General features: G+C 40.1%; 2 protein-coding genes across 2 annotated transcripts; one reads left to right on the top strand and one right to left on the bottom strand.

Moving 5' to 3' along the window:
• Nucleotides 1–32,422: 32,422 nt before the first annotated feature.
• On the bottom strand, nt 32,423–33,007 carry LOC132826479 (large ribosomal subunit protein uL5-like). The gene has a single exon (XM_060842437.1). It carries the CDS (start codon nt 32,997–32,999, stop codon nt 32,469–32,471), a length of 531 nt encoding a protein of 176 aa, XP_060698420.1. The 5' UTR covers nt 33,000–33,007; the 3' UTR covers nt 32,423–32,468.
• Nucleotides 33,008–39,393: 6,386 nt separating this feature from the next.
• LOC132826480 (regulator of G-protein signaling 10-like) lies at nt 39,394–74,672 on the top strand. The gene is made up of 5 exons (XM_060842438.1): nt 39,394–39,702; nt 47,691–47,809; nt 63,146–63,232; nt 69,402–69,545; nt 74,297–74,672. The coding sequence occupies exons 1-5, from the start codon at nt 39,651–39,653 to the stop codon at nt 74,444–74,446; spliced, it is 552 nt and encodes a 183-aa protein (XP_060698421.1). The 5' UTR covers nt 39,394–39,650; the 3' UTR covers nt 74,447–74,672.
• Nucleotides 74,673–133,642: the final 58,970 nt, after the last annotated feature.

The following is a 133,642-nucleotide window of genomic DNA, read 5'->3' on the forward strand; positions in this document are numbered from 1 at the left end:
GAGCACCCGGAGGAAACCCACGCAGACACTGGGAGAACGTGCAAATTCCACACAGTCAGTCGCCTGAGTCGGGAATTGAACCCGGGTCTCAGGCGCTGTGAGGCAGCAGTGCTAACCACTGTGCCGCCCTAGTTTCCTGCCAGTTTGTCCACTGTGAAATGTTTACCAACACGTTTGTTGCAGTCCTTGCAGGATATTTTGTATATTATGTCTGTTCTACTGGCTATGGGTTTGGGGTCCTTTTAAATTGATCAGTAGCTTTAGTGAGGTAGTAGGTTTGTGGGCTACCATGATGCATTAGGGGCCAAAGTAGTGGTAATCTCTGAAATGTCTGTGTGGTAGGGTGATTAGTCTCCAGACATGTTGTCTTTCTGTCTTGGTCTGTTGTGCAGGAATCGGTGGACTGTGCTTATCGGTCACTGTTCTGAATACGTTGAATCGGTGTTTGTTCATGGCTTCTCATAGCTACGGGGTGCTGCAGTATGTTGTAGTCACAGATAAATAGGATAATGAAGAAGGTATTTGGTATGCTTTCCTTTATTGATCAGAGTATTGAGTACAGGAGTTGGGAGGTCATGTGGCTGTAGAGGGTATTAGGGTACTGAAGGAATATTGCATGCAATTCTAGTCTCCTTTCTATTGGAAAGATGTGAAATTTGAAAGGGTTCAGAAAAGATTTACAAGGATGTTGCCATGGTTGGAGGACTTGAGCTATAGGGAGAGGTTGAATAGGCTGGGGCTGCTTTCCCTGGAGCTTCTGAGGCTGAGGGGTGCCTTTTTATAGAGGTTTACAAAAGTTGAGGTGGGGATAAATGTACAAAATTTTCTTCCCTGGGGTGGGGAGTCCAGAACAAGAGGGCATAGGTTTAGGCTGAGAGGGAAGATATGAGACCTGAGGGGCAACCTTTTCACACACACGGTGGTACCTATGTGGAAGGAGCTGCCAGAGGAAGTGGTGGAAGCTAGTACAATTGCAACATTTAAAAATCATCTGGATGGATATGTAAATTAGCTTGGAGGGATATGGGCCACGTGCTGGCAGGTAGAACTAGATTGGTTTGGGATATCTGGTTGGCATGGACAAGTTTGACCACAGGGTCTGTTTCTGTGCAGTACATCTCTATGAAGAGTGTCATATTGCAATTCTGTGGGTGTTGGGAAGGTTGCTTCTGAAGTTGAGTATCTGGTCTGTGTATGTGGCTTTCCTGTATATGCTGGTCTGCAGTTCTTTCTGACCAGCTGTAACTAGTATCCGTACATCGATTAAGAGTGACAAAGGATTTGACTGGGACAAGCCAAACAAAGACAAGCGTGTGAATTCCTAGAGACCTGGCATTCAAACTGGAACTCCATTAACAAACACAGATTCAGACCCCATTTACCAACCTCAACAGGAAATGATATCACCCAGGACAACAAACCAAGACACAGCAAGCAGGACAGAATACAAACACTTCACTGGAGGATCTCTAATTATCTAGCATGGTGATGAAACATCTGATAAACCTACCAGCTCAGTGATAAAAGAAATGCCAAATTCTTCGTGGATATAGCAAATATATGCCTGAGTTATGTTGGACATGAATATTCCTGTTGTATGGAGTATTCTTCTAGGGTTGCCACATAACTGAACAGGGGCAACCTTATACTATTGAGTTGTTATTGATAGAGTTCCTGATTAGGTATACTTTTTAGTTTATCCAGTGTCTTGTGCACTGAAATTCTTTTTTAACTTTGCTTGTGGAGTTAAAAAGTACTATTATGAAATGGTGTATTAATATGGACTCAGAACTTATTCCAGGATGTAGCATTACTTAGTATTGCGTTGTGCATTTCTGTATTGCCTAGATTTCATGCAGAAGGAAATGCTGTTGTTATTGTAAAATCAAGCATGCAAAGGTCATGGCAATGAATGTAGACACTTCAGTCCCCTAAACCTGTTTCATCATTGAGTTATATCATGGTTGATTTTGCACCTTTCATGTTCTTAAATTGACATCCTTTGATACCCTTGCCTAATTGTTTTCATCTTAAATTTCACTTTAGCCCTGCCCCTCTTCCCTTCTCACCCAAGGCTACGGTTGAGATAAAGTTCAGCTATCTATTATCCTTTATGGAAAAATGTACTTCACTTTTTCACTTGTGCATAGCCTCCCTTTCCATTTTGAAGATTACACTGCTTGTTCTGTGTTCTTCTATTTTGAGAAATAGTTCCTATTATTCCTGTCAAAGCCCTTATTTTAAACAAACTTTAAAATCAACCTAAAATCAAGAAAATACACTCCACAACATGATTCATGCCTTTATGGCACTAGCTGCTGTTGGCTAATTTGAATGTTTATAAGTGGACAAATGTGTGGGTGCCATGGAGTTTGGGGGCATGTTGCATGGGGGTTACTTTTGCCTTGGTGTCTGACTGGGATGTTAGCAGGGGGGAGTGAGTGGCATAGAGGCAATGGGCATACAGCAAGACCAGAGGGGATAAAGGCAGCGAGAACATGCAGTGGGAAAGTGACCAATAAAGACAATAGAACACTATGGGAAAGAAAGAACAGGGTTAAAGGTAAGACAGGTGTGTGAACACAGTGGGAAAAAGGAAGATCAGAGTGAGGATGAAGGCAGTGGGGAAAAGTGAGACTCGCATTGTCAATAAAGGCTGCAGAGGGACATTGTGAGCACAGTGGGAGAGCAGTATTAAAGAATTAGACTAGCAGCAAGTGGTGGGACGGTGAGGAATCAGCATGTGCTATTACTGCTATCAGGTAACTAAGGAAATAGGTCCTTGGCCAAATGAAAACCAGTGAGATGAGATAGAGCCATTATACGCTGAGTGGAGGAAGGGATGCCCAAACTGTGACAGCAGTAATTCTGATATTTCGGGGGCTGATTGGTACTGAAGCAGGTGCTTCATAATCGATTTATAACCAAGCAAGACTATGAACTAAGAGTCACGCGGCATGGAAAACAACCCTTCAGTCCAAACACTCAATGCCAAACTAAACTACTCCCGCCTGCCTGCTCCTGGCCTATATTCCTCCAAACCTTTCCTATTCCTGTATCTATCTGAATATCTTTTAAATGTTGTAATTGTACCTGCATCCACCACTTTCTTAGGAAGTTTGTTCTACAAATGAACCACTCTGTATAAAATAATTTGTCCCGTGTCTTTTTCTTAAGGTGAAAGGAGAGATTTTAAAAATATACCCCCTTGTCTCAATTCTCCATCCGAGCAAAAAGGATGACTACCATTAACTCTATCTATACCCCTCATTATTTTATAAAGTATTTTATCTCAGATTGCCTCTCAACCTCTTCTGCTCCAGTGAAAAAACTCCCAGCCTATCCAGCCTTTCTTAATAATTTAAACCTTCCAAACTTGGTAACATCCTGGTAAATCTCTTATGAACCTTCAGTCAATCTGAACGGTACTCAATGAGCAGCCACTAAGTCTGGAGTATTTGGACCACCCTTAAAAGTGTCATAAGCAGCACCAGTAAGAAAATTTTGACTTTCTCAACCAAGAAATGTTAGACAGGTTTGATGAGATGATCTGGAGATCCAGGAGCCACCAATTCTTAAGCCCAAGGTGTTCCTGAACTGGAAACACCACCAAAACATAAAGGAAATAAAGTGGGTTGACTGACAAATGAAAGCTAAGGTCCAACAAAAATCTCAAGACTTTAGGAACATAGTTGATGGAAAGCCTACAGAAAATACAGCAATTCACTGACACTACTGCCTCGCAGTGCCAGGGACCCGGGATCACTTCCAGCCTTGGGTGACTGAATGTCCATGTGGGTTTCCTCCGGGTCCTCCAGTTTCTTCTCACAATCCAAAGATGTGCAGCTCAGGTGAATTGGCCATACTAAATTGCCCATAGTGGTAGGTGCATTAGTGGGGAATGGGTCTGGGTGGGTTACTCTTCGGAGGGTCTGTGTAGACTTGTGGGACTGAAGGGCTGTTTCTGCTCTGTTGGGAATCTAATGCTATGATGTGTGAATTTTTTGACATCAGGACTATTAGTGGTTCAAAGACCTACACTACTGAGACACAGCAGCACTCGAAGGAAGGAGCTCTTCAAGGACTCCATACTCCATGTTAGTGTCCTTGACCACAGTGTGATATCCATCACTGTCCCAACACAATCCCATCCTAACATGAGATTGAAAATGCCATTTAACAGCTGAGAACCAATGAGGGCACTAGCGCACACACATTCCTTGATGGCATACTAGCATATGGCAGAGAAACACTCTTGGCTCCTGTACACAACCTCATCTGGAAGGAGGAAAGCATGCCATGCTCTCCAAGATATTGTAACTATCTTCAAAAAAGGAAATTAGACTGATTGCATTCGCCATAGAGAGCTCTGTTGTCCATTGCAGGGAGGTTCATTGCAAACGTTTTCCTCTATCCCTACCTCCCAATGGCTGACAAGCTCCCACCAGAGTTATTTGGATTCCATCCATCATGGGGTACTGTGGATGTATCGTAGTCTTCACAGCAGAACAAAATGTAAGTGCTGAACAGCAGCAACCTCTACACATGGCCACTTTTAATATCCAAAGGCCCTCAACTGTTGTCAACCAGAAGAAATAGGGAAAGTTATAATGAGGAACAAAGAGCTGGAAGATCAATTAAAAACATGGTTCTACCATTTCAAAAGAGATTGCAAATAATGTCCCAAAAATGTTTAAGACTTGGCCTAGTGAAAGGGTAGAACTAAAGGAAATTATCATTAGTAAGGAAATGGAATTGATGGGATGGAGCTCTGATTAAATCCAAGGACCCAATCACCTACATCCCAAGAGCACTTAAAGAAGTGCCCTAGAAATAGTGGATGCAAAAGTGGTCATCTTTCAGGATCTAATATAGTCTGGAACAGTTCCTATACATTGAAGGATAATTAATGGAACCCCAGTATTTAAAAAAGAAGATAGAGACAAAACTGAACTATAAAACAATTAGTTTGACATCAGTGTTGGGGAAGATTTAATAGCAGGGCACTTGGGAAAACAGTGACACAATCAAAGTCAACATGGATTTATGAAAGGGAAGTCATCTTTGACAAATCGACTGGATGTTTTTGAAGCTGTAACTAGGAGAATTGATAAGGAGAAGTTAGTAGATGCGATTTACTTGAACTTCTAGAAGGCTTTCGATAGGCTCTCCCAAAGCAAGCATGTACAACAAAAGTTCTGGATGTAGGTTTGCTCGCTGAGCTGGAAGGTTCATTTTCAGATGGTTCATCATCATACTAAGTAATATCTTCAGTGAGCCTCTGGATGAAGCCCTGCTGATGATTCCTGCTTTCTATTCATATGTTTGGGTTCCTTTGGATTGGTGATGTCATTTCCTGTTCTTTTTCTCAGGGGTAAATGGGGTCCAAGTCAAGTGTTTGTTGATAGAGTTCCAGTTGGGATGCCATGCTTCCAGGAATTCTTGTGCGTGTCTCTGTTTGGCTTTTTTTTTGGATGGATGTCTTGTCCCAGTCGAAATGGTGCCTGCCCTTATCCGTATGTAAGGATACTAGTGAGAGACAGCCATGTCTTTGTGGCTAGTTGATGTTCATGTATCCTGGTGGCTAGTTTTCTGCCTGTTTGTCCAAAGAAAAACTACATTAGACAAACAGGCAGAAAACTAGCAACCAGGATACATGAAATCAACAAGCCACAAAAAGACATGACCCACTCACTAGTATCCTTACATATGGATGAGGAACGACTCCACTTGATTGAGCCAACACATCCATCCTAGGACAAATCAAACAGAGACATGCATGAGAATTTCTAGAAGTATGGCATTCCAACCGGAACTCTATCAACAAATATATTGAGTTAGACCCCATCTACCACCCCTGAGAAAAAGAACCGGAAATGCATCACCACAGGAAATGACATCACCATCCCAAAGAAACCCAAACATATAAATAGAAAACAGGAATCATGTACATTGCTTTGCCTGAGGCCCACTTAAAATGTTACCTAGTAGGGTGACGAAACATCTGGAAACGAACCTCCTAGCTCAGCGAGCAAACCTACATCCACAACCTCAACCTGAGCTACAAATCTTCTCAAAACTCGCTACAACAAAAGTGTATGATTACTGTCATGATTAGAGAACTAGTTTTCAGCCAGGAAACAGTAGGAAAAAAGGGGTCTTTTTCCAAGTGGTAGCCAGTGACTGGTAACAGGAGCAATCAGTGCTTGGACCCCAGCTATTCACACTATGTATTGATTTTGATGTGGGAACTAGTGTTTACGTAATATCTCCAAGTCATTGTTATGTAGCAGTGCTTACATGGGGGCATATCTTCACTAGGAATGGAGAAAGTTGGATATTCTGGGACACTCAATTAAATTTTGCATTTTCCATAAGTTAATCAACAGTGTTCAACCATTTTGAAGCAAATATATTTCTTCCACTCATACAGCTATTGCAGACTATTCACTTTGGCAGTCAGCACATTTTGCTTCCACGACAACTGAGGTTTCTAATTGACATCAATTTTGCAGGCACAAAACTTGACCATGAATTCTGAGGCAGCCCAGCAATTGCAATGTGTTGGACAAGATACAGAAATAATGGTGGCAATGAAATTAGTTATAACAATTCTGAAGTGTTAAATATAATTACAAACCAATATTGAAACTGCCAACCTGCATGTTTCATATGATCCATGAAAAGCTGCCAATGAAATTGGATGAAAGGGCAATAATTCAATGAGTTTTTTTCTATTACACAAGATCTAAAACGTGAAGCTGAATTTTAGTTTCCAATTTTTAATTCCTGATATATCTTTGGCAAATAGAAACTGGTGATTTGGAAGACGCAGCATCAGATTCAATAAGAGTTTGAATGGGGACATGATACATGCAACTTAGGACTTAAACGCTGGTTTTATAAACCCCATTAAAATTTGTAAAATCTGCAACTTGTAAGAACTGTCCTGTGTCAGGTCTTTAGTGACCTAGACAGTAGTATATAGAGATCCTCAGAGGCTGCTGAAGATTCAGAAGACTTCAATAAATAAACATCTGTGGAATCAGGAAAGGCAGGAATGTTATACCTGACTCCAATGAAATACAATGAACAGTTGACAGCTTAGATTTTTACTTCCTTTTCCTTCTTTCCTTCCTCATGTAGGGAGAAAAAGGGATTGGTTGAGGGGACAGGTAGAGAGGTGAAGTGGAATGGGGTTCAGCATTTCTGACTTCGGGCAATGAGTAAGGTGGAGCAGTTGTAATGGAGCTAAGTAAAACCTAGAAACTTTGCCAGCAAATCTTTGCACCACCATCCCACCACAAATGCCTCAAAATTACAGAATCTTGTAGGACTCACAGAGGACTCAGTAGTTTACAACAAGTTTTGGAGTGGGAACTTTTAAAAGCTTTCTCCTTTGATCTAATGCTGCATTTGATTTCTCTTGTTAGACGTGGCTCTTTTGCTTTACCTGTTTGGTATTTCTGCTTTATGGGAATGTACAGGCTGAATTGATTGATTGGTTGATTTTATTGTCATATGCACTGAGATGGTTAAAAGTGTTGTGTTCTGTGCTATACAGGCAGATCATGCCCTATAAAGTGCATCAGAGTAGCAGAACAGTTTGCAAAGTAGTGTTACAGCAGCAGAGAAAGTGCACAGACAGAGAAATCAGGATTACCATTTGAAAGGTCTGTTCAAGGATGCGGGGAAGAAGCTGTTCTTGAATTAATTCATCTTTGTATTCAAATTTTTATTTCTTCTGCCTAACAGAAGTGGATGGAAGAGAGTATAACCAAGTTGGGAGGGGTTTTTGATTATGTTGGTTGTTTTCCCGGGCAGTGGGAAGTATAGATGGAGTCAATGGATGGAAGGCTGCTTTGCGTGATGGACTGGGCTGTGTTCACAACTCTCTGCAGTTTCTTGTGGTCTTGGGAACAGCAGTTGCCACCAAGCCATGATGTATCCAGGTAGGATGCTTTCTATGGTACCTGTGTGAAAATGAAGAGTCCTTGTGGACATGCTGAATTTCCTTAGCCTCCTGAGGAAGTAGAGACAACAATGTGCTTTCTTGACCATCATGTCAACATAGGTGGACCAAGGTAGATTGCTGGTGATCGTCACTCCCAGGAACTTGATGGTCTCAACCATCTCCAGCTCAGCACCTTTGATGCAGATAAATGTGTCCTCCACTCCACTTCCAAAAGTCAATGACAAGCTCCTTCATTTTGCTGACATTGAGAGAGAGATTGTTGTCTTTACACCATTCTGCTGAGTATTCAATGTCTTTCGTGTATTCTGTCTCATTATTTGATATCTGATCTACAATAGTGGTGTTGTCAGCAAACTTGTAAATAGAGATTGGGTGGAAATTGGCCAAATGGTTGTGAGTGTATAAAGAGTACAGTAGGGTACTCAGTACACAACCTTGTGGGGCAGGTTAAGGATTATGGTGGAGGTGGTGTTGTCACCTATTCTTACTGATGGTGGTCTATGGGTCAGGAAGTCGAGGATCCAGTTACAGACAGGGGGAGGCAAGATCTAGGCTTTGGAGTTTGGAGATGAGTTTGTTTGGAATTATGATGCTGAAGGTGGAGCTGTGGTTAATAACTTGGAGTCAGCCGTAGATATTCTTGTTATCTAAATGTTCTAGGGATGAGTGTTGGGCCAGAGGGATGACATCAGCTGTGATGGCTGTGTTGGTAGGTGACTTAGTAGGCTGGAATTGCTGTGAGCCATGACTAACCTCTCGAAGCACTTCATAATGATGGAGGTCATTAGGCATGCTGCTTGACCTTTCTTTGGCACTGCTATGATGGTCGTCTTAAGATCATAACAAGGAGAGGTCAAAGGTGTCTGCGAAAACTCCCACCAGCTCATCCGCATAGGATCTGAGTGCCATGGCTAGGGACTCCATCTGACATCTGGGGTGATGACCATTAGTACAGGAGCATCCGAGGCTGTTGGGATCGGTGACATCATTTCACGGATCTGTGTAACTAATGTCTGTGGCACGGTGGCTCAGTGGTTAGCATTGCTGCATCACAGCACCAGGGACCCAGGTTCCATTCCAGCCTCATGCCACAGTGTGTGGAATTTACACATTCTCCTCAGGTCTGTGTGGGTTTCCTCTGGGTGTTTCAGTTTCCTCCCACAGTTCAAAGAATGGTGGATTGGCGATACTGAATTGCCCTTAGTGCCTAGGCATGTGCAGGCTAGGTGGTTTGGGCATGGGAAATGTAAGATTACAGGGCTTGGGTAGGGGTGATGGGTCTGGGTAGGATGCTTTTTGAAGGGGGTGGTGTGGACTTGGTGGGCCAAATAACCTGCTTCCAAATTATGACGATTCTATGATTCTGAATCTTACCAGAGATTGGCTGATAAAATGCCATTGTTGTCAAATTTCACAAAGACTAAGGAAGTTTTCTCAGGCTATAAATTCAACTCATTAACTATGTTCCACACCCCCATAGTGCCCCATTCTTCAATGATAATCCAATCCTTCCACTCCTTAGACAGAAGTACTCATGCTGCCAGGATATCCTGGAATCCCTGACATCAGTGCCTTTTTACAAAGACCATTGTATGTCTAGTCAAACATTGGCAGTCTGGAGCTGCCCTGTTTGTGATATTTGCCCCAGATAAGGGGAAATTGATTCCATGGTTTACAGACAGGGTCTTGGAGATCCTGATGGATGACGTACAGTGGAGAAAGGTCTTCCTCTTCCCCCAAGAACCAGCAGAGGACACCGCAATACCATACCCTGTCAGCTTTGTCAGCAATTGCCACCCAGGTGAGTCCAATCTCAGTCATCTGGAAAAACAGCCAGCAGTTTAGGAAGCTCAATGATCTTTTGTGTTCCGACAATGTAAATGCCACCATTTCAGAGATTGGTGGGATGGAAGGTGAAAACTGGGGAGGGGTTCTATCCTCATTGTATCCTTCTTTCTCTTAGTCCAGGAGAAAACAGTCTACGATAGGGCAGAAAGAGCTAAGAAGGGCAGTGGTGAAGTTCTCAATATTCATGTCCTCACCCCAACAAGGAGAGGATCCTTATCACTACTGCGCCAAAGTTCCTGGACTCATTGGAGGCAGCTCTTAACCTCCTATACCAGAACCACCTGCTTGAACGGTGTTTCCTTCCATTTGACTGAGGACTAACACCACAGACTTTGAGATATGGCCATTTGCTTGAAGCACATACAATGCTTCAAGCAAAGTTTTAAGAATCTCGTTTCAGAAAGAATTTTTCATTATGTTTGAATAAAATGTGTTTACTGTGTGAGCTGCTGACCCACGGTGCAGTGCGAGATTGATTTAGCACAATGTCATATAGAAAGATGTCCATCCCCTTGACCGATCACTGACAAGCTGTCTAGCTTTGCGTCTGAACTAAAGAGCAAGGCAAGACAGAAGTATTGTGAGCCTGTTACTTATGACGGAAGGGGTGTTCCATTAAACACCAAGGCAAAGCAAAGCAAAGATGCTGCAAGCATCCAAGTAAGATCAAAATGAGTGAGCTCATTTCCTATCTGGAGGCTAGTTCCTATCTGATAGTAGTAGAATGAGAAACTGCATATTAATGAGGCAAGATGTAGTAATACTGAGGGTGCTAAGGGGTGATAATCCCCAGTAAAAGACCTCTCACTACTCACGAGTGAGAATCTCAACTTTACATCTGGGACCTCGTTCCAAAATGTGACTTTTCAGTCTTGACATTTTGTCGGACCTCCCTGGATATCTCACCCCTCACCACAGCCCACATCATTTACAGGCTGGGAAGATTCAAGCCTATTTTGCTTTTGAAAGCTTAGTGATTGCCTATCTACTTTCAAAACTTTGAATGCATTTTTCCAATTCACCACAGCCAACTTCTTTCTCATGCCTTCAAAATTGTCTTTGCTTAAGTTTTAAGAATCTTGTTTCAGAGAGTATTTTTCATTAAATTTGAATAAAATGTAGTTCAATCATACTGCATTCACTGTTCCCTAAGGGTCTTTTACATTTCTTATTGTATAGTATGAGATCTAAACTAGCCCATACCTGAGTTGGTTTCTCCACATTTTGCTTGTGAACATGCCAAGAATCTTTGGAATGGTGCTCATTAGATTTTATTCAGTCTATATATAAGTCACGCATAAGTATTACTGCCAATATCACTTCTATTTTCCTGTTTTACACCGTACTCAGGTTAGGTTCCTCCAGCTCGGCGTCTAATATGGGTAGTGTGTAATGTATGGGAGCTCATCTCTTGTACCAGGAGCATCTCAGTAGAATTTCACTCTCCTCTTCCAGTGGCAAATGCATTGAGGCAGCTACATCCATTTGGTTCATCTCAGATTCGGAGAATGCGTCAATGCTTGATGGAGGAGATGAACCCATGGGTTCTGGCAGCCTTTCCGACTGTTCTGAGTGGCTGGTCACGTTTTGCTATCCCTGTACTTGTGTGGGCTGGTCCTATAATCAAATAAGAACCATAACAGCTTGGTATCTAGTGAGTCTGCAGACTGTTTCTTCAAGCCAGCCTTCAAAGTTCAGATTGCTCTTTCTGCCAAACCATTGGATGATGTTCTGTGGTGCTGTCCTGAGATGTAGAATTCCATTCCCATTTTAGAAACACCAAATTCTCTGCTGGTAAGTAATGGCTTGTTATCTGTGACTAACAATTCTGGGACTCTGTGTTGAAAAAGATGCAATCAGTTTTTCTATCGTTGTCCCTGAGTTTGATGAATGGACTTGTGGAACATTCCCTACTCAAAATAATACCACCAATCCTTATTTGTCTATCTTGGCATATTTACACTCTACATTGGCCAAAGTCCTGGATGCGCACGCTATTGGGTATTCCTCGCAATTGGGCCATCTATGAGCTAATACAACCCTGAGTCCATATGGGGAGGCATCACATATCAAAACCAGGTCTTTCTTGGATCACACCTTAGTGGATGATGGCTGTTCCTTCACTTCCCTGAATGCTATGGCTTGGCTATGAGATCGTTTCAAGGCTGACACATTTTTGGAAATCAATGCAAAAGTGCCGGGATGGAGGCCAAGTTTTGTATTTCTGTAATAATTTACCAGTTCAGGAGATGACCGAAGCTCCAATACAAAAATGGGAGCCAGGCTACTTTTGATTGCCGCCACTTTATCTTCCAATGGGTGTAATCTAGTATTGTTGACTCCGCAGCCCAATAAGTCACTTGGGGTACCTGGAGCACACATGTTTCCCTTCTTAGGCAAATGACCACCATGGAAAAATGCCTTAGGCCTATATCCAAGTTCTCTAAATATTCCTTATTAGTTTTCCTTGTTATTCGCACATTATCTAAGTCATAGGGTCATAGAGATGTACAGCATGGAAACAGACCCTTCGATCCAACCTGTTCACACCTATCAGATATCCCAACCCAATCTTGTCCCACCTGCCAGCACCTGGACCATATCCCTCCAAACCCTTCCTATTCATATACCCATCCAAATGCCTCTTAAATGTTGCAGTTGTACCAGCCTCCACCACATCCTCCGATAGCTCATTCCATACACGTACCACCCTCTGCATGAAAAAGTTGCCCCTTAGGTCTCTTTTATACCTTTCCCCTCTCACCCTAAACCTATGCCCTCTAGTTCTGGACTCCCCAATCCCAGGGAAAAGACTTTGCCTATTTATCCTATCCATGCCCCTCATAATTTTGTAACCCTCAGGTCACCCCTCAGCCTCCGATGCTCCAGGTAAAACAGCCCCAGCCTGTTCAGCCTCTCTCTATAGCTCAAATCCTCCAACCCTGGCAATATTCTTGTAAATCTTTTCTGAACCCTTTCAAGTTTCACAGCATCTTTCCGATAGGAAGGAGACCAGAATTGCACGCGATATTCCAACAGTGGCCTAACCAATGTCCTGTACAGCTGCAGCATAAGTGAAATGGAGACCATGCAAAATGTTCTCCATCATCCGCTGAAAAATTGCACAGGCTGACTATATCCCAGACATCAGTCTCCTATATCGGTACAAGCCCTTTCAAGTATTAATGTGGCTTGTTTCTATGAATCCTCATCTAGAAGCAACTGTAAGTAAGCGTGGCTCATGACCAGCTTTACGAAGGACAGCCCATCTGCCAGTTTTGTATATAAATCTACTAAGTGAGCGATTTGGTATTCATGTAATTGCAAAAAACAGTTCATCATTTGTTTAACATCCTCACAAAGGCAAACTGACCTGTCGAGCTTCAAAATGCATAAAGCCTGAGCTGCCCATTCTGCAAATTGGACTGGCTTGATGATTCCTTTGTTTTCCAGCCTTCTGATTTCTGACTCTACTTTTGACCATAAGGCAAATGTCACTGGGTGGGCCTTGCAGAATCAGGGAATTGCTTTCTGGTCAACATGCAAGGTGGCCTTGGTTCCTTCAATAGTCCTAGACGTTCCAAGAAGACTTCAAGCTTTTTAATTAGGATTTCACTTGGACAGCCATTTTCTGATCAGAAGATGTTGAGCCAATCTAGGTGAATCTCTGACAACTAATTTCAATCCATCAAGCTTGGGCCCAAGCCTTTTACTACAATCATTGGTAACTGAACCAGCTGCTTCTCATAAGAGACCAGAACTGAAGTTGTGCCCTTAATCTGTCAAGGTTCACCAATATAGGTTCTCAGCCTATCCGAGGCCTTGCGCAAACTTAAGGCCTGGAATCCAGAGCGATATTTGTTAAAAACTGGTTCTGCGATCATTGATATGACCAGGTCTGTGTCAACCTCCATTAGAACTAGATGACCATTTAAGCAGATCCTTATTTTGATTGGTTATGATTTGGATGTGGTGGAGCAATTTTCAACTGTTCCAATCCAGATGTGGGTAGAAATTCCAGGGCATGAACTCTCCTGGATACCAAGGTATGAGTTCTCTTACTCAATTTAGGTCTAGTGGGACTCTTCAACTGTATGAGTCCATATACCTGCAGTAACTACAATGGATTGCCAGCCTGGATCCGGAAGAGATTTTTAACTGTTTGGTCAAGGATTAGCTTTGTTTCGGAAGTTTGCTGTTGGGCAACCTAGAGTCCCTCTGTTCAGGATAAGCCCTGATTGAGGCTATGCAATTGCCTTCACTCAAGTGATGTTTCCCAAACTCAGTCAGATTCGTGTGGGTGTCCACTTTCATCAGAATAACTTGCAACTCATGTGCTCCACTTGCCACAATTTCTAATTAAACCAGTTGTAGTGCCTGTTTGAAGTCTCGTCAGGTTTCAGCTAGTATGGTTACATCATTAATCTCACATACCAAATGGTCTCTCAGCATCTCATTAAACCAAACTAACAAGCTTCAGTCATTTTAACTTCATCAAAAATACAGATATGAATTCCCCTGGTTCTTGAATTGCTGACTAAAACCGATATCGTCTCAGACTTAGCAGAGGCTTCAAGTCATAATATTCCTTAACTATGTTTGTTAATTCTCGAAAAGCTTTAGTACCTGGTGTCTCAGGGGAAGTTAAGCTCCTCATAACAGAAAACACTGTGGCTGCACAGGCTGTTAGGAGAATTACTCATTGCTTTTCATCTGCCACAACGTCATTTGCCCAGAAAAAAATGTATTATTTCCACATATTGGGCCCAATCCTTGAAGGCAGGATTAAATGAGAAACGTTTCATGAACAAAGGCATGATGTAAGAAATGCTTACCCCAATTCAAAGATGTGTTGTGAGTGAGTTTCTTCAGGATCGTGCTTTACTTTCATTGCCAGTGAAGTACCCACACAGAGGCTGGCATCCCATCACCAAGTCACCCATTATTTACACATGAACAGTCCTTTAGTACTGCCTCTTCAGAGTTGGCTGTCAGATTGTCAGCATCTCTGACACTCTTCATTTTACCTGTCAGCCAGGGCTCCCTGATTGGACCAGGTGAACCGCTCCAAACAGGGAACTCATATTCTCTGCAGTCCAGCTGGCTGACCTCATTACAATAACCACGTTCAGTTCCCAATCTTGGTCACCTAGCAACTGCATTTCTTTAATGGTAATTAAATCACACCCTTTTACTTCTACCAGTATCATCAATTCACGTACCTAGTTGTAAATACTGTAAACATTCAGATAGTGTAATTTTTATTCAGTCTTTTTAACATTATTTAATTTGATGTGTTTTGTCCTCACACTATTTTCTGCTACTTTCCACTTTCATTTACAGCCTCTCTTCTTCCATCATCAGCTTCGTTTTTGTTTTATCTGAATTCCACCTCGGCTTCCCAACTCCTCACAAGCTAGTTTTATGCCTCCTCAAGAACACGATCCATGAGGGTAACAGCCTTGGGTCTATAAAGGTGAACCTATTATTCTTGTACTCATCCCTTCTGCTGCAGAAACAGTCCTAATGCCTCAGAAAGTTTCCTGCAAACCTTTTCCAGCCACATGTTCATTTACTCTTTTGCTATTTCAGTAGCATGTGCTAAGATTACTATCTTTAAGGTCTTGCTTTTCAATCTCTTTCCAAGGTCTCTCAACTCTATTTTCAGAATCTCATCCCTCATTCTACCAATGTTGTTGGTGCTAATGTGGACCACGATCTCTGCCTCTTCACTGTCCCTCAATCCTAGCAACACATCTGTGACCATAGAAAGATCAGTCTGTTCTCCTAACCATCAAATTGCTTACAGTTTTGCCCATCGAGTCTTCTTTTGCCTCACCTGTGCTGCTGAGTCACTTGTGGGGTCTGATTCATGCTAAACTAAAATCACAAAAACGTGGAGTAAATCTTGTTGCTAATTTTTTCAATTGGAGTTCATTCAGCGAATTTCATTACTTTGGTTTACAGTTTCCCTGGGGATCATAACAGAATATGTTTGTCGTAACAAAAGTCTAAACACCTGTTATAACCATTGTAAGTTCTTTACAAATGAGAGAAACACAAGTCATTGGTAGCATCCTGTGGGATTAATAAATGAAGATGTTTTCCTCAGACAACGTTTTCTAGTCAACTTGACTTTTGGCTAAAAGTTAACTGACTTGGGGTAAGTTCGGTGAAGTGCACAACTGCAAGAGCTAGTTGAGTTGTGAAAAAGACCAAATTAAACACCGAAACCAGTATAGAGGAACAGGAGACACGTATGATGCTAACATTTCTAAAGAAATCTTAATTTAAAATAAGGTAGGGCAGGTGACTGAGGTGTCAGTGGGGAAGTGCTTTGGGGCCAGCGACCATAATTCTGTTAGTTTTAAAGTAGTGTTGGAAAAGAGTAAACCAGATCTAAAAGTTGAAGTTCTAAATTGGAGGGAGGCTAATTTTGGCGGTGTTGGGCAAGAACTTTCAAAAGCTGATTGGGGGCAGATGTTTGCAGGTAAAATGATGGCTGAACAATGGGAGCCTTCAGAAATGAGGTAGCAAGAGTCCAGAGAGAGTATATTCCTGTTAGGGTGAAAGGAAAGGCTGGTAGGTATAGGGAATACTGGATGACTAGAGAAATTGAGGGTTTGGTTAAGAAAAAGAAGGAAGCATATGTCAGGTATTGACAAAGTAGATCGAGCGAATCCTTTGAAGAATATAAAGGCACTAGGAGTATACTTAAGGGGGAAATCAGGAGGGCAAAAAGGGGACATGAGATAGCTTTGGCAAATGGAGTTAATGAGAATCCAAAGAGTTTTTACAAATATGTTAAGGACAAAAGGGTAACTAGGGAGTGAATAGGGCCCCTCAAAGATCAGCAAGGTGGCTTTTGTGTGGAACCACAGGAGATGGGGAAGATACTAAATGAATATTTTGCATTAGTGTTTACTATGGAAAAAGACATGGAAGATATAGAATGTAGGGAAATAGATGATGACATCTTGAAAAATGTCCATATTACAAAGGTGCAAGTGCTGGATGTCTTGAAACACATAAAAGTGGATAAATCCCCAGGACCTGATCAGATGTACCCTAGAAATCTATGGGAAGCTCGGAAAGTGATTGCTGGGTGCCTTGCTGAGATATTTGTATCGTTTTTTTTTATATAGATATTTTTATTGGGAATTTAACATTTTGACAAATTTACAAAAATAAGCAGAATTTTCAAGCACAAACATTAATATAAAAATAGATCTTAAATATATAATCATCAAAATTCAACTAATCCACAATCATCCAGAGTGTATAGTTGAGTCGCTTACATCCTTCAAATAAGAGAAAATGTTCTCTAATACACTCATAACAGTATGATAAAAAGGAAGTTATTTCCAAACAATAAGAACAAAAAAAAATTAAACATGTTTGAATGGAGATCTTCCCCCTTGTTCTCAGGGGGCCTTACTACCTTTCCAACGTTCCACCATATCCTCTCCCAAACAGTGTCCCACCCTCAACCCGGGCGCTCCTTAATAGGATTTAGATATAATACCGAGCTAGAGTTAACAGTGAGCGCCGCACCCCCACCCATACCTGAGTATATCTGCTAGCATCAATGCCACGTACAAACACACATAACTATAAAATTACAACTCCAACAGATTACAGTTAAGTATAATAACATAGCAAGGAAGACAACCCCGCTCCCAGAGGCAAAAGTAAAGTAGAATAAAGTATCCATTTCTCCCCACGGAGTGTGGGAGAGGCAAGCCAACATAAATTGTCTCTTACGATTTATTTAACCGAGTCTAAAAGTTTCTTGGCCTCTTCCGATGATCTAAAATTATACTCGGATCCTTCGTGGGTAAAGCATAACGTCGCTGGGTAGCGTAAGGTGTATTGAATATCTAAGTCCCTTAAACATTTCTTCACCTCATCAAACGCCTTCCTTCTTCGTGCCAAAGCCGGGGAGAAGTCCTGAAATAACATAATCTTGGATCCTTCATGAATCATAGCTTTAGGATCCTTTCCAAGCTTTCTGGAGGCATCCAGGAGTATCTGCCTCTCCCTATAACTCTGCAGCCGGAACAGGACCGGGCGTGGGCGCTGGTTTGGGCCAGATCCGCGTACTGCGACCCGGTAGGCCCACTCCACCCTTACCCGGTCAGTTTTAGCCCCCAGGTTTAAAAGCTGGGGCAGCCATCGCTCCAGAAATGCTGCTAACTGTCCTTTCCCTTCTTGTTCTTGAAGGCCCAGCAACCGAATATTCTTTCTCCGATTTCTGTTGTCAATATCATCCATGTAGATTTCAAAGGCCCTGATTCTCTGCTCGAGGGTTCGCACCTGTTCTGCAGCTGTTTGAGCTGCAGCCTCGGAGGTCGTGGCCTTTAGCTCCGCCCCCTCCACTCGGCCCTGCAATTCTCCGATAGAGTGATTCTGTTTCTGCAGCTTTTCTTCGAATGCATTCCATCTCTGTCGGGATTCTGCAATGAAATTGACGAGTGTCGATTCCAATCTAGCAATCATCTCTATAAGGCCTGTTTTTACATCAGCTGCAGCCGGAGGAGAGGAGGGTGGGGGAGGGGTCTTTGTTTTCTGAGAGCTGCGGGGTCCCTTTGATTTACTCATTATCCACTCAGTATTAGACTGTTTAAATATAATATTCAGCAGCTAATTAAGATTAAAGAAATTTTTTGGGTGGTTTGGCAAGTATGGTGGGGGCAGGAAACCCACTTTTCCCAGGTTTTGGGAAGGGCTCTGTAGACTCAGACTTGCTGAGTCGCCGCCATCTTGGATCTCCGAGATATTTGTATCGTTAATAGAAACAAGTAAGATGCTGGTTGGCTAACGTGGTGCCACTGTTTAAGGGTGGTAAGGACAAGCCAAAGAACTATAGACCAGTGAGCCTGATGTCGGTGGTGGGCAAGTTGTTGGAGGGAATCCTGAGGGACAGGATGTACATGTATTTCAAAAGACAAGGACTGATTAGGGATAGTCAACATGGATTTGTGCATGGGAAATCATGTATCACAAACTTGATTGAGTTTTTTTAGGAAGTAACAAAGAGGATTGATGAGGGCAGAGCGGTGGACATTGTCTATATGGACTTCAGTAAGGCGTTCGACAAGGTTCCCCATGGGAGACTGGTATAGCAAGGTTAAATCTCATGGAATACAGGGAGAACTAGCCATTTGGATACAGAACTGGCTCAAAGGTAGAAGACAAGGGGTGGTAGTGAAGGGTTGTTTTTCAGACTGGAGGCCTGTGACAAGTGGAATGCCTCAAGGATTGTTGCTGCGTCCACTACTTTTCATCATTTATATGAATGATTTGGATGTGAGCGTAAGAGGTATGGTTAGTAAGTTTGCAGATGACACCAAAATTGGAGGTGTAGTGGACAGTGAAGACGGTTACCTCAGATTACAACAGGACCTTGATCAGATAGGCCAATGGGCTGAGAAGTTGCAGATGGAGTTTAATTTAGATAAATGCGAGGTACTGCATTTTGGGAAAGCAAATCTTAGCAGGGCTTATACACTTAATGGTAAGGTCCAAGGGAGTGTTGCTGAACAAAGAGACCTTTGCATGCAGGTTCATATCTCCTTGAAAGTGGAGTCGCAGGTAGATTCTGGTCTCCTTCCTATTGGAAAGATGTTGTGAAACTTGAAAGGGTTCAGAAAAGATTTACAAGGATGTTGCCAGTGTTGGAAGATTTGAACTATAGGGAGAGGCTGAACAGGCTGAGGCTGTTTTCCCTGGAGCGTCAGAGGCTGAGGGGTGACGTTATAGAGGTTTATAAAATCATGAGGGGCATGGATAGGATAAATGGACAAAGTCTTTAACCTGAGGTGGGGGAGTCCAGAACTAGAGGGCATAAGTTTAGGGTGAGAGGGGAAAGATATAAAAGAGACCTAAGGAGCAACCTCTTCATGCAGAGGGTGATACGTGTATGGAATGAGGCTAGTTCAATTGCAATATTTTAAAGGCATCTGGACGGGTATGTGAATAGGAAGAGTTTGGAAGGATAAGGGCCGGATGCTGGCAGGTGGGACTAGATTGGGTTGGGATACCTAGTCGGCATGGACAAGTTGGACCAAAAGACTTGTTTTCATGCTGTACATCTCAATGACTCTAATGATTTACAACTCTGCACTAGTCGAACGTATTTTTGGAAAAGGAACTTAACTAAATGAACTAAAGTATAAAAATATAATGTGGCATGTGGCAGTCCCATGCATCAGTTCAAGAGGAAAAAGCAATGTAGACTGGAGCATTGGAATGAATAAAACTTAACTAAAATTATGTCATCATACTCGCGATAAAGGCAAACGTTACCTGCAGGAGTGAGGAAGAATGTCTCTCTCTGCCTCTCTCCAATCTAACTACAGTATTCAGTTTTGAATTTGTCAGTCTGTATCTGAAAATTTCCAAGCAGACAGTGGTGTATCCAGAAGGAAAGGGGATATGTCAGCCATATGTTCTAAACATCATTTCAGTTGAGAACCAAAAGCCTGTTAATTTCAGCTTGAGCAGCATACAAACTACAAGCTGACTCTTCTAATTTTCATGATTTAATATTTGGCAAAATTTATCTACTACCATGTCTAATATGAAATTGTGTGTGGATTTCAAAATACATTGCATTTTGAGGCTTATATTAATTGTTTAATGTTTTTACCAGACTAGCGTCAGAACAATAAAATTAACCTCAAACATTGTTAGAAACACAAGGCGCATTGGCCTGCCAATCTTTTAATATTTATCAAGGATAATCTGCTCTGTGAAGTATATCTCTATATGACTGCCCTGCTCTTTAAGTAACATGATTTTGAAAAAATGATCCTAACAGGCAGATGTAACTTGTGGTTTAATGTCTGATCTGAAAGATGGCAGTTCAGACAATGAATTACTGATGTATCATTCTAGACTCAAGTCTGGCTCATGCTTTTGTTGTTTAATATTCCGCCTTAAAATTTTAGTCATTTTTCTTATTTCACTCAACTCTTTGCTGATTGTTTTTGGCTTTTAACTCTTTGTTGACTGCAGCAGTAATTCTGCATTAAGGGCAAACACAATTAAAGAAAAACTATTTTCATTTTTATATACTATAAATAAATAAAGTAATCTACCTTCTTATATTGTGGTTCAGTATGATTGTTAAAATCTGCAATATGTTAAATCATTCAGGAAAATATATCATTGCTTCTGTCTTCCACTGAAGTTCATGAGCATTTAATAGAATTCATGCAAAGAGCAGATTAGCTAACTGCCAGTAATTGCTGTTCCACCAGAGACACTGTTCAGCATCAACAATGCCTTGCAAAATCAATAATGAATTCAATATTTGAGCTTGATTTTACACTGTAATGCTAAAAATCAGTAAGTACTGGAGAAACTCAGCAGGTCTAGCAGCAGTTGTGAAGACAGAATCAGAATTAATGTGTTAACTCCACCATTGCTCCTACTTCTGTGGAAGGATCTTTGAACATAAGTATTATCTCTACTTCTTTTTTCATAGATGCTACCCTAATATTTCCTGGTGGATTGCCAGCAATTGCAGTATTCTATGTATATCTTATTATAGATAAGAGAAAACTGCAAAATTTTGAAATTCCAGGTGTTCTTGACCTTGTTATGATCTGAAGCAAATTATGATAAACAACTTAATTTGTTACTGTAATAATGCATACTACAATAGTAAAATAATAAACATTTTTACTGTGTGCATTTTTCTTTTAAAAAAAAGTCTCATTTGGAGGCATGTGATGCATTCCACCAATTGAGTACTTGAGTATGAGTTGTTGTTGTGACCACAATTCTGTACTGAGACATTGGACAGGGAAAGTACATTTGGGATTCTTGGAAGCTTGAAATCTGCTTAGAGGAGTTACTGGCAAGACTGAACGTGAGCATATAGTTAGTGTTAAAAATCCCCAAACATAATAGTAGGTACAGTAGATCATTCAAAAAATCAATGCTGGACTTGAAGATAAGATTATCAATTTTACATTGAAGACAGAAAATGATAGTGTTATGGAACAGACAAGAACCCCTTAATATGTGTTAAGAAGATAGTTTAGACCTTAACTTTTTCTTATTTTAAATATAACTATATAGTGCTGCATTCCACGTGTAATCTGGTTGGTCAAAGTATCAGATTTGAAGTAAGTAAAACACACTTTATTCATATACTTTAGTTAAAACACAACAAAAAAATGGCTTAACTGTAACTCTCTCAAAATACTTATCAAAATAATAGATACATTTACTAGATACAATTATTAATAGATACAACTATTAATAATTAACTTTGCAATATAGTAGCATCCCATAAAAATGCCCTTCTCAAAAGGCAAATTCAGAAAACAGGTCATCTCCCATGCCAATCCAGCAGCTCAAGAGGAAAAGCATCAAGAGAAAACTCTCAGAGAGTGTATGAGGGAGAGGTGTACTGCAGCAACACACCCAGCAACAACTGCTACAGAAAACTAAGAAACTAAAAATCCTGGTTCTGTGGGTGTTTGACCACACCCATTCAGGCTGCTCCTATCATTTCAAAACAAAAACCCCAAGGCCTTACAAGCTTTTGACAGTTTTCAATAGACATCTCAGCATCTCTGTCTTCAAACCTCTCTTAAAAAACCTGTTAAAGCCATAGTATTGTCACAACAAATCAAACAGTCACTGACACTGTGTACCACCCAGGCAATTCAAAAGTTTATTAAGCTCAAGGTAGCTGCTGGAAACTGAATGAAGTCCACAGAGGCCAGAATCCTGACACCAAGTCACCCTTTATTTATATATGGAGAGCTTGACACTAATCCAGCTCCCTCAAAGCCATCTCTCAGAGTGAACAGAACTTTTACATTCCTGTTTATATCTGTCAGCCAGGGGTCCTGACTGGGGCTAATCAGAGAACTCATATTCTTTGAGGAACACCTGGCTGAGCTCATTACAATCACAACATCTTTTTGTAGTTCCTTCAGGGGCATTTTAGCACCAGGTCAGCAGCTCTGCCTCTGATACAGGTGGTTTGGAATGCACAGTAGCTTGCCTCTTGCACCTGGAGCATCTCAGAAGAAATTTGAGATTATATCCATATATAAATATATTGTGGAAACAGGCCCTTCAGCCCAACAAGTTCACACTGACCCTGCGATGAGTAATCCATCCAAACCCATTTCCCTCTGACTAATGCGCCCAACACTATGGGCAATTTAGCATGGCCAATTCACCTGGCCTGCACATCTTTGTGACTGTGAGAGGAAACCGGAGCACCCTGAGGAAACCCACACAAACGCGGGGAGAATGTGCAAACTCCACACAAACAGTTACCCAAGGATAGTGCTGTGAGGCAGCAGTGCTAACTACTGAGCCATCATACCGTCCTCTTCATTCTTCTCTTCAGGCGGCAAAGGCATCGACACAGCGACATCTACTGGGTCCTCTCAGATTGTGAGGTATCTTCAACGCTTAATGGAGAGGGAGAACCCATGGGTTCCACACAGTTAGAAAGGCAGTCGAGGAGCCAGGCACGTTTTGTTCCCACAATGTTTGCGAGTTTACAGTTTTCATACGGTCCACGTGCTTGTTCAGCTACCTGAACCTTATGAGTCAGTGAACCTGACCTCATGTCAACCATGCCTCTTACCCATGCAGGGCCACTCCCGTAGTTCCTACGCTAAACTTCATTCCCTAAAGTAAACTGTCTCTTTCACTTCGCAGAGTCTTGTGCCCAGCATCGGCATTCCTGATACTATTTCACCCTCCCTACCAGATTCAGGAAGATCAAATTTAACCTAGTGCAGGGTCTTCTTTCCATTATCAACTCTGCTGGAGCTATCCCTGTAGTTGCATAAGGAGTGGTCCTATAATCAAATAGAATTGGATGTCACGATGGCACAGTGGTTAGCACTACTGCCTCACAGCGCCAGTGACCCAGGTTCAATTCCAGACTCGGGCAACTGTCTGTGTGGAGTTTGCACATTCTCCCCGTGTCTGTGTGGGTTTCCTCCGAGTGCTCCAGTTTCCTCCCACAGTCTGAAGATGTGCAGGTTAGGTGAATTGGCCATTCTAAATTGCCTGTAATGTTAGATGGATTAGTCAGGGGTAAATGTAAGGGAATGGGTTGCTCTTTGAAGGGTCGATGTGGACTTGTTGGGCCAAAGGGCCTGTTTTCACGCTGTAGGGAATGTAATCTAATCAAATAGAAACCTAGACAGTTTGGTATCTAGTGAAGCCATAGGCTTTTTCTTTAAGCCTGCCTTCAAAGATTGGATTGCTTTTACTGCCAGATAATTGGATGATAGATGAGGGAGACAATGGCCTAGTGGTGTTATTGCTAGGCTGTTAATCCAGAGACCCGGATAATTAGAATTAGGATCTCTACAGTGTGGAAACAAGCCCTTCAGCCTATCAAGTCCACACTGATCCTCCAAAGAGTAACACACCCAGGTCCATTCCCCTCCTCTATATTTACCCCTGATAAAGCACCTTAGCCGCCACATCCCTGAACACTATGGGCAATTTAGCATGGCCAATTCACCTGACTGTAGGAGGAAACTGGAGCACCTGGAGGAAACCCACGCTTACGTGGGGAGAACTTGCAAACTCCACACAGAAAGTCGCTCAAGGTGGGAATTGAACCCAGGTCCCTGATGCTATGACGCAGCGGTGCTAACCACTGAGTCGCCGTGCTGTAATGTTCTTTTACATCTGTAAAAGTACTGGTGGAACTTCCTGACTCCAAATATGACTAACAAATGTTCCTACTCGATCTGGACATATGTACACACTGCATTAGCCAAAGTCTTGGATGGATGCACTCATGGGCATTCCTCTCCATGGGCCACCTATAAGCCATTCCTACCTCGATGTTGTACAGGAGGCATCGCATGTCAATATCAGATCTTTCTTGGGATCATAGTTTGCCAACACCTGGGAGGATAATGGCTGTTTTTTCACTTCTCTGAAGGCTATTGCTTGGCTATGCAACTATTTCCATGGCTGACCCTTTTTTAGATGTTGATACAAAGATGCCAAGAAGAAGTCCAGGTTATATATGAACTTTTCATAATAGTTCACCAGCCCAAGGAAAGACCTAAGCTCCAGTACTGGCATGAGAGCCGAAGCACCTCTGATCACCCTCACTTTATCTTCCACTGGATATAAACTTGTCTTATTCACTCAGTAGCACAAGTAGGTCACTTGGAATACTTGGAGCATACATTTTTCCTTTGTTAGACATACACCCCACCTTGGAGAAATATTTAAGGACCATGTCCAAATTCTCTAAGTGTACCTTGTTGATCTTCCATGTAATTAGGATATCATCTAGATAAATGGTGACCTGGGGTAGACCTTGTAAATGTTCTCCAATGCCTGCTGAAAAATGGGACAGACCGACGATTCACTAAATGGCAGATTCATATATTGGTATAAACTCTTATGGATCTTAACTGGAGCATACTTCTGGGAATCCTCATCTAACTATACTTGCAAGTACTCATGGCACATGTCCAGGTTTGTGAAGGACAGCCCACCTGCTCACTATGTGTATAAATCCTCTATGCAAGGGATTAGGTATTTATCCAACTGCTAAAGTGGTTTATTGTTAGTTTAACAACCTCACAAGCGTGAACAGACCCTTTTGGCTTCACACTTGGTATGACCAGTGCTGCCCTTTCTGCAAACTGGACTGTTTTGATGATTCCTTCATTTTCCAGCCTTCTGATTTCTGCCTGAACATTTGTCCATAATGCAAATGGCACTATGTGGCCTTGCTGATTCATGGAATTGCTTCCAGGTCAACATACAAGATGACCTGGACTTATCTAATAGTGGCACACTGCTGCCTTACAGCGCCAGAGAGCCGGGTTCAATTCCCACCTCGGGCAACTGTCTTTGTGGAGTTTGCACATTCTCCCCGTGTCTGCACGGGTTTCCTCCCACAATCCAAAAATGTGCAGGTTAGGTGAATTGGCCATGCTAAATTGCCCATAGTGTTAGGTGAAGGGGTAAATGTAGGGGAATAGGTCTGGTTGGGTTGCTCTTCAGAGAGTCGGTATGGGCTTGTTGGGCCAAAGTGCCTGTTCCCACACTAGAAGTAAGTAATCTAATCTTAACCTCCCTGGAAGACTTCCAGATATTTAATCAAGACTTCACTCAGGCAGCCATTTTTTAATTGAAAAATGTTGAGCCAATCTAGGTGAATCTCTTGCAACCAATTTCACCCCATCATACTTGGATCCGAGTTTTTTCTATCATCAACGGTAACCAAACCAGCTGCTTCTCATAAGAGTTGTATCCTTAATCTGTAAAGATTCCCCAGTATAGGCTCTTAGTCTAAATGAGATCTTGTGCAATCTTAAGGGTTGGAGTCCAGAGTGAAGCTTGACCTCTGTGTGAACCAGGTAACAATTTAACCAGATTTTTAAAAATTGGTTCTGATTTGGATGTTGCTAAGCAATTTAATTGTTCCAAACGAGATGTAGATGGACTTTCCAGGGTATGCACTTCCCTGGACACTGGCCTATGAGTTCTCTTACTTAAGTTGGGTCTAGTGGGACTCTTTAACTGTCTTGCAGTCAGCATACCAGCAACATTGATAATGGCTTGCCAGCCTGGATCCCGAAGAAACCTTTAGCCTTTTGGCTGAGATTTGGCTTTGTTTTGGGATGTTGCTATGGGTTGATCTTGAGTCCCTCTTGTCAGGATATGTCCTCAGTGAGATTGTGCAATTGCCTTCACTCAAGTGGTGCTCCCCAAGCTGACTTGCACTGGCGAGAGTATCCAATTCCAGTGGAATATCCTGCAACTCATATGTTCCGTGTGCTGCATTTTCAAATGATAAAGCCAGTTGTAGTGCGTGTTTGAAGTCCAGTTTGGCTTCAGCTAGTAGGTGCTTTTGCATGGTTACATCATTAATCCCACATGCCAAAGGGTCTTTCAGTATTTCATTAAGGGTTAAACCAAAGTCATGTGCCTTTACCATTCGTCTTAACCTATTCAAAAGTCCCGAAATGGGATTCCGCTAGTTCTCAAATTGCCAAATAAAACTAATAATGGCTCAGAATTAGAGGAGACGTGGAATCGTATCATGCCTTAACTAAATCTATCAACTTAGAAAGGTTTTAGTATCTGGTGCTTCAGGGAAAGTTCCTAATAACTGAAAAAATCGAAGATCCACAAGCTGTCAGGAGAATTACTTGTTGCTTTTCAACTGCACAAATGTCAGCCGGCAGGAAAAAATAACAAATTTTTTCCACATACAGGATCTCTAGTCTTCAACGGCAGGATCAAATAAGTCAAGCTTCCCAAGTAATGGCATGATGCCAGTAATGCTTACCCCAACTCAAAGATGACTGTTATGAGCAAATTTCTTCAGGAATGTGCTTTTCTCACATCACCACTAATATAACTTCATAGGGATCGATATCCCATCACCAAGTGACCCTTTATTTACATGTAGAGAGTCCTTGACACTGATCTGGATCCCTCAGAGCCAGCTGTCAGAGTGAACAGAATCTCTGACACTCCTGTTTATACCTGTCAGCCAGGTCCCCCTGTTTGGACCAGATTAACAGCCCCAATCAGGGAACTCATATTCTATGAGGTGTTGTTACAATCACTACAGGACCTGTTGAGAAGAATTGTGATTTTGCTACCATTCAACTGAAAGAAATTTCAACTAAGTGAAGACTTGTTGTTTAATACTATATGTGTAGTTTAGGAATTATGGACATGTATATATTTTAAATACAAATCAGGTTATTGTGGTTCAGCTGTGGAAGCTAGGACTATTTTCTTCCTAATCCCTGAGTCCACAAAGCTCTCTTGCCAACTGTTACTGGCAGACCAGAGCTTGATTCAAAAGCAGTAGGAAGTGAGAAAATGTGAATTTAATGCTTAATATTTGTTTTGAAGACTTTGGAGTTGGCAGACTGCTTTCTAGAAAACAGACAAGCTTTCTATATATAATAAAATGACTAATTTGAGATTTATTTTTGATACACACAGGTTGAATTGTTTTATTGGTACTGGCTCAAAGCCACACTGAAGTTTATCTATAATATAGTTTTGGAGTATAGCAGCAAAATCTGGCAGTAGTTATATGCTGAATAGTTGAAAGAAAAAGAAATATTGTTAACCATGACCGTAGGCACATTGTTCCTGCCCTTAGTGAACACTATTGTAAATGACAATATTTTTGTGGGAAAATATCAATTTAAGTTGTGTAAAGTTTTTGTGTCTCTGGAATTATATCAGTCTTACAATATTCATGACTAGTCTTCAGAAACTACGAAATAGGAAGTTGTTTAAACATTAAGAATTGCTTGCATTTATAAAGCACCTTTCATGAATTAGGATGTCCCCAAACTCTTTGCAATCAATTAAATGAAGTTTACACTTCTGAACTGTTGTTACTGTTGTAAAGAAACTCAGAAGCAAATTTGAATGAGAAAAGCTCCCACAAACAACACTGATAACAATGGATGTTGACAGAGCATCAGCAATAAAATTACAATTGTTTAAGTCCATGGCTTTGAAGTTACTGTTGCAGGTTCATGCTAAACTGTTGTTTGAAAAGTACATTTTTAATGTTTGTAAAAATTATTGGTTGGGAATTTTGAAGATGATCATCAGAATAAAGCTGTACAGAGTGAGAAAATTCAAAAGCGAGTAAGGGAAAATGCAAGAGCAATTTTATTTCTTTTAAATTTTCAAGAAATGAGTTCCACTATTTTGACACCTGAGGGTTTGATTGACAACTGTCACAATACCCATTTTGAGGTCTTCCTCTTGAGGTAGATAGTTTAAACTGCAAAACAATTTTTATGGGGATGATGGTGAGCTGAATAGACTTTGAAAACAAGAGTGCACTTAAAAATGTGAAACTTAAACTGTACATACCAGGAGAAAATATTTTCAAATATATTTGCAATTCCAATTTGTTTTAAATGTCTGTAATAATTCTTGTATTTTATTGGAGAATGCAATAATGTGATATTTATATTATTGTCTTTGTTGCTTCTAGTTCCTATGTAATGTTACTACAAAATCAAAATACTGCAGATACTAAAGAAAATGCTGAAAAAGCTCAGTAAGTCAGGCAGATTCTCAGGGCTTTAACATGAATAATCATCTTAGCTTAAACCATTAACTTTCTATACAGACGCTGCTTGATGAGCTCATTGTTTTCAGAATGTTATGTTTTTAATCCCATAAAATGTTGTTGACTAAAACTAACTTTTATTCCACTTCTTTGTTCCTTTAGTTGACCTGTTCTCTGTCAGCTGGTCCTTCCTTTTTTATGTATACATTTTATCTTCTTGCTGACCAAACTTAGATCTTTTTGGAATTAATGCAATAAAACAAAACATTGCCTGAATAGGGAAACAGTCTCAATTTCAAAGTTTTTCACTCATTATTTGTCTTTTGCTCTTTATCACACAGAACAAATCACAAATTATTGCTTTACATTACTGAACAAAAGTAGGACTATTTATAGTACAGGGAAGTGACCCAGAACAGAAGTGAATACTGCAATGTTAGAGGAAAAGACTGACCCATAAATGACAAAATAAAACTCAACTAATGCTGTCAGTAGCTCCTGATTCAGTCACAACAAAAAAAGTGATGAGAAATGAAACTCATGTTTTGATGAGCATAGCGTTAAAAGGTGAATTTAAAACACTGCTGGCCGCATGTCCCTACTAAGATGAAGTGAAATGTATTTTCTCTACAATATTTTAAAATGAAAAGCAGAACTGAAAAATTCCACAATTGGTCCAAATCTAATTACAAAGTTGTCACAGGCACCCACGTTGAGAGTTGCTCTGTTCATTTCCCTTGCAACTTCTGGTTGTTTGGTTAGTTTATAACATCCTTCCATTATTGTTTCTATTAATTGACAAGGTACTCTAGGGCCGATAAAACATTATTCATATTAATATATTAACAATTTTATAAACAAAGGATGTAGGGAATGCAACATAAAACAACAAATATACATGAACTAATCTGATGTTCTTTTATAGGTTAATAGCAGTATACATTTATTTGATTGTTTATGTGTGTAAATTAATCAGAGATTTTGTACATTCCATCTATTCTCCTGATGCTATAACGTGTATTCTTTTGAAAGAATAAATTATTCATGCTATATTCAAAGGATGTGTAGAACGGAGAGCCTTATACCACATTTCTGTTGATTGCCTGCAACGTTAGAAGCCATCAGTGCTATCTGTGTTCAGCTCCTTTTTTGATGCATCTCATCCATATACTGACTTTGAAGTTAATTGAAGAGTAACATGGACTGTCAATTCGCTGAGTCTATTTCATGCTATTGAGGAAGACTAATTTTACTGTTTGTTTCTTAAGCAAAATAGTGTCCAGCACTGTAAGGCCGGCAAAATATCAGTCCTTAGTATCACTTCCAGAATACAGTTCCGGAGATCATCTATCCTCAGTGAAAGCTCAACTTTTCAAAAGTCTACCTAGATGTTTTTCAGCTTATTACTCTGACCCATGCTGCCTTTGAGTGCAGCCCAATTAATTTACTTTATGATTAATAATTGTTTTCAATTATTCTTACATTGATATGTGGTTGTTGCTGCAAAGACTAGTATTTGCTACACATCTCTTTTTGCCCTTTAATTGAGTGCATAGTTAGTCCATTTCAGAGGCCAGTTAAGTGTCACCACATTACTGTGGATCTGAAGTTACATGTAGGTTAGACAAGTAAGGATGGCAGACATTGATAAACAATATAATTTTTTAATGACAATTGATGATAGTTTCATGATTATCATTACTGCAACCTTTCAATTGCAAATTTTATGAATTAAATTTAAAGTCCATGAGATGCCTTTGTAGAATTTGAACCTGTGTGCTGAGAGTGTTAATCAGATGCTCTGGAGTATGAAATAAAACCAAAAGAACTGTGGATGCTGGAAATCAGAAACAAAAGGCAGAAATTACTGGAAAAGCTCAGCAGGTATAGCAGCATCTATGGAGGGAAATCTGAGTTAACATTTCGGGTCCAGTGACCTTTCCTCAGAATCTTCTAAAATACGAGTCCAGTAACAATACTATTATGCCATCTCTCTGTCTGTAGTTAATGTGGTCCTCATGCTGCAATTAATCTTTAAATAAACACACCTGAAGGACAACAAATTACATTATATATTTGCACAGAGTCCATTAAGGAAATCTAAAATGCAATTTTGGCCTGGATTTTGTGAAGACTGTCAAACTGCATACCTTGGTAGAAAAGGTTCCCGCAAGGATTTTACTAATTTCTATCATGTAGAACATGCTTTTCTTGATGCCAGTTTGAATTTAGTATTAGGCTGAAAGGATCTCCAGACATCCAATGATAATGACAACACATTCACATTGGCATATTTTCACAAATAGCAAACCTGGTCATTAAGTACATTTTTTCTTTGCTTTTAATTAAAAGTATTATAATGAGAAAAAAGCTAAATCAGTCTCTCATAAAGTCTTGGAACTTCTTTGCTTTTATTCTGTATTTATAAAGCCCTTTCAACCACTTACTCAGTCAAAACTATCAACTTCAATGACTTGTGTACATATTACCCCCAGATCTCTCTCTTCTAGCACTCTTTTCAGAATTGCATCTTTCTGTTTACATTCCATCTCCTAACCAAAGTGCATTAAATTTTTATGTTAAATTTTATCTGATATGTATCCGTCCATTCCTCCAAGCTGTATGCATTACTGTCCTGTGAATTGAACAAGCCTGAACAAGTTGGCCAAAACCTGAAACCTTTTTGAATAATATCAAAGCATCAGTATCTTGGTTTATCCATATTTTTCAATTACTGTCCTCTATAGTTTAGTTGCAACTAATCTTGTTTAAAAATACATATTGAATAAATCTGTAGTCAAAGGCTCATCTCGAGCATCAAAAGTCTTAGTATTTGCATCTGCTTCAGGATGTGTAAACAAATGAACTCTATTCTATTATGCTACAACACCCTGAGAAACTAGAAAGGAAATTACATAGAAACTATTTTACAAAATGCTGCGAGTTCCAATGCAAGTTACTGCTTGATAGAGGAAGTAAATTCTAGTGGTGAAATCGTCCAATACATTATTCCAAATTCCTTATTTTAGAATCATGACTGCAGTTTTCAGAAATTTTCTCAAAATAAAACAGATCTTGAAGGTGTCAATTTGGTTTATATAATACCATATTAGATTTTAATTCAAGTAAATAATTAAACAACTCTTCTTCTGAAAGAGTTGAAAGTCTAAGTTTACATTTGGACAAGTAGATACAATTCTTGTTGAACAAACTTTAGAGGGCAGGTATTTGGCTCAGTGGGGGATTCAATCCCGACGAACAATATGCAGTACAAATGCATGATTCAAGCATTTATAACTGTCACTGCAGCTTTGATTTACACACTGAAATACCCTAATGAAGAGACTGAAAGGATAGTGTGGATAAAATGTAAAGCAATGCAAAAACTTTTAAGATGTAGTATTTGAAATAACTCCACAGAGGCTGGTATCCCATCACCCTTTACTAATATGTACATCTTCCCCAGAGCCAGCTCTTAGAGTGAACAGAACCTCTGACAATCCTGTATTTTTTTACTGTTACAAATTGATTTTATTGCTTTGTCATGTGGTCTTCAAATTACTTTCCAGGCAGGAGGATGCCATCATATTTTTGCTGAAACCACCTCATTGATTCTTCCTTGGAAATCTTGTGTTTTGAACCAATGCGCCCCCTTTTAACCTTTTTATCAGAATTGCTGAAACCAGGCCGTCCCATGAGCACATAGAAATCCAGGCCATAAATTCCAATACTAGGATCATACTTGATGCCCAGATCAATGTGCTCTTGGATACCAAAGCCAAAGTTTCCAGTGTTGCAGAAATTACTCTTCCTCAGTTCATACTCCCGAACCTTTAGACCTTTCTCTAGAATTTCTTCAGCTTTGGCTCCTCTGATTGTGCAATGAACAGCAATCTTCTCATTTCTTCTAATACCAAATGAGCGCACAGTATAGCGAGCTTTGGAAAACACTGGGGTCTGGCCAGTGAGTTGCTCCAACACTTTAGCAGCTCTGGTGAGTCTGTCACCACTTTCACTTACGCAGATATTCAAACATAGCTTCCGAATGCGGAGCTCATGCATAGGATTTTCCTTTTTTTCACCCGCCATTCCCGCAGTAGCTCAACAGGGAAATTCTGACAGCCAGGGCTCCCTGATTGGACCAGGTTAACAGCCCCAGTCAGGGAACTCATATTCTATGAGCTCCACCTGTCTGACCTTGTTACAATCATACAGTATTCTTACACCCTTTAGAAAGATCCAAAAGGCATTGTTACCGAATTACATTTTTTGCAATTATGTTAATGAATGGTGATCAAATCAGAGAATGAAACACAATTCCATGCCTGATGGGTTCTGTTCACAGTATTAATGAGAGGTCACTCATACTAAGATTTTAACCTACTTCGTTCCATAAATGCCGCCTGTCACACTGAGATTTTCTGGCATGCTGTGTTTTCATTTCTAACAATCCTATTTGAGGTATCGTACATTTCTGCAAAAATTGTATAGTTAATGAAGGATAGCCTACTCTTGCAAAATACTTGAAAAAAACACTTTTGATGTGGTATAATTAGATATAAAAGCAAGTGTAATTAATAAACAGGAACTATGAAGTAGAATATTATTTAACTTACAGAATATACATCTTAAAATGGACAAAGGTATAATGATGTAAGATTATAACGTAAAATGTGAAATGGATAAGAAATGGATGACAGCACATGAAACATAAAGTAGAAGAATAGGTAATTAACACAATAGTCAGATAAAGTATACAATTTGATATGTAACATGCTTTCACTCAAACTATAAGGTACAATTGGCATAATGTAATTTGAAAGATGTGTAACAAAATATTTGTTATTTATCTATATATTATATACCTTTGGGGGTTGATCTTCTCAATATTCACTTGAACTAATTTCTGCCAAAAGTTACAAGCCAGTTCAATGCTTTAATTTTAGTGAAAAATATGTTTATTCCAGGAGCTTATTGATGAAAAATATTTCCAGCATCATTTATTTTACTCTATTTTATAACAATTACATATAATATTAATTAAATCAATATAATGTATCCCCCTTCTGTTAATTCACAAATCAATGTAAATAACAGGCCTACAAAATTCCCAACAATAATTGGTTTAGCAAAATCAATAAAGTTAAGAAAACAGGAAAGTAATGAAAAAGTATGAGGTGAAACCATTATACTTTCAACTGACATATAGTATGGATGAAACACGCACATATGAATCACTTCCCTATTGAAAATATTTGCTGCATGTTTAGCTATATTGAGCTGAAAGATGCTAGTCAAAAATGTGTACTCTGGGAATACATTTTGAATTAAGCTTATAAATTCTGTATTGCTTTAATATATATTATACCTATGGATCTAACCTTATGACTCAGGAATAAATGCACAACCAGCTGTTCTGGTGAACTACACAGATTTTTGAGATGAAGACCATCCTGAAATGTTATGTTGGAAGCAACTTTCAAGATAGCATTGAAATGAATCTGACATAGCTAAGCCAGAACTTGATGTAGTCTACATCAAGTCATCCATAATGACATTCAATCTTTGATGAAGCATACATCATGCTTTGTGTATTTTGACTGCAATATGCTACAGCACAGATCAAGGAAATAAACTGCTTTTAGTATTAACAGTTTGATATGGGTGAAGGTCATGTGTTTATTTGAGGTCCAGTAATTCAAGTTATGGCCCACAAAATTAGAAAAAGATGACAGTCATCAAAGTGCAGACAGTAGGTTAGTCAAACTCAAACATCCTTTTCACTAACACCAGCTATTCTGGTTACTCATGTGACTTTTACATCCTGTGACAGCCCAAAATTCAAGGTCTGTACACATAGATGGTGAACTGATAAATAGTTTCAATGAAATTTGCTTAAGGATTGAGATTTATGATCTAAAAGGGTCTCCAGTTCTCCTTTTTCCTCTTGTACCTCCAGTTTGCATATTTTCACATGAAGATGTGCAGAAACTGCCACAGTTGTGCAAATTAAGGGTAGCTGGATGCATAATACACCTGGGCTCTCCTTTTTTGCGGGATATCCCACAGACTCTAAAGAGTTAATTCCATGAAATGATGTAGGCCCCTAATACTTTATTATGGGCTTCTCCAAGAGGTGCAAGTGTGTATTTTCCTGTGCACATCTTACTGGACTGTGTATGAAAGACACCTGCCAAGGTAACAATAACACATGTAATTGGTCTCAAATGAACATAATTTATTAATTGAATGATAATTTAGACGTGAGCTGCAATTTCTTATAGGATGCAATTTTGCAAGTTCCAATTTTCCAGAGGCCACAGTCAAATATATAGTTAATGCTTTGGTTGTCTAATTATAAGCTTTTTTATCACTATATTAGTCTTTGTATCTGAATTTCAAAGGTTATACATTTAAAATGAGATAAACTTACCCGGTTAAAATGGGATTTTTCTTCTTTTGTTATTGGACTTTAATAGACAATAAGTTGTATTCTCCAACCTCTGACAGTTAGTTTCAGATTTTCAGTAATATTATATGGAGAATTAAGACACTTGGTATATGATACATTAATTTATTGATTTTCTTTTTCTGTTGCCAGTGTCAATGCTGAAAGTCTTAGTGCTAAAAGTGTTACATTGATTTCATCAGTAACCCTTGTTTTGAACCACAAAATTGTGGTCTGTTATTCCATTCCAGAATTTAAGTACATAATTAAGGCTGCCAATTTAATGCAATTCAATACTGATGGAGCTCAATTGGACTTAAAAATCCCATGGAACTTGTTAAAATTTCTCTGGTGTCCTGGCCAACATTCATCCTCACCATTTATTTAGTTCTTCATCTTAATGCTGTTTGTGAGACTTTGCTGCATGCAAACTGTTTCTGCATTTAGAGTCACAGAGTTATACAGACCCATCCTGTTTGCTGATGAATGAACAGTTCAGAAGTAATTAATTAGCTGTGAAGCACGTTTAAATGTTTGTGTGTAAGTCTCTACATGAAAGGAAGTCATTTCCTTTTGAACATAAGTGAATTTATATTACCTGAAAGTGGAAATTAGGAGCAAGACTTCCTCCCAACAGCAGTCAATAATGTTTAGAAACATAGGAACAGAAGCAGACCATTCACCCTTGAGCCTGCTCCATCATTTAATAAGATCATGGCTGGTCTTTGGTCCTTATGCCTGTCTTCAGCCCACATTCCTTAATACTTGTGCTTAATAAAATTATGTCACTCTTAGATTTAAAATACATAATTAAATTAGCATCGACTACCATTCGGGCAGAGTTCCAAACCTCCACAACTCTTTGGTTATAGAAGTGCTTTCTAACATCTCTCTTGAATGGCTTGGCCCTAATTCTTAGACTATGACCCCGGTTCTAAAATCCTCAACCAATGGAAATATTTTATCCTTATCGACTTGTCTTTCCCTGTCAATATCCTGAGACCTTGATTAGGACACTCTTTTAACATCTTTTAGAATTAGAATTCCTACAGTGCCGAAGCAGGCCATTTAGCCCATACACTCCACACCAACCCTCCAAAAAGCATCCAACCCAATCTCCATAGCCTGCTTTTCCCATGGCTAACCTATCATACCTACACATCCCTATGGGGCAATTTAGCCTGGATAATTGACCTAACCTGCACATCTTTAGACTGTGGCAGGAAACCCAAACAGACATGGGCAGAATATGCAAACTCCACAAAGTTATCTGAGGGTGGAATTGAACCTCGGTCCCTGACGCTATGAGGTAGCAGTGCTAACCACTATCAATATCCTGTTGTAATTCTATGCTGTCGTCAACACTGTCGACAATGCTGCCCAACTTTGTGTCATCAGCAAATTTGGATATTTGACTTCTCATGCCATTATCCAAAACATTAATGAATATTATGAATAATTAAGGCACCAATAAAGATCCATATGGGATACAACTAATTACATCCTGCCAATCTGAGTACTTAACCATTATTCCAATTTTCTGTTTTATGCTACTCAACCAATTTCCTTTCCATATCAGTAATATACCCTCATTTCCATGGGCTTCCAACTTAGCTAACAGTTTCTTATGTGAGACTTTATCAAAGGCCTTCTGGAAGTCCATACAAACAATACCCATCGACCTTACCTCTGTCCACAGTTCTGCCACCTTTTCAAAAAATTTTGTCATGCCTATCCTTCATGAATCTATGCTGACTCTCTCTGATTAAGTAAAAATTTTCAAGGTAATCCGTTACCCTAACCTTGATTAAACACTCCAACAATTTCTCCACCATAGATATTAGGCCAACTGGTCTGTGATTCTCTGGTTTCCTTCTGTCACCCTCTTGAGGAGCAGAGTGACACGAGTAAATTTCCAATCCAGAGATACAATTCCAGAATCCAGGCAACTCTGAAAGATTATGGTTAGGGCATCAGCAATATGCTGTCCTACCACTTTTAATCCATGGATTGAAACCATCAGATCCTGGGGATTTGTCACTCTTAAGTTCCATTAATTTCCTCATTATTGGTGATTCATTTGAGCAAATTTTATTGAAATGTTGTCCCTCATCCTCTGTAAATTTATTTGGGACTTCTGGCAAACTATCCTTTTATGCTCTGAATACTGGAACAATATAATCATTCAGCATGTCGGTCATTTCTCCATGGTCATTGGCAATATCCCCACTCTCAGCCTTCAGTGGGCCAATTGTACTCTTAACCATCTGCTTTCTGTTTATATAACTGCAAAATCTCTTCTCAGTCTTTTATGTCCCTTCTAAGTTTCCTTTCAAAAAGCCTCATTCCAGATGAAGGGCTTATGCCCGAAATGTTGATTGTCCTGCTCCTCAGATGCTGGCTGACCTGCTGTGCTTTTCCAGCACCAAACTCTCAATATTGCTATAAGAAACAATCCTGGACACACTTTAGAAATTCATAACCTTTCTGGCCGATGCTTGTCTGTCTCTGCCAATCTATTCTAAGATTAAAATCCCACAATAATATTACTCTTCCTTTGCTACACTGTTGCTTAATTTTAGCATTTATACAATCTAACACTTCTAAGATACTACCAGATGGTCTATATAATGATACCATTATTGTGGTTTTATTTAGTCCATACAAAATACCAACTGACAATTGTCATATTGGTGTGGGACAACTGAGAATTGAGCTGAGATACAGAAAGACCAATCTAATATATAGATGAATATAATACTGGAATAGGTTATAACAATTAAGATAAAGACTATATTGTACATGACATAATTTCTCAAATCACCTCCAGTATGTCTCTCACTGCACCCTCTAGGTCATCTCCTCTGCCCTCAAGCTTTTCAGTCACATCCTGAATCAGACTCGCTACCACAGCCACATCTCCTTCCTCAGTGCCTGTCTACGGAACCAATAGATCCCACATGGACTCTGGACTACACTCAGACCAACACAATGTGGACCCGAACAGAATAACCAGTACACACTACAAATCCGAAACCTTCAGCAGTGATTTGATTTCCTCCTCCTCCCACCTGCAGTATGTTGCAAGGATTAACTAAGTGCTGGTGTTTATTTCGAGAGGGATAGAATTCTAAAATAAAGACATTGACAAATTTACCTCCTTAGTTGTGCATGGCTGTTCTGTTTTGTGAGTTGGAGCTTTTCCTCTTCATGAGGACAAACTACTTCTGACAAATCTAACTTTGGTTAGACTACACTTGGACAGCTCTGGCCAGCATAGTATGAAATAATAGAGGTGCTGAAAAGGGTATAAAAACAAAGGAATGTACCAGAACTGTGAAGTTGTATTTTTTTAAGAAAGATGAGCAGGCATTAAAACAGAACAGAAGTCATTAAAATTCTGAAAGGTTTTGAGAACAGTGTACAGAGAGAGAATATTCCTACTTTTGAAAATAAATAAAACTGGAGTTCATCAGTACAAGATTTTCATCAAGAAATCAGATAAGAATACAAAAAAAAACAGCGAATGATGAAAATGTGGAACTTTTTACCACATGGAATAGTTGAAGTGAATGGTACTGATGAATTTATGGGGAAGTTCGATAAGCATATGTGGGAAAAAGGAATAGAGGTTTCCACTACTATACTCGGATAAGAGAAGACGGGTGTGGGGAGGCTCAAGTGGAGCGTTAACTGGGGTGGGTTGTTTGTTCTGGTTCTCTATATTACGTAGCTTAAGATTTTTAATTTAAAAATTAGTTAAATATTGTCAACTTCTATTGATTAACTGCCTCAAAGATTAAATTACTTGCAAAGTTTATCAACCTGATGATAACCCGGGCAGTCATGAAGATTTTATTTCAAGTATGTATTCTGAAAGCAGGTAATCCTTGCCAGAGGCTTTGTAATTCCAGAAGAGTCCTGAAGAATTCCGCACAGGAGATGACAGCACAGAGGCCTCAGTAAGTGAAGAGAAATGGTCATCCTCTCACGCTGATGACACAGTTTCGCATTTCCTTTCGTTGATCTCTCCCTCTCTTCCTGTTCATTCAGTGGCTTTTTGGGTGTCAATGAATTGCGAGGGCTGAGCTTGTGATGCGTTTTGAGCGAAGTGTAACCACAGGAAGCCCATGCCACACTTGTGAGAGCAGAGGGGAGGAGGAAGATGCACACTTTTCGCGTCAGTCTCTCCGCAAGCGAGGGGAAGAGCTGAATCGACGGAGTTGTGTGTGTGCGCGGAGAGACGGAGTCCGAGTTACTTCTTCTAACCCCTCAAGCCTGCCCCAAGGGTCATGTTCGTGTCCAAAGCTGTCAGCCGGCTGAGCCGCAAGCGGCCACCTTCAGGTAAGCCCCAGGCCACAAGCTTGCTCTCCCCTCGGTCAGCAGTTGGTTCTGAAGTAGTTTCCCTCTCTCTCGCTGCAGCTGGACTCTGGCTCGTTACCGGGCAACCGGAGGCGCCTCAGCTCCTCCCGCTCTCCCTCACTGCCCCCCCACCTCACTTCCCCCCATCCTTCACTCCCCCCACTCTACCTCACTCCCCCCACTCTACCTCACTCCCCCCACTCTACCTCATTCTCCCCCACTCTACCTCACGCCCCCTTCCCTCACTCCCCCCACTCTACCTCACTCCCCCCCACTCTACCTCACGCCCCCTTCCCTCACTCCCCCCCACTCTACCTCACTCCCCCCCACTCTACTTCATTCTCCCCCACTCTACCTCACGCCCCCTTCCCTCACTCCCCCTTCCCTCACTCCCCCCCACTCTACCTCACTCCCCCCACTCTACCTCATTCTCCCCCACTCTACCTCACGCCCCCTTCCCTCACTCCCCCTTCCCTCACTCCCCCCCACTCTACCTCACTCCCCCTTCCCTCACCCCCACTCTACCTCACTCCCCCTTCCCTCACTCCCCCTTCCCCCACCCCCACTCGACCTCACTCCCCCTTCCCTCAATCCCCCCTTCCCCCACCCCCACTCTACCTCACTCCCCCTTCCCTCACTCCCCCTTCCCCCACCCCCACTCTACCTCACTCCCCCTTCCCTCACTCCCCCTTCCCCCACCCCCACTCTACCTCACTCCCCCTTCCCCCACCCCCACTCTACCTCACTCCCCCTTCCCTCACCCCCACTCTACCTCACTCCCCCTTCCCCCACTTCCCCTTCCCTCACCCCCACTTCCCCCTTCCCTCACCCCCACTCTACCTCATCCCCCCTTCCCTCACTCCCCCTTCCCTTACCCCCACTCTACCTCACTCCCCCTTTCCCCTTCCCTCACTCCCCCTTCCCCTTCCCTCACTCCCCCTTCCCCTTCCCTCACTCCCCCTTCCCTTACCCCCACTCTACCTCACTCCCCCTTTCCCCTTCCCTCACTCCCCCTTCCCTCACCCCCACCCCCACTCTACCTCACTCCCCCTTCCCTCACCCCCACTCTACCTCACTCCCCCCTTACCTCACTCCCCCCTTCCCTCACCCCCCCTTCCCTCACCCCCCCTTCCCTCACCCCCCCTTCCCTCACCCCCCCTTCCCTCACCCCCCTTCCCTCACTCCCCCCACTTCCCTCACTCCCCCCACTTCCCTCACTCCCCCCACTTCCCTCACTCCCCCCACCCCCCTCACTCCCCCCACCCCCCTCACTCCCCCCACCCCCCTCACTCCCCCCACCCCTCACTCCCCCCACTCTACCTCACTCCCCTTTCCCTCACTCCCCCCCAGTCTACCTCACTCCCCCCAGTCTACCTCACTCCCCCTCCCTCACTCCCCCCACTCTACCTCACTCCCCCCACTCTACCTCACTCCCCCTTCCCTACCTCACTCTCCCCCAGTCTACCTCACTCCCCCCAGTTTGCCCACCCGGCACCGTTGTGGAAAGTTGTACTGCGAACGTCGGTGCCGACCCACTTTTTATTTGCGCCAAAATGCGGAATCAGAAGCAGGAAAGTGCATTGCAGAAAGTAGCTGACTCCCCCGAGTTCCTCTCCACTTTTTTTTAACGGTCCTCCCCGCTTTTATTTTAAAAACTATTCTCGGTGCCCCGCCCGCCGCCCCCACATCGCTGCCAAGTCAGCTCCCGACTTGCTGTTTCCAAGCTGGGTTTCGATGGTATTAGTCCAAGAAAGAGTTCTCACAGCCCAATGAATGGGGAATTGGTTATAGGGAAGGATAGACATCTTTTTTCTTTGCAAAATAATCTTTTTAACCATCTGACAAGCAGTTGACCTTTTGAGATCTCCTAGATTGTGTCTCCCATCCCTCCCACATCAGCATGAAAGATACAGGAAAGTTAGGATTCATTTTTTTTACGTGTAATTATTATTTAAAGCAGATATTTCTTTTCAGCAAACACTTAATTTGCCTTACTTTGGAGTTCATCTGTCTCAGCAACAGACTGACAGCACATATAAAACAGCCATTTTGTGTATGATAATATTAGTTAAGACATACAGGACAAATGTGACGAAACTGTTTTCTTCAAAATTTGCCTTTTGGGGAACGATATCATGACTATCTTCATTATAGTGATATTGTGGACTAAGAAATTTTTGAGTTCCCTTCTCTTTAGCTTCAGTTCATCTACTATACCCCCTTACTCCAACCATTGATCTTTAATGATGATACATTCTTCTGAATGGTATCTTATTAGTACATTAGTTGTTTCGACGGTCTTAAACAGATTCTTATACATTATAAATGTGTTTATGTCATGAGATACAGTATAGGGTTGAACAAATTTGACATCTTTTAGATTTAATTAAATGACAAATTTCTCAGTTTGTTTGATGGCCCAGTTTATCTCCTATATGCTCCTGAAAAATTTCTTGACGGCAAAAAGCTAGTTCATTGTTGAAATGACAGATCATTGTGCAACTGGGTGCGAGTTTACATTTATTACTGGCTTGAATTCTGCTCTTCAGTCGGGGCAGTCTTAAACTATACATCTGTAGTATCATACAAAATAAATTTTTATGGCGCTGTGTCACACATTAAAAAGCACAGTAGCAATATATGTGTGTGTATATATATAATATATATATATAGCTGTGTGGAAACAGTGAATAGTGATTTCTGGTTGGAGGATAATTATAGTGGAGTTTTCCAAAGGTTTGTGTTGAGATCCTTGCTTTTCTTGATATGTTTAAAGAAACAACTTAGGCCTTGGTGTACAGGGTATAATTTTAAAGCCTGCATATGCTATGAAATGTGAAGAGGAATAGTGTAAAACTTCAAAAGAGCATAGACACATTTGTGGACTGGGCAGACAAGTAGCAGGTGAAGATCCATGTGGAAAATCACAATTGTTATGGCACAGAGGAGGTCATTTGGCTGATTGTGCAGGCAATGACTGTTCAAATGAGCATCGTTCCTAGTGCCAAATTCTTGCTGTTACTCCATGCCTTTGCACACTGTCTATGCAATGCCCTCTTGAATGTCTCCGTTGAAACAGCCTCCACCAAAAATGTAGGCAGTGTTTTCCAAACCCTAGCTACTTTCTGTGAGAATTGTTTTTTTTTCACACCATCCTTGCTTCTTTTGCATATCACCTTAAATTGATGTCCTCTCATTCTTGAGTGGGAACAGTTTGTATCTTTCTACTCTGTCCAGTCCATTCATAATTTTAAAAACCTCCATCAAATCTTGTATCAAACATCTTCCTTTTGAAGAACAGTTCTTCAGTCAAATCTCATAACTGAAGTTTCTCATTCCTGGAACCATTCTTGTAAATTGCTTCCACTGTCTCTCCGATGCACTCCCATCTTTTTTATCCTGTGTCCTCAACGATACACAGAACTCCTGCAGAGATCTAACAAGTGTCTCACACCAGTTCAATAACTCCTTGCTCTTGTATCCATGTCTCTATTAATAAAGCCAAGGACACAGTATGCTTTAATAACTGTTCTCTTCACCTGTCTTGCCACCATCAATGATTTGTGCACACGGAGAGCAAAATTCCTTTGATCCTGTCCCCCTTTAGAATTTTATATTGTCTTTCACTGTTCTTCTAGCCAAAGTCTCATGCTTCTCTGCATTGAACCTCATTTACTACTTACCGCTCACTCCACCAACTTGTCAATCAGAAATGTGAAGTGATTCAGTTTTGTAGGATGAACATGACAAGTACATAAATTGAAAGGCGCAACTCTAAACAACGTGCAGAGCAAAGTGTCCTATGTGTATTAGTGCATAAATTATTTTAATGTGACTGTACATGTTGAGAGCACGGTTAATAAAGAATTCTGAATCCTGAGCTTTATAAATGATGCAGGAAAGTATAAGGACAAAGTTATGGTGAGCTTGTTTCAGACACTAGTTCAGCCTCATTGAAAATTGCATCCACTTCTAGGCGCTGCACTTTAAGAAAGCTGTTAAGATTTTAAAGGAAGTACAGAAAAGATTCATAAGAGCGGCTTCAGGGAAGAGGAATTTCAGTTTTGGAGGTAGGCCAGAAAAGTTAGGATTGTTTTCCTTGGAGAAAAGAAAGTAGATAGAAGATTTGATGGAGGTATTCAAAATCATGAAGGATACTGACAGAATAGGTATGGAGAAAAAGTTCTCACATTTGAAAGAATCAAGTACAAGAAGGCATAGATATTAATAAAAACAGGCCCATAATCTTACCAGCCATAGGACTGTTTTTATTGTAGAGAGACATTGGTGATGGTTTAACCTGAGGATCATCATGCCTCAGGTGAGGAGAGAATGAAAGTCTTTTGTGATATTCTCAGTTGGTGCAGAAATTGAACCCATGCTATTAGCATTATTCTGTATTGCAACCTGTCTCATCCAGCTAAATGAGCTAGTCAATCCCCCAGATTTGGCGGTAACTTCCTAAGCAAAACTAACAATAGAATAATCAAAATATAAAATTCAGAAGTGAGCATTCATTTCTGCTGAATTATTAGGGTTATGTAGTCAACAGACACGTGCATTAGCATGCTGGTTCAATGTGGCTAAATTTAATACAATCACATAACAAAGCTAGATTTCATACTAATTATTGCACCCAATTATTAATAAATTAAAATTCTAGGCTAAAATTTAGATTATAATTTTTTGCACTGTCTAAGTCCGGCTATTAGTTAAATCATGCTAGTTCTAATGTTTGGATAACTAATACTGTAATTGCATATTTTAAATAGAAATCTATATTTCTATGAGAGCACTCCAAAAACTAAGTATCTTCAGTCCACAACTTTTGAGCAATAGCCATTTAGGACCTCAGTAAAAGAGATAATGACATGTGTTATACTTCTTAATGTGTTCTTCTTACATTTCATGGTTTCCCTCTATTTATTATGTATTCAAGCTCATAGTAATTTATGGCTGAACATAAAGTTTTGAAACCTAACAGAACTTTCTTTGCATATTTTAAGGTAATTTTCCATTATCTGTGTAGGGTGTGTTAACAGACTGAGTAACAACATCAAAATGAAAGAATTACCTTGAACCATTATATACTCAACCTATTCTGGTTATCAGGCTTATGTTTTAATGTTGTCAGTGACAAAATTTTGGAAATCATGAATATTAGCGTGGGATAGACCTTCCCATGGTCTGAATTCTAATGAGTGTAAAGATATGGCTAGTTACAAAGATAGGTTTACCAGGATTATATTACTGCAGAATCCATGGTTGGAATTTTAATGTCCTTTGATTAACTGGCAATACTTGAGGATTTCTGCCATTGGGATCCTTGGTGCTGGAAAAAGCTTGCCACTGCCCACTAAAATGCTTGATTGCCACTTAATTTGGTGAGTCTCCCCAAAAGGACCAAGAGTTACATTTCTTAGCCATGACCTTCCCAGTCAAGGGTAATGCTGGAAGCCTTGCTGCTGACTGTAAAGAATTTTCCCTATTAATGATCTGGCACATTTCTTCTTGAATTCTCTACTTCTGGCTAAAGCAGAAAAAGGCAGCAAAGCATTTCAAGGGTAAATCCAGAGAGAATAGTAGAGGTGGGCATGAGACAACATGCCCTGATTTTATATCTGTAGCTGCTATATTCAGGTGAATGCACATGGGTTAAATAATAAGTGTGAGTGAATGGGTAGATAGGTGAAGTGGATAAGTAGATGGTTTGGGATGTGGTCTGGTATTATCAGGGATAGAATCATAGAATGCCTGCAGTGTGGAAACAGGCCATTCAGCCCAACAAGTCCACACCAACCCTTCATGGAGTAACTGGCCCATTCCCCAAGCCTACTACTCTACATTTACCCCTGCCTAATGCATTTAACTTATACATCCCTGAACACTATGGGCAACTTAACATGGCCAATTCATCTATCCTGCACATCTTTGGATTGGGTTGTTGGTAGAACCTAGATCACCCATAGGAAACCCATGAAGACTTAGAGAGAATGTGCAAACTCCACACAGATAGTCACCCAAGGCTGGAATTGATCTTGGGTTCCTGGCACTGTGAGGCAGCAGTGCTAACCACTGGGCCACTGTGCCATGAGTCACATTGGTTCAGAGGGGTTATCACATAATTGGGAAGGGGCAGGGTTAGGCTGGGGACGTGATTGGGTCAGTTGACGGAGGTGTCAGGTTGAATTGTGAGTGTAGTCATGTGATTGAAGCATTGTTAGTGGGGCAGGAGTAATCAGTTTAATGAATAATCAGGTAATCAGCATTTTTGGATTGTGTTGTGGGTTTTAGGTCAGAGGGCTGGGATATTTGGGATTGGTCAAGGAGGTAGTCAGTTAAATGGTTAATAGAGGTGATTGGAGGCTGAGTTGTGATGCTTAGAATTCAACTACTGTTAGACCAGGTATTAAACTATTAAATTATCTTGGTTTTGTCCAGGTGGATCCTGAATATCTAACTATTTCTGCCCTAAGCTCATGAGAAATTCCTATGTATGTCAGGATTTCCACTGAGTTCTGAAGCACATGTACCAATGTATGCACCATCTTCGATGATCCAGACACTGGAAAATTTGGGTCATTGTATCAATCTAAAAATAGCATAATTACCTATTTACAGGATTTTATATGCTCTACTCCTACCCCAACTTGTAATGTAGACTAGCAGATTCATTCAACTGACTTTTTCTGTATGATTCATATATTTACCTATGCTTTTGTCAAAATTAGTCAAGATACATTTGATGATCTAACATCACACTAGCTGAAGAAAGTTGATAACCTCTAGGGAGCACAACTTAGTAGTTTAACCTCTGGGATCTGCCTCAGTTTCCCCCTAAAATGATACCTAATCTCTAGCAGTGCACAAACAGCTAAAATTGAGGCAGATCAATTTCTCCAGTATTTTGATGCATCAGTTTTCTTAAACAATTCAAGTAGAAACAGATAGTTTGGTTATTCAGCTCATCATTATTTTGGGTTTTGCTAATGCTATTTCTTCTAACAGTAATTGAACTTCATATCAATTGAATATAAGCAAGTTTGTAAGGTTAAGTAAGGTCATATAGAAATATGTATTTTATTTTTCTTTTACTTAATAAAATAAATTTGATAATTTCTTGTTATCAAAAAATATAAACATTGCTAAAGGGAGACATTAAAGTCTTGGAAGTCTGATTTCTCATGTCCTCGTCTTGAAGAGTGCAAGATGAAAAACTTTAATTTTGTGTCCTTTTAAACAAAGTAAATTTGAGACATATTGGATTTTTACAGAAGTGCCTTGTGATTTCAGAACAATGGAAACCATTGTCAACGTACTGTTGGTGAAAAACATGCAAAGCCTTAATAGTTTCTATCCCAGAATAGTTTATTTACCTCTGCATTTTGTTTACAAAACTCTATTTTTGTGTCTGTAGTCACCTGTCACTTAGTAGCAGTGATTTGTACTTGATCTAACTTAGATAGTTTACAAATTTGTATACTTATATTGCTGAGATATAAATAAGACCTCTCTAATTGCAAAATGGTGTAACCTTTGGATGTCTGCTAGCTTAACCTGGCAGCTAATGTGACTGAATCTTGCCCATTCTGCCCACTAAATTTCTCTTCCAATACTGTGGCTTAACTTTGTTATTCTTTGGCATCCACTGTTATTTGCCATATGATTTGTATATTTAAAGAAGTTGCTTGTCTAGATGCAATTGCGAGCTTGTATGTGTATGTGTGAAAAATTGTGAAAGATTGCTGCCAGAGAAAAGCAAACTGAAGAAGTGTAACAATTTTTCATGAATTCTCAAAGTGGTTAATTTCCATTATCCATAAACTGCCAAGGGAAACTTTATTTAAAACAAAAGCAAATATATTCTTGAAGTCAGTTTGTAATCTCAGTTAATCTGACCAATATAAATTCTGTTAAAACTTATGTCATGGAAATATTCATTGTAAATAGCTATGCTTTTTTTATTACAGAAATTCATGATAATGATGTGCGTGCAACTGATAGCCAACAGAAGGCAACAGGAACCTCCAAGTGGGCTATTTCATTAGAAAATCTCCTGGAAGATCCAGAAGGAGTAAAACATTTCCGGGTTTGTGAGCTTTAAGTTTGTTAAATGGATTTGTTGAAGTTTGTTTTACTGGCTGTAGTGAAAACAGGAGAATTATTTCAGTTACGGTGGCTCAGTAGTTAGCATTGCTGCTTCATAGCACCAGAGACCCAGGTTTAATTCCTCCCTCGGGCAACTGTCTGCGTGGAGTTTGCACGTTCTCCCCGTGTCTGCGTGGGTTTCCTCTGGGTGCTCTGGTTTCCTCCCACAATCCAAAGATGTGCAGGTCAGGTGAATTGGCTATGCCAAATTGCCCGTAGTGTTAACTGCATTTGTCAGTGGTGAATGTAGAGGAATGGGACTGGGTGGGTTGCTCTTCGGAGGGTTGGTGTGGACTATTTGGGCCAAAGGGTCTGTTTCGACACTGAAGGGAATCTAATCTAATCTTAATGGAGGTTCATCTTGGGACTATTGCATTAAACGTATTGTTTTGTTAAGTTCTTTTTCTTGCTTGCTGTTCTTTCCTATTACTTCTTCCCTTGTTTTATTAACTTTTTCTTTCCCTTATTCTCATTAACTCTCTTTCACTCCTTGGTAGAATGGAATTTCTGAACTCTTCAGCATTAGAACTGTGAATTAAAACTCAATATCATTACCATTTAAGATGTAAACAGGCTTGACAAAGTAGATGCAGAAAGAATGTTTTTCATGTGGAGCAATTCAGATTGAGAGGTCGTTGTTTTAGGATAACAGGAGCACATTTAAAACAGGGATGAGGAGAAATTACTTCTCTAAGGGTTATGAATCTGTGAAATTCACTACCCAAGTGTGTAGTAGATGCTGTGACATTGAGTAAATTTAAGGAGGAATAGACAGATACCTAATTAGTAGTTGAAAGGTTTTAGTGAACGGCCATGAAAGTGGAGTTGAGGCCAAGATGAGATGAACCATGATCACATAAAATGGTGGAGAAGGCTGAAGAGGCTGAATTGCCTGCTCCTGCTCCTAGTTCTTATGTTCTAATTTTCTTTAGAGAAAACATGAGTCACTTTGGTGATCTATCATTGATTTTTTTTCTGGAAAAATGTTTGATCTGAGCTAAATAGTAATATCAATTAGCTTGATGCCTCATTTCTGGTATTCTACAATGGATTTACTGGAAATCTCCCTATTATTCCAAATATCTAAGAATCTAACAATGGAAACCTGAACAGAAATATCACTAAAGGCTACTTCTCAAACTTCTATTTACATTTATTTACTCTTGGGATGTAGATATTGTAACCAATATTTATTACCTATCCTTATTTGTTCTGTGTAGCATTTTGATACATCATCAGTGGGCAATTAAGAGCAAACACCATGCTGATGAGTCACTTACAGGTCAGACTAAGTGAAACTGGTATATTATCTCCTTGAATGGTATGAATTAACCCATTAAGTTTTTAATCATAATCTGATAGTTCCATGATCATTTTTAGTGGTGGTTCTTGGTAATATTTTAATTAATTCAAATCTTAAACTGCTGAAGTGGAATTTAAACTTGCATTCTAACAAATTATTCCTATAGATGTCTGCATTAATAGCCAACTGACAACTTAACCACTTTATGTCTACATCCCCCAATTATTGAAGTAAATGAGGAACAGTCTTCAGGAAGTGATATCAGTTGACTGCAGAATGAAGACGTAGAGATTGATCAAATTGAAAATAGAAACTGTCAAAGGCAATAAATCCATTTCTTAAAAGGGCCATTTAGAGAAATATTTGTTTACTTTTAAAAAAGATTTGCACAGCTGTGTAGTGCATGATGAATTGGAATATTTTGTTATGGCTGGGTAAGGCGGGGTGAATTAGCTCCGTTCATTTTAAACCAAGACTACAATTGGTTAATTGATTATTTGTATCCTCTGCAGTTGTGAAATTTATTTGAATTCCTGATGAATAGATGTTTCTCCAATTCACTTTTCGCTGGCATTAACTTCCAAAGCCTGAGGGAGGGAGGGAGAGAGAAAAAAATACTTTCCAGTTCTGCTGTTACAAATCTATTATTCATCTTTCTGTTCTGACTAAAAGCTGTTGCCTGAAATGCATTTTAATATGTCTGGCTTCATTGTTTCTTTCAAACTGGATAATCTGCAGTTCAGTCATTCATCCCAGTATAATGGAGGCAAGATCATGGAATATTTTTTACAATGGAGGTAAACAGATTCTTGATCGGCAAGGGAATCAAAAGTCTTTGGGGAGGATGGTAGATGGAAATGTGGACTTCAAAATGCAAATAGACTGGCCATGTAGAACAGGGTCAAGGGACCAAATGGCCTAATACTTCTACTTCATATATTTATTCAAGATTTGTGTTAAGATTTGTAGCTCAGGTGCCTGTTTCTGTGATTGTGGGTATGTTCTGTTCCTGCTGCTTCTGGTTGCGGTTCTAGTTGTTCGTTGTAGTGGCCAATATATGGGTCTAGGTCTATGTGTTTGTTGATGGAATCTGTGGATGAGTGCCACGCCTCGAGAAATTCTCTGGCTGTTCTCTGTTTAGCTTGTCCTATGATTGTTGTGTTGTCCCAATCAAATTTGTGGTGCTTGTCACCTGTTTCTTCAGCTACTAGGGACAGTTAGTCATGGCTAGTTGGTGTTTGTTGATGCAAATTGCTGTTTGTTTGTTTGCCCAGTGTGTTTCATGCAGTCTTTGCATAGAGTCTTGTAAATTTTATGTTTGTCTTGCATATGATGGGTAGAGACTCTTTTGTTCTGGTGAGTTGTTGTTTGAACATGGCTGTCAGTTTATGGGCTGTTGTAAATCCAAATGGTCGAAGAAATCTGGCTGTCAGCTCAGAGATGTTTTTTATATAAGGTAGTGCGGTCAGCGTGTTGGATCATGGCATGTCCTCATCGTGTTCTTTATCTGTTAGGCATCTGTGGATGAACTTGTGGGATTATATGTTCTTGGTGAAGACTCTGTAGAGGTATTCTTCTTCTCTTCGCAGGTCGGGAGTGCTGCAGTGCGTTATAGCCCTTTTGAACAGGGTCCTAATGCAGCTTCTGTTGTGTATGTTTAGGTGGTTGCTTTTGTAGTTCAGGATTACCAAAGAATTTCTAGAAGCATGGCACTCATCCACAGACTCCATCAACAAACGCATAAACCTAGACTTATATACCGGCCACTACAACGAACAACTGGAACCGGCAACCGAAAGCAGCAGGAACTGAACTAATTAAATCCCAGAAGACACAGTACTGCAGCGCTTCACAGGAGGGTCCAAAGCACTGAAGATGTCACCTCGACAGGGGACAAAATGTCTGCAAATCAACTTTTCAGATGGGCAATCATATGTTTATAAAAAAATTTCAAATGATGTAAATCAAATAGGGGACAAAAAAACTGAATAACTTGTTTTCAGTTATGTGGGTTATATGTTAATTTTAATTAAGGCTAGGTCTTTTTTGATGGTTTTACGAATTGGCTGAACCTCTGGTGGTTTGGTGATCACTGTAGCCATCTTAAGTCAATGTTTTTCTTTTTTTAAAACCATTGTAAACCCATGAAGGGTCCCATATATTAAAAATCAGTTGATTGAAGTTGAAAATTGATGCTCCATTTTTACCAATATTGTGACCAATGTAACACACTACGTATGCTTTAGCTCTGAGTTGACTAGGGGCTGGATATTCTGTATGAGCTTCACGGCCGATGATACAAATTTAGGTGGACAGGCAGGTAGCACTGAGGAAGTGGGGAGGCTGCAGAAGGATCTAGACAGTTTGGGAGAGTGGTCCGGGAAATGGCTGATGGACTTCAACGTGAGCAAATGCGAGGTCTTGCACTTTGGATAAAAGAATAAAAGCATAGACTGTAGGGAAAGCATACTTTCTAATTGGTGAGGAAATTCGTAAAGCCAAAGTACAAAGGGATCTGGGAGTGCTAGTCAAGGATTCTCTAAAGGTAAACATGCAGGTTGAGTCCGTGATTAAGAAAGCGAATGCAATGTTGTCACTTATCTCAAGAGGGTTGGAATATAAAAGCACCGTTGTGCTGCTAAGACTTTATAAAGCTCTGGTTAGGCCCCATTTGGAGTACTGTGTCCAGTTTTGGGCCCCACACCTCAGGAAGGACATACTGGCACTGGAGTGTGTCCAGCGGAGATTCACACGGATGATCCCTGGAATGGTTGGTCTAACATACGAGGAATGGCTGATGATCCTGGGATTGTATTCATTGGAGTTTAGAAGATTTAAGGGGAGACTTAATAGAAACTTACAAGATAATACATGGCTTGGAAAGGGTGGACGCTAGGAAATTGTTTCCGTTAGGCGAGGAGACTAGGACCCGTGGACACAGCCTTAGAATTAGAGGGGGTCAATTCAGAACAGAAATGAGGAGACATTTCTTCAGCCAGAGAGTGGTGGGCCTGTGGAATTCATTGCTGCAGAGTGCAGTGGAGGCTGGGACGCCAAATATCTTCAAGACAGAGATTGATAGATTCTTGATGTCACGAGGAATTAAGGGCTACTGGGAGAATGCTGGTAAGTGGAGTTGAAATACCCATCAGCCATGATTGAATGGTGGAGTGGACTCAATGGGCCGAATGGCCTTACTTCTACTCCTATGTCTTATGGTTTTATGGACCCCAATGTCTTGGTGGAATGTGGGCTCAGAAATCAGCATTGTGTGGGTAACAGACTTTGGGCTATGATTTTCCATCCAATATTTTGAACTTTAACGTAAAAGATATCTTTAGCATCTGAGCCATCATGTGGAGGAGGAAGGGCAGCTCACTACTGCAGCCGAAGGCAAGCAGGCAGGGATATCCTGAAGTACCAGTTCTCAGGTTTACTGCTGACAGCCCACACCACTTACATTTCTAAGCTGATTTTAAAAATCCAGTTTGTTGTAAATACAAGGTTTGAACAGTTGTTATATTTTGGTGCTGCTTTTTAAATTTAAGTTGGAATGGAAAGATTTAAGTGCCTTGCTCTGAACTCTGCTTGACAACAAACTCTAAAGGCTTTATTGTTAAAGGTTAAGTTGTGGTGGAGGCGAGCTTTTAGGTTCTCTTTCTGGAAAGCCGGAGCTAGATGTTCACACCTGTGGACGATGTTAAAGCATTATGCTGACTGTGGGTTCACCATCAGTCTCCAAGCCTCACAGGGCCATTTCAGGAATTCCAAGTCATAATAGAATTCCAGAGGACAGCTAATTAGCATTTCTACCTGAACACATGGTCCATTTGACTCAGGTTGTCATGGAAATAAACTTTTGGAAGGGAAAGATCCATAGAAACCCACAGTCGTTTCAGATTTCTGGGGATTTGAAGATATCCTTTAACTTTTTAAAATTCATTTATGGGATGTGGCTATGCCAGCATTATTACCCATCCTTAATTGCCCAGAGGGTAGTTAAGTGTCAACCAGGGTCTGGAGTCACACATATGCTGAACCAGGTAACAATAACAATTTCATTCCCAAAGAGCATGAGTGAACCAGATGGGATTTTCCAAAAGGAACAATGGTTTCATGATCATCATTGGAGTCTGACTTCCCAGATTTTTAATGAATTCAAATTCCACCATCTGCCATGGTGATATTTGAACCCATGGGTTAGTGATAATACCATGAGGCCGTTGCTTCCCCGAACTTAGACACATAAGTAAGTCTGCAGCCATCTGAAAGACAGAGAGCAGAAAATAGAGATAGGCAGCCTTGCATCTGAAGCAATGAAAATGAAGAACTTACTGTTCAGCATATAGAGCATAGATGGTAGCTTGAGCTCAGACTGAAGACACTGAATTTATGAGGATTTAAGGGAAGTTGATAAATTGGCTCAGGGGAAGGAATCTCCATGTAATCCTTTATTGAAACTCACTTCTGCGATTAAAAAGAAACCCAACTGGGAAGGGAAAAGGAAACAGGCTGAAAGGAGAGGAGAATAGCTTTTGTTGGTTCTGGGAAAATTGAGTGTCTTCTTAAGTGACAGTGTAAAATATAACTATAGCAAAAGATCTTCGATCATGCTAAAATGTTAATGGGGAGTTTTTTGTTTGTAGTTTAGGGTAACGGTTGCTTGCAAAATAGTGTCTAGTCAATGTGTTTTAGTTTGTTACATGTATTAAAACTTGAAATCTTTTTGTTTGATCAAATATCTTTTTAAGAGTTATTGGTCTCTCTGGCAATTTACAACAAGTTGGTCTCCAACAATAGGCCTTAACCTCACCAAGTTGACAAACTATTATGGCAAGTGATATGAATTTAGGCATCTGCCCTCCATGGGGTTTAAAAGCTTCTAGCCCCAGATTTGCTTTGTTCAGTTATGATTTAGTTTGTCTCAGGATGGCTGTTGTATTTTTTTGAATGCTATCTTCAGAATTTGTTAATGTATGATTTTTTTTCCCTTCTTTTAGACTGTGCTATAAACAGAGTTCTTTGTGGTTGCTCTTTAAAGTAGTGTTGTATTCCTGCAAGGCATAATTTTGAAAACTGATGGAAAAAAACATTTGTTTCTAAAGTTCCATAATATCGATTTCAGTGCATTATGAATTCTTGTTGAAAGTGGTTAATCGGGAACTTGTATGGATGACTGAACCTTTGGAATCTCAGTTGGTAGGTCTTAACTGTATTTCTGTGGGTCTTCCTTTATCCTGAGGTTTTCCTTCCAGTTCGAAAGAGAAGCCACCTACATGGTTATGCTAGTATGAACAAGACAATTTTCATTCCCCTCTAGAGCTTGTGGTGAGTCAACTGGCATGATTATTATTGTGAACCACTCTCCACTGTCATTTCTTTTTATATCCTGTTGACAAGGCAGCCAGTCCACAAAAATAAATTTCTAACTGTATGCCTCGCAGTAAAGAAAGTGGAGAGTTTTTTTTCTGCACTTGGCAAATATTTAGCTAGGAGCAACTATTAAAAAAAAACCAAAATCCAAAGTGGTATGAAAATATTATCTTTGCCTTTACTTTAGATTCTATTTCAGACCCCTGAAATCTTGGCCCTTTTAAATAATTTTATGTGGATATTGGTTGGATGTCTTCAGATGTTTATTATCAGATACATTTGAAGGTTGCCTATAAATGTGAATGTGTCTGATCTGCTTCATCTCTTATATTGTCTTTAAAATTATATGTAATGTTCAAACAAAATTATATAAAACCCTTGAATGTGATTGTGATTTGCTATATATGTGTGTATGCATGGCTTTGGGATCACAAAAGATCAATCACGGGCATGTTTTGAATTTTCTGTCTTGAAACGTAGATGGTGGGAGCAGGAGTAGGCCATTCGACCTGTCAAGCCTGCTCTGCCATTCAATATAATCATGGCTGCTCATCTAGCTCAATATCCTAAATCCTTTGATCACTTTAGCCACAAGAGCTAAATATCCCTCCTTTTCGAAAATATGTAATGTTTTGGCCTCAACCACTTTCTGTGGTGGTGAATTCCACATGCTCACCACTCTCTGGGTGAAGAAATTTCTCCTCATCTCAGTCCTAAAAGGTTTACCCATAACCCTTAAACTATGATCCCTGATTCTACACTCTCCCACCTTTAGGAAAGTACTTTCTGCATCGGACCTGTCAAGTCCTTTTAGAATTTTATAGATTTCTGAGATTCTCCCCTTTATTCTTCTAAACTTTAGTGAATACAACCCTAATTGACTGAATCTCTCCTCATATTGTCAGTCCTGCCATTCCAGGAATCCATTTGGTAAACCTTCGCTACACTCTCTCTTTAGCAAGAACATCCTCCATCTGATGAGAACCAAAACTACACACAATACTTCAGATGTAGCCTCACCAATGCCTTATATATTGCAACAAGACATCTCTATTCTTCTACTCTCACTCTCTTGCAATGAAGGCCAGCATACAGTTTGCCTTCTTTACTGTGTCTGATTCTACCATAGTATTCCAAGTACTCTCTGTAGAATCCTTGATAATGAACTCTAGTTTCTTCCCCACTGCCGACATCAAACACACTGGTCTATAATTCCTATTTTTTTCTCTACTTTCATTTTACATAGTATGGTTACATTAGCTACCCTCCAATTTGTAGGAACTCTTATGGAGTTTAAATAATCTTCGTGGACAGTGAAGAAGGTTACTTCAAATTATAACGTGATCTTGATCAGATGGGCCAATAGGCTGAGAAGTGGCAGATGGAGCTTAATTTAGATAAATGTGAGGTGCTGCATTTTGGGAAAGCAAATCTTAGCAGGACTTATACGCTTAATGGCAAGATCCTCGGGAGTGTTGCTGAACAAAGAGACCTTGGAGTGCAGGTTCATAGCTCTTTGAAAGTAGAATCGCAGGTAGATAGGATAGTGAAGAAGGCATTTGGTAGGCTTTCCTTTATTGGTCAGAGTATTGAATACAGGAGTTGGGAGGTCATGTTGCGGCTGTACAGGACGTTGGTTAGGCAACTTTTGGAATATTGCGTGCTTCATATTGGAAGGATGTTGTGAAACTTGAAAGGGTTCAGAAAAGATTTACAAGAATGTTGCCAGGGATGGAGGATTTGAGCCATGGGGAGAGGTCGAATAGGCTGGGGCTGTTTTCCCTGGAGTGTCGGAGGCTGAGGGGTGACCTTATAGAGGATTATAAAGTCATGAGGGGCATGGATAGCATAAATAGATAAAATCTTTTCCCTGGGGTGGGGGAGTCCAGACTAGAGGGCATAGGTTTAGGGTGAGAGGGGGAAGATATAAAAGAGACCTAAGGGGCAACATTTTCATGCCAAGGGTGGTATGTGTATGGAATGAGCTGCCAGAGGAAGTGCTGGAGGCTAGTACAACTGCAATATTTAAAAGGCATCTGGATGGGTATATGAATAGGAAGGGTTTGGAGGGATACGGACCAGGTGATGGCAACTAGGACTAGATTGGGTTGGGATATCTGGTCAGCATGGACGAGTTGGACCAAAGGGTCTGTTTCCGTGACTTTATATCTCCATGACTTTATGAGTCTAAAATGACCACGCAGCAATACATCCCTTATTTCTAGGGCCACTTCCTTAAGTACTCCGGGCTGTAATGATCAGGCCTGGGAATTTATCAACATTCAATTGCATCAATTTCTCCAAAATATTTTCTTCACTAATACAGGTTTGTTTCAGTTTCTCCTTCTTACTAAACCCTGTTTACTCCTTCAATTCTGGTATATTATTGTGTAGACAGAAGCAAAGTATGAATTTAGTTGATCAATCATTTCTTTCTTTCCATTTTAAATTACCCCGTTTCTGAATGTAATGGACCTAAATTAGTTTTCACCAGTTTTTTCTTCTTTATGTACCTACAGAAACTTTCACAATGAGTTCTTATGTTCCCCACAAGCTGACTCCCATACTCTATTTTCCCCATTTTGATCAATCTCTTATCCTCATTTCTGACTTCTAAACTGTTCCCAATCCACAGGTCTATTGTTTTTTTTCTCTTCCAATCCTAATACTATCTATAACTTCCCTTGTAAACCATTGTTTGGCCACTATTTTCTTTGCTCTCTGGTGTCAGATAGTTTACCCATTTACTGTTTGGAAGTTTGCCATTGCTTATCCACTGTCACTCCTCTTAGCAACACTTCCCAATTCATCATAGCTGACTCATGCTTTGTAGATTCTCTTATTATGATTCAGAACCTTAGTCTCAGAATCGACCACCTCACTGTTCAACTTTAAGAAGAATTCTATCATTTTGTGGTAACTCATCCCAAGAGGGGGCTCTTAGAATTACATTGCCAATTTGTTTTTTCTTATTCTACAATACTCAGTCCACGATGGCTTGTTCTCTAGTTGGTTCCTCAACATATTGCTCCAAAAAAAAAACCATCCTGTACACTGTAAGAATTCCTTCTCTATGGTATTGTGACTAATTTGGTTCACCAAATCTTTATGCAGATTAAAGTCATCCATAATTACAGATATTCCTTTATTGCCTGCATCTCTGATTTCCTGCTTAATGCCATTCCCAACATCACTAGTACAGTTTGGTGATATATGTTTCACATTTGCTCATGTTTTTTGCCCTTTGGTATTTCTCAGTTCTACCCACACAGATCCTACATTGTCTGTCTGAGCTAAAATCTTCCCTCAGTATTGTATTTATAATATCTTTAGCCAGTAATGCAACTACACCACCTTTTCTTTTTTTATCAGTTCTTCCCAAATACAGAATATCCAAGGATATTCAGTTTCCACCGCTGGTCACCCTGCAGCTATGTCTCCATAATCTCAACTATATGATACCATTCATATCTATTTGCTTAGTTAATTCATCTGCCTTGTTTCAAATGCTCCATGAATTCAGACACAAAGCCTTAAATCTTGTCTTTTTAATGTTCCTTATCCCATTCCCACTATTTTTTACTGTGTCCTTCTTTGATTCTAGTCTTTGATTCCTTTGCATATCACTTCTCTTATTCCTGTTTCTGTCTTTCGTTCTTGTCCTTAATTCCCCTTTCTCTGACGCCTTGCATAGGTTCCCAACCTCTGCCAATTTAGTTTAAACCCCCCAAAACCACTTGAGCAAATACTCCCCCTAGCACATCAGCCCCAGTCCTGCCCAGGTGTAACTTTGGTCCCACCTCCCCAGTGTCAGTTCCCAATGCCCCAGGACTCTGAAACCATCTCTCTCACACCATCACTTTGGCCAATATATCTTTTTAATTCTAAACTGACTAATACATGACACTGTTATTAATCCTGTGATCACTACCTTTTGAGGTCCTACTTTTCAGCTCACTTCCTAACTCCCTATTTTCTGCTTTATTTTGCTTATATCATTTGTACCAGTGTCTACCACAACCACCGGTTGTTCACCCTCCCCTCCAGGATGTCCTGTAGCTTCTCGGAGACATCCTGGATCCTAGCACCAAGGAGGCAACACACTATCCTGGAGTCTCGTTTGCGGCCAACAGAAATGCCTGTCTATTCTCCTTATTATTGAATCCCCTACAAGTATTGTGTTTCCACACTTTTTGCTCCTCCCCTGTGCAGCAGAGCTAACCATGGTGTCACGAATTTGGTTGTTGCTGTTTTCCACTGAGAGGCCATTCCCTTCAACAGTATTCAAAACAATGTATCTCTTCTTCAGGGGAACAGCCACAGGGGATTCTTTCAGTGTCTGCCTAGATCTCTCACTCTGCCTGATTGTCACCCATTCCTGTTCGGCCTGTGGAATCTTAGCCCGAAGCGTGCTATCCATGTTTTTCTTAGTTTTGCAAATACCCCACTGTGTCTGCAGCCACTGCTCCAGTTCTGAAAGCTGGGCTTCAAGGAATAGCGGCTGCATATATTTCTTGCACAGATGCTGGTCCTGTATACTGGAAATGTGCCTGATTTCTCACATAGAGCAGGAGGAGCACACCATGGCTTTGAGCTTCCATGCACGACCTGCCCCCTGTGAATTACACCTTTTGGAAGATGCTTAATATCAAATAATATCAGTTTCTCTAAGACACTTCTTTCCTGTTCCTTGTTGTCACAGGGTACAGTCGTTAGAAACTAACCACAAGAATATCTTACAAAATATAAATGATAAGAGTTGTAAATATTTACCTGGCCTTACCTACCACTTACCAACCAACACTCTTCCTTGTAGCCTGTACTTGTGCAGAAGGGTAAAACCACTCTGGTTTTCCTGTGACTAGACTGTTGGGTTTCATGATAATTGGGAGTTAAATTGCAAAATACAAGAAATGTGACCTTGGCATGTGCTCGATGTCGTTTTCATGGTAGTGGATTTCATAACATCTGAGCATACTTAATCAGCATATTTAAATTGGGCTACCACAATGCAGTTCAGTAGTTGATTTACAATTCACCGATATTGTAAGAATTTCTCAAATGGCAGGAAACATAGTGATGATAGTGAGGTGAGAGGTGTAAACTCCAATGTAAATTTTTTTTAGCTCTGCTTGAGAGCCAGGAGGAGCAGGAGAACTTAGTCTTGTGCATCAAATAAACCTGTCACCTTCTGATTGCAGCCTCACATATTACATTCCCAGCCATATCACCGTGATATCCCATCTGCCGTAGTTGCAGTGTGTTGTGGGTTTTCCCTCCCAGCCACTGTTCTGATTGTCTTTTTGACTAGCTCCCATTCAGATAATTTATGGTCAGGATGACTGCATGCTGAGTTCTTTGGACATTTTGGATCTACCTGAATTTTGCAACCAGTATAGCAATTGCATTCACCACTCTCTGCTGAATATGTCCTGTCCTAAAGATCATTAGTGAACCAACTGGGATTGGTTAATAGATCGTTTTATGCTTACCATTACTAAGGCTTGTTTTATATTGGAAATTTAGCTACTGTATTAAAATTCCAGCTGCCATGAATGCATGTTCCCCATGGCATTTGAATGTGTCTCTGGATTACTAGTCCAATGACATTATCTCTGTTCCCACCATTTCTCATAATCACTCTTCTTATTTGCTTGTGATGGAATGATAGTGCTAAAATCCAGTGAAACATTTATCCAGAAAATATGGTTTAAAAAAAAGAAGAAAGTGGGAACTGTATCTGTAGGTAAAATGATAATTAAAATAAAGAAATCTCCACTATGCCAATTCAAAGGAAAACCAATAGACAAGATTTCACTTACTAATTTATTGTAAGTCTTTTACTATAGCAAATAACTGAAATAAGCATTAATTAAGAAGTGAAGGATATTTCACTTTAAGATATATAAACTTTGCTTTAACTGGTCAATATAACATTTCATGCCTCATCTTTCATGCCGTTTCAATCCACTCCAAGAAATGATTGGAGGTCCTGGATACTGCTAAGGCTATGAGTCCTGACAACATCTGGCAATAGTATTGAAAACCTGTGTTCCAGACTTGCCACTACCCTAGCCAACCTCTTCTAGTACACTTACAACACTGACATCTATACCTGGCAATGTGGATAATTGAAAAGTTATGTACTATATACAAAAAGCAGGACAAATCCAACCTTTGTAATTACCGTCCAATTACCAAACCATCATTAGTTTACTCATGATCTTCAATAAAATGATGGGAGGTGTTATCAGCAGAACTACTGAGCAACATTTGCTCAGCAATAACTCACTCATTGACACTGCGTTTGGGTTCCACCAGGGCCACTCAGGTCATGGTTTCATTACAGCCTTGGTTCAAACATGGACAAAATCGAGGAATTCAAGCTGTGCAGTGAGAATGACAAGCCTTGACAAAAAGGTCACATTTGACTGAGAGTGGCATCAAGAAGCAAAACTGGAATCGATGGGTATCAGAGCTAAAACTCTCTGCAGGTTGAAATATATAGGAAGATGGTGGTGCTTGTTGGAGGTCAGTCATCTCAGCTCCAGGACATCTCTGCAAGAGTTCCCAAGGGTAGTGTCCTAGGCCTAACCATCTTCAGCTGCTTCAGCATAGACCTTCCTTCCATCATAAGGTCGGAAATGAGGATATTTGCTGATAATTGCACAATGTTCAACAACTCCGCAGATCCTGAAAAAGTCCGTATTCAAATGCAATAAGATCTGGACAATATTCAGGCTTGGGCTGACAAGTGGCAAGTAATATCTGCACTACATAAATGCCAGACAATGACCACCAAAAGAGAGACAATCTAACTACTGCCCCATGACATTCAATGGTATTACCATAACTGGATTCTCTACTGTCAACATCCCTGGGGTTACCATTCACTAGAAACTCTACCGGACTTGCCATATAAATACAAGAGCTCGAAATACTGCAGTGAGTAACTCACTTAATAACTCTCTAAAGCCTGTCCATCACCTACAAGGCACAAAACAGGAGTGTGATGGAATACACCCCACTTGCCTGGATGAATGCAGCTCCAGCAACATTCAAGAAGCTTGACACCACCAGGACAAAGCACCATATCCCAAAGCATCCATTCCCTCCACCACAAATTCACTAGCAGCAGTGTATACTATCTACAAGATGCTTTGCTAAAATACTTTGACAGCGCCTTCCAAACCCAGACCACTTCTGCCTAGAAGGAAAAGGACAGGAGACACATGGGAACACCACCAACTGCTTCCAAGCTACTCAACCACCCTGATTTGGAATTACATCTCTGTTTCTTTACTGACTCTGGGAATTCCCTCCCTTACTACATTTTGGGTCTACCTAATAGCACATGGACTGCGGGATTCAAGAAAGCAGCTCATCACCAACTTCTTACAGACAACTAGGAACAGGAAGTAAGTGCTGGCCAGTCAGTGGCATCCATGTCCCATGAGTGAATTAAAAAAGACGTAGCTTCAGGCACTTGCGATACTTCCTACACACACACAACTCTCTGCAATCTCTCAGTCTTTCCGAGTTGGTCTAGGATCTCTCTCACTCAATAATTTCAGCCCCTGATTTTGCATTCAGCAGTGCCTTATTCCATTCAAAATCTTTGAACGTAGTTACCACTGACAAGATGCATGAATACGAGTCATTTCCATCTGAATCATGACAGTCCTGATGGTACGCAATCTCCAGAGACTTTTTTTCTCTGATTTCCGTGCATGGTTGGTGAGCTCTGGCAAAACTGAAACAGCAGCAAGTGATCTTGTCCTATCTTTAATTTGTTGCCATCTCTGTCTTCAGCTCTTTCTAATGGTTTAACATTGATAGTATGCTTTATTCACAGAGACTCACTTCAACATTAGAATCTGTTCAAATACTGACAAAGAGAAAACTGTTCCATTGACGGCAAATCTTGCTTGTTCACTCTTTACACAAATGGCAATGTGATCTGAACTGCCAAGCAGAAAACAAAGGCTGAGCCAATATCATTGCAATTAACTTTCTACTTACCCTTTGCTTCTTTGCTGTTTATTTCCATGGTAACCTCACATCACATGGGTACTTCTTGGAACCTAAAGATGCCATAATCAGGATACCAATTAACCCTCTTTCAGAGTACCCCACTCCACTTTTATTTAAATAAAAATCACACTAAACATGTACAAACTTATCAAAACGCTTAGGCTAACACATAGCAATTGCATTAACAAATTGGAATTTAACACTGAAAGAAATTCCAGTTATGTGATCATTCAAATTAAGTGACTTTGAATCAAAAGAAATTGACTCCATCAGGAGATTTTGCGGTTCTTTGTTGAGTTCAAGATATATTCATTTCTGTCACGTTTTGGGTAAATTTTCTGAGGCGACTGGTGGAGTTTTAACAAGTATATGGATTGGAGAACAGGGCCATGGGATTACACTTGTTAGCCATTATAATGATCAGACAATTAAAAACTGGACACATTGATGTTAACACCTAACTCTCCTTTGTTATGGGGTTTAATGAGCTAAATTTTACTCCTAATCCTGTTTAGTTCTCAGTACCTCTGAGTAGGGTAGATAATAACATTTTTTTTCTCTTCACAGGATTTTTTAAGGCGCGAATTTAGTGAGGAAAATGTTTTATTCTGGTTGGCATGTGAGGAGTTCAAGAATATTCAAGACAAACAGCTGGTAAATGTTTTTCATTTGGCTATATTGATGGATTCGTAGTTTTTTTACTGTTACTGTTTTGTGGAGGTGTAACCCTACATAATGTCTTCAATTGGTTTTGTTGTAAAAATATTATTCAAAAGTTATGTTTGCAGTATCTGTAACTGAGCAAGTTACAATAATAACAGAAAGCTGACCTATATGTTTTGCATTTCCAGAATTAAGTGGATTTTTAAATAGTGTTTATTGTATCATAAATATAGAATTTTTAACCATTTATGATACTTCAAAGGTTCCAGAAAGCAAATATCCTTCTTTTTTAATCCCAGTTTAGTACTCTTTGGAACTGATCTCCATTTTATTCATGAGGAATTCATATGACTGACTGTATTCATTTATATAAGGGCAATGCAATATACCCTAAAGTGATAGATCACCACGCTATTCCTTAATATATCTGGACTCTTTGTTATCCGCAAGCAACCTAATCCTTTTGTAATAGAATCCTCAGGTCTGATTGTGCAGTCCTTCATAGTATATGGTAGTGGTATCCCTGGGAAGTCCCTGCCCCTCTCCCCTGCAGACAGAGAGGATTTGGTATATCATTCCCATTTTCGTACATGACTCAAAAACCCAAGGTCTGTTTGTATTGATGCTACCGATAGATATCAATATATTTTTTGACTTCTTATTTCTTAAATTTCACCCTTGAACTCAGGCATGCTGAAGCTCAATACCCTCCGCAAAATCTGAAATGTAAAGTCTATGTCCGAGCGGAGAAGATTTAACACGGCATGATAAATGTTTTACTGTATAAAATTTGAGGCTCATCAGTTTTAAATTTCAGTAATTGCACAAGCACCATTTAATACTGCCAGGGAATGGACACACAGCACGTAACTGCCTGTGCTTTGGCATTGTATTGACTTTAGTCAGAAATGCCAAAGACTCACTGAGGAAAGCTAGAGAAATTTGCATTACACTGTGGGGCACAGAGTGTTGTAGGTGGGGATTGAGGCAGGACATGAAAGGAAAACAACAATGAGAGTTTGCTCATTAAAAAAAGTGAAACCTGCTATTCCCGCATGTTAACAAAAACAATATAGCAATATAGGCCCTTCGGCAATTGTGCTGACACTTGATGTCTTTCTAACCTTAAAACATTTTTGCCTTTGCACGGTCTGTGTTCCTCTATTCCCTGTCTATTCAAAATGCCTTTTAAATGTTATATTGTGTATGCCCCCACCACCTCCTGTGGCAGTGCATTCCAGGCACTTGCCACCTTTTGTAAAAGGAAAACTTACCCCTCACATCTCCTTTAAACTTGCCCCCTTTTTACTTTAAACCTATGTCCTCTTGTAATTGACATTTCTACCCTGGGGGAAAGATTCTGACTATCCATTCTGTTCATGCCTCTCATAAGTTTCTATCAGGTCACTCATCCCTTGATGTTTGAGTGGAAACAAACCAAGTTTGTCCAATCACTCCTTCAGGAAACACTATGGTAAACTGTCTCTGTTTCCAAAGCCTCCATATCTTTCTGGTAATGTGGTGACCAGAACTGTATGGAGTATTCCAAAGGTGGTCTAACTAAGGTTCTATCCAAATCCCAAACTTTGTAAACATGAAAAGTCCTATATAATTTTCAAATCAAACTCATGCAGTAAACTCAGAGGACTAGTCTGATATTAGTTTTTGATTCATGCGTTATATATGGGTGAGGAAGGTTGTTTGGTTTATTTTAGTTATTTTTTCCAGAATTACCAATTAGAGAAAGAAATAATTCTAGTTTTCATCTCCACTCTACTCCCCAGGTGTCATGCCTGTGTCGAATGTTGATCACGTTTAATTTGAATAACATAAATGCTGATTTAGAATTGATTTCAATTACTATATTCAACCCATATTCCCTTGACCTATTATTACAATCTATTTTGGCATAATTTTCTGAATCAACATTTTCTATGCCATTTGCTTATAAATGGTGTTTACTTCTTTCTAGATTTTAAAAAGCCCAAATTTTTCCTGTCTGATTTCATATTTCAGTAACATAGTACAGCAATGAAAAGAAAACAGAAAGGTTTCTATTTGTATAGCCCTTTGAATGACCACCACATGTCTTAATGCACCTTGCCAGTTAAAGTTTTGTCGAGTGGTCACTGTCTTTATGTAAGAAAAGTGACTGCCGAATTACAGATGACGTGGGGCGACACAGTGGTCCAGTGGTTAGGATTGCTGCTTCACAGCCCCAGGGGTCCAGGTTCAATTCCTACCTTGGGCAACTGTCTGTGTGGAGTTTGCACATTCTCTCTGTGTCTGCGTGGGTTTCCTCTGAGTTCTCCCGTTTCCGCCCACAATGCAAAATGCAAAAGATGTACAGGTCAGGTGAATTGGCCATGCTAAATTGCCTATGGTGTTAGGTGCATTAGTCAGGGTAAGTAGGGTGGGTTACTCTTCGGAGGGTTGGTGTGGACTTGTTGTGCTGAAGGGCCTATTTCCACACTGTAGGGAATCTAATCTAAACATGGCCAGCTCACACAAAAATCAGTGGGATAATGACCAGGTTACCTGTTCCTACGATACTGATTGATTGACCTCCATTCCACTTTCCTGTTTAATTTCCACATTCCCTGATTGCCATAGGATCAAAAATCTATCTATCCCAAGCTTTAATGTACTGAACAATTGAGCATCAACAGTCCTGTGGGTTAGAGAATTTCAAAGCTTCACAATCCTCTGAATGGAAATTTCTCCTCTTCTCAACACTAAATGATAGTCTCAATATCAACAATGTCCACCGTTCTAGACTATGACAAATTCCCTCTTAGAATCTACCCTACTAAAACCCCTTTAGAGTTTCTCAGTTCAATTAGATCACCTTTTATTCTTCTAAACTCCAGTGAATAAGCAGTTTTTTTGACCAAATCTCTCCTAATAAGACAACATGGTAATTACATGATTCAATCTAGTGAACCTTCAAGACACGTAGTCCTTCCTGAGTTAAAGAGACTAAACCCATGCAAAGTACTCCAGGGGTAGTCTTATTAAGGCCTTGTATAATTATAACATAAATCCGTTGTTTTTCACTCCAAATAACTTGCAAAAATGGCAATATACATTTGCCTTCCCAACTGCTCATTGTTGGGATGCATGCTCTTGTTGTGCTTCCTGCACAAGGGTACCCAAATCTCCCTGAACATTTGCATAAAAATATTTCACCATTTTAAAAAAGGCATTCAGATAGCAAGTTTTGAGAAGGTTTGTAGCTCAAGTTGAGGTTCTGGATGTAAGTTTGCTCGCTGAACTGGAAGGTTCATTTTGAAAACAAACCTTCCAATTCAGCAAGCAAACTTGCATGCAAGACCTTCAGATTTTCTAGTTTTCCATCAAAGCGTAAAATCTCACATTCACCTGTACCCATCTGCTAACTTATTTCCAATTATTTACCCTATTTCCCATTGCAGTGTCTGCATGTTTCCTCACAGCATACTTTCCCACTTCTTAACAAACTTTGATATGTAATCCCTATTCTTTTATCTGAACAATGATTTATGAAATCAAAGGTTCAAATTAGGAAGACTAGTAGAGTCCTAGCATTGATTCTGGTGCACCGCATTCAACATTTTAACCCCATCCTGACTTAATGCTTTCTATTGTTCCAAAATTTGTATCCATTCCCAAATTGTCTACAGAATTACTTTGAGCTTAACCAGTGGCATTCCATGATGAAGCTTGTCAAATCTTTTTTATGTTGTGGCACACCACATTATGTATACTTAACAATCGTTTGGGATCACTTTGTCAAATGTAACAGGATTGATCAGGCCTACATTTCCTCTTCTGATGTAGCTTCTGATTGCTAGATCAGTACTGTTTATATAGGTCACTATCACTGACAGCCACCTATATGTTTCAGTTTTACTTTGATTAGTTCTGTTACTGTGCGGAGTACAACAAATAAGATTATAAGGGTCAAGAATCACTCTTCGTTTTTGGAAAATTGGCACTATTCAACTTGGACTCACTGCCAGGAATTGGTTCTTCACAGATTTCTTCCCTTGTCCCGCTTAGCAGTAGATATCATCTGTTGCTGAAGCTTTATTAATTTTGTGGGGTTTTTTATTTGTCTAGGATGTCTCATTTATATCTAACACTAACTTTATTTGGAATTTTCCAGTGTGGTAGTTCATGTCTATTCCAGCAAATACTATGAAGAAATATGTTTTGTGTTTTAACCCTCCACAGTGCCAATTCTTCGTTTCTGTCCTATAGGACAGCACTATGATTTTCACTTTTTGCCCCCTAAAATGTCACTGGACGAAGTTTTCCACCTCACATAGTCTACATCCTCACATCTTTGAATTTATCTCTTTTTTGAGATTGTATACTTGTTTGCAAAGAACCTGAGTATTTCTGCATCTCTGATTATGCTGAACTCTGTAAATCTGTAGCCGTCATCCTAAAAATGTATCACAATTGCTACTCAGTAAGTTATTATAAGTCACTTGCCATAAACAGATTCAAATGTACAGTCTTTTGTGGTCTCCTTGACACACTTTCATGATGCAACCATTTATTATATATAAAAACCCAAATTCCTAATTATATACTTGATATTCTATCTTTATTTTTAGATGATTGCAATTAAAATAAATTAGATTTTTCTTCAACCTCTTCATAGAACAATTTGATTGTTACCTTTGCTTAATAAGATAGAAACTTCATGTCTCAACCTCACCAAAATGTACAAAATAAGATGATATAAAACTAGAATGATGAAATTAAAAAATCACACAACACCAGGTTATAGTCCAACAGGTATAATTGGGAGCACCCTAGCTTTCGGAGCGACGTTCCTTCATCAGGTGATAGTGGAGGGCTCGATCGTAACACAGAATTTATAGCAAAAATTTGCAGTGTGATGTAACTGAAATTATACATTGAAAAATTGATTGTCTGTAAAGCCTTTCATCTGTTAGAATACAGTGATAGTTTCACTTCTTTCATGTGTAAATCACAAAACTTTTTTTTAAAGTTGCATTCTCGGGTTAGCTGTTAACAATGGTGATAGCTAGACAATATGTTGAAGGTGTTAGCCCCTGTGTTCTCTCTCTATGACCTGATGTTCAGATTGATTCTAATCTAAAAAGTGAGGTAACAGAGTTTTACATAAATTCATGCAGTTTTTGAGCTCAGTTCTACATGAATGTATGCAGTTTTTGAGCAAAGTGCAATGTAACCCAAGGTCCCGGTTGAGGCCCTCCCTATGGGTACCAAACTTATCTATCAGCCTCTGCTCGGCCAGATATTCCTACACTCTCACATAGTCATGAACACAGGTACACACAGACGCGCACACAGACACCCACACACACTGCCACACTCACACATGCACCCCCTCACAGACTTGAGACACTCTGCACTCACTACACACACACACACGCACACGCACACACACACTTTCTCACACTCACAACCCCCACCCCAGACACACACACACACACACACACACACACATATATTTTGTGGGGTGAATTTGTATTTGCAGAGTTATATTGCACTTTGCTCAAAAACTGCATACATTCATGTAGAACTCTGAGCTCAAAAACTGCATGAATTTATGTAAAACTCTGTTATCTCACTTTTTAGATAAGAATCAATCTAAACATCAGGTCATAGAGAACACAGGGGGCTAACACCTTCAACATATTGTCTAGCTATCACCATTGTTAACAGCTAACCCGAGAATGCAACTTTAAAATAAAGTGTTTTGTGATTTACACATGAAAGAAGTGAAACTATCACTGTATTCTAACAGATGAAAGGCTTTACAGACAATCAATTTTTCAATGTATAATTTCAGTTACATCACACTGCAAATTTTTGCTATAAATTCTGTGTTATGATCGAGCCCTCCACTATCACCTGATGAAGAAGCATCGCTCCGAAAGCTAGTGTGCTTTCAATTAAACCTGTTGGACTATAACCTGGTGTTGTGTGATTTTTAACTTTGTACACCCCAGTCCAACACCGGCATTTCCAAATCTAGAATAATGAATGTACAGTATTGTAGGGATAGCATGTTGAACATGTATGCATTTTAGCTATTATTCTAATTACTTGTATCAGTTATTTTAGATCTAAACCTTATATATTAATTCCTTGAATGCTTTTTGTTCTATTGATGAAGCTTCATGGTAAGGCACAACAAATCTACAAAACCTTTCTGTGCAGTAAGGCCGCAACACAGGTAAATGTGGAGGGACAGTCTCGAATCAGTGAGAGCATGTTGGCACAACCGCATCCATTCATGTTTCAGAAACTGCAAGACCAGGTAAAATATTTCATGTTCATTTTTGTGGATAGATAACTGTTATTGCAATAAACACTTTCAAAAGTTAGGTCTATCTCAAACTATTTAATTGCAATGCGGAGGTTGAAATCATATGTCATATTTCTGTTCTGGTATGTATTTTGTTTTCTCATTTTAATTGCATTGACCTCAGTTATCATTTGTTTATAGTGGAAGTTTATACAAATATTTAAACAAATTTCTCTTCATGCTTGCATTGTACCTGAGATATGTATAGATTGTAGTTACATAAAAACAGTACATTTAACATACCTAGTCAGGCTTTACACTTGCACACCCAGTTTTGATTATTTATAAACCGCCATCAAAGTTACAGTCATATGTTCCTCACATTAAACCCTTCAAATGGACTACTTTATTGTATCTCAAAAAACATGGATATGTACACTTACAATTTCACTTACCTTTTCATGGGAGATAATTTAGAGGCTTTTTTTTTCCTTTGTTATATAATAAGTTGCTCAGTGCACAGACTGAAAGGAAGAAACCCCTGAGGGTATGTGTGAGAAATATTAGATGGGTGGTAGAGGTTATTACGTTCATATAAATGTCTACAATATATAATCATTACATGGATGGCAAGAACTTTAGAAGTGATTAATAGTGGTCTACTAGGAGAGTTTACAGACTCAGAGTTGGACGCATTTGTGTTGCACCAAGAGAAACTTAACTCCAACCTACAGACTGCAATTCTTTTCAAAACATTTCGCTTTCAGAGGAATCTGGATGTGGAGATTTCCCTCTTCAATTTAATGTTTTCAGTTGAAATATAATTGCTATATAATATAATTCAGTGCTATATAATTGCAGTAAATATCAGTCCTTCGTCCTTTTGGGAATGGAAACATATAAGGCACAGAAAGACCAATGGTGAAGAGACAGAACTATTTCAAAATATCGTAAAGGACCAGTCTGATCAGTCTGGTATCTGGTGTCTGTGTATGGCAGTGAAACTGAACTCATTAAGTGCTGTGTATTTGAAGGATCAAACTTAATTTTATAACCATTCTAAACCATACTGTTTTTGTGTTTGGGGGACTAAGTGCCCTTCTGTTTAATTTATTGTCCTGCACTGAGTATTTAGCCTAGTCTGCCCAGCCCTGTTAGAATTTTATATTTTTCAAACAGATACCCTCTTATCCTTGTAAACTCCAATGCATACAGGCTCAGTCAAACCAATACCCATTTGTCTGGATGGGTGCAGCTCTACCTACACTCAAGAAGTTTGACACCATTCAGGATAAAGCAACCCACTTGATTGGCTCCACATCCACAAGCAGCCACTCCCTCCTCCATTGATGCTCAGTAGTAGCGGCGTGTGCTATCTACAAGATGCACGGCAGAAATTCACCACAGCTTCTTAGACAGCACTCTCCAAACCTGGGACCATTTCCATCTATAAGGACAAGGACAGCATACAAATAGGACCATCACCAGTGGCACGTTCCCCTCAAAGCGACTCATCACCTTGACATAGAAATATATCGCCATTCCTTCACTGTGGCATTCTCAAAATACTGGAATTCCCTCCCTACAATCATTGTGGGTTAACCCACAATGGACTGCAGTGATTCAAGAAGGCAGTTCATCACCACCTTCTCAAGGACAACCAGGAACAGGCTTCAAATACTGGCCAGCCAGCAACATCCACAACTCATGAATGAGTTAAAACCAGAAAAAAAATCTCTCCTCACAGGACAGTGTTTATACATATATTGACCTTTCCAGTCAATAATCCAGTCAATTAAGAATATTTGCGTGAATTAAAAGTGAAATAACTAAGAAATTGAAGTCAGGTTACATATTTTTAAAAGCGTATTTATTCAACATGCAAATTCTTTCAGGCAGTGCTGTCAACCAGCACTGAAATGTTGATATATACTGAATTACAGTTGAAATATTTTGTGTTGAGAAGTGATCTAGTGTTGATAACAATGAAGTCAGTTTCAGGATTTAGAATTCCTTTTCTCATGTCAGCAATCTGCAGCAAATGGAACACTTGGCTCCAGTGGTGCACTGTGCAAAATATTTTATTTCAACTGAAAACATTAAATCGAAGAGGGAAATCTCCACATCCAGATCCTTCTGAAAACCAAATGTTTTGAAAAGAATTGCAGTCTGTAGGTTGGAGTTAAGTTTCCCTTGGTGCAGCACAAATGCGCCCAGCTTGGAGTCTGTAAACTCTCCTGGTAGACCACAATTAATCGCTTCTAAAGCTCTTGCCATCCATGTAATGATTATATATTGTAGACATTTATATTAACATAATAACCTCTACCACCCATCAAATATTTCTCCAAATTTCTCACACATACCCTCATGGCTTTCTTCCTTTCAGTCTGTGCACTGAGCAACTTATATGTATGATTTCAATCGCTTGTACTCTCCAATAGCCTCAAATCATCTTGCGTCCTCACCTTTGTGTTCATAGTACCTTCACTTCCTCCTGAAAATTTTCTGTCCATTTAAAATCCCCTACCCATTTGCAGAGCGACTTATTGTTAAAATCACTGATGAGGCAAACTCTGATCAATCTTTTGTATTGCTCTCCTATTTTTTCTATCATCCCTCACTTCTAAGCCAACTTCTTTCTATAACTCACCCTGCATTAAAAACTCCTCCCCCAACTCACTCACCTCCGTACTCTCAAATTTCTTCCTAAATTGTGAGCCTTCAATATGACATCTAGGCCGTTGTAAATTTGTTGAGATGGTGATGAACAGTTGTGACTTTTGTCCCTTGTACTACTATTTCTGATCCTGTTTTGTCCCTGGTATATCCACATGGACAAACCCGTTGCCTTTTAGTACAAGATAAGTGGGGAGTCAATTATCTAGCAATCCAGAAAGTCAGGTTAATGCTCTGGGGGCATAGGTTTGAATCCTGCCATGACAGATGGAGAAATTCAAATTCAGTAGATATCTGAAATTAAAAAGCTGGTCGAATGGAAACTCTGTAACTGCTGTTGATTATCATAAAAATCCATTGGGTACACAACATGGTTTAGGGAAGTAAATTTGCCATTCTTCCCTGGTCTGGCCTATATCTGACTCTAGACCCATGGGATTGTGGTTGACTCTAAACTATCCCCTGGACAGTTAGGATTGGCAATATATCTTGGTATAGCCAGTAATGTCTACATCCTCTGACTGAGTAAAGGAAAAATATCTAGTTAGATCAGTTAAAGCTGTATCAACTATGCTTTCAATCACTAAAACTGACAACAGCTCAAAGACCATCCAAGAAAGCAGAACTGACTCTATTCTGAAATACCATGCCTCCTTCATTCTAACCTCCAACAACAAGGGCAACAACTCCTGAACCTTTTCATTACATAAATCATAACATATTCAGCTGCCTCTGCTACTTCATACCAGAATAAACTTTCTCTCAGTTCCCCTCTGCCCTTATTGTGATTGTACCTCGTATCAAGAGCCTGTTTCTTCTAGGCAAAATCTTTGAACCTGTTATTACACCCCACTCCCTAATTATATTTATCTTTCTTGGAACTCCTCTTTTGAATCCTGGTTCTGTCCCTGTTGCTGTGCAGAAATGGTGCTTAACCAAAGTCACACGATCTTCTCGATAACCTCCTTCTTGATTTGCCTGCTGTTTTTGATGGAGTTGACCACAACATTCTGCTCCAATGCATGTCTCTGAACACCTTCTGAAGAAGGGTCACTGGACTCAAAATGTTAACTCTGATTTCTCTCCACAGATGCTGCCAGACCTGCTGACGTATTCCAGAAATTTCTGTTTTTGTTTCTACTTCCATTACGTGTTCCTTGTTGTTTTCTCATGTTTGTCTCATGTATTTCAGTTAGTGCCACCATTATTGCATGAAGTTTTGAGCACTCAGTCATGATTCTGTGCTTCATTTCACAATATGTTTACATTTTTTAACCCTATGATTTAGGAACTAATGATCAGAATATTTTTTAAAAAGTTATAATACTTCTGCAGTTCCCATTAATGTGGTCTAAATAAAGGAGCCATTTTGCCATTTTTTTTCCCATTCTGAGGGTCTAGTTTCTGCTTTTCTGGAAGTAACCTATATTTTAGTCAGTTCAGGTTTTTTTAAATGGCTATAAATCCATGGCTCAGTCTGTCATACAACTAATTCCTTTAATCTATCTCTTATTTTTGGTAGTTTTCTCTGCCCATCCTAAGGTTATTCTTTTTTTTAATCTTGTCCTTCAAATAATTATTTTGTAAAACAAGAAAACTTCTATGTCAAAATATAATGACGAACTGAAAGTGCAGAATGTCACCACCTGTTTGGTGATAGGAAAGAATGTAAAAGAAATATACATTGGAATGAGAACATGTTCTTCAATTCAGCCACTTTTGAAAATAGTGGCAATTCCATGCAATTACTGTTTAAAGGAGACTGTGTAGACATATTGTTTACTCTTGAAGATGGCAGTTTCCCCCCACAAGTTAACCCTATATTTCTCTGAGGATCCACGGAGCACAAACTTTAGTAAAGATTGGAAGAGATCAGTGCCATCACGTGGCAATGCTGTAATTGAACAGTTGAGCATCAGTTGTTCTTTTCTAGTTTGGAATTGAGTTTTTAAGAATATACATGAAGCAATATAATTTCTACTTTAAGTAGCTTTCACTTCAATGAATCACATAGTTTCATAGATGACAAAAGTGCTGCTGTTTGATTGCATCATTGTTTGATACATTACCTTTTTATCTTACAGATATTTACTCTTATGAAATATGACAGTTACAATCGTTTTCTGAAATCTGATTTATGCCAGCAAGTCAAGCAACTGGAAGAAAGTGGAAAGACTTCCCTAGATTCTGATGAAACTGTACCGAAGAGGGCATCCAGGATTTATAATCGATAACTAAACTTGTGGACTAGCTTCATAACAAACGTGTGCTTTCTTAGCTTTACTTGCTAATGGACTGTAATGATGCCTATTGGTTAAGTGTTGACTGTGTTGGAGAAAAGCATGCATGTAATCTCTGTAAATTATGGTACTGAGTATTCTCAGGTAGGATACATGTCAACACAGGGAGAAAGTGAGGACTGCAGATGCTGGAGATCAGAGCTGAAAATGTGTTGCTGGAAAAGCGCAGCAGGTCAGGCAGCATCCAAGGAGCAGGAGAATCAACGTTTCGGGCATGAGCCCTTCTTCAGGAAAGAGGAGAGTGTGCCAAGCAGGCCAGGATAAAAGTAGGGAAGAGGGACTTGGGGGAGGGGCATTGGAAATGCGATAGGTGGGAGGAGGTTAAGGTGAGGGTGATAGGCCGGAGTGGGGATGGGGGCAGAGAGGTCAGGAAGAAGATTGCAGGTTAGGAGGGCGGTGCTGAGTTTGAGGGTTGGGATTGAGACAAGGTGGGGGGAGGGGAAATGAGGAAACTGGAGAAATCTGAGTTCATCCCTTGTGGTTGGAGGGTTCCTAGGGCGGAAGATGAGGGGCTCTTCCTCCAGCCGTCGTGTTGCTGTGGTCTGGCTATGGTCTGGGACACCCGGACCAACCAAGCCAACCACCCCGTGGCTCAACATTTCAACTCCCCCTCCCACTCCACCAAGAACATGCAGGTCCATTGACTCCTCCATCGCCAGACCATAGCAACACGATGGCTGCAGGAAGAGTGCCTCATCTTCCGCCCTAGGAACCCTCCAACCACAAGGGATGAACTCAGATTTCTCCAGTTTCCTCATTTCCCTTCCCCCCACCTTGTCTCAGTCCCAACCCTCGAACTCAGCACCACCTTCCTAACCTGCAATCTTCTTCCTGACCTCTCCGCCCCCACCCCCTCTCCAGCCTATCACCCTCACCTTAACCTCCTTCCACCTATCGCATTTCCAACGCCCCTCCCCCAAGTCCCTCTTCCCTACCTTTTATCTTAGCCTGCTTGGCACACTCTCCTAATTCCTGAAGAAGGGCTCATGCCCGAAACGTCAATTCTCCTGCTCCTTGGATGCTGCCTGACCTGCTGCGCTTTTCCAGCAACACATTTTCAGCTACATGTCAACACAGCTGTAGACCACGCACTCTGAACAATGACGTGTAAACTTCAGCATCAGGATGAATAAGTAGATATTTTGGGTACTATCTCTGCGTTTCTGATGTGAAAAGCAGCAGGATTAAATTGTGATTGATTTCCTGGGTATAAGACCAAGACTACCATTTGCCTTATACAGCTGTCCCAACTAAATTTTGGAATACATTGGAGTGCAGATGATGACAATAGATTCAATCATTGCTTTAAACTACTAAATATTGTGAACTGAGAACAATCTTTTAAAAAAAATTCAGGGAAAGGCAGGAGAATTATGCTTAATTGTATAATGTTTGCAGTCAGTTAATTTTATCCAAAAGCCGGTTCACTATCAAATGGTGAAATATTTTCCCAAGCTATAATACAAACTGTAAATGTGCACACTACTGGTGCATTTGTTTAATGACATCTGCGCTTCTGATGGTAATATGCTGTACCTTCATTAAAATGTATTCCATGTGCCTATTACATCAAGATATACGCTTCAGTCAATTTTCTACCAAATATAGCCAACAAGCATTGGAATTTGAGTGGGTTGATAATTGATAGACTTACAAGGGGTAATTGCGCTTTCTAATGAGATAGACCTTATTTCAGAATCTGTGTGAAGATTAGATAAGAGAAGATATGAACTATAATCAAGTCAGTGTGGTAAAATTAGTGTAATATTATCATGCAAAATTCCTTTAGTTGGAAAAGGTAAAAGCTTTATTAAAATTAAAAAAACAAGGAATTTCTCTTTAATCCATTGGATACTCATATTTAAATACCATGTACTGCAATTCTATCATACTGGTTTTAAATACCTCCATTAAAGAAAAAGGGCTATTTATTCAATTATCTGCCTGCTAATGAACAGGCACTCACTGTATTGAAAGAATTTCTCATAGTTCTATTTTTAATTTTTGTACTGTATAAGTGTGACATGACCTGTTGATTGCATCAAATGCTAATTCGACATTTTTATATAGCCATAAATTCGGAGTTAATGCCTTTCCAGTGTAGTTGTGTTGGTTTTCATCTCTTACAAAATTGTTCTGTACTATATTTTATATGTAACTAAAAATCGTAAATGCTGAAAGTCAAAGCCTTCAGTTCTGGAAAGAAGTGAAATGGCAAGAAAGCAAAGTATATTCACTGATAACTCACAGGGCATTATGCAATTTAGTTAAAATGATCTTGGGAGATGTTTCTATCCATCATATGCCATCATTTGGCTTTGCAATTAGTCCAATGTAATTTTATTTTCTTTTTCATTCATGGGATGTGGACATCACTGGCTAGGCAGTGTTGACTGCCTGTCTTATTGCCCTGAGGGCAGTTAAGAGTCAACCACATTGCTGTGGGTCTGGAGTAATATGTAGGCCAGACTGGGTAAGGATGGCCATATCCTTCCCTAAAGAACGTTAGTGAACCAGATGGGTTTTTCCTGACAATCAGCATTGGATTCATGGTCATCATTAGACTCTTATTTCCAGATTTTTAAAAAATTGAATTCAGATTCCATCTTCTACCGTGGCAGTATTCTAAGGCAGGTCCTTGGGATGTTACCTGAATTTCTGGATTAACAGTGCAGCGATAATACCACTAGGCATCGCTTCCCTGTATATGTAAAACAAATGATCGACAGCACATGGAGTGGTCTCCCAAACAAACTACATTTTACATTTGAAAGAATTTTACCTGTAAGGATCCATATTCAAAAACTTTGAATCTTTAAAGTAATTGCAAGACAACAGTAATATAATGGTTCTCATTGCTAATTTGAGAAAGAACAACAATAAAAACCTCAGGTTACATTCATGCTTGTGTTATCCAGTAATGTTGGTACTGAAGCTGATGTGTAAATGGAAATTTCGAATGCATTTGTAAAATTCATTGATAGTCAACATCACTTGGTTGAGCTTTTAAATGAGTCTTTCCCTCTTTTCAGCACTATTGGTGTCAATAATTGTGTTAAGAAGATGTTTTGCTCCTTGTATAAAATGGCAAAGCACAGTTGATCAGATTTCCCTTTAGTGCAACCTTGAACTATTTATCTTGATTCTCTCAGATGTACCCCCTTGAGTTCATCATAAGGATTTGATTTGAGAGCAATCTCAATCACTTACATTACATTGTCAGTTAAATGCATTTGAGTCTGTTTCAGCATTCCCTCAAAGCCAGTTGAGTTTGTCTGTGCCAGGACTTTGATAAAATAAGTTAATGATCAACATTCAATGTTCATGCACTGTAGAGGGGCAGCTCATGGATGTTGTTTGATCTATTTCTTGAAATTGGCCTGAACTTGATTATACAGTATACACTTACCATCATTGTATCAATGATTTATAAAACAACTATAGCATGTTTATAGATTCATACTTTATTATCCCAGGGAGACACAAGGACCTCCATGGAATAATATACTTTAAATATCCCATAGTGCCATGATGCACTTGTTTGTGTTGGACTTTGGAAGTTCTCATAATTTGAAGAACCAATCTCATAATTTGTCTTTGACACTCAATACCAGCAGGAATGCATGAAATTGTTGAAACTCAATTATAAATTTTAACAGCAATTAAGATGTGATTAGTGTTTTTTTTCTCAGTGAATGGAGTGTAATATGAGTTTGAAGATGGGTAGATTGATTATGTAGGAGGGTTTGGGGAGGGAGTGAAGATGCTGCAGCATTCCTGATTCCAGGCTGATAAAGCTCCGAGTGGAAACTATGTCAGGCTGCAAGCTTCTCTGCAAGAAAGTTGAGATGCATAAGGGCCAAGTACAGAACCAGTGGAATAGCAAAGTCACATGGCTCTCCAGTTAACTAGTATTTAACGGTGGGAGCCCCCAAACTTTGGCATTCTTGATTGAGGGACCTGGTATTGTAGGAAGCCAACACCTAAGCCGGTCTCTCAATCCCCCTCCCTCACTGAACACTCCCTATGATCCACCTCACCTACATGATCTCCAGGGTTCCATCATTGATTCCTGGTGAAGACCTGAGTGTAATACAGGTTTTGACTAACTCTCCTGGTGGCTGTGCTGATACCAGTCAACTAGTAGGCTGCAAGAACACAGCAAGCCAGGCAGCACCAGGAGGTGGAGAAGTCAACGTTTTGGATGTAACCCTTTGGTACTAGTCAGCTGCCTGCCTCTGATTATTGGAGACCCTGGGGACCAGGATTTCGCCCTGCACCTGCTTAATTTGACACAATGGTGCCAAGGCAGGTGCATGGTTGCTATAAATTTGTATTAGCCTCTTGAGAATACTTAGCGTTCCTACAGTTTTTCAGCAAATGGACAGAAACCTCATTGCTTGCAGTAAATTTCATCCATTAGACTGAATTTTCACTTTGTTGGATACTGAAAGTGATATTCAGATTCATGAAATATATTGTTAATAAATGATAGCTGAGCTTTCTTTTCTGTTCCATGACAATCCTTTAGTAATCCTGCCAGTCAATTTGTTCCCTGCCTTCTACAAAGATCAAGCTCTTTTGCATGTACAAAAATAATCCATTCACCTTTAATTTTCTTTTCCTCTTTCCTGGAAGGAACTGTTGATGTTATACTTAATGTTCTCTGCTTGAGGTCCAGGACTCAATCTGTGGGGAATTGACTGTAAATCTACAACCAAAAGAATTGCTTGGTGCATCACGTTATTATCCCAACCCATATGCCACAATACTGCTTTGAATTATCTTTGCAAATGCATGTATAAGATCATTGTAACCACTTCTATATGTTGCATACCATGGTTTATCTTTAATACAAGTGAATTACTTAAACAAAAATTGAAATTGAAGGTTTAGGAGAAACCCTCAGGGCCAATTTATGGTCTTCAAAATCTGACAAAGGTTTCAATTCAGGAGGATTAAAACAATTGTTATTGTACACATTCCATCTGTGTATTGTTGTTTCTGTTTATGTTAATATATTTGTCAATAATATGACTAATTTTTGTACTTGTGTGTGTATAATACACAAGTCTTGATTTGTTGTGTTTTTACATTAAATACAATGTTGCCTTGCTGGAATGGGTTTTCCTGGTTATTTTAATTTTTTTCCTTATTTGTAAATTTAATTATCTGGTGACTTGTGCATTCCAGGAAAAGAGCTCCTACATTGACTCTGCCCAAAAACATTGAGAAACTGAATTAACAAATGTGCAATTCACTCTGTGCTCAGTTTTATTGAAATAAATAAATTGGTGGTTAATAGTGAGGAAGAAGGTCTTAGGTTACAGGAAGATACACATAGTTTGGGCAGATCCATGGCAGCTGGAATGGTGAAGAGCAGGAGGTTTAGAGAGCATTTGAAGAAAAATAGTTTTCACCCAGGGCACGGTGGGTATCTGGAACGTACTGTCAGAGATGGTGAAGATGTGAGAAACTTCACAACCTTTAAAGAGGACATGGAGTGAGCACTTGAAACTTCAAAACAGTCAAAGCTATGGGTCAAGTGCTGGAAAGTGAGATTAATGTCAATAAATCGGTGCAGACCCAATGGGCCAGAGGGCCTGTTCTGAACTACATGTATGACTCTACATCATGGCTACCTTTTGTTTTTACAGATTACTACATGGATTGCAGACTGGTTCTGGTATTGTTACTTTGAACTAGACATTAGAAAAGTATAGTACAAGAAGTGTAGGGTCAATATTCTTTATTGCTGCCTAAGATAGCTTTTGCTGAGATTAGGAATGCATTGTATGGAATTTCTAAAGGCTTTTTAAAGCTAGGAATAATTAAAAGACAGGAATAACGTGAAATGTAATTTCTATTAAATTTGATGTAGGAAATTCTGCATTTTAAACTTTATAAGTTACTTGGGATATCACAAATAGTGGGATATTGCTATTTTTCTTTTTGATAAATCTGCTTTAAACTTTAAAAAATATTGCTTTATTTGTTCCACTATTAATAGTTGCCAGCAAGATTAAACATGATTGATTAAAAATCTACCATCTTCAATCCTAGAGTCTGCAGACTGTTGTTTTTGGAATTCTTGTCTGGACTGTTGTTAAGCACTGGTGAAACATTTCAGCTATGTAGCAGGAGAGGGAAGCTTTGAACCCAAGCCAGAATCTCACTGTGCTAGATTAGAGGCTCAGAATAGACAAGCCTAAACTGATAGTTTATTGAAGCGATGTTCAGATTTAACTTTTGCAGACATTATTATACTATATAGAAATCATCAATAGACTGTGATAAATACTTCAGGCACCAGTTGTCCTGTTTCAGATTCCTCCATTTCCCATTTGTGAGAATTGAATATTTCAGCAATTTTTGCTTTTGGGAAATTTTATTAACATACTTTGGGACCAGTGCCAAAAGAATTTATCCTTTGTTTAAGCAAAACAAAAAATGAATGATCAAATTCACAACTAGATAGATACAAACTGCGAGTAAAATATATTATTAAATAGTCCATAGGGAAGCAGGTTTAGCAAAGAAAAACAGTGTTGAAAGGATCTTCTGCAAACCTGACAACTTATTCAGACTTGTCACTGACAAGGAAGGATATGCATTTACGTGGTGCTTTTTCACGCCTAGAAATATTTCGCAATACCTCCCATACAATGAAATCCTTTCAAATGCATGCAACAAAATCCCGCAAACAACAATGGGATGATTTTTCCATGGAATAATCCCACCAAACACTCACCCCAAATGGAAGGAATGATGGGTTAATCTGTTTTGACACAATTCGATGAGACGATTATAGGCCTGGACATCAGGAGAACCCTGTACTCCTTTTGAATAGATCTCTTATTTTTGTGCTATCATGTTAATCATCCTTATGATTATAATTGAATGTGACTTTTTTACCCCACTAAAAGGTCAATATGCCTCCATTGGAATAGCTTTCTAAAATCCTAAGCTATTGCCTCACATTGTTTTAAGCACCGCCTTTTATTAGCAAATTGGGAGAACATTCAGTCTGCCATGATAAAGCAGAATACTAGTCATGTTTCAGAAAGCCTCAGCTGGACAAGACTGAGCCATGGTACAGACTCGCTTGGTGAAATAGGATATGAATCATTTTTCTTGGCAGAGCATGAACCTCATTTCAGACTACTTTGGTGGGACAGGAAATGAGCCATTTATCTGATTACCTTGACAGACCACGAGCTGTATTTTAATTGCAACGTGAATAAATCTCTCGTGTAGCTCCACATCAATCTTAACATCTGTCAGGAAATACTTGTAATATATCTTCCTCTCATAATGAACGAGTCTGCAATTTTTAATGATATAGTCTTGATTTTTACTACCTTCCAGTATCCAGCTTAACAATATGATTTGGTTAAATAGGATTGCTGGATAAAGCACTTCATAACCCAGAATAAGATATGCATACCCCATGGAAATTAGTTTTGGTACATATGCCATTGAAAATTTAAAATGTATTTCATAAAGAAAGTGTCAGTGACATAATCATAAAAAAACTGTCTGAAAACACATGCATGAAATTCAACTTTACATTTGGACTCATGAACATTGATTAACATTAGTTAGGTTTTCAATCAATTGTTAATGTGCAATGTTTTAATCCACTGCCTATTAATATAGTGCAAACTATGGGAAACTGTATTGTATAATATGAAGTCATTCACATTCCTCAGCGTTTTCAATGATTAATACATACTGAATCATAGCAGTTTTCAATTCTCAAACCCTTCTCAAACTTGTCACCAACTGGTAGTAAAGTCATGCAAATTTCACAATATTTTTTCAGCAATTTTCTTTGTTCATCTTCTAAAAGTGGCACTTTCAACAGGACATCAATTCCTCTTAACAATATACTTGGGTGCAGAACCATAATTGATTGATCATCATGCTCACTTTACTCTGAAGCTGATGTCATAGCAATTGCATCATGGTTTCATGACTCATGCCACAAGGAAAATCAGGAGATGGAGGAACTTCTGCCAAATTGATTGATGTTGTATCTTTGTAATGCTCAATGCAATGACTACCTGTTCTTCCCTGGTATTTAATTTTAATGGCAAAAGGGAAGACCCCTGCATTTAAACACTTGCATTTACTTAACTCTGAAACTGATTTTACAAAGCTCATGTATTCTGACCTTCTTTAAATGGTGCTATTTCAAGAAGTCAAAAGTGAGCATCAGGGTGATTCACAATAAAAGCAGTAACTCAGATTTTGCAGTGGGAAAAGGTTACTTAAAGCTAAAGTTATCAAACAGCAAAGTGTACAGCAACTGCTGGTATCTGCATATGTGATGTTAAATTCAGAAAATTATTATTGAGTTACCCTTTCAGAGACTTCGCTGTAATGATATTTCACCAAATGATTTGCCATTGTATGCAATTGCAATACTTATTAGGTACTCACTAAACATGCCAGAAAAAGTTAGAGTTTGTCATTTTTGAATGGAAGTAAATTTTTAATGACATACACCTTGATTACTGCTTGGTTTTCTGAAATGTGTTTTTAAAGTGTGTACTTTCATTCCTTAAAACTTTTATTATTGGCAATAATATTTTTTAAATTAAAACTTTCCGGCTCTTTTATCTTCCTTAATTCTGTCTTCTCTTTGATCTCTTTATTTCGATATGTGATTTTGAATTGAATTAGATATTCTAATTTACCAGTTTTGACTCCGTAGACAGCATCTACTGCCCTCTCCTGTGTTAATTGGGTGCCAGGGCACAGTTAATAAGGTGGGAGGATGATGGAAGGCTACTATCCTGCCTTCATGATAATGAAAGCAAGGGTGGAAAAGCCCACAAAGAACCTTCCTAGTTGAGGTCCTTAGGTAGGAAATTTATTTCTGCTGCAGGGCCACATCCTGCCTCAGTTGGTACCAACACAATGGTGAGAGAAGGGCTTGTCAAGAAGAATGCACGACAAGCAAACCTGTGACAGGCTGCTGGCAATCTGTGGGGGAAGAGGAGGTGCTCTTATTCAAAGGCACTCAGCACTTGATTGAGGGCCCATACTATGAAGATGGAGTGCACCCCCTGAGAGCAAGCCCCTTGAATTCACTACTAAGCCCCTAATGCCTCCCATGTGACTCCCAACCCAGGACACTGCCTACCCTACCATCATTCATGAGTGGCCTGGATATGAGGTTAGGTATTGAAATGCCTTTAGCCACCATTTCCTGGTGGAATTATTGTTCTATTGAGCAGCCAGTTTCTAAGTGACCAGCAGCTCTCAGCATAAGGCACTTCTGTCCTTAGGATCCTTGAGCCCAGGGAAGGTCCACTGCTTTCTGGCTAGGTGCTGATTGCCATTTAATATTCTTTCTGAAAAGAAGTGGCATACAGCTCTCAATAGCTTGCCACTTGTTGGGTGAGAACCACCACCACCCCACCCCCCCTCACCTCCATTAAATATATCCCTGTGTGCTTCACTTAAGATTCTTCATTCTGATTGATAAAGGGAGCATGTTGTAGTGTATTCTCAGAGTTTCCCAATCCCCTGCAGAAGGTGCTGGGCTATTTTGACTCTCAAATACTGGTAAAAGCCACAGGCTGTGGCAAGTCTAAATGTCACGAGTGGTTTGCAACATTTGTTCACTCTTGACAGGAAAATCAGTGCTCCTGTGTATTTAATATTTCCAGCATTTTCTGTTTTATTTCCACATTGTTGTTATTCTTTTCTACCTTAAAAATATGGGTGTACATTAGAGTTTGGTTACATCAATGAATTAGTAATCCAGGGGTGATGGATTAATAATTTAGAGAATACAAATTGCAATTCTGCTGTGATTATTAGAATCCAGTTTTAAAAGTTTGGAAATAAAACGTGGCTACAGTCCTCAGAGTCAATGTTCATATAAAGTTCCCATAACATGTATTTGATGGTAATTGCAAAACCAAAGTATCCAATATATTTCTGGAAAAGCAGAAAATCTCCAGTGAGTCCTGGTCAGAAGTTGAATCCAGAATTGCAACACTAAAATAATCGACTATACTGAGGTCCAGATATTGGCTGAAACTGCTTGAATAACAGATTTTGCCTAAAATAAGCAAACACTTTTACATTGGTTCTTTCAATAAGGATTATTGAAATATGAATACCTTATTGAAAATGATTGAAGATCCTATTTGCCTGAAATCAGTAAGTGCTAGCTAATAGTTACTCAAAATATTTTGCATACTTATTACATTACAGGCCACACCTTTGCAATTGAAGCCGACTGTAATGGAAGTGGTTGCCACTACATTTTTAATATTGTCTTCTATAGTGAGTTTTGAGAAGCTTTGTAGCTCAGATTGAAGTTCTGGATGTAGATTTGCTCGCTGAGCTGGAAGGTTTATTTCCAGACGTTTCGTCACCCTACTAGGCAACATCTTCAGTGGGATCCCGGGCGAAGCACTGTTGATAATTCCCGCCTTCTATTTAGATGTTTGGGTTTCTTTGGGTTGGTGATGTCATTTGCTGTGGTGACATCATTTCCTGTGGTGAAGTCACTTCCTGTTCTTTTTCTAAGGAGGTGATAGATGGGCTCTAACTCGATGTGTTTGTTGATAGAGTTCTGGTTGGAATGCCATGCTTCTAGAAATTCTCTAAGAAACACGTGTCTCTGTTTGGCTTGTCCTAGATGTGTTGTCCCAGTCAAAGTGGTGTCCTTCCTCATCTGTATATAAGGATACTAATTACAGAGGGTCATGTCATTTTGTGACTTTCATAGTAGATAGGCATCACTGGCAAGACCTGCATTTGTTGCTCATCCTAAACTGATCTTCTTTAGCAATTTCAGAGCCCACTGCATTGCTATGGTCACATATAGGTCAGATCAGGTAAGGACAAGAGGTTTCCTTTCTAAAGGGAAGTTGGAACTGAAATTACTCCATAGAGGACATTTTCCATCATCAAGTCACCCTTTTTTTTACACATGGAGAGTCCTTTACACTGATCCAGCTCCCTCAGAGCCAGCTTTCAGAGTGAACAGAAGCTCTCACATTCCTGTTTACTTTTTTTTTCTCTTATTAACCCCCACACTACCGCCTAACTGCACAAAGTGCGCAAATCTTTATTTAATTTCCACCACCAGGAAGAAAGGAAACACCGAGTGACAAGCAGTGCCCTTCACATCAAAGGGCAATGCTGTGACATTCCTGTTTACATCTGTCTGCCAGGGCTTCTGATTGGACCAGATTAACCGCCCCTATTGGGGAACTCATATTTTATGTGGTTCACCTGGCTGACATCATTACAATCACCAGAAGGCTGCATTTGTTCTTGCATCAAAAGATTCATAGTCACCATTACAGTAGTTAGCTTTAAATTCCAGATCTATTAATTGAATTTAAATTCCACCAGCTGCTACAATGAGATTTGACCTCATTCCACCAAAATGTTAACTTGGGCATTTGGATTGGTAGCTCTGTGAATTTACTATTACACCACTGTCTCCCCATGGTCAACCTGATTTGTAGGAGTACTTCAGCCAAATGTAAACAGCGTAAGTGATAGGGACCATGAAACTGTCAGGATATCATAAAACAATTTATGTTGTTTAGGAAGGTTCTTATCTCATCTGATGTGCATGTGCCTTCCTGCCTTCTGAAGTACTGAGTTGTATCAATTCACTAAACCATATCATGAAGAAAGCCTCTTCACATTCTTGTGAGGGCATTTAGAGAGAATCAATAAATGTTGACATTGTCAGTTACACTTACATCCCAAGAATGAATTTACAAGAAGCAACTTAATCATTTTATTAAACAGAAGTTTGACTTATAGCTTGTATGGCAATACTCTCGTGATCCCAGCACCAGCCTTCCTCACAAAAAAAAGTCTGTCAGATACGTTTAATTTTATCAACAGAACATTTCTTTCAATAAGCCTAAAGCAGTATCAGGAAAACAGCTGCTGTTCTGTGATTTCCCGATGCCTGTCAGCACATGTTGCTCCTCATTGAAGACTGGTTTATAAAAGGCACTATTCTTTTAGCAGGCCCGCATGTGCTGACGTGTAGTTTGGTTAGAGCAGCATGTGTATGAGATTTCATGACTATAACAAATGCTCAATTTGAAATGGGTATAATATGAAGATGAATGCTAAGCCTGTTAACCCTATCAGTACTGAAGTTCCTTCATTATCAAAATACTTTAACCCTATGGCTGCCATATACATGTCATACCTTTTAAAATATTAATTACTTAAATCAGATTATTGAAGTTAGTAAAGATTTTAAAAAGTCATAGTTCTATATAAACATTGCGAAGGAATTGAAAACCCAGTAGAGTATAAAAGCATGGGTGTAGTGTCCAAATGGGATAAGAGACTGAGGGAAAGAGACAGAAGACTAGAAAGAATGGACAGAGATTTCAGAGCCGGTATCATGCCTTGCGTGAGAATACACCACAATAGTAAACTACTTGATCATGCTGGACAAGTAGTACACAAGAAGATTGTTCTTGGCTGAGATGTGTCATACCCCAATGCTCTTTTGGATCGTGTGATGATACTTTGGCTTTAAGAGGTCATTTTGTCCTGGTTTTGTTACAAAGAAATATTGAGATCAATGGTGTTGACTGGTATACTTCGCAGCTAAAAATGTAAACAGCTTGTGAGTCCTTGAGGTTTTCTTTTTCTAAGGTAGTAGATGTACCCTGAATGGGTGGGGGTCAAGCTTCACGATTTCTAATTTTAGTTTTTCAGTAGCAGTTGCTGGAGTCATGCCTCTCTCCCTAATCTCTCTCTCAGAGTTTTCTCTTAATGTTTTCCACTTGGACTAGAGAATTGCCTGTAAGACAAGCCATTTTTCAAACTTGCCTTTTGCCAAGGGTGAGTTTATGTTATTCCAATTTCTTCTTTCTTTTGTTGTAAATAAAGTGTGTTTTGCTTAATGTTGAGTAGTTTGACTAATCAAATTGCATTTGGATTGCAATGCCTTGCATTCACATTTAAATTAAAAGAAGTTAGAGTCTAGACTATCTTCTTAATAATGAGAGGGTTTAGACTGGTCCATAACAAACTCAGGGCTCATCTGGGATCACAATTTCTAATTCTAGGTTGGGTTTAGGATTATTGGACTCAAAGGCAGTGAGTGGTTAGTGTTGGTCTTTTTTTATTTTGGGTGGTTCATTTGGTTGGTTTAAATAATGTGTGTTCCTTGTGTAGTAATGGCCCTTTTAGTCATGAAGAGTTTCCTGGGGGTGGAATAAGTCATTTCAGTTATTTAACAGAAAGTGAGCAAGGCAAAGCTTTCCGAATTGGCAAAGAAGCTAGAGGTGGGGTTGTCTGTGTCTCTGAGGAAAGGGGAGATAATTGTGGCAATCTCGCAGCATTTACAATTTACAATTGCCCCAAGAGTGCCATTGGAATCTTTGGAAATGGCTAAAATCTTATTGCAAATGTAGCAACTTTGAGCTTCAAGCAAAAGAAAAGGAAAGAATAATCTTGGCAGAGCAAAAGGAAAGAAGAAAGGAAATGAAACAATTTGAATTACAATTAGAAGTAGGGGAAAAAGAAAAGGAAAGGAAGGCCCTGGTAGGAGAAATGAAGAAAGAGAGAGCTTTTGAACGTAGAGATTGGAACTAAAAGCTCAAAGTTGACTTAAAATGGTGGAGATAGAGGTGAAAGGTAGAGTAGTAATGAGGACAGTGATGGAGAGCAATCTCACCAGAGCCAAAGGCCTGGTGGGGATCTGATTAAATATGTCCAAGTGTTGCCTAAGTTGGATGAGAAGGATTTAGAATCTTTTTTCATTTTGTGATGATGCTGCTCTTTTAACAAGGTTATTTTGTCAATGGCTTTTTTTTTTCAGAGTGATCATAAAAAAAAGCTCTAAGTTAAAGTGTTTTAAAGTCAATTTGATTATAGCTAACAGATACTGCCTCAGGCAAAAGGCTTTCAAATTAAAAAAAACTTGTACAATGAAAGGGGAGTGGCCAGATTTCCCAGCTTAGCTTTTCTCTGGTTTGATTTGGTGTTTACTAGTCTGGCTATTCACTGAAAGCAGTAAGGCAATTTTGAAGATGCTGGACCTAAAGAAGTAGGTCCATGCTGGTATTCTCTCTGTGACTTCTCTCCTGTAAGACCCTGTGTTTGATTTTACTTTTTGTGCCATGGGGATTGTTGCAAGTATTTGGAACAGCATCATTAAGTTGGGATGATCTGTTGGGTTTTTGGACAAGTTAATTTATTGGTATTCTGTTCTCTTTTGTTTGTATTTTCATTCAATACTCTTATAAATAAATTCTGTTTTGTTTAAAACTAAGTGGTTTGACCAGCTAATTCTCTCCTAGAATAGAAACTGCTAGCTTAAAACAACTAGCAAAGTTAGGGTCTGGGCTACCTTCTTGAAATGCTTTGAGGGGGTCTGGCCTGGTCCATAGCCATTTCTTTTGAGAAAGCAGCCAAATGAATGAAACAGTTGGTGACCATGTGGGTATTGTTGATTCAAAGGAAGTTAGAGAGGTATTTGCAGCAATATCAGAGGAGGTATCTGAGGAATATAATGAATGAAAAATACCAAATATCTTAAATGCAGATGAGCTAGAACCAGAAGCCATCATTTTAAGAATTTAAGGAGGGACCCTGGTCAAATGTACACTGAATTTGAAAGAATCAAACAAAGTAATTTTGATAGGTGGATAATGGCATTGAAAATAGATCAAACATATTACGCTGTCAGCGAGACAATTATTTTGGAAGAGATCAAAAATTCACTTCTTGAAGTAGTTAAAATTCATGTGGAAGAGCAGAGAGATAAGACTGTAAGATTAGCAGTGGAAATGGCTGATGAATATGATTTGGTTTATAAATCAAAGTTTGGCTTCTGATATCAATTTCAATCTGTGCGGGATAGAAATTGGGGAAAAGAGAAATCCTCAGGTGGTAAGGGAAAAGGAGATCTCATTTAAGATAATAAAGATCGTTTACCACAGGGTAAAAAGGAAACCCATGAAGGGGAAAGAGAAGTTTAAAAAAAACAGATGTTTTCACATTAATAACATAGGCCACATGAAGTCACAGTGTTGGTGGTTTAGAAAAAGCACTGGGAAGGCAAATGTGGGAAAACAGGATAAGCCTTATTGTTAAGCCTTCATGTCTTGATAAGCCTTCAAGTTTTATTGAAGTGGTAAAGGAAAGCACAGTGGATAATAAAAAGCTGCAAGAGAATATACAACCTGATCTGGGATTGGTTGAGAAGAAAGTGTCAAATAATTTAATTGTGAGGATATGGTTTACTCTTGTATATCAGGAGGGGCAGGTAAAGAAATTAAGATTTTAAGGGATAAGGGAGCATGTCAATCCTTAATGGTGAGAGATGAGGAGATATGTAATTTAGAAGGAGTACTGCCAGGAAAAGTGATTGTGTGGAATTCATGGTGAGAAGAGCAATGTTCCATTATAAAAAAAAGTGAGGTTGTAGTGTCTGGTGAAAAATGATGAAGTGATGGTAGGAGTAAGAGAGTAATTCACAGTTTCATACTTTCAGTTTATCTTTGATAATGATATTGCTGGGTCACAGGTGGGAGTGAATCCTACTGCAGTTAAAAAGCCAGTGGGAAATCAGGCAACGGGATGTATATCCTGGGATTTTTCCTGACTGTGTGGTAACAAGGTCACAAAGCTACAGGTAGAAATAGGGGGAGAAATCAAAGAATAAAAATAAGGAAGTTGAAATACACCTATCAGAGATTATGTTTGACCAAGTGGTTAAGAAAAAAAAAACAAAAGCAGGTGGAGGACAATGTGAATGTTTTTAGTTAAGGGAAATTAGCTGAATTACAATAGAAATTTGAAAAACTAAAACAGTTGTATCAAAAATCATACATAGAAGAAGAATCTGAGTGTAGCCCAGAGTGTTACTATCTTAAAAATGATGTCTTGATGAGGACATGGAGACCATCAAATATTCAGGTGGATGAGAAATGGGCAGAAGTTCATTAAGGTATATTACCAATGGGTTATAGAAAGGAGGTGTTGAGGATAGCACATGAATTACCAGTAGGAGGTTATTTGGGCATAAGGAAAACTCGAAGCTAAAATGCAAAAATATTTTTATTGGCCTTGAATGCATAAGGATGTGGCTGAATTTTGACAGATAGATAATTGGAAAACCTCAGCACCCTTAATACCCATTCCCACATTTGAGGAACCTTTTACAAATCTTAATTGATTGCATATGATCCCAATCTAAAACAAAAAGTGGGAATCAGTATGTGTTGACCAGAATAATGTATCCAATATTCCAGAAGCCATTCCATTTTGCAGTATCATGGCTAAAAGAATTGTAGAAGAACTACTCAATTTTCTTTACTAGATACAGACTACCCACAGAGATACAATTGGATGAAGGGTCAAATTTTACATTAAAATGATTCAAGGACGTTATGGATAGCTCCGGTATAAAACAATTCAAATCCACTGCATATCATCTAGAAGTGCAGAGAATATTGGAATGGTGGCATCAAACTTTAAATACTTGTTGAGGGCTTATAATTAAGATGATCCAGTGGACTGGGATAAAGGAATTCCATTTATAATTTTTGCAATTAAGGATGCACCTAATGAATCAACTAAATTAAATTCATTGGTATTATGGGCATGAGGTGAGACAACACTGAAATTAATTAAGGAGAAATTAGTGTGTAATAGTTCAGAGACCACACATTTTGACTATGTATCAAATTTTAGGGAAATATTAAAAAGAGTGGGTGAGTTGGCTAGACAGCATTTGCAAGTAGCAAAACATGATGAAACAGAAAGCAGACAAGAAATCAAAAATTTGCAACTTTGCTATTGGGGATAAAGTGTTAGTGTTACATCCAATGGTAGGTGAACCTTTAAAGGCAATGTTTATGAGCCTTATCAAATCAAAAGGAAATTGAGTGAGATGAATTATTAATAAGAACAACAGATAGAAAGAAATCTTACTGAATGTGTCATATGAATACGCTAAAAAGGTGTTTTGATAGGGAATAAAATCAAAAGGAGAATGGGTTACAATGCAGAGTGAAGAACCAAGTTCAGATGATTCTGAATTGGACATTCTTCAAATTAAATTAGACAATGTGGGAGTTTTCAAAACTAGGATAACTTATTGAGTTACAATCTAGATCACAACTGAAATGACCTGAAAGAGTTATTACAGTCACATGGGGGGAATACGTGAGAATAAGCTTGGAAGTACTAATCTAATTATGCATGATGTAGATATAGGAAATGCTGTTCCAATTAAGCAACATCCTTATAGATTTAACCGTCTAAAGTTGGCACAGGTTGAACACAAAGAGATTGAACACATGCTCAAAGAAAATATATTCAAAGTGAATTGCAGCAAATGGAGCTCACTCATATTAATGATGCCAAAACCATATGATATCCAATAATTATAAGTGGACTATCACAAAGTCATTGCAGTTACAAAATCTGATTCATATCATATTCCACATTTGGAAGACTGTATTGAGAAGGTGGGACAAGCAGCCTATATTTCTAAGTTGGACTTACTCAGAACATATGGGCAGGTACCTTTATTCAAAAGAACCAAAGAAATTTCAGTTTTCATAATTTTACCAGTTTGAAGTTATGCTATTTGGTACAAAAAATGCACCAGCCACCTTTCAAAGACTAACTAACTAATAACATCATTTCAGGATTACCCGTTTGTGTGGTGTACATCAGCAATCTGGGGTTTTTTTGGTCACACATGGAAGTAACATTAGGAGCATCGAACAGAATTCTTTGATTGACTTCGGGAGGTAGGTTTAGTGATAAACCTGGCTAAGAGGGAGTTTGCAAACGTCCAAGTCACATTCCTGGACCATGTCATTGGACATGGACAAATGGCCCCATGGGATGTGAAAGCAAAGGTAATTGGGGACTTCCGTATATCATCAACCAAGAGGGAAGAACCTCAATTCCACAGGATTAAATGGTTTTCATTGAAAGTTCATACTGAATTTTAGCAGCATGGTTGCTCCATTGAATGACTGCTGAAGGAGTGCAGAATATTTCTATGGATGGAGGAACGTCAGAAGGCATTTAACAGCCTGAAAGCTGTGTTAATCACTGCCCCAGTGTTAGTCACACTTAATTCGGCAAAACCATTCAAGATGGTTATCGATGCAAGTGATGTGGGTGTTGTTGAGGTACGCCTGCAAGAAGATGATGACAAGATAGAAACATCCATTGGGTACTTTTGTAGAAAATTGAGTAATCATCACTAGAGATATTCCACAATTGAGAATGAGACCTTGAACTTGGTGTTGGCATTGCAACATTTATGTTGCCGTAATGAGTCTGACACAATTGTATATACTAATCATAACCTCTAAAAGTTTTTGGAAAATTTCAGGATAAAAATACGAGGCTGTTTAGATGGAGTTGTATTATTGCAGCCACTTAATTTGAAAATTATACACATGGCAGGACGAGAGAATATAAGTTCCAACGTGTAGTCATAATTTTGATGAAGGAAGATGGAGGATTTTGGTGATAGGAAAATGGACTCAAATGGACATTAGTAGTGAATTTTTGCATGTTTAGGGTAATTTTAGTACATATGTATTGCGATGTATTAATAGTATAAGACTAAAGGTTTTCAAAAATAAAGCCATCTCTGGATATTGATGGTTAATTGTTTTAAGGTGGAGGGTGTGATGATCCTATGGCTTTAAGAAGCATATTTTTAATGAAGAAATGTTGAAATCAGAGGTGATGATCAATCTTCAAAGCCCATAAAGTTAACAGAGATCTTGGGTTTTCTTTTCCTAAAGTTGGAACAATAGAAGCAGACTGAATGGGTGGAGTCAACCTCCCACAGAACCAGGATTTCTAGTTTTAGTTTCTCCGTAGCAGTTTCTGGGGTCTTGAAGCTGGGCTTGAAGGCTGAAGTGTATCTCTTCCTGCTACATATGCTGTGTTAGAGCTTTCTCTTGGTGCTTTTTTTTGGGCAATTGGACAATTGATTTTTCTGAACTTGCCTTTTGCCAAGGGTGTGTTTGTGGAATGTTATTATATTGGAACAATTACTGTTTAGTAGCTAAATAATCTATTATTCTGTTAAGGTTTCCAATAGAGTTAATTAATTCCAATTTCTTCTTTCTTTTGTTGTACTTTAACTATATTTTATAAATAAAATGTGTTATGCTTAATGTTGAGTGGTTTGATCAATTGAATTGCATTTGGAATGCAACACTTTATGTTTGCCTCTAAAATGAGAAAAGGTTGGGCCCTGGATTATCTACTTTATCTATTTGAGAGGATTTGATCTACTCCATAACAATTGGTGAACCATCTGCCATCCCAGAAGAAAAACCATTAAAACTGGCAAATGAGAGATATTAGATCGACTTGTATTCTTCAAAATGGACAGCTTTTGACCTGTATCTTCATTTCCAAGATTTACTGTTTTTTTTCTTCAAATAGCTGAATTTCCTCATTCTATAATAAGTCTGTGATTTTATGAATTCACTCCGGAAGGTGTTACAGAGGCGTGTGAGTCACCACTGCTATATATGTTTCCCAATTCTTTTAGCATATAATACACGTTCATTTCATTAAATAAAAACAAATTTCCATGGGTGCTGGAAATCTGAAATAAAACCTGAAGGTGCTGGAGAAATTCAGCAAGTCTGGCCGCATGTGTGGAGAGAGAAACAGAGTCCAGTATAACTCTTCTTTAAAACTGGATACCAGGCAATTCAGCTAACTGGAAGATTATGTGTGAAACCAAAATCTTGCTCCCTGTGTAATTTCCACAAATCATCAGAGGACCAGGCAGACTTACCAGACTGGGAAGGGGGTGTGGGGCAAGTCTGGAAAATACTGTTTGATTTGAACGAAAATGTGTCAAGAAATGGAACAGGAATGGACTGGCTATGCAAAAGACCATGTACCAATTGTCAGCTTTTGAAAGCTTCCATGATGCATACTGTAGGAAATCACTTTACAATAGCCCGATATTCAATCATAAAACCATTGTTTTCAGATGCCTGAACCATGTTCCTCTCCTCGACATTTAGAATTGAAATCATTGTAGAAATTTTTAAATTGATTTAGAGGATTGGCTAATTTCACAAATGCATAGGGGGAGAATTAAGGGCTGATGATGCTAGTGGAGCTGATGATGGCTTTGAATACTAGTGGAGTTCGAGCATTTGTTATGATCGAGTAGGGAGGAATGTAATGGTTTTCCTCTTACCCCACACCCAGTTTGAATGCAACAGGCTTTTGAATTTTAAAAGGATTCTGTTGCAAATTTAGTACTGAATTCACTGTGCAGTTTATAAGAATTAAGGCAGGTTTTTTTTTTGCTAAAGTGCACACGGGTAAAAATTTTAAACAATGCTAAAAATGTACAGATATTGCTTCCCACTAATCCACCAAAAATATGGTCCAACCTTGAACATACAGAATAATGTAACTCCACAGATTATCTGATATTAAACTTGGCCAAGTGAGATGCAGATTTTAAAAACAAAGTTCAGTGAAGGTGTACTGACTGCATCTACTGAGGCTGTTTCGCTGAAGTAGTTGATTTGCTGTCATGTTTTGTTCTTGGAACACAATGGTGCTGAACTCCAATGGCTTTCAGTCGAGGCTCTGTCTGCTCTGAGGCAGACTTCCTTTCTCAGCAAGCCAAGTTTCAAAACTTAGATGGCAAGTTGCATGCAGACTGAGAGAGATGTTCATTCCAGCAGCTTATGTGTTTTCTGCCAAATTTAAACATTTACACACAAGGTTGCAACACAATTGGTGGGTTACATATTCTAAAAGATATTTGATCAGTTCAGGTCTGGCCCAGCTTCCTCTTAGCCATTTTTGACACTTTTTCTCTTGGATTATTCAAATCTGTATGGATGCAACCATTCAATCGGTTCTCATCCTTGAACCAATAGAAACTTGTGATTTATTCTTTGTAAGTTCTTTACTCATATATAGAATGGTTTAATGAATCTTATGCACTGTTGTCTAAGGACTTAAATGGTTCACACATGTGCTGCCAATGCTGACCCACATTGTAGGCATGCCACAAAGGGCTCTTGTCACTCAGCAGTACCTCTAACCCAGGAGGCCTGGATTCAGGTCCCACATGCTCCAGAGCTGACTAATAACATTGTTGAGCAGATTGACCAAAAACATCTCAACATGTCACTAAAGGCTCTTGTGGTGCAGAGGTATTGTCCCTGCATCTAAACCAGGAGACTTGCATTCATGTCCCACTTGCTCCAGAGGTCATGACATCTTTAAATAGTTTGATTAGAAAACATGTAGACATACCATAATACTGTGGAGTCTGCCCTTTTGCTGCTACAAGGTTAGTGAGCCTAATGTTGTCAACAACATGACAAATATGGGTTACGCAACCTTGGTTATGCAACAGCAATACTTGCCATTGCTGGGGTGAAGCTCTCAAAAAAACATTGAATGCTGTCATCATTGCTACCACGTTACTTCAATCTTCCTTGTCGGATTGCTAACAATGATGCAAGGTATTAACAACATTTTTTAGTTGAGCTGTCCGTGTGGATTTCTTATCAATAAGATCCAGAGCTCTGCTCTCTCAGTGTGCAATTATTGTAACCAACTTGCTCAGACATGTTAGACACACCTCTGTGGAAGGTATGGTCTAAAGTAGCTGTGGACATAAGTGTAATTGCTTGTTCACACTCGCACCATCAAACATGTACTATTTCTAATGGAATCCTTCTAGTAGTAAATTGTCAATGAATGTGTTTCTTTTGTGTAATATCATTTGTGCATGATAACATGCACTGAAATAATAATAAGTTTTCATTTACAGATGACCGATCTGTGTCAGGTGACATCTGTCAATATTTTTGAGAACTGAGTGACTGCTCACAATTATGTTACATTTATTCCCATGATTGTTCTTTTAGATATGAAATGAAATATAATGATGCCACACACTACATTCGATATGGAGAATCAGGTAACATAGTGTCCACAGAAGCTAATTTGTACATGGTAAAACTGCTAGAAGGACAATCTGTGATTTAATTGGAATGATTAGATTAGATTAGACTTACAGTGTGGAAACAGGCCCTTCGGCCCAACAAGTCCACACCGGCCCACCGAAGCGCAACCCACCCATACCCCTACATTTACCCCTTACCTAACACTACGGGCAATTTAGCATGGCCAATTCACCTGACCAGCACATCTTTGGACTGTGGGAGGAAACCGGAGCACCCGGAGGAAACCCACGCAGACACGGGGAGAACGTGCAAACTCCACACAGTCAGTCGCCTGAGTCGGGAATTAAACCCGGGTCTCAGGCGCTGTGAGGCAGCAGTGCTAACCACTGTGCCACCGTGCCGCCCACTCGTATTATTTTCCTTCCTGATAAACAGTAAAATGTATGAGTAATGCATGAATTAGACTGGTATTCGTGGTAACTCCTCAAATTATTTGAGTTTTGCATTTGAACAGTTTGGGGCAAATATCCTTGAACCTGAATCTTGATTTTTCATGCTAAAGATTGTAAGTAAAAATATTGGTCTTACAAATGCTCCTTATTAGATGCTCTGTAAACTTCAAGGTCTGTTCAGTTACAGGAAGGAGCACAGCAAAGGAAAGCGCTGCCTACCATCTTTGAATGTCACTAATTGATGATGAAACAGGAAAGATGAAGATCCAGGTAATTAAGAGTGTTAATGAGCTACCCAAACGGCACAGAGTGAGAAGTTATCATCACACCATGATATTTTTTATTTTACATTACAAACACTTAATCCAATCAATTTGAAAATGGTACATAAATAAAATTGGATATGTGAAAGATTTTTTTTCCGTGACAGGGATAATACCTTTTTAAAAATGATCTCTTATTGCCTCTTCCAAATCGCACCCAAAAATAGTTTCTTCCCACAGATCCAGAAATGGCATAATTGTGGATAACTTTAGTGCCTGACTTTCATTGTCTGATCATTTTCAGTTTCTATCAGGAAATGCAATGATTGTTCATTATTACTGATAAAGTAATTGGAAACATTGTTCATTGTCTCCACTTTGCTGGAATGGCTGGCTAGCTGGTGAAAACTGCAGTGCACCACGAAGCTTCTCAATAAGCTCCAATATGGCTGGCTATCATTTTTATCAGGTCAGTCAAGAAGAAAGTTTCAGCAACTTGTTTTACTTGTTTAGTATTTTCAGTGAACAATAAGACAATTCATGCCTTTTTTTCTGTTGAATCTGACCTAATGTGGTAGTTACTCATCTGGACAAATGAGTACTACAACAGCAAGTATATTTGTGAAGCTGTACAGGATACAGCAGAACTTCAGTGACTGACCTGATGGATTTGCTTCATGTATGTGCTGATAATGATCTGTGATGTAGTCTTTGGGAGGCAGGATTGAATGTCACTTGTGCAGATACTTGTGACAGCAAGGGATTACTGATGATGCAAGTGAAATGCACACTGATTTGAGAAAGTAGAGAATCCTGAAAATCTGAATTTTCTAAATTCTTCCCAACACTCTGTTCTTAACATTTTTTTGTCAAATTTCCCAAAGAGAAGCTGATTCTAATTACCTCTTGTTTCGAGCTCAAGACATTCTTAGTCCAAGTGGAAACATTCATTGGATGTTGCTTCTGCGCAGATGGTTTACATAACTGATGTTATTATTGTGGATACCAAAGATGTCAATGCCAGACTGCAGTGCATGCAATCACGGATCCATTCATATCGTAGAATCATACAAGAGTACAGTGCAGGATGAGACATTCAGCCAATCAAGAGCATCGGCTCTTCTGAAGGACAACGCAATTTGGCTCAATCTCCATTCTTTCCCAGATCTCTGCATTGTCATTTAACTATTAATATTGACTCAGCCTATGCAAATTCTAATTGCCCATTGTATAAAAAGATTTGATTCTGCAATATGTGAGTTATCAATAGCTGTTCAGTGATTGGTCCATCTTACAAAGGGTCTGAGCTATAGGGAGAGGCTGAATAGGCTGGGTTTGTATTCCCTGGAATGTTGGAGGCTAAGAGGTGACCTTATAGAAGTTTATAAGATTATGAGAGGCATGGATAGGATAAACAGACAAGGTATTTTTCTTTGGGGTGGGGGAGTCCAGAACTTGAGGGCAAAGGTTTAGGGTGAGAGGGGAAAGATTTAAAAGGGGCAACATTTTCACACAGAGGGTGGTGCATGTATGGAATGAGCTGCCAAAGGAAGTGGTGGAGGCTCGTACAATTACAGCATTTAAAAGGAATTTGGATGGGTCCGTGAATAGGAAGGGTTTTGAGGAATATGGGCCAAGCGGTGGCAAAGGGGAACTAGGTTAACTTGTCAGCATGGACAAGTTGGACCGATGAGTCTGTTTCCATGTTGTACATCTCTATGACTTTATGACTTTATAACTGTGAGGCTCAAACAGGAGCTAAATTTGCAACATGGCTCAGTTGGAAGTACTCACTCCCAAGCCGGAAGGTTGTAGGGTCAAGTTCCACTCTAAAGACCCAAAAACTTAGGCTGACACACTTCATGCAGTACTGAGGGAGTGCTCTTTTTCGAGTGAGCTGTTAAATAACATTTCATTTGCTCTCTCAGGTAGATATAAAGAGTTCTTTTAAAAATAGAGTCATTCCAGTGTTCAAACAATACCGATCCCACATTCAACAGTTTGTCTTGTCATTATTACATTGTTGGAGCTTTATCACACAAATAGACTGCTATGTTTCTGATAATATAGGAATGACTACGTTTCAAAGGTCTTGGGTCATGAAAGACATTATATAAATGTAAGTCTTTCTTTTACATGTTTCAGTTCATCTACTGCTACCCCAAAGCACTGATGGGTCATGAAGTTCTCAAACTATTTACTTTAGATGGTTCTCATCCTGGCTCCATCAAAATCTCCTGTCTATACCTCAAAGCTGCTGGTACCTGTGCCAATCATCCCTAGTTGTGCCCTTCCACCCAATCTGTAAGGAATATTTCTACTTTAGCTCCATCTTACAACCTTCACAATTCCCATTGTGTACATCACGAGATCTGAATTTGAAAGATGGCTTGCACTTCCATGCAGGAACTACAATCAGAATTGCAAATCCTCCTCCTGATGCTCACTCAAAGTTAGAAATTTTCCCAGCTGAGTGATTGATACAGCTACTTCGACAAACTATGCAGGAAAGAATAAAATTCGGCAGTTTTGAGATGACTACCTAAGTCAGACTAAAACAGGGACACTTGCTGTTTATGTAAGACACTGTAAGTTGACTTTCATCTGCTAATGGAGAACTGTCCGAACAGGAGGAAGGAGGGTTTGTGGCTATCCTAATGTGGAAGTTCTCATTTGCAGTTTCAAATTTAATAAAACTGAAAGAGGAAGCAGTCGTGATGGTTGCACAATTTTGTAACAAAGCCTTGTCAGTTTTTGATGAGGAAATCTGCATTAATAATTGACAGCATAAATTCAAACACTTAATCAGATGATATCATTGCTTATATAATAACAGATTTAGACTGATTATTTCTGCAAATGTCAAAATGTATGAAATTCCCTCTATATGTGGTGAGATTCACCAGTTTACAACTAGAGTGTTTTATTGAGATTTTGAACTTGCAGTCAGTCAAGTATTTCCTGTGGTAACTTGATGTTGGTTTATTTCCGATAACAGTTGCTTGGTTTCTTCTTTCTTCCTGTAAAGTTTTAAGTAGATTAATAGATTTAGTAAACCTCATATCCATCATTAGGAATCATAACATTTCTGACCAAATTCTTACATGCTGTCTGTCTGAAGCAAACATTAAAGTGAGTTTAACCACATGCAAGAGGGGAATCAATTGCAGGACAGACAAAGCAAAGTGATAATTTTGTTTTTTTTTTAGAAACAGCTAAAGGCAGATCAAAACAGCTGAGGTTCCTGACGTAGTGCAAAGGAAGTTCACTCAACTGATTCCTGGAATGAGGGGGGTTTCCTTTGGAGGAGAGGTTTAATGGGCTTTGCTGGATCATTGGAGTTTGGAAGAATGATACATAAAACATCCTGAAGGGACTTGATAGGGTGGATGCTGAGATGGTGAACATTGTGCAATCATTGGTGAACATCTCCACCCTGATCTCTGCTGGAGGGAAGGTTATTGATGAAGTTGAAGGTAGGACACTACGCTGAGAAACTCTGCAGAGAGGTCCTGGAGCTGAGATGACTGACCTCCAGTAACAACCACAACCATCTTCCTACATGCCATGTACAACTCCAACCAGTGGAGAGTTTGCCCCCTGATTTCTATTGACTTCGGTTTTGCTAGGGCTCCTTGATGCCAAGTGCTGTCACTCTGCTAGAATTCAGTATTTTTGTCCATGTTTCAACCAAGGCTGTAATGAGGTCAGGAGCTGAGTGGTCCTGGTGGAACCCAAACTGGGCATCACTGAGCAGGGTATTACTGAGCAGGTGCAGCTTGATAGCACTATTGATGACACCTTCCATCACTTTACTGATGATTGAGAGTAGTCTGAGGGGGAGTAACTGGCCAGGTTGGATTTCTTTTGCTTTTTATGTATAGGACATACCTGGTCAATTTTCCACATTATTGGGTAGATGCCAGTGTTGTAAGTTAGTGGCATAGCTTGGCTCAGGGCACAGCACCTTCTGGAGCACAAGTCTTCAACATAATTGCTGGAATGTTGTCAGCGCCCATAGCCTTTTGCAGTATCCACTGATTGTTTCTTGATATCACATGGAGTGAATTGGCTGAAGACTGGTGTCTATGATGCCAGGGACCACTGGAGGAAGCCACGATGGATCGTCTACGTGGCATTTCTGACTGAAAATTGCTGCAAATGCGTCAGCCTTATCTTTTGCATTGATGTGCTTGACTATTACATCATTGAGGATGGGGATATTTGGGGAGCCTCCTTCTTCAGTGACTTGTTTAATTGTCTACTACAATTCCCAAGTGGATGAGGCAACTGTAGAGCTTTGATCTGATCCACTGATTGTGGGATCGCTTAGCACTGCTTATCATTTGCTGCTTACACAGTCGGCATCAAATAGTCCTGTTTGGTCACTTCACTGGGCTGACACCTCATTTTCAGGTATGCCTGGTGCTGCTCCTAGCATGCCCTCCTGCAGTCTCCATTGAACGAGGATTAATCCCTTGTCTTGATTGTAATTGTGGAGTAGGGGATCCGGTGGGCCATGAAGTTGCAGATTGTGCCGGAGTACAATTCTGCTGCTGTTGATGGCCCACAGTGCCTGATGGATGACCAGCCTTAAGCTGTTAGATCTGTTTGAAGTGTGTTCTATTTAACACGGTGATAGTGCCAAACAACATGATGGAGGTTATTTTTAATGTGGAAGTGGGTCTTTGTCTTCACAAGGACTGTGCAGTGGTTGCTTTTACTAACACTATTGTGGACAGATGTATCTGCAGCTAGCAGATGGGTAACGATGAGGCCAACAATGTCTTTCCCTCTTGTCGGTTCCCTCAATACCTGCCGCAGACCCAGTCCAGTAGCTATATCCTTTAGAACTCGACCGACTTGATTAGTAGTGGTGCTGCCGAGGTATTCTTGATGGTGAACATTGAAATCCATCACCAAGAGTACATTTTGTTTTGTCCCTTTGCCACTCTGAGTGCTTCCTCCAAGTGTTGTTCAACATGGAGGAGCACAGAATCATCAGCCAATGGAAGATGGTGTGTGCTAATAGCAGGAGGTATCCTAGCACTGAGACTTCACAGGATCCGAGTCAATGTGGAGGATTCATAGGGCAATTCCCACCCGAAATTATACCACCATGTCACCACCCCTGTTGGGTCTGTCCTGTTGGCGGAACCGCACATAGGCAGGGCAACAGGGTGATGGTTGCGAGGGATAGTGATTGTGTCTATGATATTACTGGTAATTCTGCTGTAACGTGGTAGTTCTGTTCTCGTGCAATCCCATGTTATAAGAAAATCGCATAATAGCAGCACCATTTAAACTAATGGGGCTGGAATCACGTTATAACCAATACACAATGCAAAAGTTTGCATTATAGAAACAGTGTCCCCAATTTGTTCATGGTATTACAGTTAATTTGCGTTAACTAAACGTGCATTATAGCAGAAAGGCCTGTATCTGTAGAGTAATTCCATGAGTATGACTATGTTGCTTGATTAGTCTGTTAGGCAGTTCTCCCAATTTTGTCACCAGCTGACATTAGTAAGGGCATTGCAGGGTCAACAGGCTGGTGTTGCTGTTGTGGTTTCCATTGCCTCAGTTGAACGCCAGATGGTCCATCCAATATCATTGCTTCATTGAGACTTTGTAGTGATGGATACAACTGACTGGCTTGCTAGGCCATTTGCTAGGCTGAATGGCCGACACAGCTCATAACTTATATGTCCTGGCCTCAGAATCTTAGTGATCTGATATGAAGTAAAATATCTTTGAGAGCTTGAGACACGTGAAATTGTAAAGGAGTAGGCAATGGGTTAGGAGGGATATGGGCTGGGTGCTGACAGGTGGGACTAGATTGGTTTGGGATATCTGGTCGACATGGACGAGTTGGACCAAAGGGTCTGTTTCCGTGCTGTACATCTCTATGACTCTATAAAAAAAATACAAATTTATCCTTAAAATATTTTTGCCCAGCAAGTGGAAGAGAAATAAGAAAGAGTGAGGTAATGGAATGTAGGATTGGTCAGTACAGAATGAACTAAGCAGTCGGGTTCACAATAAAAAGAGGTGAGAAAATCAAAAGAAGAGGAGAAAGAACAAGGTTAACTTAAATTTGGAAGAAGCTAATTAATTACAGAAAATTTTAAAAATCCTGAGAAGTTAAACAACTGACATGATTCTTTCAGTTCAATGCTATGAGTATTCATTGAATACTAAAAAGGACTGGTTCTGCTGATTGTATTTATATGTTGTACTTTCTTGCCAAGCAAAGAACAAGACAGGTCATACGTCATGAACTAATAATTGTTTATTAACTTCAAAATGACAAATATGGCACTAAATATAAAATATGTAAGTTATTAGTAGTTTGGGGGAAGACTAGATAATAGATTACACAGACAGTACACTTTGCAAATTAAAACTGCATCTAGACTGACTTGTTTTAATCTCATCCCCCCTGATTTCAGATGGATGTCTAAATAATGCAGTTATATTTGCTGCTCGCTGCTTTAGCTAAACAATATCAACTTCTGCCATCTTCCTCTCTCTATCAGATATGCATTTTCTGATTTTCCAGATATTCTTCTACAACCAGACAGATAAATTTATAGGTTTTACAATGAAATTGGTTAAAAGATTCAGAATGATTAAGCTTTAATGTTAAAAGTTACCTGAATCTCCTAAGAAGGCTTCACAAATTTTTTGGCAAATTTAGGTGATGTGGGTGAAGAGTTCAAATCTTTTAGTGTCAATCAACTCATACTGCTGCGCTGGTGCACTTGAGGATCTTTTCAGGAATGAGCACCATCACCTAAACATGCTGTTGACAGTCTAATAAGGAGGTTCACTTAAATCCAGAGTGGTCAGGATGTGTTAGTGGATCATCCATGGAAATGTTTCAAGATGGCGCCTTTAGAGTAGACAACGTTTGGGCTCTTGAGCCTGGAACTCATTCATTCTGCCCACTTTCCTTTTATCCTCCCTGTCTTTGCTTTTTTAAAAATTTTTAGTGCTTCTTATTCACCTTTTGGAGGCCATGGAGGCAGTAGCAGCTGGGGCCTAGTATCAGCAATGAGGTGACAATTGGTAGCCAACAGCAAGGGATGGTGGTAGCGGTGGTCAGTGACAGGGCGATGGCTGTGAGGGATGAGCGTTGGTCAGCGACAGGGCGATGGCCGTGAGGGATGTTGGTAACGGTGGTCAGTGACAGGGCGATGGCCGTGAGGGATGGTGGTAGTGGTGGTCAGCGACAGGGCGATGGCTGTGAGGGATGGTGGTAGTGATGGTCAGTGACAGGGCGATGGCCGTGAGGGATGGTGGTAGTGGTGGTCAGCGACAGGGCGATGGCTGTGAGGGATGGTGGTAGCAGAGGCCAATGGCTAGTCAACGGCTGCGAGAGATAGCAGCAGCAGCAGCCCTGTGCGGTCAGTACCGAAGGACTAGTGACAATGAAGTCTGGCGTGGCTGGTTGGGTCTTCGACCAGTGTGGGTGAAAGCTTATACCGGCCACTGCAGCGGCCAGCTGGAACTGACAACCGGAAGCGGCAGAGACAAATCACTATAAATGCCGGAGGAAACATCACAGAAGCGCTTCACAGGAGGGTCCCAAGCACTGAGGATGTCACCTAGACAGGGGACAAAACGTCTGCAACACAAATTCCCAGCTCGGCGAACAGAACCACAACAACGAGCACCCAAGCTACAAATCTTCACAAACTTTGAAGCATGCCCTGTTGGGGAAAGCCCAACTTGGAGTGTCTGTAGTCACATGGTTTTGGAAATGAGTGTAATATTTGATATTTTGACTTGATCATTTTTACTTGTATGCTAAGAAGACTGTAGTGCACAACTTTTTAACTTATTTCTTTATTTACCGATTTCAGTAACTAAGAGTTTGACCTAGGTATTTGTTTCCTAAGGTGGTGCCATTTGTGATGACACTGTACACTTTTCACTGTACTCTTGTACCTCGTACTTGAGTACATGTGACAAGAACACCCAAATCTAAACTGTATTTGCCATGATGTGTTTTAACATGATGTAAGAAATAGGAATGGAAGTAGGCCATTTGGCCCCTCAAGCCTGCTTTGCCGTTCAATAGGATCCAACATTCCATTAGTTCACTTTCCTGTCTTATCCCTCTAACCCTTGATTCACCTACTGAGCAAGAACCTTACTATTTATCCTTAAATATGCACAAGAACTCTGCCCCCACAGCTATTTATGGTGAGAGTTCCAAACACTCACTACTCTTGGACAGAGAGCCAATGTTCTTGGAATGCTTTCTTTGTAAAAGTCTTTAAAGTTTGATTAGTATTGATGGTTCTTTTCTGCCAGGATTCATGCAGAATACTGGCTCCCTCCTCTGGACAGATTTGAAATAATCTTTGTGGCATATCCCTTTAAAGCCATAAGACGGTCAGGTGTAGGGGAGAATTAGGCCATTTGTCCCATACAGTCTGCTCTACCATTTAATCATGGCTGGTATGTTTCTCAATCCTATTCTCCCCTTAATCCTTGACCCCCTTATTAATCAAGAAGAAAAGCACAGCTCATTGAGAGTTCTCTTGCAGCCCAATCACATTCCCATCTCTCAGCTAAAATGAGATTAGAGTTAATCCAGAGAGCTGCTGCTGATTACCTCATACATTGACTGCTTCCTTCAGTCGAATGGGATGAAATATCACACAAAGTGAGATGTTTTCTTAGTCTTATTTCAATGCTTTCTCATCCTGTTCAATGTCTTAGCCATTAACAATGGCCTTTTAATCTAAGGTCAACGTGTTTGGATTTCAATTGTGGCCTGTTTCAGAAACTAAACTTGGGGGAGCTCTCTCATAGAAAAGTCAAGTAACAGTCTGATATAGTCAGAATCAAGAAACCTTGTTATATAATGTCCCAGAAATCACCATAACCATCCCTGGACAAGCCTGGTCTAACTGGTTAGAACCCAGCAGGACGTTGGTATACAATTAAGATGGATGTGCCCTAGTACTCCTTAGCATTGACTGTGGACTTCTTGAAGTCTCAGGGTATCAGGTCAACCATTGCTAAGAAAACCTCCAGCTCACCACTACTTGCTCAAGGGCAATAGAGATGGTAATAAATATTGGCCTAGCCAGCAATATGCAAGTCCCATGATCAAATACAAATACACAAAACAAACTCCTTCAAACTGAATTTCAAAAAAAACCTTCAGTAAATAACTTTGAGTTTTTGATTGTTTCAGTTTGTATATTTTGTTGAAATCTTTTTATACTTTGAATATCTCTTGAATTACTCTGTAAAGACATCAACACGTTGAATACTATTGGAAGCCCTGATTCTGCATAGCTCAATACATAAATAATTGGTTATTGTGTTTTGACACACATAGATTGTGGATTTTACACATGAAGTATGATGCTGTCCTCCTCAATATTTATCCCTTACCTAGCATCACTCAATCTGATTACTTGGTCATTATCTCATTGCAATTAATGCCTTAAGTGTAACTGCATTTCAAAAATTAAAAAATACTGTCAATAAAACACTTTGGGATATCACCTTTCAAAGTCTCACATTGTCCTAAAACTCTTTACAGCCTTTTCAGCACAATGAATTGCAGCTGGGTTTTCACATGTGAGGTCAGTAGTACATAGAAAGTAGGAGCAAGAGTAGACCATTCAGCTCTTTGAACCTGTTCTATCCTTCTGTATGATCTTGGCTGACCCTCCATCTGTTCAATCTCTTCCTGGATGCTAAATTTGTTGTTCATTTGTTTTCAGTTTCACAACAACAACAATAACTGGCATTGAAGTTGCCCAATTCCTACTTGCACCCTTATTAAAATATTGTCTTCAATGCACTAGGATAGGGTTGTGATTGTTGTCTATGATATAAACACCAGTCTGACTCGATGTTTATACAATGTATGAAAGGAGAATATAACCCAGGCGCATGATGATAAATATCTTGTTGAGTTGCATTGGTTTGCGATTACTGCCATTTATGGTGAGTGAAATGCTCCTGGTACAGGCACATCAAAATGATTTCTGCTTGGTTTAAAACATTATGATTTTAATACAGTTTTCTCATGGTATTCTTATAATAATTTTTAATGGCTTGACACTTAGGCACTGAAATATTTTTGCGCAGGATATAATTCAGTCCTCTGTAAATGTTGCAGTAACAGCTTTACACCGTTTATTATCAACTTTCTGGGACTGAACTCTCCCCTTCCCCAGTCTTTCTTCCAATGACTCATGTTTAGTAGCCTAAGTTAAACTAATTGCCTTTTTTCATATTTTAAATATATTCCCAAGTTTTGCTTCGTATTTCACCCCCCCTCCCCCTTTATGATCACAAGTGCCACTGATATTCTTTGATCAAGAAAACAAGTAGGCTTTTTTATCTCCAGAATATTTAGGAGATGATGGCTACACTTAATGTGTAAACTCTTTCCTTACCCTCAACTGAGCTGCCCTACATTTATTTGATGCCTCTTGTTGGAGAGTCTGATATTAGGAAATCACTGGATTGATCTGGAGTTTGTGTGATGGGGTAAGAAAGGCGATAGCAAGTTGTCAAGAATTCTTTCCATTTTCATTTCCGTTTATGTCACTATTGCACGGAGATAAGAACCATTTTGTCATTCGGTAAATGCATCTCTTGATGTATCTATTTCATGACAAGTCTCCATTTTTAAGGAATTTTACTACTTGCACCTTTCTTGCTTTCGGTCTCCTGATCTGCAAAGGAAACTAATCGAGTCATAGAATCATAGAGATGTACAGCTGGAAACAGACCCTTCGGTCCAACCTGTCCATGCCGACCAGATATCCCAACCCAATCTAGTCCCACCTGCCAGCACCCGGCCCATATCGCACCAAACCCTTCCTATTCATATACCCATCCAAATGCCTCTTAAATGTTGCAATTGTACCAGCCTCCACCACTTCCTCTGACAGCTCATTCCATACACGTACCACCCTCTGCGTGAAAAAGTTGCCCCTTAGGTCTCTTTTATGTCTTTCCCCTCTCACCCTAAACCTATGCCCTCTAGTTCTGGACTCCCTCACCCCAGGGAAAAGACTTTGCCTATTTATCCTATCCATGCCCCCCCCATAATTTTGTAAACCTCTATAAGGTCACCCCTCAGCCTCCAACGCTCCAGGGAAAACAACCCCAGCCTGTTGAGCCTCTCCCTATAGCTCAAATCCTCCAATCCTGGCAACATCCTTATAAATCTTTTCTGAACCCTTTCAAGTTTCACAACATCTTTCTGATAGGAAGGAGACCAGAATTGCACGCAATATTTCAACAGTGGCCTATACAATGACCTGTACAGCTGCAACATGACCTTCCAACTCCTGTATTCAATACTCTGACCAATAAAGGAAAGCATACCAAATGTCTTCTTCACTAAGCTATCTACCTGCGACTCCACTTTCAAGGAGCTATGAACCTGCACTCCAAGGTCTCTTTGTTCAGCAACACTCTCTAGGATCTTACCATTAAGTGTATAAGTCCTGCTAAGATTTGCTTTCCCAAAATGCAGCACCTCACATTTATCTGAATTAAACTGCATCTGACACTTCTCAGGCCATTGGTCCATCTAGTCCAGATCCTGTTGTAATCTGAGGTAACCCCTTTACTGTCCACTACACCTCCAATTTCGGTGTCAACTGCAAACTTACTAACTGTACCTCTTATGCTCCCATCCAAATCATTTATGTAAATGACAAAAAGTAGAGGGTCCAGCACCGATCCTTGTGGTACTCCACTGGTCACAGGCCTCTAGTCTGAAAAACAACCCTCCATCATCACCCTCTGTCTTCTACCTTTGAGCCAGTTCTATATCCAAATGGCTAGTTCTCCCTGTATTCCATGAGATCTAACCTGGCTAATCAATCTCCCATGGGGAACCTTGTCGAATGTCTGACTGAAGTCCATGTAGATCACATCTACTGCTCTGCCCTCATCAATCCTCTTTGATACTTCCTAAAAAAACTCAATCAAGTTTGTGAGACATGATTTCCCATGCACAAAGCCATGCTGACTATCCCTAATCAGTCCTTGCCTTTCCAAATACTTGTACATCCTGTCCCTCAGGATTCCCTCCAACAACTTGCCCACCACCGAGGTCAGGCTCACTGGTCTATAGTTCCCTGGCTTGTCCTTATCACCCTTCTTAAACAATGGCACCACGTTTGCCAACCTCCAGTCTTTCGTAACCTCACCTGTGACTATCACTGATACAAATACCTCAGCAAGAGGCCCAGAAATCACTTCTCTAGCTTACCACAGAGTTCTAGGATACACCTGATCAGGTCCTGGGGATTTATCCTTTACCCGTTTCAAGACATCCAGCACTTCCTCCTCTGTGATATGGACAATTTGCAAGATGTCACCATCTATTTTTCTAAAGTCTATATCTTCAATATCCTTTTCCACAGTAAATACTGATGCAAAATACTCATTTAGTATCTCCCCCATTTTCTGCGGCTCCATACAAAGGCCGCCTTGCTGATCTTTGAAGAGCCCTATTCTCTCCTGAGTTACCCTTTTGTCCTTAATGTATTTGTAAAAACGCTTTGGATTCTCCTTAACTCTATTTGCCAAAGCTATCTCATGTCCCCGTTTTGCCCTCCTGATTTCCCTCTTAAGTATACTCCTACTTCCTTTATACTCTTCTAAGGATTCACTCGAACTATCTTGTCTAGAGTTCTTTAAAAAAAAACTCTCCTCCCATCTATACATCAAAGGAATTAGCCTCTATACCACTGAGAAAGGAACAAAGCACCACAGAAACCATCAAGACCAGTCTAAGGCACTGTCTACACTAGACAATGTCATAGATATCTGCTCTTTGTTATTAAATTTATAGAATGTTTTGTTTTTCTATTTAAGAATAGAATTGAAATATGTCATGCTGTAATTAGATTACTTATAGTGTGGAAACAGGCCTTTCGGCCCAACAAGTCCACACCGACCCTCCGAAGAGCAACCCACACAGACCCATTCCCCTACACCTAACGCTACAGGCAATTTAGCATGGCCAATTCACCTAACCTGCACATCTTTGGACTGTGGGAGGAAACTGGAGCAAACCCATGCAGACACGGGGAGGATGTGCAAACTCCACACAGACAGTTGCCTGAGGCGGGAATTGAACCTTGGTAGCTGGCATTGTGAGGCAGCAGTGCTAACCACTGTGCCGTATGCCATCCTTATTACATTTACATGTTCAGATTTGCAAAGACATCTTGGTAAAGGATGCGCCTTATCTTTCATCAACACTATGTGTCATATTGTAAGGTAAACTGCCTAGAAATCAAACAAGATGACCTCGGGTGACTGTCTGTGTGGAGTTTGCACATTCTCTCTGGGTGTTCTGGTTTCCTTCCATAGTCCAAAGATGTGCAGGTCAGGTAGATTGGCCATGCTAAATTGCCCATAGTGTTAGGTGCATCATTCAGAGGGACATGGGTCTGGGTGGGTTCCTCTTTGGAGGATCGATGTGGACTTGTTGTGCCAAAGGGCCTGTTTCCACACTGTAAGTATTCTAAAAAAGGCCTCCTCGGGAGACTGGACCTGAAACTTGCTCACAACATGCACACTGGTGCTTTTATAAATGGTAACATGGCATTGCAGCACCCATGCAAGAGTCCTTCAGGGATGCATTCCTAACTGCCTGTATATCACCTGATCCATTTTTAAGAGAGGATGCTAAGTTTGTAGAAGTATTCAGTGACTTGCTAAAAGGTTGCTGAAAGTGATGTGGTCATTGTCCTTCAAGTATTTTCCAAAAGACATTTGTGTGGAGGCATGGTGTAACAATTTGTATCCTCCATGGTCTATGTTAATGAAGAGGAGAATACGAGCCGGTGACAAGAGCAGGGTAAGCTGCTGGAAGAAGGAAGAGGAGAAGGACTGTCAGTAGTAGGCCATATGTGCTCTGAGTGTTGAAGGAGCGATTTACTTTCCTACATTTCAGGGAAGAACAATGTTTTACACTTCACCATTAGGATTTTCACTGAAATCTGATACTTGCTGTAACTACACTGGCAATCCTGCAGGGAAGGTAATCACAACACTACCAATAATCATGACAGTGTTTGCAATCATAACCATTGATGTGAGTAACTTGTGGGTTTGGAAGGTGCTGTCTGAGGATCTTTGGTGAATTCCTTCAGCGCATCTTGTAGATGTACACACAGTTGGCTGTAAAGAGGTTTGAGAATTTTAGCAATTATGAAAACTGCAATGTAAATGCCGATCTTCCTTTTTTTTAAGTGATCACTGAGATGTTTCACAAAGCGAAAGGATTGCTCACCCTCAATGTCCAGCTGATGTGTGACCAAAACCAGTGGACTTAGCTAGTCAGCACATGGTATCCTGGCAGCTGGGTTGATGCCTTAAGGCTGCTGCAGTGTACTTTAGAAATTGCATTGAGCTACTGTAACAAGCCAGAGGGTGGTGACTGATTGGTAAGGGCTATATGCGAAACACTTGTCTGAAGTTTCTGGTGCACAAGCCATTCACATGTGGGCAATGTGAAAATATTGAAAGGAATGCAGTCACTTCATCCAGGATCGGGTGCGTGAGCAATGTTTTAGTTGTCTGGTGTGGAGGAGCTCTGCAATGCAGCAAGTCATCCATGTGTAATATTAATAAAGGCAATCCCATTCATCACTAGTCCCACAGCTTACTTACTCTATGCTACTAATTATCATTGTGTTCTTCCTTTCCCTTTTGTAATCATAAACATCATCACTAAACAAACATGCCTAATCACCTCGACACGGTCCTGTCCCCCTTAGTTCAAGAACTCCCCACCTACGTTCGGGACACCACCCATGCCCTCCACCTCCTCCATGATTTTCACTTCCCCGGTCCCCAACACCTTTTCTTCACCATGGACATCCAGTCCCTGTACACCTCCATTCCCCATCACGAAGGACTCAAAGCCCTCCGCTTCTTCCTTTCCTGCCGTACCAACCAGTACCCTTCCACTGACACCCTCTTTCGACTGACTGAACTGGTCCTCACCCTGAACAACTTCTCTTTCCAATCCTCCCACTTCCTCCAAACCAAAGGAGTAGCCATGGGCACCTGCATGGGCCCCAGCTATGCCTGCCTCTTCGTAGGATATGTGGAACAGTCCATCTTCCGCAACTACACTGGCACCACCCCCCACCTTTTCCTCCACTACATCGATGACTGTATCGGCGCTGCCTCGTGCTCCCACGAGGAAGTTGAACAGTTCATCCACTTTACCAACACCTTCCACCCCGACCTCAAATTTACCTGGACCATCTCAGACTCCTCCCTCCCCTTCCTAGACCTTTCCATTTCTATCTCGGGCAACCGAATCAACAAGGACATTTACTATAAACCGACCGACTTCCACAGCTACCTAGATTACACCTCCTCCCACCCTGCCCCTTGTAAAAACGCCATCCCATATTCCCAATTCCTTCGTCTCCACCACATCTGCTCCCAGGAGGACCAGTTCGAATATCGTACAACCCAGATGGCCTCCTTCTTCAAAGACCGCAATTTCCCCCCAGACGTGATCGACGATGCCCTCCACCACATCTCCTCCACTTCCCGCTTCTCCGCCCTTGAGCCCCGCCCCTCCAACCACCACCAGGACAGAACCCTACTGGTTCTCACCTACCACCCCACCAACCTCCATATACATCGTATCATCCGTCGTCATTTCTGCCACCTCCAAACGGACCCCACCACCAGGGATATATTTCCCTCCACTTCCCTATCAGCGTTCCGCAAGGACCACTCCCTTCGTGACTCCCTCGTCAGGTCCACACCCCCCACCAACCCAACCTCCACTCCGGGCACCTTCCCCTGCAACCACAAAAAATGCAAAACATGTGCCCACACCTCCCCTCTTACTTCCCTCCAAGGCCCCAAGGGATCCTTCCATATCCACCGCAAATTCACCTGCACCTTCACACACATCATTTACTGCATCCACTGCACCCGATGTGGCGTCCTCTATATTGGGGAGACAGGCCGCTTACTTGCGGAACATTTCAGAGAACACCTCTGGGACACCCAAACCAACCAACCCAACCACCCCATAGCTCAACACTTCAACTCCCCCTCCCAGTCCACCAAGGACATGCAGGTCCTTGAACTCCTCCATCACCAGACCACAGCAACATGACGGCTGGAGGAAGAGCGCCTCATCTTCCGCCTAGGAACCCTCCAACCACAAGGGATGAACTCAGATTTCTCCAGCTTCCTCATTTCCCCTCCCCCCACCTTGTCTCAGTCAAATCCCTCGAACTCAGCACTGCCTTCCTAACCTGAAGTCTTCTTCCTGACCTCTCTGCCTCCATCCCCACTCTGGCCTATCACCCTCACCTTGACCTCCCTCCACCTATTGCATTTCCAATGCCCCTCCCCCAAGTCCCTCCTCCCTACCTTTTATCTTAGCCTGCTGGACACACTTTCCTCATTCCTGAAGAAGGGGTCATGCCCGAAACGTTGATTCTCCTGCTCCTTGGATGCTGCCTGACCTGCTGTGCTTTTCCAGCAACACATTTTCAGCTCTGATCTCCAGCATCTGCAGTCCTCACTTTCTCCTTCCTCTGGCTGTAAATCTCCCTGGGTCGTCTTTGGCCTTTTGCTGAGGCATAATTTAAACTGATTGGTTAAATTTGAACTGTTGTGAAAACATAGCAACCAAAACTCAGGTACTTGTTTCACAGCCAATGTTATATATTTTCAATTTTGCATTATACTCTGAGACTGCTAGTCAGTCACATGGCTGATGCCTGCAAGCTCTTAGTGCAAAATGGCTTTCACTCTCTCTTAAAGGTACAGTACACACCTTAAACTTTGTAACATTATACTGAATAAATCATATGTAATAAAAAGTGGAAAAAAAACTAGAGATCTTATCACAAATAAAGACCTTACTTCTACTTTGAAGACTAGAAGTAATCCTACACACCATCCCTATACTTCCCTTCACTTGCATCATATTGTGATTTGTGCTGTCATTCCATTCCTGGTCTCAGTGTAGGTGGACCTCTTGATCAACGCCTTTTATCGTGTCCAAATTTTTTCTTGCTCAGAGAACTTTACTTCTTGCAGCAAACCTTATATAATTCATCTGCACCCAATTCCCACATTGATCCAAATTCCCAGATACTCTCAGTCAGCCACTGTCTCACTCAGGTGAAGGTCCCTTTACGTTGATTGTGCTCCTCATCCATCTTACAGCTGAAGGGTTCCCTGCCCATCCAACAAGCCTTCGCTTCACCAGAACCTGAAGTAACTACCAAAACCCCCCTCACAGTCATGCCACCTTCAATTTTAGGGGTCACACTGAGAAAGGAATTGGGAAGTACTGGTATACCGTGTTGAGATTCTAGTGGTATTACTGCCACAAAGACAAATGCATTTCTACACCTTTCCGGTGAATCATTTGAGTAGACATGATGGAAACACAAACTGAGTCTGCATTGGGGAGGTGATGGTGTAGTGGCAATGTCACTGAGGTGGGAACTCAGAACTCACAACTCAATGCTTTGGGGTACGTGCTCAGTTCCTGCTTCGGCAGATGGTGAAATTTGAATTCAATTTTTCAAGAAAATCTGGAATTGGGGTCATATAGCCATTATTAATTGTCATTTACGAAGATCTATCTGATTCACTAAATACCTTTAGGAAGGTCTACATATGACTCCAGACCCACAACAATGTGATGGACTCCTCACTGCCCTCTCAGCAGATTGTGATGAGAATAAATGCTCGTGTCAGTGATACCCACATCACAAAAACAAATTTAAAAAAAGGTTTCCTCAACCACTCTTTGTCTTGACAGCATGACCACAACTTTACTTTCACAATATAAGGCCCAGCAACTTCGATCAACTGCTCCTTTGTTTGCCCTTGTATTGCAATGTTTCTCCACAAATGTATTATTTTGTTTGAATGAGGCAGTGTAATTGGCACTGCATCGATGTGGAATCACCTCTAACTGGTTTAGTCCTCCCTCAAATTACATCAGTGTTAGAACTGGCATTTCAGAATGACTCTCAGCAAAAAGAAAATACAGATATTCCCCATCTTGTATTTTCACCAATGGAAAGAAGCTAAGAGGCTGTGGTGTTTGAATAATATGTATGTCAATTAATTGCCTTTCACAACAAATATGTTTGCTAACACTGCATCTTCATTGGTCTTGGTATAAATAAATCATTTCCCAGCACAGGAAAAACTGTACTTGTATCAAATTGGAGCAACTGGATCATCTGTAATGGGACCCCACTTCAAATTCAGCTGCAGCAGCAACAGATTGGCAATAAGATCAATTAATAATATTCACTAGACTTGGAAAATATCCAGTTATGCTGCACTCTCTTCTCTTTACTAACTTCTTTGCTTTTGCTCTGTTGTATTAAACCAACAAAAATCAATTTTCATAGCACAGTATGCTGCAAGGATTAACTCAGTGATGTTTTGTATTATATTGATTGAAGATATTCAATGGTTACAAATTTGACCAATCATGCTTCTTTGGATGTTCTTTTTTTGAGGAATTGACTGACTAGGTGGTGACAATCATTTGTTGGATAATCTCAAGGATGAGGATAATATTCACACAAGTAATAACACCAATGGCTTCAGCTCATTTGATTTGACTGAGTTTATCATGCTGTGATGCACACAGTAACTAATATCCTGCAGAGGATAACAAATCTTGTTTAAATTTCACTTGATCCTTCATGACATTTGGGTAAACTGATTTGTGACAGTTCTACCAGTGGTTTCTCCAGGATTCAGCAATGCACAACTTCAGGAGAGCATCATTCTTTAATTGATTGCATGACCTATCTCGATGCAGTTACATTTTGCTGCTGTCAGTGTCTACATTTGCACTCTGCTGCACAATTAGACATTTATGATGAAAGGCTTATGCCCAAAATGCGACTCTCCTGCTTCTCGGCTGCTGCCTGACCTGCTGTGCTTTTCCAGAGCCACATTTTTTGACTCTGGTCTCCAGCTTCGGCAGTCCTCACTTTTTCCTGCGCAATTTAACAACTGAGTTCATATCTTATATTTTATGAGGGAGTGAAATGATTGTCTTGGGCTTTCTTACTCTAGTATGTATGATTTCCAGTTTTACTTCAGCTGAATGTGTCTTCCAAAGTTTCTTCCTCATAATACAAAAGCAAATCTCTCTGTTGCATTGTAGTAATGTGACCAAAAAGGTCATAGACTTTAAATGTTGTATAGGTTGTTAGAGGATACAAAGGTCATCTTTTAGCAGAATGGAATAATATGGAACTGATATGGAATCACATTAATTGACTTTTTGCAGGCATGCAAAGACTGTTGGATGCCCGCATACCCAGCCAGAGGTAGTGCATCCCAGCCAGAGGTAACTCATCCCAGCCACTCCTCTGGAGTACATTCTAACTCGACAAAGTTATCAAGTAAAGTTTGCATTGAAATTCACAAACAGCCTTTTAAATCATGACTGCTGGCTCAGATTCCATCTTGCTACATGTGAGATGCCAAGAAGAATATATGTCTCCTGATTGAACACAGCTTTCAAACACTGTTTGAATGAGTTTGCCGAAAATTGTTCTTCCAATCTGGGCCTGATTTAGAACCATAAAGACTATTACCAGCAATCTAAAAAATCTTATATCAGGAAACATGGCATCCTGCATTCTTGTCCAGGGTCCAATCACAGGCAGACAGTAACCATTAAATATCCTCATGAGGCCTGGTTGCTGTGATTGTAAAATGTGCCCAAAATGGTGCATTTTCAGTAGGTGGCTTTATTCAAATTTGATTTTACAGAATCCCTACAGAGCAGATAAAGACCATTCAAACCCAACAAGGCTGCACTTGCCCTTTGAACAGCATCCCACCCTTATTATTACCAAGTGACCTAAGCTGCACTTCTTTAGAATATGGGAGAAAACCCATATGCAAACTCCACACCCAAGGCTGGAATTGAACCCAGGTCTCTGGCTCCGTGAGGCAACAGTGCTAACCAACGTGCCACCACATCATCCATATAGTTGATATGATTTGTTTGGTATCAATTATTTAGCGCTCTTGATTGGATAGAGTGCACTGATAATTGAAGTCCACTATTCCACAAGACATCAGCACTGTGCAAATGCCCAATTAAACAACCAATTTGTCTGACGGAATGCTATTCAAGAGATAAGCAATTCACGTCAAGGGTATCAACATTAACAGGAAAATAACTCTCTACTGTATTACTAGATAACTTAAAACCATATTTCTTTAAGACCCAGGCAAAAGGTAAATTATCCAAGATAAATATTATGCGTGGAAAAATATTTTTGTAAATCAAAAGTCCACACCACAAGGTAGACAGTTATTTTTCACAAACTTTCTGATTTTAACAATGACAACAAACTGTTGTCTGCAGTGTCATTCAATAGCTGGTCAGGTAGACCGAGCTCTTTTCTTAGTTTAGAATTCCCTTTTCTGAGCCTTTTTGTTTTTCTTTTCACTTGGAGAAAATGGAGAGAGAATGCAAAGAGAGAGAGAGATAGAGATGTTTTCTGCTTGCTTGCTGCTGCTTTCTGGATGTCTTTAACTGTTCTGTACACAAAGTTTGGCAACAAACTGCAGTTGGAACAATCCGCAGCCTGTCATCAGGCGGAATTTCCTTAAATCAAAGATTCATGATGCCATTCTATCTCACCAAGGCAATGACCTCCCTTCTTCTAAAGGGCAGATACAATTTACACCACACGATCTCACTTGATTTTCAGGTTGCAAAACGGTATTTTCGCTGTACAGCAGTGTCTGACATCCACCTGCCAGTTTATAGTTCCAAAGGAAAATTTGTGGTCCCTTACTTTTGGCAATTTGAACAGAAGTTCTTGAGGGTTTTGATGTTGTGCTGGTGAGTATTTGTAAGCTGGTACAAAAAAAGCATATATTCATCTAGCCTTGGTATTGTCACTGTGCTAATGGGCATGTGCAGGCAGATAATTCACTGAAAAGACAAACCTACTCTAGCCTTCAGTTTGAAGTCACTTTGCAGGGAGCAGGGATCGGAGAGAGCGAGATTGTGGCAGTGTGGAACTGAGGGTGGACTAATAATCCGTGAGGCTCAAGATAATGCTTCAGGCACAAAACTTCAAATGCTTTCAGGGCAGCTGGTGGAATTTAGGTTCAGTAATTAAATCTGGAATTACGAAGGTGGCCACAATAATTATTACTAATTGTTGTTGAAAACCTATCTGCTTCACTAATGTCCTTTTCACAAAGAAATCTACCAGTTTTGCCTCGAAGTAACTTCAGACCCGCAGCAACGTGACTGCCCTGGGAAATGGCCTAGCGATCCACCCAGTTCAAGAGCAACTAGGGGCGGCCAACAAATGCTGTCTTCCTCGGTGATGACCAAATCCCAAGAAAGAATTTTTAAATATCGAATGAGAAAATCAAGGATTTCAGAATGAATCGACTGATTCATTTGTACATCAGATTCAGCTGGCCTTCCCATGTGTCCTCCCACTTTCAATGAGAAATTTGCCAACACCAAGGAATGAAATCTTGCATGGCATGCACAAAAAAAAATGGCACAGTGCATAAGCCACAAGACCCTGTCAAATGTCTTCTTTCATTACAACTAATACATGTCTGACCATCATTAATATATATCCTGACCTCGATTGTCATTATTATTGGTGTTTTAGTAACAATGTTGTGGCTCTTAAGGTATTGCATTTATGATTATATTTAATAAAATTGCTCCTCTTGTAATTGATGAACCAATGGCTGTACTGAAGTGTTATGTAATAGTGAGAAAAGTATTAGGAATCAAATGCAAACCACAGCGCCCTCTGCTGAAGCAACTGACATTTACACAATTTGGCACCAGGGAATAAAAATTCTGACATGTTCTGCCATCATCCCAAATATGTAGAATAATCATTTCCAAAACATAACATGAGATTTTTTTTTTGAATTTATCAGTCTTAAAATTGTGTTTTGCATCAAGTAATTTAATGGCTGGGTCTTTTTCACAAAAAATAAGCAAAGCTACGCAGCATTGGTTCAAATAATCAGAAATTAATTACTCTAATCTGTAATGGAAAGAATTTCATAATCCAATTGAACCCATCAGTGTTTAGATTACTTTAGTCCTTGTAGGAAAAGAGTAAATTTCCCTGAACCCTTCAGTGTGAATGAGTTACTGGTCTGAAGGATCTGCAGTGCTCAAATCTACTAAAATGCCACCTGGTGGTCAAAGGACGCAACTCCAGGCATCTTTGGATGGTGATGCCCCAGCCCTCAAAATACCCAAAACAGTATGAAACACTCATAATAAAGTAATTATTTATGAATGCAGGATCCTTGAAAAGTTCTTGAGAGTTAGTTTGTCAAAAGATGTGCCTCTTGTGCAAGATATTAACCTCAATAGACAGATATAACTTAATGGAATATGGACAGGGATATGGATAAGAAAGGTTGAAAGGGATATGGGTGAAACGCAGGAAAATGGCACTAGTTCAGTTTAGGACACCTGGTTGGCATGGATGAGTTAGGCCAAAGGGCTTGTTCCGTGCTGTATGACTCTATGAGATCCTGCATTTTTGCCATTCCTTAGCCCAGTGAGTGTGATTTCTGGAACTGGACAACATGCAAAGTGACAAGCTACTTGATAGAAACAACTTGTTCTTCAGAACAGTTACAGAGGTCATTGAAATAGCCATGCACAAATAACTTCTCTTACGTGGCAACACAATTAGACACACAGATATATCATCCTTCAGCACAATCTTTAACCCTTATCTTGCAAACTTTTACCAAGGAAGTCCAAAGAAAAATGTTTAAACTAATCCTATTCATTGTGATGATTTAGTAATCAGAATATTTAATGCTATTTATGGGGGCAACTTAGCTGTTGGACTTGGTGGCCTTCTTTGCTGTAGATCTCCCTTCTTGCCATCCCATCATTTGCTCTTTCTCCTTTCACGTCCTCACTGTCATTCATCATGGGCATATTTTAGTCACTTGTTGACAACTTAGTCACTTGTTGAAGCTAGATTAGATTAGACTAGATTCCCTACAGTGTGGAAACAGGCCCTTCGGCCTGATAACGCTGAAGAGTAACCCACCCAGACCCATTTCCCTCTGACTAATGCACATAACACTATGGGCAATTTAGCATGGCCAATTCACCTGACCTGCACATCTTTGGACTGTGGGAGGAAACCAGAGCACCCGGAGGAAACCCACACAGACACGGGGAGAATGTGCAAACTCCACACAGACAGTTCACCTGAGGCTGGAATTGAACCTGCGACCCTGGTGCTGTGAGGCAGCAGTGCTACCCACTGAGCCACCATGCCATAAAGTAACAGAGAAATGGATTACAGTTCAGGAAAATCAATTTCTGACCAGGAAACATAAACCAGACAGGAGAAAACTACAGATGGAACATGGGAATTGAGATGATCTGACATCGACCTGAAGTGCCATTGCTCGTTCTCTCTTAACACGTCCAACACACCACCACCCCTACATGTTGCCTTACCTGCTGAGTGCCTCTTGCAACTATTTCAGATTTTATCTCTTCAAAGATTTAATGCAACTTTCTTAGCGGCTCTCTGAATATATTGTAATTACTCCTGATTTAATCAAATGTAAAAGCTACCAATTTCCACTGACTGTTTTAATTTTGAGGTATGTAATTCAGAGGGAGGAGAAGACAGAGTAAATATTTAATGGCAATGTAAAATTTAGCTTTGCTAAGATTTGACTTATTTAACTTCTAGGTGGAAGTGAGGATTGCAGATTCTGGAGATTAGAGTTGAGAGTGTGGTGCTGGAAAAGCACAGCATCCAAGAAGCGGGAAAATCAACGTTTCGGGCAAAAGCCCTTCATCAAGAAAGAGGCTAGGAGCCTCAGGTGTGGAGAGATAAATGGGAGAGGGGTGGGGCTAGGGGGAATGTAGCTGAGAGTGCAATAGGTGGATGGAGATGGAGGTAAAGGTGATAGGTCAGAGGGGAGGGTGGAGTGGTAAGGTGGAAAGGAAGATGGACAGGTCACAAGGGCAGTGCTGAGCTGGAAGGTTGGAATTAGGATAAAGTGGGGGGAGGGGAAATGAGGAAATTGGTGAAGTCCACATTGATGCCATGGGGCTGGAGAATCCTGAGTGGAAGATGAGTCATTCTTCCTCCAGGCATCCAGTGGTGATGGAGGAGCCCAGAACGTGCATGTTCTTGGCAGAGTGGGAAGGGGAGTTAAATTGTTCAGCCACAGGGTGTGGGGTTGGTTGGTGCAGGTTTTCTAAGTGGTCTGCAAGTAGGTGTCCTGTCTCCACAGTGTAGAGGAGACCACGTCGGGAGCAACGCTTACAGTAAATATTACTTTAACCTCTCCTCAGTAGATTTTCCTTTGTCCCTACTCCTTACTGATGAAGAAACAAGTGGTTTATTCTTAGACCACTAGCATTAATGTCTTTTATACCAATTCCAAGATGGCTGACCTTCTTGTTTTCCCCATTCTGACAAGCCCTGAAAAGTATGCTGACTTTGTAGATACTTTGGAAATACGTTAGTGGCACCATTTCTAACCTGTCATCTGTCAAGACTAGCTACACAAAATTTAAGACTAAAATACAGACTATGGGATGCATTTGCTGAAGCAGTATTAGAGAGCCTTTTATCGATACTTGGATGGAGGTTTGCAATGACCTGCCCAACAACATTGAAGATAATGTTTTCTTTCTACTGGCATCTAGTAAATAAATACCACATACCTTAATTACTGCATATGCATAGTCTCATTTGCTCACATTTCACCCCTGTGTAATGATTCCCTGTAGGTTTGGGGGGAAGGATTCATTACAACACAGCATAGCAGGTTTTCCAGCAGGAAGGACCTTTCAATCAGACAAAGTGAGAAGGAAGGATTCTTGATTGCAGGAAATAACAGCTGAATGAAAACTCTAGTGCAGACACAGAGAGATGTGTTGGAGAGCTAATTAGATAATTAAGAAGGCTGACAAGGATAATTTCTTTACTGCATTAAATGTACCTGAGGTGACCAAGCCAATGGTGAGAATGGATCATAGGTCACTAGATCCCTGACTGGTGTAAGTTGGTAGTGCTGTGTGGGGGGAGGTATGAGATCAACCTATTCTCTCGTGGCCTGTGATGGTCACTGCGGTGCAAAACCTCTCTTTGACTGGTTCCTTTCAGCAAGCGATGGGTGACCTGTGTGGCATCTCCACAAACACATCAGGACAGTGCCCAAGTGGCACTGGGGGGATGGGGGCGCAGTATCACAACGCTGCAGAATTCATCAACAGGAAGGACTTTCACTCCATTAATGCCTGGGTGATCTGTGATCCCCATTACCACTTCCTGGAGGCTGTGCATCCACTGCCCAATCAGCTGCCATGTCTCCTACATCCTGAAACACTCTGCTGTAACAAGACCTTACAAAGCTGGTTACTGAGAGGGTAGGGGATACCTACTGCAACCGTGGCTTATGATTCCATTGTGATACAGAATGATATAGATCCCAACAGTGTGGAAACAGGCCCTTCGACCTAACAAATCCACACTGACCCTCCAAAGAGTATCCCACCCAGACCTGTTCCCCTACTGCTTTACATTTACCCCAGACTAATACACCTAACCTACACACCCCTGAACACTATGGGCAATCTAGCATGGCCAATTCACCTAACAACTGCACACCAACCCTCCAAAGAGTAACACCCAGACCCATTTCCCTCTGACTAATGTACCTAACACGATGGACAATTTAGCATAGCCAATTCACCTAATCTGCACATCTTTGGACTGTGGGAGGAAACCGGAGCACCCGGACGAAACTCACGCAGACACGGGGAGAATGTGCAAACTCCACAAAGACAGTCACCCGAGGCGGGAATCGAACCCGGGTGCATGGGTAAGGCAAAAGTGCTAACCACTGATCCACCATGCCATACACTGTGAAACGCCCTGCCTGATCTGGTGCACTGATACAATACTGCCCAGGCCTCAACCAGGGCTGTGGTGGAGCAGACGATGGGGCTGCTGAAGGGTTGATTCCACTGCTTGGACCAGCCTGGGGAGGTGGAGGTAGGAGCCTCCAGAATACCCCAGCGTGTGCCATATCATCCTGGTGTGTAATGCTTGGCCCAATTGGAGAAGGCAATGATGCGATGTGCTGGATACTGAGGAACTCGGGAATGGGAACAGGCTTCCCAGGAGGACAATGAGGAGACTGGGAATGACAAACCCAACATGGCAGAGTTTAGCAGTGTCAGGCGCTATGAGCCAGACAGACCCTCGTTGACAGCTGGTTGTTGAGGTCGTATGTTTGCAGGAGTGTCAGTTATACCAGCTACATGTTGTGGGCAGTGTGGCTGTTGTGCCATGACATTGCTGAGAAGTGGCACGCAGATTGTCAATGCTTGACTGGGTGCACAGCAGCCTCTCAAAGCTAGTGTGGGCGCAAGGCATGCTGGGTCAAAGTGAGTCCAAGTAGATGGAGATCATCTGTTGTGTTGGTGCCAAAACTGGATGGATCACAAAGATTCTGGACTGATTATCATAAAACTGACGTGTTAATGAAATTGGACACGTATTCTACACTGCGATATGAGGATTGTGTTGAATGGACACATAGGGTTTATCGCAAAAGTCATTTCAGAAAGTTTTTTTTCAATACTTAATTGGACTGAAGCCATCATGTCATTTGGGATGAAACGTGCACCAAAGTTTCAACAGTTAACTAATAAAACAATCAAAGGACTTGGTAAATAGACCATTTACATTGATGATTTTGTTATATTGAGCCAAACCTGAGATGAACATTTACAGTATTTGACTGAAATGATGAATCAGCTACAAAATGCCAATTTGGAAACAAATTACGGCCAAAACTAGACCAAGTCAAAAGTAGAAAAGCAGAAGTACAGATTATTGTCCACTTTCCAATGCTGAAGATGAAATATGGGTACAATTTGAAGGACAGCAAACGAAGCCTTTCACTCTCCAGTTAACATTTATTCCTCAGATGTACCTTGAATTTTTTTCTCTATTATGTTGACACAGCTTTGCAATAGTTGAACACAAAAAAGGCTATTATATTGTGTGCAAGGGCATTATTAAAGTCTAATTGTGAAACTGGCGGTGCTGTTGCCTTGGTGAGTTTAGCAATGTAGACGGTATGCAAGGATTGAATTTGGAATGCAACATCTGGGGGAATTCTTTCCTTACTGCATTTTTTGCAAATGTTGCCCAAATAATTTGAAAGACATATTTTACTTGTCTGGATTCCAATGCTTTTGCTAATAAGGTTTCAATTCTTTAATTTTATTTTTCCAAAGAGGCATTTGACAGAAGGTGGGCATTCCTTTCATAGGACTGAATTCCAGGCCTGACACACTTGGACACAAAAGAGACAAATACTTTTCAATATAACTTTGAAAAAAAAATCTGATACTATGTTTTTCAGACACACAGAAAATTCTGGCTGATGTTAAGTCTTAGTGAAAGGTTAAGTCAGTTTGAATGATGAATCTGGGGAAGGTACAACAAGGTGATTAGCATATAAAGCACGAAGAGTCCTTGGGGAGCAAGATCACACCAGAGTTAGACTCAACTACATTTTGAAAGTTGAGACAAGAGCTTGAGATATGCTTATTCTAACAGCAGAGGTCAGCACTGAATGATTAAACACATTGCTGCAATTAAGTTCAATGGGAGGGATTTTCGAAAGGGCACTGGTGAACAACAGCACTAAGCCCAGAGAACTTAGCAGACTCCTGGAAAATTTCAGCTTGACTGAGGAATTTTATGGAAGAACAGCGGATGGGTAAGAAAGGTCAAACTGCACTGAACGACTACTGTGAAGCTGTTACTGGAAATAGTTTTGACTCAACACATTGGATTATAGAGAGGGTGTGTGTTCGCCGATGCCTGCACCAGCGATGGCATTTGCTCATTAATTTACTTCATGTTTCACATTTTATTAAAGGAAACAGCAAAATATTTTCAACAGATTTTTCTAAACACACACCTACTAGTTTGAAATGCTCTGGATTTCCTTTGTCGAATGATTAAGCCAAAGTTCACAGTGTTGAATCAATCTTACCCTTTGTCTGTCCTGTTCACAATGCTGAAAGATGGAGACAATATTGATGTCTGAATTACCGACATAAGAATTGGGCTGCCTGCTCTAGTCGTTGTGTAGGCCAGAAAATCCAGGTTCAAATCCCACCTGCTCCAGCCACATCATAACATGTCTGAATAGGTTGAGTAGAAGTATTGACCAACGTAAGACTTTAATAGATGGCTGGGAGTGAGACTATGAAACCTCTGAGAGGGAGAAAGAAGGGTTTTCACGTAAAATATGTTTGAGGTGTGGTGAGGCAAAAGTGGAGTTTGTTTGTAATGGATAAAAATTGGTTGGTGCTCAATTTTCTGCACAATGGAAGTGGATGCAGCCAAACAGGAACACCTGAGACCCATATCTAAAGTATCTGAGGGAGCCGACGTCACTTCCTAGTTGTGCTGTGGAGCCAGAAAGGGCACTCCCAGCTCCACTTCATTTCTGTTTTAAAGATTTTGTTCAAATGTTTCTGTTCTGAGACATCCGTTGCCTGGGCTACATTTACAAAAGGCGAGACTCAGAATATAAGACTAGTCTTCAGAATATCCATTGCCTGCGGAGTCTTACAAAAGGAAATGAGCCCTTCGTTTATATGTACAAGGGGGCCAATCCACATTTGGAAGCAACACCTTAAAAATCAGCTGATCCTATTTCTAATCAGTGATGCCTAATATTTATCCTGATTTGTTCCATCATCCAAAGGAAGATGATTTCTAGAAGCCAGAAGTGTCAAGGCAGATGAGGACAGAGTGGGAGCATGGCATTGAGCCAGTGTTGAATAGTGGAGCAAGCTCGATGGGCCAAATGGCCTACTTCTGCCTTCTATTTTCTATGTTTTTAAAGAAACAGACTCATTATCTGGACTTCAACCGAGAGATTATTTTCTCTCGTGAAATGGAGTCATGCTCTAATAATACAAATCACTGGAAATACATTAACTGCATCTTACACTAAATATTGTCAGAGTGAAATGCAATTATGTACCCTCACATAAAATGAGAGATTGGAAATTTTGGCAAGAGTTATTTATTAACACTATTAACATAAATAGAGGTAGGGTTTCATCCATTACCTCGTGTTGTCTGCAGTTTTATTCAGAAATTTGTCAAGAATTCTTTAAACTACAAAGAGTCTCCTTCCACCTGCTTTCAATTACTTTTAAAAGAAATAAGCAAATGTGACTGAACAATTCTTGGCTCAAATACAAGGTAATTTGTTGGTAACTATCACAAAGCTCAAAGCCTGCTCGACTCTACAAAAAGTTGGACGATCTCACCCCTCACTGAAAAGAAAACTGAACTCCGAAATTGAAAAGTAATGATAACCAGTTTTAGTGCGACTGAAAGCAATCCGGGGGCAGAATGTAGAGAATTCCTTCTAAACAGTAGATAACGGATTCATTCTAATTTCTGTAAACAGAAAGTGAGGAGGGCAAAGACCACAATGACCACTTGTGGGAATTAATACATATTTAAATAGTGATCCCTGCCAATAAACAAACATTTGCACTGCACATTATGGCCCCATGCTGGTTAAAATTAACAGCTGCTGTAATAGCTATCCAGGAGTAACTTTGACCTTATGAAGTGAGTAACTGACCTAATTCATTAGAAGCTACTTATGACCTACAGAGGCAGGCAAGCTAGTAGTTTTCAACTAGGCCCGAGATTCCCACAGATGGGGGGCAAGTGTTCCATGCCCCAGCAGAATGCACTGCAGAGATGTTCCCACTTCAAATACATGACCCATTTCTTTCCCTAGACGGATGTCTCCAACCTGAAACACCTCATCTGCCTTTCCCTATTTCAGCCTGCTGATTGGCCCCCCTTTATGAACCTGACACTATCCTGACAAGTCCGTACCCAGGCTCATTAAGTGGGCAGCTTGTAAGAATCACAATGAGTGAATGCTTCCCCCAAAAGGAAGGTCGATGACAAAAAAGCAGCCCTCAGACGGAACACACACACTTTTTCATTCAACTGACAGTATCATCTCTTTATAAAGTGTCAACACAGATGGGTCAAATCCGGGTCATTGACACAGATCATTTTGTCCTAACTTTGAATCCTGAACACTCAGGGCAGGGTCTTCCCCTTGGGCTTTGAAACTTTGTAGTCAGAGTCTGGGGAGGGTCATACGTTCATATTAAGCAGGGAACAGTCAACATGAACTGGCTCATTATTGGCCAGAGGGCCGGTTCAATGTCTGATTAAGGATGGCGGTCTGACCCTTGGACCTCAACAGCCAATTCGAGGCCTGTAATTCCTAAAGCAGCAGTAGGTCACTTCCTGTTTTAGACAAGAGACAGGGCACTGTCATTTTTGACACTCTCTCTCCACCACGTTTTACATTAAATTCAACAACAGCCTCATCTTCTAGGACACTACAGCAGAAGGGAAACCCCCTCCAATACTGAGGCTTGCAGCTGAAACCAGGCCCGGGGGGGGGGGGGGGGGGGGGGGAAAGGGAGATTAAAAAAAGTTTTAAAAGCACTTTAATAAGGTTAGTCTTCTCACTGCCGCAGCAAGATCAGGAACATTGTCGATCTCATTTTCTTTGAGAGTTTTCTGAAGCCTTTGGTAACACTGGAAGTATACACTCTTGTGAATTGTTTCCATGGTGTCCAAGGACTGAACATTGGCTGAATGCATGCATCGTTACAATAGGTGGATGTTATGACATTGCCTGTCAGTCAACAGATTTTTCTTTCACCTGTACATCCAAGGCAGCCTACAACAATGTGAGGTGACTGCATTCACTCAACTGAATTCTATATAATGTTGGTGTGAGTGTGTGTGTGTATGTGTATGTGCATGTGGTGATGGGGGGGGGGGGGGGGAAAAGAGAGGGAGGTGACCCAAGGAATATTTTACTAACTTTTTAGAACACTCCAATTCACAAAGCTCAGTACTCTGTTTCATTGTCCTGTCCCCAACAATATATTTTAGATTGCTCTCAGATTCAGAGTGGTTAATGGAACACTCTGTCAGCAATGCTTGGGCTTAGTTGAGTTTCTAAGAACTCTTGGATAAATCATTTACCATAACATTAAATTGACACTCAAATCTGGGATATGTAATTACTGCACAAAATAGCTTTGACGTCAGGCTGCTATTTCCTGCAATGCTGTAAGAGAACATCACATTATTAAAATTTCTAATGTTATTGATAAACTCAAAAAATCTACTTCTAATGATTTTTTCTGTACTGTAATTCTTTTATTCATCACTCTTCAACAATGTCAGCATCTTCATTGATGCTGAACAGACCAAGTGGCGTAGTAAGTAACGCACACTTGTGTGTAATAAATCTATGGCAAGCACAACACTACTATCCCAAACTGTAACCCTTTCACTTTCAGGATTAAGATTAGATTAGATTACTTAGTGTGGAAACAGGTCCTTTGACCCAACAAGTCCATACCGACCCGCCGAAGCGCAACCCACCTATACCCCTACATTTACCCCTTACCTAACACAACGGGCAATTTAGCTTGGGCAATTCACCTGACCCGCACATCTTTGGACTGTGGGAGGAAACCGGAGCACCCGGAGGACAGGTGGAGCTTACTGCTCACTGCTGGGGTGATTCAGAGGTTGGGGAGGGGGGCATTTACTCAAGTGAAAGAGCATCACAGGGGCACTCAACTGCCTTCACCCCAATGAACTCTATGGCCAGCTTATCGAATCCACCACCAATTGAGGCAATGAAGTGGGCAGAAGTACTGTATCCCACTAATAGTAACCCAGCAATGGGCAAATGATTCATCAAACAGGAAGCATTTCAAGCAAACCCACATGAGGCTGCCTACAGGTTTCTAGGAGCAGGTCCCTCTTTCAAAGGTAATATCTGACTGAAGGACTCAGCCTCAGGAAGAAATAGGGCTGCCAACAGCCACCCATCCCCTGCACTGGTTTTTTTGACAATCTCCCGATCCTCATTGACATAATCTTCTTGCTACCTCTCATCCTATGGCTGAGATTCCAGTAATGATTGTAGGATACATGTGGGTGCTATACTAGTCACAATCACTGTCTTCAACCAAACCACCCCAGGACTTGGACAAAAGTGGGGTGGGTATGTGGGGGTGTCCTCTAAATAACCAGCAACTCTCAACAGAAGGGAACTTCAATCTGCTCACCAGTGAAACTCTCATTGCTTCTATTAAATCCAGCTCAATGTGAAGGTTACAAGATTTATTTATAAGAATCATACAACTCTTGTATTAGAGAGACCTGGATAACTAAGCTAACCCAGCATCCTTTTAACTATTTTGACTGAAGGCAAAGTTTGAATCCCTTAAGTCTATCTCTAATTGATACCTTTCATGCTTTGTTTTTCTAACTGAAAGTCTTGTAAAGACATGCCTCAAATAAACTATTGGGTAAAATACAAAAACAAATGACTATGAATGCTACTGAAGAAACTCAGCAGGTCTGGCAGAATGCATGGATAGAGACAGAGTTACTGTTGTGATGCCAATATTTCTCTTCATCAGAATGAAGACTCAACGCTGCTTCTGTTTCTAACCACAGATGTTGTTATGCCTGCTGAGCTTCGGCAACCCTGCTTTCATTAAAATATAAACTAAAGCAAAGTTGTTGATTAACAGCCTATTGCATCAAATGCTCGCTAAAACCACAAGGTATAGAAGCTGAACTAGGCCAGTCAGCCCATCAAGTCTGCTTCACCATTCTATTTGGGATATGTTTCTCAATCCCATTATCCTGCCTTCTCCCTGTATGATGATGTAGTTGGCCACTGCAGTTGAAGGATGACATGGTATCAGACATGGACAGTCAGTGAAGTTAGAAAGGGAAAAACAACTTCTACTTCAAAAAATGGAATACTAATATCTAATTCAGAATTTTTCCTGAACCCAGTTTAAACTCTGATTTAGGACATTTCCAGGCTCAAATCACACAACTAGATCTTCTTTTTAACTCCCCATCCCACATCCCTATCACTGCACTATAATGAGCAGAATGCAAAGACAAAAGTTTACACAACCCCAACCTGCCTGTTGTATTTTTTTTATGATGGCAAGTTTCCTATCATGTGCATCCCGCTGGGGAGAGGTGGGATACTTCATGAACATATTACATTGACCTTCCATACTTCAATGGAAGCCAGATTTCACGTTGTAATTGTCACATGGATTTCCCAAGTTCCAGAGTGGGCAATAAGAAGAGGTAAATGCCAATTGTAGTATTCCTTGTGGTTAGGAGGAATAGAAATGCCTTTGTGTGGCCCCTCAAGGAAGCTTTCACCCTCTGTCTGTTAATTTAGCCACTTTGTCCCACTACCTCACAACTGGAAACTCTTTCTTCCTTAATACTTTCTCCCCTACTGAGCCCATCAATCAATCTCATCTTCACTCACCGATAACCTTTCCAGCATCACTCCACTGTCGTGCCATGCCTTAGTCACTTGCTGCCTTTTTCTTCCCAGTGCTGGCTGTAAGGTGGGAAAGCATCAACAATTTAATGAGAGTCAGTCACTAAGGGGCAACCTTTTTATGCAGAGGGTGGTGCGTGTGTGGAATGGGCTGCCAAAGGAAATGGTGCCAACAAGCACAATTGTAACATTTAAAAGGCATTTGTGGGTCTATGAATAGGAAGGGTTTGGAGGGATATGGGTCAGGTACTGGCAGGTGGGACTAGATTGGGTTGGGATATCTGGTCGGCATGGATGAGTTGGACTGAAGGGTCTGTTTCCGTGCTCTACATCTCTATGACTCTATAACTTCCACTTCCCCAGCTTGAATGGGCTTTCCCTCCATGACTGCACAATTGCCTGGGACCAGATCGGTGGTTAAGATGAGAAGTCCGTCCAAGTTTAATGCTGCAGCTCCGGATAATTGAAATCCACAAACAATATTTGTCTCAGCTTTTATTTTACCTGCAGAATCTCCATGGTTTCACCAAAATTCAAGTGTACACAAGAAACCATTCAAGATGCTGTGACTTGCCAGTATAATGCCATCTTTGGTTTAATAAGTAAGAATTTGATGCATTGATCATCATTACAGCAAGAAAATCCCCTACATTGAATTTCATATGCCAAATAGATACATTTGCGGAGGTAAAGTGGATATTGTACAGACAAATGAGCATACTTATCCTGAACAAAATGACTATGCAGAACATGGATGTTAGCATCTTAACTTATTACCCTACATATGTCAAAGTGCACATCGCATACTCTATGAATTGTTCCACTTAAGTTCAGTTTGTGAGCCTTAAGTTTCAAATGTAATCTGCAAACCATAACTATGCAGAACTTGCACATTTTGGCATGGTTAAAACAGCTTAATCATTTCCCCTGAAGCACACCATATTCATCCCACCCCAATAAAATATCTGGAGCTGCTTCTCTAATTTTCACTGGGCACTGCCTGTTGACAACTGAAAAGCTTTTTTTTTGCATTTAGACCTCATGTGAAAATTATACTACTTCTTTTACGTTAAGGGACTGGTGAAAGTTAAATACACTACATAAATGCAAGGTGCTATTGCTCACGTGTACTTGCAAGAACTGCAGTGTATTTTCAGATTTATAGAACAGCCCTGCACCTGCCTAATAAACATGCTAGCAGCTTGTCCTCACAGCTATACAGCAGAATTACATCTGAATTGCTCTGGCAAAATGACCTGCAACCTCACAATCTGTCAATAACCCGTTTCAAGTCTGTATGCCTGACTAAGAACAAAATATTAAACAGATTCTGAAAGATTCTGGTCTTTGAGAGTAACATTTACAGGACTATTTTGTCTATTGTTTCAGAACATTTACTTAAAATGCAAATAACTTTTTTTATTCCACTGTCCGAGACTGTTTCAGATCATGTCGTCTCTAACTTTTCTGCTTCTACATTGCATATTTACACCATATTTAAAGTGGGACTTTCAGAAATGTCCTCAAGATTTGTAGCAGAAGTCAGCAAACTGTCAAAACCGTACATTTAGATTTTACATGCTTCAGCATGTTTAATCATAGGCTATCATTTCTTTAAAAATATTGTTATTGTTAGTGGTGGGCAAATAGTTAAAATAATCAATCTGCAATAAATAAAATGCATATAGAAATTCAAGACACATGCATACACAATGCTGCTTCATCTAGTTGAATGCATGTTATTTGGACTAGTAGAAATATTAGAAATGCTTTACTCATTTATTCCATTCAGGGTTATACAGTTAATTTTCCAGCAGAGATATTGTGTATTTGGGAGTTGGTGTCTGCTAGGGGAGCTGCTTTGTTTGAAAATACAACTGAGGAAAATAGCTTAAATAAAACAAATGTAACACTATAAATCCTTTCATTCCATAAAAAGCTTTTTTACAAGGTGATATTTTGCTCCAGAAAATACCAGTAAGTTTTCAGTGCAGATTCATAATGTTTAAAAGCACATCCATTCATAACCTGTTTCATATTTATATACAAACCATTTCTTTGGACTGTGGATATTTAAACCAAACAATCTGTGGAAGATGTTTGCCATTTTAAAAACAAGCATTGTGATTTCTATTTACAATATTGTTTTATTTAAGCAGGAAGGGAGAATTCAAGGTGGTATGGTTCTGCTTGTATGGAGTCTGGGGTAGTTTTGCCAAGATTGGTTTCAACTAGTTGTTTCCAATCAGGACCAGTTATTGTGTATTCAGGTGGGCTCAACATGGTAATAGCTACTTGATTGGTTCCTGGACAGGTCATCATAGGCTGTGTATGGTGTCAATATGGTGTATGTGGGCGGCACAGTGGTTAGCACTGCTGCCTCACAGCGCCTGAGACCCGGGTTCAATTCCCGACTCAGGCAACTGACTGTGTGGAGTTTGCACGTTCTCCCCGTGTCTGCGTGGGTTTCCTCCCACTGTCCAAAGATGTGCAATTCAGGTGAATTGGCCATGCTAAATTGCCCGTAGTGTTAGGGTTGCGCTTCGGCGGGTCGGTGTGGACTTGTTGGGCCGAAGGGCCTGTTTCCACACTAAGTAATCTAATCTAATAAAGAGAAACTTTTAGCCCACACAAAGAAAATCACCAACATTTCTCTGTCCCTCCTCTGTGCAGATGTACCAGAAAATTTTATGGTAATTGTTCTCACTCGATTTTCCTGTAAATTGATCTCTGCAAATTCCCTTGTTAAAGCCAAAAAAAAGGGCAAGAAAATACCTTCAGAGGCACTGAAAGGGAAAATCCTCAAGCGATGCAAGTCGAGAATTGGTGTATCCACAATCTTATACCAGTTGAAAAGAATTGGATAAAAAGCCAAAGATAATAACATCCTCTGTAATCTGGACAGTTGACACA

Source organism: Hemiscyllium ocellatum, chromosome 22 (assembly GCF_020745735.1).
Source record: "Hemiscyllium ocellatum isolate sHemOce1 chromosome 22, sHemOce1.pat.X.cur, whole genome shotgun sequence".
Lineage (NCBI taxonomy): Eukaryota > Metazoa > Chordata > Chondrichthyes > Orectolobiformes > Hemiscylliidae > Hemiscyllium > Hemiscyllium ocellatum.

Coding starts and splice junctions, on each gene's coding strand:
- LOC132826479 (XM_060842437.1), bottom strand. CDS start 32,999: ATGGCGGGTGAAAAAAAGGAAAATCCTATGCATGAGCTCCGCATTCGG.
- LOC132826480 (XM_060842438.1), top strand. CDS start 39,651: ATGTTCGTGTCCAAAGCTGTCAGCCGGCTGAGCCGCAAGCGGCCACCT. Junction 63,233..69,401: donor ATATTCAAGACAAACAGCTG/GTAAATGTTTTT, acceptor CTATTGATGAAG/CTTCATGGTAAGGCACAACA. Junction 69,546..74,296: donor TTCAGAAACTGCAAGACCAG/GTAAAATATTTC, acceptor TTTATCTTACAG/ATATTTACTCTTATGAAATA.